This window comes from Camelus dromedarius, chromosome 27 (assembly GCF_036321535.1).
Source record: "Camelus dromedarius isolate mCamDro1 chromosome 27, mCamDro1.pat, whole genome shotgun sequence".
Taxonomy (NCBI): Eukaryota; Metazoa; Chordata; class Mammalia; order Artiodactyla; family Camelidae; genus Camelus; species Camelus dromedarius.
Window position 1 is genome coordinate 24,351,020 of NC_087462.1, and position 117,405 is coordinate 24,468,424.

At 45.3% G+C, this 117,405-nt stretch overlaps 5 protein-coding genes, 1 long non-coding RNA gene and 1 other non-coding gene across 24 annotated transcripts; 5 read left to right on the forward strand and 2 right to left on the reverse strand.

Moving 5' to 3' along the window:
• Nucleotides 1-7,669: 7,669 nt before the first annotated feature.
• LOC105100647 (zinc finger protein 354B) lies at nucleotides 7,670-25,705 on the forward strand. 2 transcript variants are annotated; one of them, XM_064480163.1, is made up of 4 exons: nucleotides 7,670-7,815; nucleotides 10,588-10,714; nucleotides 11,479-11,574; nucleotides 23,635-25,705. In XM_064480163.1, the coding sequence occupies exons 2-4, from the start codon at nucleotides 10,588-10,590 to the stop codon at nucleotides 23,694-23,696; spliced, it is 285 nt and encodes a 94-aa protein (XP_064336233.1). In that variant the 5' UTR covers nucleotides 7,670-7,815; the 3' UTR covers nucleotides 23,697-25,705. The 2 variants fall into 2 exon arrangements, with proteins under 2 accessions (XP_064336233.1, XP_064336232.1); XM_064480162.1 differs by lacking the exon at nucleotides 23,635-25,705 and adding an exon at nucleotides 20,727-22,768.
• On the reverse strand, nucleotides 11,569-54,605 carry LOC116148472 (uncharacterized). 7 transcript variants are annotated; one of them, XR_010378131.1, is made up of 8 exons: nucleotides 54,169-54,605; nucleotides 51,129-51,337; nucleotides 50,074-50,245; nucleotides 49,500-49,789; nucleotides 47,472-47,624; nucleotides 46,177-46,372; nucleotides 28,011-28,554; nucleotides 11,569-11,872 (listed from the first exon to the last, which is right to left on the reverse strand). It is a non-coding gene; the product is annotated as an uncharacterized LOC116148472 (long non-coding RNA). The 7 variants fall into 7 exon arrangements; XR_010378130.1 differs by having other exon boundaries at nucleotides 49,500-50,245; nucleotides 54,481-54,605; XR_010378132.1 differs by lacking the exon at nucleotides 49,500-49,789.
• LOC116148565 (U2 spliceosomal RNA) lies at nucleotides 34,231-34,420 on the forward strand. The gene has a single exon (XR_004132093.1). It is a non-coding gene; the product is annotated as a U2 spliceosomal RNA (small nuclear RNA).
• On the forward strand, nucleotides 35,728-50,767 carry ZFP2 (ZFP2 zinc finger protein). Its single transcript, XM_031437957.2, has 2 exons — nucleotides 35,728-35,827; nucleotides 48,478-50,767. The coding sequence occupies exon 2, from the start codon at nucleotides 48,552-48,554 to the stop codon at nucleotides 49,947-49,949; it is 1,398 nt and encodes a 465-aa protein (XP_031293817.1). The 5' UTR covers nucleotides 35,728-35,827; nucleotides 48,478-48,551; the 3' UTR covers nucleotides 49,950-50,767.
• On the forward strand, nucleotides 35,731-70,624 carry ZNF454 (zinc finger protein 454). 4 transcript variants are annotated; one of them, XM_064480164.1, is made up of 5 exons: nucleotides 35,731-35,827; nucleotides 55,996-56,116; nucleotides 58,560-58,686; nucleotides 59,110-59,199; nucleotides 67,363-70,624. In XM_064480164.1, the coding sequence occupies exons 2-5, from the start codon at nucleotides 56,084-56,086 to the stop codon at nucleotides 68,694-68,696; spliced, it is 1,584 nt and encodes a 527-aa protein (XP_064336234.1). In that variant the 5' UTR covers nucleotides 35,731-35,827; nucleotides 55,996-56,083; the 3' UTR covers nucleotides 68,697-70,624. The 4 variants fall into 4 exon arrangements, with proteins under 4 accessions (XP_064336234.1, XP_010991976.3, XP_031293814.2 ...); XM_010993674.3 differs by lacking the exon at nucleotides 35,731-35,827 and adding an exon at nucleotides 54,792-55,124; XM_031437954.2 differs by lacking the exon at nucleotides 35,731-35,827 and adding an exon at nucleotides 54,792-55,067.
• Nucleotides 70,625-81,933: 11,309 nt separating this feature from the next.
• On the reverse strand, nucleotides 81,934-93,319 carry GRM6 (glutamate metabotropic receptor 6). The gene is made up of 12 exons (XM_031438202.2): nucleotides 93,291-93,319; nucleotides 92,505-92,556; nucleotides 91,677-92,291; nucleotides 90,358-90,574; nucleotides 89,986-90,121; nucleotides 89,178-89,332; nucleotides 87,930-88,070; nucleotides 87,627-87,827; nucleotides 85,731-85,876; nucleotides 85,017-85,640; nucleotides 82,866-83,177; nucleotides 81,934-82,131 (listed from the first exon to the last, which is right to left on the reverse strand). Exons 1-12 carry the CDS (start codon nucleotides 93,317-93,319, stop codon nucleotides 81,934-81,936), a joined length of 2,826 nt encoding a protein of 941 aa, XP_031294062.2.
• A 9,185-nt stretch (nucleotides 93,320-102,504) lies between these two features.
• ZNF879 (zinc finger protein 879) lies at nucleotides 102,505-114,149 on the forward strand. Of its 8 annotated transcripts, XM_031437962.2 has the most exons (6): nucleotides 102,657-103,743; nucleotides 104,176-104,228; nucleotides 106,400-106,586; nucleotides 107,123-107,249; nucleotides 107,682-107,777; nucleotides 111,951-114,149. In XM_031437962.2, the coding sequence occupies exons 4-6, from the start codon at nucleotides 107,216-107,218 to the stop codon at nucleotides 113,393-113,395; spliced, it is 1,575 nt and encodes a 524-aa protein (XP_031293822.1). In that variant the 5' UTR covers nucleotides 102,657-103,743; nucleotides 104,176-104,228; nucleotides 106,400-106,586; nucleotides 107,123-107,215; the 3' UTR covers nucleotides 113,396-114,149. The 8 variants fall into 8 exon arrangements, with proteins under 8 accessions (XP_010991973.1, XP_010991974.1, XP_031293820.1 ...); XM_010993671.3 differs by lacking the exons at nucleotides 104,176-104,228; nucleotides 106,400-106,586 and adding an exon at nucleotides 102,505-102,612 and having other exon boundaries at nucleotides 103,590-103,743; XM_010993673.3 differs by lacking the exon at nucleotides 106,400-106,586.
• The last annotated feature ends 3,256 nt before the right edge of the window (nucleotides 114,150-117,405 follow it).

Here is a 117,405-nt window from a genome sequence, read left to right on the forward strand (position 1 = left end):
AAACAGAAGTGGCTAAGAGTGAAGTGCTGCCACCATAGGATAATTAGAAGTGATTAAAGACCAGAATGGTTTGCTGAGGGCTGCACCACTAAGTCACATTTCTTGGGCTGATGTACTGCTAAACTGAGAAATGAAAAGTATGAATGTAATGTTATCAATAACATAAATGAGAAGAGCATTAAGTGTGGATGACTCATTAGAACCGAATCATATGTAAATGTTTCCAAATATGCCCGCCTTAAACCTAGCCAATAATCTTAATCTTGTAGAACACGATTAAGTTTGGATTTCAATTAATGTTATTAATTGGTATAGATATAATGACATGCAGTCCCGATTACAGAATACAGGCTGCTATGTTACTAGACAAGTAGTCTTAAACTTCATATAAGGAAAACATCAAAGGTAATGACGTAAGGATGGGAACCGTGGGGATGACATACAGTGTGGGCCCCTGAAGTCCACTGGTGGAAGAGTGAGCAGTATGCTTCCAACTGCCGTCATCTGAAGACACAAGGCTGTGCCACAGCTCAGGGACTCAGCTGAACAATGGTGAACACAGCACGTAATGAGAACAGAGAGTCTCTGCTCAGGATAAAAGTTCTTCACAGCATCAAATAACTGAACTGAGTTTGATATCAGGTTTTTAAAAAATTTTTATTGAAGCATAGTTGATTTTCAATGTTGTGTTAGTTTCAGGTGTACAACAGTGATTCAGTAATATATATATGTGTGTGTGTATGTGTGTGAATATATATATATTCTTTTTCAGATTCTTTTCCATTATGTTATTACAAGATATTGAATATAGTTCCCTGTGCTATATAGTGGGTCCTTGTTGTTTTACATTACATATATATTTTATATATCATAGTGTGTATATGTTAATCCCAAACTCCTAATTTATCCCTCCCCCCAACCCTTTCCCCTTTGGTAACCATAGTTTGTTTTCTATGTCTGTGAGTCTATTTCTAGTTTGTAAATAAGTTCATGTTTCACTTTTTTTAGATTCACATATAAGTGATATCTTATACTTGTCTTTGTCTAGGTCCATCCATGTTGCTGTAAGTGGCATTATTTCATTCTTTTTTTTGGCTGAGTAATAACCCCTTGTATATTGGTATATATATATATATATCTCACGTCTTCTTTTGCTTTTATTTTCTTTTCAGATTCTTTTCCATTTTCCATTACATATTATTACACAGAATTGAATAGAGTTCCCTGTATAAGTAGGTTCTTATTGTTTACTTTATGTGTAGTAAAACCCCTAATTTATCCCTCCCCGCCTTTTCCCCTTTGGTAACCATAAGTTTGTTTTCTATGTCTATGAGTCTGTTTCTATTTTGTAAATAAGTTCGTTTGCCTTTTTTTTAAATTTAGATTCCACATATAAGTGATATATGGTATTTTTCTTTCTCTTTCTGGCTTACTCCACTTAGAATGACAATCTCCAGGTCCATCCATGTTGCTGCAAATGGCATTATTTTATTCTTTTTTATGGCTGAGTAGTATTCCATTGTATAAATATGCCACAACTTCTTTATCCAGTCATCTGTTGATGGACTTTTAGGTTGTTTCCATGTCTTGGCTATTGTAAATAGTGCTACTATGAACACTGGGGTGCACATATCTTTTTCAATTAGGGTTCCCTCCTGATGTATGCCCATGAAGGGGACTGCTGGATCATATGGTAAGTCTATTTTTAGTCTTTTGAGGAATCCCCATACTGTTTTCCATAACGGCTGCACCAAACTATATTCCCACTAATAGTGTAGCAGGGTTCTCTTTTCTCCACACCCTCCCCAGCATTTATGGTTTGTGGACTTTTTAATGATGGCCGTTCTGACTGATGTGAGGTGATACCTCACTGTAGATACCAGTTTTGATATCAATTCTATCAATCTGAATTTGATAAAATTCAGCGAAGCCTTTCAGAGGCATTTCCTACCTGTAGAACCATTGTTTGAGACAACTAAATTTGCCACGAAAAGTCTAAGAGAAGTTAAATTAAATTAATGTGACCAAAAGGTTAAGGGACAGTTCAAGTTTATATGGAAGCTAGAGGTTTAACAGAATTTAATTTATGGCTGGGAGAATAAGAAAAACAGCTCTAGTTGAGGGCATCCCACATCACTGCAGTTCCTGACTCCCTGCAGACCTGCTTGTATTCTCTGGTCCCAAATAAATCATTATTTCACAGTTTGAAAACTGTGAGATAGTGACTTGAAAGAGACTTGAGCAGATACTTCACAAAAGAATATATACAGATGGCCCATAAACACATGAAAAGGGACTCAAAACCATCAGCCTTCAGGGCAATGCAAACTAAAAGTACAATGAGATGCCACTACACACTCAACAAAAGGCTAATGATGGAAAACACCTAAAGATGGGGACTGGTTGCAGAGGAACCAACCATATGATTAGAGGGCTGAAAGTAGCTCCACCCCCGATGCCTCATTTCCAGGGGAGAGAAGAGGGGCTGGAGCTTGGGTGCAATCACCAGTGGCCGATGATTTACTCAATCGTGCCTATGTGATAAAGCCTCTATAAAATCTCAAAATGACTGGGGTTCTGAGAGCTTCCAGGTTGGTGAACTGGTGGAGGTGCTGGGAGAGTGGTGCTCAGAGACAGCAAGAAAGTTCTGCATCTTTTCCCCATTTTTTGCCTTGTGCATCTCTTCCACCAGCTACTTCTGAATTATATCCTTTTATAATAAACTGGTGATTTAGTTTGGAAGTAAAATGTTTTCCTGAATTCTGTGAGGAGCTCTAGAAAATTAATCAAACTTGAGGAGGGGTTTGTGGAAACCTCCAAATTAGAGCCAGTAGGTCAGAACCACAGGCCACAACCTGAGCGTGAGATTGGTGTCTGAAATGGGGGTGGGGCTAAGGACTGGCGGACAGTCTTATGGAACTGAACCCTTAACTTGTGAGACCTGATGCCATCTCCAGGTAAACAGTGTCTCAACTGAGTTAACCACTTGGTGGTAGAAAAAAAACACAGGTCAGATACTCAATGCACCCTCCTGTGGATGAATACTGAGCAGAGCTGAAGACAGAGGTGACATCAGCAAGAAAGCCCATTAAGCGTCCCTGGCATCCGTTTTGAAAGATTTTTCACGTCATCTCTCGCGGAAGAATAGTGCTTGCTTTTGAAAAAAAACGGGTGTGCACATGTGTGTGTGCAGGTATGTGTGCCATCATAAGCATCCGATATTTTGTTTACCAGGGCCCTCACTGCTTTGCTCTCACCATACACTCTCTCTCAAAAGCAGTACATTACTTGACAGTGTTTGTCGACTAGACGAGAAGGGGCTGTTTAAAATTACCATGATTCCCATTCGAAATCTGCACCTTTTGGGAGTGATGGAAATGTTAGCTGTCTTGATTGTGGTGGCGGTTTCATTGGTGTCTACATTTACCAAAATTCATCAAATTGTCCATCTGAAATATGTGTAGTTTACTGTACAGGAATCATACCAAAATAAAGGTGTTTAAAAAAATAAAAAATAAATTACCATGAGTCCCAAATTGTTGAAGTATCTGGTTTCAGACCTGCTAAGGGTCCGTATGCCCCATTTCTAACACCACACTTCACCATTTACAGAAATGTAACTGAAGACTGGGAAGCCCCAGGTTTGGGGTCTTCCATTAATCAGGAAAGGAGTCTTCCTAGGAAAGACTCATTTCAGCAGTTCTGGAGTGTGGTACCCCAGAGAGTTTTACACCTTTGGGCACTGCAGTATTTTAAGAGTCCTCTCATGAGTGAGAAGAGGGCTATTTGAAGGGAATGAGAAGAAGGGAACACAAATGGAAACTGTGGCCTCGACATTCATTCCCTTAAAACTATCAGTAACTATGCACCCCTGGGAATGTCTTAATGTACCCACAGGCTTCTGCAAACCCTACAAAATCTCATGAAGAGGTACGTCAGCATGTGCAGAATGTCTGCAGCAGCATTTCCCACCCTGCCACATTTTATTGTGGTAAAATGCACATACAATTTAGTGTAAGATGGTAATCTGAACCATTTTCAAGTGCACAGCTCAGCAGCATTAAATACATCCATACTGTTGTGCAGCCATCACCACCACCCATCTCCAGAACTCCTCATCTTGGAAAACTAAAACTCTGTACCCACCAAACAGTAACTTCCCTCTGCTCCTCGCCCCCAGCCCCAGGCAACCATTCTGCTTTCTGTCTCCATGATTCTGACGACTCAGAGTACCTCGCACACGTAGAATCACACAGTAGTTGCCTTTCTGTGACTGGCTTGTTACAGCAGCATGTTTTAAAAAGCGCTTATGACTCTTACTTGAAAATGAAGAGGGGGGAAAAACCACCTCGAGACGGGGTGGGTATCTTGTCTATCATGAGCCATTTGACTAATGAGCGATAAAGGATCCTGTTTAACTTTGTCTTCTGTTTGACGGTTCTTGCTTTTCTGTTTCTCTTCTCTGGCCTTTTCAAACTTGAACATATTTTAAACTTCCGCCTTGATTGATATAGTCTTTTTGGCTATATCACTTTGTATAATTTCTTCAGTGGTTCCTCCAGGTATAATACACATCCATGCATTATCAATCAGCGAAGTGCAGGACACTTACTTCCACTTAGATCCAACTGTTTCCCCACTTTTGAAATATAATTGTCTTAAGTATTTGCTCTGTATACGTTGGGTGCCAATGGTGCTATCATTTTTGCTATCATTTGTGCTTCAAACATCACCTATGATTTAAGAAACTCATAGGTAGGATCGTCTACTTTATCTCTTTTTTTACCCATTTTGATGTTCTTTTTTTCTTTCTGCAGTCCCAAGCCCTTTTCTGTTATTGTTTACTTTGTTTAGAATATTTCCTTCAGTTATTCTTTAAGGGGAGGCCCGCTAGCAATGACTACTCTCAGTTAGCCTTTGTCTTAGTTATCCTGAGAATGTCTTTATTTCTCTTTTACTCCTGAATTGCATTTTCACCAGATATAGAATTCATGGTTGACACAGTTCCTTTTCTTTCTGCTTGAGAAAAAACGTACTACTTCCTCCGGCTTCTATGGTTTCCATGGGGGTGGGGGTTTCCACTGGGGCTTGGTTGCAGTAAGGGAGTATTACCAAAAAAGTTTTCTGTCTTAGGTCACCCTTTTCCCAGTTTTTTCAACGAAGAGCCTTTTCTCACGGCTTTTTTTGTCTGCGTCTGTTGCTGGTTCTGGCTTGGAAGCTCCGACCACAGGCTGGCTGAGAGATGTGGGAGGTGATGGGAAAACAACGGAATTTACTACGCGTCCTTCCTCCAGCCTGAAATTCTCAGAGTCTGCCTTCTTCCTTCCACACCACAGACCCTTCCAGTGCTTGTTTGTTATGTTATGTCCAGGTGTACTTAGTTGTAAAATGGAAGACCTGGGAGGAAAGGGGCTACTCCGTGTGGGGTGAAACCCCAGATACAGAGTTTTTCCCAACATTTTATTATGAAACTTTTCAAATACAAAGTAGAGTTGAAAGAATCTTACAGTGAACACCCACATACCATCACATAAATTCTACCAATAATATGTAGCCAAGTTTGTTTTACCATGGTTCTTAATAGCTAAAACTTGGAAACAACACAAATTCCAACCACAGTATAAATGGTAAAGCTATGTGCAATAATGAGGATAAACTGGACAAAATGTTTGGAGAACAAAGCACACACACACACAAACAATTGTATGATTCTGTTATATCAAGTTAAAAACAGGTAAAACTATTACTTAAGGATATATGAGTGGGTGGTAAAATATAAAGAAAAGGAAAAAGAAGGTCTATCTCAAAAGTCATGATAGTAGTTGCTTAGCGATCAGGAAGGAGGTACTGAGTGGTTGGTAGTAAGGGGCGACCGCTCAACTTGGATGGATGCTTCCAGGGGTGTTCCCTTTATAATCATATGTTATACTGGATTATATGTTCTCATTGGCTTTGTGCATACATATTTCACATTTTTAAAAGTATGAGAAATTCAATTCTATTTTTGTTTCCTACACACAAATGTGGGTATGTACACACGACAGCATATATGAATAGATGTAATCAGTGTTTCTGCTGGATTTATTACATGTTTCTTCACTCCATATACCATGTATAAATTTTTTTTACTCCATACACTGTGTGCATTATTTTCATAGTCAGGATAAACCACAAAGCACTTTCCCCTTTAAAAAAACATATGCATATATAGTATTTCAAAATGAACCCAAAATTTTGAACATTTCATTAGGAAATGGCTAAAGTACCTATACAGGCAATTAATAGAAAAATATCTAAATGGTTCAATAAATATAAGACATATTTAACTTCAAATAAGATATAAAATTTTTGCTCGACCAAATAAACAAAAGCATCTTTTTAATCATTTTAAAAAGAAAAAACCCAAAGTAGGCATGGGTGTCAGGAACTGCTTATGGAAATATAAATTGTAAAATCTCCCAGGAAGGCACCTAGACAATGTACTTAGAATTCTCCTAGTCCCTGACCCAGCAATTCAACTTCAAGGAATTTAAACTGAGAAAATTATCTTCAAAGATATAGCTATAAAGATATTAATGGAGGGAAAAAAAACCTGGAAATAATATAACTAACAATAGGGATCTAGGTAAATATCTTTAAATAAATAAGCTTAAATATGTTTAACTAAAAAAACTAATTAAATGCAATGGAATGCACTTTAATCATTGAGAACGCTACTAAGGGAGAATTTTATTGGCAAGTTCAAATATTTAAGGCATTTTCGAAGTGGGGAAAAAACCAAAATAGGCTGTAACTGCTATCTGTAAATATTATCGGCAATACTCCGTTTTGTTGACGCCGGACTGGTGTGAGTGTCGGAGAGTAATAAGGAGTTCCAAAGGGCTGTTAAAGATGTTCACCAACACATTAACCGTTTATTTGTATTTATCGAACATTCTAAATGGGACATGTGTCTCTCCACCAAAAAAAAAAAAAAAATTGCCTTCTTAGTTTCTAGAATGGCCCTCCCTTCCTCCAACTGCTTCAGAATCTGCATTTTCATCCTCTCAGTGAGGCCTGCCAGGGGGCACCCTACTCACTCTCTCTGAATGGCCCCCAATTCCCCCGACCCTGCTCTCCGTTAGCTTTTTCCCATAATACTTATCTCCTGTGTTATATAATTATGTTATAATACATAATCATAAATGTTATATAATTATGTTTATGGCCTATAGTCTCTTCCTACCTCCCAAAAAAATTCCCCAGAGCAATGATCTCTGTTCTGTTCACTGACGAATTTCAAATCCTTTACAACAGGGAGGGCTTGACACACAGCAGGTGCTCAACACACTTCTGTTGAAAGACTGAAGGGGAAACAGGTGTGTTCTCGGCGGCTGTCTACTTGCCTTACTGTCATTTTCGCAGATGCCAAGCTACACGACGCTGCCCTCGGCGAGCCTCTCTTTCCTTCCGGAAGAACCGGGAACCTAGGAACCCGCAGTCGAAGATGCACGGCGGCGAGGCCAGAATACGGTCTGGGCACGTGACAGGTTCAGCCAGGCCTCTCCTCGCAGACGAGTGCGGAGAACTACACTTCCCAGAATCCGTGGGTTCTCGCGTGGACTACATTTCCCAGAGGGGCTAGCGACGGTCCCTGCCCCGCTCCCCCGGACCTGCGTGGGGCGCCGGGCGTTTGCCGCGGGCGTGAGGGGTGTCCCGGCTTCAGGTCTGACCAGGCATCACCCCGGGAGAGGCCCGTCGCGAGGCTGCTGTCCGGCCCGGGCGGTTCCCGAGCCTCCCGCCTGCGGCCCCTGGAAGCCCCGGAGCCCGGGCGAGGTGAGCGGCGGAGCGGCGGCGGGATGCGGGAGGGAGGAGCGGGCCTCGGGAGGACGCAGCGCGGGGCGCAGGCCCGAGGGGCGCGAGCCGGGCCTTTGTGGGCGCCGGCGGGCCGAGGACCCGGCCCCCGGGCTCCGTCCCCAGGCCCCGCCAGCGCTCCCGCGGCCGCGCCCCTGCCCCTGACGCGGAGGGTCGGGCACTTGGCCCGCACCGGCCCGGCCCCTCCTGCTTCCTCCCGACCCGCTCCCGGCGCGCTCCCGGCCTGGCCCCGGCCGGCCTTGAATTTGCCCCCTGACGGCAGCGGACGTGAGAAAATGATTTCCTCCCTTTAGCATCGCCACTGCCCTCCCGGGTGACAGGCGTAATGGCCTGTTTTGCACGGAAAGTGAGTTGCCGGCTTCCCCCGGTGGCAGAGCCAGGACGGGAACCCAGGGCTTTGGTTTCTGTGACAGCAGCCCCCCTCCTTGCCACGGAAGTCGTTACTCTTTCCGAACCAGCTTTCTTTAAAAATTTGGAATTGTTTCTCATCTTTTGCCTTAACACTGTACAAATGGGATCTCCATAAATAAAGCTGAAAAAAATTTTTTCCCTTTACTCATCTTCATCTGAGAATGTTAATTGACATTGCTGGGGAATGTCCGGAGGGCTTCACCTTTGTTCTCACTCTTATAACAGCGCAACAGTTATTACCCCCATTTTACTCAAGAGGAAACTGAGGCTCAATAAAGTAGATGACCTGAAATCAAACTCAGGTATGTCTGGCCTCTAAGTTCATGCTAGTTATCGTCCAGCCGTTCCTCTGGTGAATCTTTCAGAACACAGGGCGGGCCCAGCCCCTGTGTTACCAGAGCTCTTCTGCAGTGTGGTGTTGTGTATTTTTTGGACCTACGAAAAGTGGTGGTTGGTCTTCTGAGGCTGTGGCTAGGACCTGCCTTTGCATATTTGGGCTGCTTTTTTCTAAGACTTTTTCATTCCTTTCCAACAGAGCCGAGCTGCTCTCTTGCCCAGAGTCTTCTCTGCTGTGAGTCCTATATGACATCCTCTTTAACCTAGCCTGCTACCCGTATGTCAGTTCTGGGTGGGCTGGTGTGTAAAATTCAGTGACAACGTTTAAGAATGGAGAGACTATACCAAATGCTACATTAAAAGAAAATTTTAGTTATCCTGTCTCTGCCTTTAATAAAGAATGTGACCTGGAATCTTGACTGCCTTGGACCTTCTGTTCTTTGTCTCTAAAATGAGGACTAAAGGAGCTGGTCTTATCCAGCTACACGTTTTTCCTTTATTGTTCAAATTTGTGCATTTTTCTTCTGTGCTAGTTAGATTATAAATTCTTTGACAGCAAAGGTCATTTCTTGTATTCCTCCTCATGTGTCAATAATTTAAAGCTTTTTCTTACAGTCAAAATATTGCACGAAGACTTGGCAAAAAAGTTTAGAGAATAAAATGTACACATATATATGCGTGTACATATATATATGCACAGATGTGTGTATGTATGTGTATTTGAGTGGTTTTTTTTTCCATATATGCAAAAAAATAAAATAAAATAACCCTTAACCCCACCATCAGGAGATAATCGCTGTCAGCCATTTGTTACCCATCTCCCAACATCATTTTCTATGTACATACATAATTTTTTTCAAAAATGGGAACAAACTATACATACTGATATGTAACCTGCTTTTTGTACTTAACGTTATTACAAATGTCTTTTTAAGTCAACAGTATTACACTGTCAATTTTAATAATTGCATAGTACTTTGTATTGATGGGACGAAAGATGACATCTGAACCTTAAATATCAGCTAGGTATGGTTTTAAGTACATTGTGTGGAATATTTCATTCATTTATTAACATTTGGTAGGTTTTGAGAGGCAATTTTGCAGAGTAGTTAAGAATGGAGCCTCAGACATCAACCTGGAATGGAATCCCAGCACTACCACTGACCAGCTATGTGACTTTAGACAAATTTTTATCCTCTCTGTGACTTTGTTTTCTGTTGTATAAAATGGGGACAATATGAATATCTTCTTCATAAGGGTTGTTGTGAAGAAAAAATAAAGATTTACACAAAAAATTAATGCAAAGCTCTAAGAATAGTACTTGGCCTGAAGAAAGCCAATACATGATAGCGCTTTTAATTTCCATCATTAACCATCCTCAGACTTCACGGAAGACACAGATAGTGCTTTAAGTTATTTAACCTAGCCTCCGTCAGCGATTATTCAGGTTGTTTCTACTTTTTTTTACTGTTACTAATGCCGTGATAAATGTCCTTTTGTGTGCATTTTTGTGTACTGTTCATTATGAAACAAATACAGTAATTGGAGAGTTAAAGAATAGGCACATTTTAAAGCTTTTAAAATATGGAAATGAATATATATATATATATGTATATGCATGAATGGGACATTGTGCTCTACACCAGAAATTGACACATTGTAATTGTACTTCAATTAAAAAAAATTAAAGCTCTAAATGTCTGTTATCAAATTGCCATCAGGAAGATTATTCTAGTTAACACTCCCACTAGTGGTCTTAATACCTCCATACATCTCTTGTACTGGTTAACACAAGACCGGTTCATACTTCATGCGACTCAGGGTATGTTTGTCACTTGTCAGTTATTCATTAAACAAATGACCCAGAACCTTCAGAACCTAGAATAATATAGAAGCATTTCATGGGGGCCGTCTGCTCCCCACCGCCGCCTTTTTCAGCCTGAGTGCTGGGTGGCCCTGCTGAGCTGGGGCGGCTTGTCTCTGCAGATGTCAGTGACGTTCGAGGACGTGGCTGTGCTCTTTACGCGGGACGAGTGGAGGAAGCTGGGTCCTTCTCAGAGGAGCTTGTACCAGGACGTGATGCTGGAGAACTACAGTAACCTGCTCTCGCTGGGTAAGGGGGTTTCCCCTGGAAGTCCAGAATTTGGAAACTGGGGTAACTCAGCACCTGCTTCCCTGGATAAAAGCCGTGGGACATCAAAAACTTAAGCTGAGTTTTGCCTTAGCACTGTACAAATCAGATTCCACAAATAAATCTGAAAACCTTTTTACCCCTGATAGACATGGAATTGCCCCGTGGTCAGGAAAATCTATAGAGCTGCAGGTTAGACATTTCCTCATAGTTCAGAAAACATTTTCGCACTGTGAATGTTCTGTGATGTGTTTGCTCATCTCTCTGCAGAGTGTCCCTCCACCCTTTCCTTGGACCCACCACTTGCCTTTCCCAGTTCTCTTTTCCAGCCAGATAAACACTATATAATCCATATTTCAGAGGCAGCCAGCTAGTGTTTTCTCATTTTAAACAAACTACCTGATACATAATCCTTTCCATAGATACCAGTTTACAAATATTACTTTAGTCTGTACATCTAACATTTCCTCTTCTGTGGAAAGCTAACGGTTTCAAGGCTGCGTGTTTATCCTATTTCCCTGACACACAACTACTTAGTACACAGGTATGTCCTACAAGCCCCTCGCCTTTTCCCTAACACACCCCCTCAGTCGTGGGGACACAGCTTGAACACCCCATAGAAGCTCCTTGTATTGTCCTCTGAGTTTCCCCCTCAGATCTCTGATACCTCTTTGTGTCAAAACCAAGTTTGTTGTTGTTGTTTTTATATTTTTATTTTTTGTTTTCTCTTTTTTGTCTACAAGCAGGGCTCCCGTTTTCCAAACCCAAAGTGATCTCCCTGTTGCAGCAGGGAGAGGACCCCTGGAAGGTGGAGAGAGACAGTCCCGGAGGCGCCTCTCTAGGTGAGTGGGTGGGGACGTCTGCGGGGGGACGTCTGCGGGTGGCCGTCTGGGGGTGAGTGGGGGTGTGGCTTGGGGATGCTGCTTGGGAAAGTTTCTCCAGGTTCGCGGTCCCCAGGAAGCACTGAAGAAGGGAGGCTAAGCTTCCTCTTCTGCTCTGGTAATCACTGCACAGGCGAATCTCTCAGGATCTTTTTTCTTCTCTTTCCTGTTGTTTCAGAGGAGGGCTCAGTTTTCATGTATTCATTCAGCAGTGTATTTGAGGATTCGCAGAGAATCCATTCTGACTCCAGCCCAGCTTCTGTGGGAAAAGAGATGAGGAAGGAAATGAGATTAGACAGGCAGGTGCTTTGGGACATTTCTGAGATGTGAACCCTCTACCGACAAGAGGGAGCAAGTCAAGGATTTTGAATAGGAGAACCCTGTATCCTTGATGTTTTAGAAAAACTGGTCTGAGTCGAAACACTTTAACTGTCCTTCAGTAAAGGCAGAGCTAGAAGCTGAGGTGGGCCCCTGCGCTGGCCCACAGCCCCGCAGTCAGAGAGCAAGAGCGGTGACGTGGGCCGAGCTCCAGGGCACGTGAAGGACTAAAGCAAGTCACGGAGCGTCAGTAAGACGTGTCGCTGTTGATGTGTGAAGAAACTTACCTGGGTGTCTGTACGTGTAGTGTGGCCAGTGCCCAGAGAAGGTCGGGGGCACCTCTGAGCTGGTAACTGGTTACATTTGGAGCGGGGCTGAAAATGGGTGCGATGAAAGGGGACTTCATTTACAGGTAATGTTTGTAACTTTTCGGAGAGTATGTTCCTGAAGTCCTTATTATGTGATTTGAGTTTAACAAGAATGGTCACTTGGGAAATGTTGTTGGGCTTAGAACCGAAGTGAGGAGGAACTAGGGGTGGGACCCTCGTGGAGATCGCTGCGGTACTAGGGCCTGGAGGAAGGCACGTGCAGGGGGTCAGGAGGGAAGAGAAGGGCCCCTTTGTTAAGGGTGCAGGGTGAGTTTGGTGTGGGATGGGTTTCATTTGAGATGTGAGTGAAATACGGGTAGCGGTCGCCGGTGGACAGTTGTAGGAGGTAAATGGGGTTGGAACTCAACAGGGAGGTCAGGGAGCCGGCGGGCAAAGGTGGCGCTTGGAGCCTTGAGCTGAGCAAGTGAGGACAGAGTCCCAGGAGACCTCCCCGTTTATGAGGTGGGTTAAGAAAGAGGAATCTGTGGCTGAGCCTGAGAAGAAGTCACCAGGGGAGAGAAACGGCAGAGGTGGCTGTTGTGGAAGTTGGGAGCTGAGAGCTGTGGAATCGAGGAGGCCTAGGTTCTGGGGAACCCAGGTTGCAACCCTCGCCCCCTGCTTTCCAGTCCCGTAGTAGACGGTGAGTGAGTTCCGTGCTGGGCACTGGCGGTGCAGCCTTGGGCAGAAGGACGCAGGTCCTGCCCTGGCGGAGCTCAGTCGAGGGGCAGACAGGTGTTCATGCGCTCGGCGCACCCAGGGGTGTGGAGTGACGGGGTCTGGTGGGGACCCCGCGGGAGAGCTGCAGGTGCGGTGAGAACGTGGAAGAGGAGGGCCGGTGTCAGCAAAGGCTTCCCCCAGCAAGGACCACTTCTCAGGATGTGGAGAAGCGTTCAGACTCAGGAAAGGGCGTGTGTGAGTCCAGAGAGAGGCAGGCGGCAGGTGGAGACGGAGCAAGGAGGGAGGGACAAGGACCAGATCGCGCTGAGCCTGGAGCCCTGTCACAAGACCTGGTCTGCCTGGGGGCCGGGCACGGCCTCTGAGAGTTGAGGTAGCCTGGCCACAGGCCCAGGCTTATCTTCCGCACGGATCAGCCTGCAGCCCACGTGGAGCCAGTTGGCAGACGTGGGAGGTCTTGTCTGAGGCTGTGGTTGGGTCCAGACGGGTCAGTGTTGGTCCCTCCCCATGCAGGCCCAGCAGAGGCGCTGTGGGACAGGCTGTGTCGATCCCTAAAGCCCCCACACTTTAGGGGAGAGCTTCCTTCCCGCTCGAGTTTAGATTTTTTGAGGTGGGAACCACACATGTCTTTCTATCTTGTAACTGTCATTTGGGAGAAATGTTCTAATTTTGTGGGAACTACTGGAAACTTTCACAAAGTAAACAGAGAACACAGGCAGCGGGGAACCAGAGGAGGGTTAGGACGGGCGTCAGTGCCACCGGCAGGTGTGGGCTGAGTCTTGCGCGAATGATCAGAGGGAGGGAAGGAGGGACTGTTCCCGTCCCCTTCGGCTTGGGAGCCTCTGGTGGACGTGGAGTCCCCCTTCCTGAGTGAAGTGTTGGTTGGATTAAACAGAATGGAAAGTATGACTGGAGCCCAGATGTTTCCAGAGACCCCAAGGCCACCTCGTGGTGTGTCGAGTCCTCCTCAGGGCTGAGAACATGTCCCTGAAGGGAAAACTCTGAGTGCAGCAACATGGATGGACTTGGAGGGCATTATGATAAGTGAAACAACTCAGAGAAAAACAAATACTCTGTGGATCGCTTATATGTAGAATCTAAAACATACAACAAACTGGTGAATAAAACAAAAACGAAAGAGACTCACAGACATAAAGAACAAACTAGTGGTTACCACTAGGAAGAGGGAGGGGGGAGAGACAACATATGGGTGGGGAAAAATGGAGTTTATTATGGGATTATATGAAATCATGTGTGTGAAAGTTTTGAAAATGGTAAAAATTATAAAGCACTATAGAATTTAAAGAATCTTTCATTCAATAAAATAATAAAATTAAAAAAAATGTTGTATATGTAATTTGAGTGCCATATTGAGGATTCACAGGTGAGTGGGAGATGATTTCTGGTCTTAACCCAGTGGGTAGAAGAGGAAACTATATGATGTTAATGAATTTCCTAATAGTGAACCATCCTTGCATCCCTAGAATAACATGTTGGAATCTGTTTGCTGAAAATAATTTTCTTAGAATGTTTGCATTGATATTTATAACTGATACTAGCATGTAGTTTTCTTTCTTTGTGCTGTCATTATCTGGTTTAAGTTGCAATATATTTCCTTTATTAAGGAATTAGGGACTTTTCCTTTATTTTCAATGCACTGGAATAATTTATATGGCACTAGGACTCTCTGGTCCTTCAAAGTTTGATAGAATTTTCCAGTGCCTTTTTTTTTTTTACAGTCTTGCTCTTTAATAACTTTAAATTAATTTAATAAAAAATTAAAATTAATATAATTTAAATTTAAATAAATTTAAATTTTCAATGAAAATTGGTCTGTTCCACACTTTCTAATTCTATTGGAGTCAGTTTTGGTAACCTGTATTTCTCTAAGAAATTATCTGCTTCATATAGGTTTTCATATTTATTTGGATAGAGATACCAATTCTTTTCATTATCGATTCCCATTTTTAATTCTTATTTTCTTCTATAGCTTTTCTTCCATTTACTTAATTTTTCTAGTGGTGTAAACTGGGAATTTAAATTAAGCTCTCTGTTTTTCCCGTACTCCTGATCATCTTGGTTATTTTTTTCATATTTTTCAGTTCAAAATGGGATTAATCTCTCTGGTGGTCACTTCAGCTCATCTTTAGGCTCTTTGGTAGAATTCCTCCTCTGTCTCTCTAGACTCTTTTTTTTTCAGTCAGCCATTGCTAATCACAGAGCCTTTTCTCTGGGGCAGGGAGGGGTTGGATCTTATGGGACTGCAATCTGGGAATTGTTGCTTTTTCTCTGTCTCTTTTTTAAACAACTATATTGAGATATAATTCACATAGTATAAAATTCATGCTTCTTAAGTGAGTAGTTCAGTGATTTTAAGTATGTTCACAGGGATCTTTAACCATTACCAGTAATTTTAGAGTATTTTCGTCACCAGAAAGGAATCCTATATCAATTAGCATCCCTCCACATTCCTGCCTCCTCCTAACCCCTGGATACTGCTAATCTACTTTCTGTCTCTATGGATTTGACTATTCTGGACATTTCATGTGCATGGAATCATACAGTGTGTAGCTCTTTCTGTCTGGCTTCTTTTACTTAGCATATTTTCAAGATTCAGCCATGTTGTAACATACATCAGTACCTCATTCCTTTTTATGATATGGATATATCACATTTTGTTTATCCATTCATCCATGCATGGCTATTTGAGTTTCCATTTTTGGCTATTATGAATACTACTGCTATGAGCATTTGTGTTAAAGTTTTTATGTTGGCATATGTTTCATTTCTCTTGGGTATATACTTAGGATGGGATTGCTGGGTCATATGGTGAGGTGGTTCAACTTTTTAAGCAACTACTGAACTGTTTGCCAGAGCAGTTGTACTGTTTTACATTCCCATCAGCTATGCATGTAGATAGATTCCCGTTTATCCGCTTTCTTGACAAAACATTTTATTGTCCCCTAATTTTTTTATTGTGGTAAAATAAAAATAATATAAAATTTACCATTTTAACCATTTATAAATACACACTTTGGTGGCAATAAATACATTCACAGTGTTGTACAACCACTACCACTAGCAATCTGTAGAAATGTTTCAGAATCCATTACTGAAACTCTGTACCCATTAAAAATAATTCCCCATTCACCTCTCCCCCAGCTCCTGGCAGTAAGTGTTCTACTTTCTGTCTCTCTGTATTTGACTATTTTAGGAGCCTTGTAGAACTTGTGTTCATATAACACTTGTCATTTCATGCCTGGCTTACTTCACTCAGCATAATGTCCTCAAGATTCGTCCATGTTGTAGCATCTGTCAGCATTTCATTTATTTGTAAAGTTGAATGATACTCCATTATGTGTATATGCCACTTTTTGTTCATCCATTCATCTGTCACCTGACATTTAGGTTGTTTCCTCCTTTTGGCTGTTGTGAATAATGCTGCTATGAACATGGGTGTACAAATGTCTCTTGCTTTCAGTTCTTTTGGGTGTATCTGTAGGAATGGAATTGCTGAATCACGTGGTAATTCTCCACTTAACCTTCTGAAGGACTGCCGTACTGTTTTCCACTGTGGCCACATTATCTTGCTTTGGTTCCAGTTTCTCTACATTCTTGTCAGCATTTGTTATTTTCTGTGTATGTGTGTATGACACACACATATATGTACAAAATAGCCACATTAATGGAAGCGAAGTGGTATGTTGTGGTTTGGGTTTGTGTTTGCTGACTGATCAGTGAGTGATAAGCTGAACATCTTTTCATGTGCTTATTGGCCATTGGTATATCTTCTGTAGAGAAATGTCTATTCAAGACCTTTGCCCGTTTTTTAATTGGATTGTTTGTTTTCTTCTTGTTGAGTTGTCATAGTTCTCTATATTTCTGGATACTAATTCTTTATCAGATACATAATTAGCAAATACTTTCTTACAGTCTGTAGGTTGTCATTTTATTCTGCTGATAATTTCCTTTTATGTACAAAAGCTTTTACTTTTGATGAAGTACAATTATTTGTCTATTTTTTCCTTTGTTGCCTGTGCTTTCGGTGTCCCATCCCAGAAACCATTGCTAAATCCAAAGTCATGAAGTTTTTGCCCTAGTTTTTTTTTTTTTTTAAGAATTTTAAAGTTTTAGGTCTTACATGTAAGACACGGCTGCGCTGGAGGTAGTTCCTGTGCATAGTGTTAGGTGAAGGGCCAGCTTTATGTTTTTGCCTGTGCATATCGTCTCCCCAGCATCATTTTATGAAAAAGCTGTCTTTCCCCTGTTGAATCGTTTTGGCACCCTTGTCAAAAATCATTTGCCCATATATGTGAAGGTTTATTTTCAGACTTCCTAGTCTATTTCTGTTGGCCTTATATGTCCATCTTTATGCCAATACTACAATGCTTCATTTACTATAACTTTCTAGTAAGTTTTGAAATCAGAAAGTGTGAGTACTCCAACTTTGTTCTTTTTCAAGACTATTTTGTCTTTTCAGAGTCCCTTGAGTTTTAGGGTGTGTTTTTCTATTTCTGAAAAAAAAAAAGGCGTTGAAATTTTGATAGGGATTGCATTTAATCTCTAGATCACTGCAGTATTGCCATCTTAACAACATTAAATGTTACAATCCACAAATACCTGATGTCTTTCCATTTACCTAGGTCTTCTTTACTTTTTGCAATGTTTGTAGTTTTCAGTGTACAAATCTTTTACCTCTTCTTTGAGTTAATTCCTAAACACTTTATTCTTTTTGATGCTGTCGTAAATGAAATCCTTTTCTCTGTTTCTGTTTTGGATTGTTCATTGTTAGAGTAGGAAAGAAAGCACAACTGATTTTGTGTGTTGATTTTTCTATCCTGTTACTTTGCTGAATTTGTTTATTAATTCTAACAGGTTTTTGTGGAATCTTTAGGATTTTCTACATAGAAGATAAACGTCATCTGTGACCAAGATCATTTTACTTCTTGTTTTCCAATTTAGATACCTTTTAATTATTTTTCTTGCCTGATGGCTCTGGCTAGAAATTCCAATACTATGTTGAATCGAAGTGATAAAAGTGGGCATCCTTGTCGTGTTCCTGATTTCAGAGGGAAACATTTCAGTCTTTTACCATCAGGTATGATGTTAGCTATGGGTTTTTTAAGGAGAGTATTGTGTTAGGAGAGTTTCCTTCTAGGCTTAGTTAATTGAGTGTTGTTTTTTTTTTAATCTTGAGAAGGTGTTAAATTTTGTCATATGCTTTTTCTGCATCAGTTGAGCTGATCATGTGATTTTATATCTTCATTCTGTTAATGTGATGTGTTGCTTTAATTGGTTTTCATATGTTGAACCATTTTTCCAGGGATAAATCTCATTTGGTCATGGTGTGTAGTCATTTTAATATGCTGAATTTCATTTGCTAGTACTTTATTGAGGATTTTTAAATCAATATTCATAAGGAATATTGGTCTTCAGTTTTCTTTTCTTGGAGAGATTTTATCTGGCTTTATTATCAGGGCAATGTTGGCCTCATAGACTAAGTAGGGAAGTATTGCCTTCTCTTTAGTTTCTTGGAAGAGTTTAAGAAGTCTTGGAACTAATTCCTCTTTAATGTTTGGTAGAATTCAACAGTAAAACCATCCGGTTCAGAACTTCTTTTTTATTGTTGTTGGGAGGTTTTGATTACTGATTCAATTGCCTTACTAATAATGTGTCTATTAAGATTGTCTATTTCTTTGTAATTCATTTTGGGCAAATTTTGTTTTTCTAAGAATTTGCTCATATTGTCTAGCTATCTAATTTTTTTTTTGTCATATGATTGTCCGTACTTTTTCCTTATAATCTTTTTCATTTCTTTGGAGTCCATAGTAATGTCACCACTCTCATTTCTGATTTTAGTAATTTGTGTCTTCTTTCTTTTGTTCTTGTCAGTCTCACTAAAGTTTTATCAGTTTTGTAGATCTTTTCAAAGAACTGATTTTGGTTTTGTTGATTTTCTTTATTGTTTTTCTATTCTCTATCTTGGCTATTATCTTTATTATTTTTTTCCTTCTGCTAGCTTTGGATTTGGCTTGTTCTTTTTCTAGTTACTTAAGTTGTAAAGTTCTGTTGTTTATTATGTCTTCAAATTTTCTTCCTAGCACTGTTTTCACTACACCCCATATGTTTTGGAAAATTGTGTTTTCCATTTTCATTCCTCTGTAACTAATTTCTGATTTCCCCCTGATTAGACATGGTCTGTAAGATGAAAAAGATTAACCTATTCACTCCTGTTGCAAGAAATTACAGAGGGTAGAATTTAAATTTTGGCTTTTTTATGGAAAAGTTTAAACATACATAAAAGCAGAGAGAATAGTATAATGAACTCTTGTGCGTCCATCACCCAATTTCAACAGTTATCAACTTACTGTCATTTTTGTTTCATCTCATCACCATTGGTTCTCTACTGGGAGTGATTTGGTCATTTATTAATGCCTTGAAACATTTTTGATTTTCGCAACTTGAGGGAGGGTAGGAGTGGTGGAAAGGGTAGGGGCTAATGCACAGGGCAGCCCTGCACAGCAAAGAATTATCCAGCCCAAAATGTCAGCTGAGGTTGAGAAATCCTGCAGGATTAAAAATCTCCCTCTCTCTATCTATTATATCTATTTAATAGATATCTATCTATTAAATATCTTTATATTTTTATAACATTGAATTGATTTATCCAAGAATAGGGTTTTTCCGTTAGTTCAGGTATACTTGAACAACATTCAAGACTGTTGTAAATTTTTCCCCAGATAATCTTTTCATATTTCTCGTGGATTTATTTTCCTAAATCTTTGTGTAAATGAAGGTTATTGATTTACATAAAGTGTGTTAATTTTATATTTTCCTATGTTACTGATCATGTTTTATCATTGATTCTTTTAGGTTCTTCTAGCTATAGTATTATACCATCTGCAAATAGAAGTATTTTTATTTCCTCTTTACTCATCTTTATGCCTCTAATTGATTGTGCTTGTGTAATTGTATTGGATAATACACCTAGTACAGTGTTGAGTAGAAGCAAAAGTAATGGACATCCTTGCCTTGTTCTTGATCATAGTGGAAATGTCTCTAGAGTTTCTTCATTAAATAAGATGCTGGCTTTAGGACTAAAATATATGTATTTTATCTTTTTGAGGAAGTATCCATCAATTCATGTTTTCTTGAATGTTTTTGTTATCAAACGGTGCTGAATTTTCTTAAGGCTTTCTCACTGTTTCTAGATATACTTATAATTTTTCCCCTTAGGTACATACATTATAATAATATATTGTGGTAAGTGGTATTCTAAGGGGACTAGATTATTGGAGCTCAGAGTTAGGTAAGAGTGCACAGAGGAGCTGACCCTGGAATTGAATCTGATGGCTGCAGAGAAATTTGGCATGTAGGAAAAGTAGGGAAGACATTCAAGATTAGAAATAATTACACAAATGAGAATAGTGTCATGCAGATGATTTATGAGCCTGTCATAGGCTTTGGGTATTAGACTGCATTTCCCAATTCCTCTAACACCTTCTCTCCCTTCTTTGGTCACTCATACACTATGACCTTCTTTAAATGAGCATCCTTTATTTTATTCACCCGAGTACTTTAGCTCTCATCCATTATTGTTTATACAGTGTTACTTTCCTGTTTTTTTCCTCTTGCTAGTTTCTTTTAGCCAGAAAGCAAGCCCTTATTTCGATTTCATTAGTATTTATTTCTTCGACACATTTAGTCATCATTGGCAATTTCTTTTCTGTTGTTGTTGTTTGTTTGTTTCAGAATGTAAGAGCAGTCCTAAAACCACAAAGTCAACTCAAACTCAAGACTCATTGTTTGGGGGGCTAATAAGGAAAAGACTCAAAAGGGATGAACCCTGGAACTTCATATCAGAAAAACCCTGCATATATGAAGACAAAGTAAAGAAACAGAACAGAAATGAAATTTTACAAGTGATTTCAATCACCCATACAAAAATCCTCGCTGTAGAAAGAAGCCATAAAAATAATGACTTCGGCCAAAATTTCAGCCTGAAATCAGTGTTTGTTAAGCAACAGAGGATTGCTAGAGAAAAATCACTCTCAAAATATGAAATACAAAGAAATAGCTTCAAGCAGAATTCAAATTTACTTAACCAACCAAAAATCAAGACAGCAGAGAAACGCTATAAATGTAATACATGTGAAAAAGCCTTCATTCACAATTCATCCCTTCGTAAACATCAGAAAAACCATACTGGAGAGAAATTATTTATATGTAAAGAATGTTTGAAAGCCTTCAGCCAAAGTTCAGCTCTTATTCAACATCAAAGAACTCATACTGGAGAGAAACCCTATATATGTAAAGAATGTGGGAAAGCCTTCAGCCACAGTGCATCCCTTTGTAAACACCTAAGAACACATACTGTGGAGAAATCCTATAGATGTAAAGAATGTGGTAAATCCTTCAGCCGAAGGTCAGGCCTTTTTGTACATCAGAAAATCCATGCTCGAGAAAATCCTCACAGATACAACCCAGGCAGGAAGGCGTCCAGTTGTGGTACATCCCTTCCTGGATGTCAGAGAATTCATTCCAGGAAGAAGTCCTATTTATGTAACGAATGTGGCAATACCTTTAAGTCCAGCTCATCCCTTCGTTACCATCAGAGAATTCACACTGGAGAGAAACCTTTTAAATGCAGTGAATGTGGGCGAGCCTTCAGCCAGAGTGCATCTCTCATTCAGCATGAAAGAATTCACACTGGAGAGAAGCCCTATAGATGTAATGAATGCGGAAAAGGCTTCACTTCCATTTCACGGCTTAATAGACACCGAATAATTCATACTGGGGAGAAACTGTATAATTGTAATGAATGCGGTAAAGCCTTAAGTTCCCACTCAACGCTTATTATTCATGAACGAATTCATACTGGAGAGAAACCATGCAAATGTAAAGTGTGTGGGAAAGCCTTCAGACAGAGTTCAGCTCTCATTCAGCATCAGAGGATGCACACTGGAGAAAGACCCTACAAGTGTAACGAGTGTGGGAAAACGTTCCGGTGTAACTCATCCCTCAGTAATCATCAGAGAATTCACACGGGAGAGAAGCCGTATCGATGTTTGGAGTGTGGGATATCTTTCGGCCAAAGTGCAGCTCTTATTCAACATCAGAGGATTCATACGGGAGAGAAACCCTTTGAATGTAAATCATGTGGGAAAACTTTCAGACAAAGCTCGTCACTTATTGCACATCAAAGAATTCATACTGGAGAGAAACCTTATGAGTGTAATGCATGTGGGAAACTCTTCAGCCAAAGGTCATCCCTTACTAATCATTATAAAATTCACATTGAAGAGGACTCCTTGGAAGTAGATTTGCGTGTGTGAATTCCTTAAACCAAAGCTCATTAGTGTACAGTCACCCCTCCGTATCAGTGGGTTCCGCACCCACTGATTCAAATAACCATGAATCAAAAATATTTGGGAAAAAATTCCAGAAAGTTCCAAAAAGCAAAACTTGAATTTTCCATACACCAGCAACTGTTTACATAGCATTTATGTTGTATGAGGTATTATAAGTAACTTAAAGATGATTTAAAGTATATGGGAGGATGTGCATATGTCATATGCAAATTCTACACCATTTTATATACGGAACTTGGTCATCAGATTTTGGTATCTGTGGAGGGTGGGGTCCTGGAATCAGTCCTTCACAGATGCTAAGGGACAGCTATATACATACTTGAGAATGATTTAACAAATGTAATGAAAATAAGAAAAATTCTGTTTTAATTCTCATCAGATATTAAATTCTAAGGATAATATGTAATAAATATGTGAAAAAGTTTCAAACCTGTCAGTCACTTTTTAAAATATTATAAGACAAATAAATCATAATTCCAAGTATTAATTTTGGTCATCTGTAAGATAAAAGGTAAGATTTTTATCTCTCTTTATATGGCATTATACGCTATATGTGATACCTGTAAGCATGAGAAGAATCTGGACACAGGGGTGCTGGATTTTTTATTAGAAAGACACCAGCTGTATAAGCCAGTGGCATATTTATCACCACTAACACGTTAATAGCAATAAGCAGAGTCTTAAAGTATGTGCATTTGTAGAGCAAAGGACCAAATAGTAGATAAGGACAAACTGCAGACTACCTCAGTGCCTGGAACTTGCCTTTTCCTAAACTATTTGCAAACTTCATGCATGGTTTTCATTAAAAAAAAAAAAAAAAAGAGCCCCAAACCCCCCAGAAAACTGTTCTCTTCCTCTTTTATTTTTCTAGTTACTTCCAAACTACATTTAACCATCTCCCAATTTTTTTACACAATTTCTAATTTTGTTTTCAGAATTATTTTTTTTGTTGCATTGAAGTTATATTTATTATATAACTATACTTGCTATGTTCTGAACAGCATGTTAGCTAGAAGAAATGCAGTTTGATTAGGAGTTTAATTAGGTAGTCACTTCCAAGTCAAGGCTGTGAATGTTCTTTCAGCGTGCTACAGGAGAAATCTTAAGAACCTATCACCTGTGCCAAAGTCTTAAAAAGGAATCAGTTTCATGAAATAAAAGCATGTTTTCCCCACATGAGGTTTTCTAGTTTTTAAAAATCTCAGGCTGCAAAGGAAAAATAAAAGAAGGGGGAAAATTCTAAATCTTTTAAAAACTGGTTTGCTCAGTAAATGTTTGTTTACCACCAGGTCTAAGCCAGGTATTGCTGCAGGCACTGGACATCGTACAGGAGAAAGGAATAGTGAACTGAGGGGCGAAAGGATGGGGCAGAAGGGAATGACAAATGAGGTAAGCGAACTACCATAATGTGCTAAAGTAGTTTTCACAGAAGCAGATGTTACAGTGATACTATGTGATGGAACACAAATGCTGTAGAGATCTTTGCAGGGCATAGAAAGAAGAAATGGACACTAACCAGGGTTGCCTGAAAAGACCAGTGACAGGGCCCCCGAGACAGTGATGCCTGAGCCCTGTTTCGGAAGGGCAACAGGAATTCTCCAGAGAGTGAGATGAATACTTCAAAGAGAGGGAGCGCATATGCCAAGGGAAAGGTGGGCGGCAGCATGACACGTTTGGAGAACACCTGTTAAGTGATGAGAAGACATGTTGAAACTTGCGAAGAAGGCAGAGGCCAGATCTTGTCATCCTAAATAGCTTGAATTTGATTCTGAAATTTATAGAGCCAATGAACGATTTTATGTAAGGGAAATTGTTCTGGCAAGAAGGTGCAGAGAGTGAAGTAAGGAGGTTGAAGACGGCTGAACAGACTGAAGCCTAGACATATGGGCTGTTACAGTAATTTGAACAATAAGTAAGGCTCTAAACTCAAGCAGGAACAGTGGAGTGAAGAATATGTGGTAAAATAGGACATGTTGTTTGCAGTCAAATAATTGAGAGATGTAAGTTGAGAAGAAAGGTAGGTTGACTCGCAGATTTCTGCCTGGTTACCTGGATGGATGGTAGTGCTGTGCACTAAGCAGGCAGTACAGGAGGCGAACAAGTCTGACTTTATATGTGTTGAATTGGTCATACAGATCTAAAAGGAAAATAGGAGCCAGAAGACTAGAATTCAGCGTAATTAGAATATATAGTTGGTAGTCAAAACCATGGTACATGAGCTTGGCCAGCAGAGTGTACAGGTTATAATGAGAAGCAAGGATCAAACATTAATAAATAGATAAGGAGTTGGTGAAGGAAAAGATGAGAGTGGTGTCTCTGAGGCCAAAGGAGAACAGAACCTCAGTGGTGGCAGGTGCCACAAACCACGTACCAGGTAGAGGACGTCAGAATTGGTGGCTAGAACATTGGAGACCTTGGCAAGAGCAATTTCTGTGAATTGGGGTGAACAGAAGAACAGATTATTCTAAGTTAGATGGAAGATGAGAACTCTTAGGCTGTTTGAGACTGTTTCAAGAAGTTTAAGTGAAGGGAAGAAAAGGGTTGTTTGTAGAGGGGAGAAGATGAGTTAGGGAGCATTTCTGTGTTAATAACTGAGGCAATAATGTATGAGCGTGAATTAAAGAAGAGATCATTGGGTAGAACATATTTTCTGAGATATGAAAGAATTAGACCATAGAGAGGAACTAACCCTACCTTGGACTGAAGGGGAAAGCCTACAGAAAGGTAAGAAAGCAGGTAAGTTTCTATTTGATTTAGAGGTGAAGGAATTTCTATCTGCTGACTGAATTTTCTGTAAAACAGGAGAAAGATTTCATTTTTTAAAATGGTTGGATCTTTGGGTACTTAAAAATGTTAAATTAATGAGTTTCAGTCTGCTTTGGAGATTTCTGTAGGAAGTCATGACTCTGAGTTCACTCAATACTTTTTCAGGAAGAAAGCTCCACTGTTATCAACTCTATATGTTTGGCATCTGCATTACTTTTTGTCTTTTTAAGAAAAAAATTTGCTGGTAAATTAAAGTTTAAAAAATACTTATTTTAAGAGAGTGATAAACCTGAAAAGAGACTGGAAGGAAATGCAGAAGTACAACTGACGTGTGGAGGCGGACGGGCAGGCATTGACATGGGGAGGGTCTGTGCACGAGCACGGGGGCGTAAGAGGACGTGACGTGCTCACCGTACTGTTGTAAACGGTGTTTTTTAAGCTTCATTTTTTCAGTTACTTGTTACTGAAAGTACATAGAAATACAATTGATTTTTATATATTGATCTTATATCCAGTAACCTTGCTAAATTGACTTTTTCTAACAGTTTGTTAGTCTTTGGTACTTTCTGCAAACACAATGATCATCTATAAATAATAGCCATTTTAGTTTTTCTTTTCTAGTTGTAATACATTAAAATTAAAATTTTAACTTAATACATTAAATTTTTTTCTTACATGATAGTGCTATATAGCACACGCCAGTACAATGTTGACTACAAATGATAATATTCATTTTTCACCACTTAATGTGAGATTGGCTTTAATTTGTGGACATTTGTTACCAGAATAAAAACATCCCCTTGTATTCCCAATGTGCTGTGAGTTTTTATCATAAATGAGAGTAGTATTTTGTCACACTCGTTTTCTGTATTTAATGAGATAATCATATTGTTTTTCTCTTCATACTTTTAAAAGAGAATTATATTGACTGAATTTTTATGCTAACCAGTGTTGCATTCCTGAAATAAGTTCTGCTTGCTCATGATACATCATCATTTATGTGTATATGCTTAGAAGATCAGGTTTCTTCCTTAATAAATAGAAACCTGACGAAGTGACCAAGATTGTGTTCTAAGGGCTCAGAGTAGAATTGTTTATCATCCAAATCTGAAGGATGGATGGAATCGTAATGCCTAGAGAGAGAAAGGGGAGGGCAAGGACAAGAGCACCACGAGAGTGAAAAGCTCAGAGGGAGGGTGAATACAGAAGTGATGGGGTCAGTTTTTCCCTGTTGTTTGGCTAGAGTAGAGTGGGTATTATCTAAGTTTTCCGTCTTGCGAGGGTACCCCTTTCCTGGTCCTTTTGCTAAAGAAAGTAGGCTTTTGTTGGGGTTTTGTCATTTTTTCTCAGCAGAAAACTTGCAGGCCAGGAGGGAGGGGCATGATATATTCAAAGTGCTAAAAGGAAAACATCTGCCAACCCAAATATTACATCCAGCAAGACTGCACTTCAGAAATAAAGGAGAAAGTAAGACTTTTGCAGACAAACAAAAGCTGTATATTATGATATTTTGATATCTTAAACAAAACAAGCAAATGAACATACAAAAATAAAACCTTTCTGGCTGCAGACAGACTGCCCTTCCTATGGCTAAGTCAGGTCTTAGAGATGGCAAGTGATGCAGCTGGGAGAATGCTTTTGATATGCAAACTAATTCAGACCTCTGTCTGGCCTGTGTACGCCAGAAGGCAATATTTCTCTGACTTTATCACCCCAGAGCCAGCCAGATACAAGGGAATCAGGGACCACTCCCATAGCCCAATGCCTGTGAAATCACTCAATCTAGCCAGTCCTAAGCTGTTCACCCTGCCTCCCTTGCCTGCCCTGCAAAACTGAAGGAAGGCTCTGGCCTAAACCTTCCCCTTCCTGTCTTCTGCCTCCTGGCCACCCTGGTGTCTTTTCCATGTGGCCCTGTGTGGAACGCCATGCCTCCTGTCCCTAGGACCTGTGAACATAATAAACCTTGTTTGTTCTTTTCTGAGCCTATTTTGTGTCCTTTCCACAGTCACACCCAACTGACCATCCCATAAAAGAATACAAAATAATGAATATTTCTACATACTTAAATCTGATAATTTTTGATTAAATAGACCAATATCTTGAAATGCAATCTGAATACTTCTATATATTAAGGAGATGTAATTTATATTTAAAAGTCTCCATCCAAAAAAAACCCCCAGGTGCAGAGATTATTTCCCTGGATAATTCTAAGTGTTAAGCTTCTGATATTATAATTCAATGCGTGCAACCCTTGTCTCTCAAACAGAACTGGGATCTAGGTTTAAATGAATTTAAGTCCTGTCTTTAAGACCATGATCTTGTTCAGAATCAGATGGGGTCCACCACTGCCGCTGAACCTGAGGTCAGCCAACAGAAGACCTGTAGAGATGACCAGGCAGGACCTGAGGTTCACAGAACCCATAACAGCACTCTGGTGTCTTAATATAGTTCACTTTTGAGAGGGGAGATCCAGAACTCTGACCCTCAGGAATGTGGATGGGCCAGTCATGGAGCCGGTCCTGGGAAGTGGGAGTTGGTCTTTTGCACAGGGAAGAGCTGACTGGGACAGGCACCTCAGGACTGGGTTAGGTGGCCCAGACCTACTCCCTGGATCACTGCCTCTGAGCCTGCCTTCCTCAGGGGCCACGACCACCCTGAACAAGGCCCTCAGCGGACTCCCGCAGCACCATTGCTTTGGGTCCCAGGTACTGAGGAGTAACTAGGAGAGAGAGGCAGGGACAAGCTCAGAGTGTGATGTCCTTCCAGTCTTGTGAGGACAGGACCATGGGCAAAGGCTGGTCTCATAATTTTCTACGCTGCTCAGGGCACAGTGTGATGGGCTGGGCCAGCCCCTGTTGGTCCCTTAAGGACCATGAAGTGGAATATAGAAGGGACATACCTGCGGGGACGTGTTCCTCCCAGTTCTGGCCCAGGGTTGCTGCAGGACTTCTCCATAAGGACGGGCCAGTGTTCACTTGTTGGCCTCATGAATATTCCGGTCTCACAAACTTGTCAGCATCTGGGGACACTGTTTCCAGTTCTTTATGGCCCTTGGCTGGAGACCCTGGAAAATCGTCTTTGCCAGTATGTGATTCTTCTTCCTTGACTCAAGATGAAATTTCCAAAGGATTCCCCGTTCTTGTAGGAAATTCTGGATTTCCTGGTCTCTCCAAGGACTGGCCAGGAAGGGACAGAGGAATGTGGGTGCACCTTGGCATGGCTTACTCTGACACTTGAGCGGTTTTCAGAGGCCCTCCTCCACAGACAAGGCCCACTATGCCTTTCTGTCTGTCGGTGAGAGAGGATAAAACCTTAACGAGGAGGTCGGGAGCCAGCATCGCTGGGAGAAGTAGCATCCAGTCCCTCTTCTCACGGGCTTGCCAGGAAGCATCTGTGTGTCCGGGTGTTGTTCAAGTTCACTCATGAATGAAGAAGTCTGAAAGCTGACGGAACACAAAGACTCTGACTAAGTATTTTGTGGCCTGGAAGGGCTCTCCCTTTGTTTCAAGAACACAATCTGTGCTCAGAAGGGCCCTGGTCACCCTCTGCTCACCAGGACTGCATGGGCAAAGTCAGAGCTCCAGGTATGTGGAGCCACAGCACCCCTACCCACCCCAGAGCTGCCCTGTGGGCCTGGGTGGGGAACCAGGGCTGGTGCAGGTCCTGAGGCCTGGGCAGAAAGTCTAGAGAAAAAGAAAACTGGCTGCTAGAATGTTGTGAGCAGAAAGCTTCCCTTGCACTTGAGTTTCTTTTCCTTCCTTTCCAGTTTATTTAGGGAGACACACCCTCCACAGACAGAGTGGGGCCTGTCTCACTCAGAAGGGAAGACGGCTCAGGAGACACACACTCCACAGGCAGAGTGTGGGCCATCTCAGAACGGCGAGAGGGAGCGACCAGGAGGTGTGGGGGTGTTTAGTGTAAAGTAAAAGCAGATACACACTCTATAGACGGAGTGGGGGCTGTCTCAGGAGGCAAGAGAGACAGAGCGACCACGAGGCATGGGAGCTGTTGGGTTTTATGGGCTTGTAATTTCACATGCTAATGAGTTGGGGGATTATTCCAACTACTTTGGGGAAGGGGTGAAGATTTCCAGGAAACACCCCACTCCCCACTTTTTGACCTTCTGTTGTCAGCCTAGGAGCAGTCATGGTGCCTGGGGGTGTGCCATGAGTCCAAACTTCCGCCATCTTGGTCCTAACCAGTTTGTTCTGTCCTCAGTGGCTGTGTTGCTCCTTCAATGGTTGTGCCCTGCCGCCTTTCCTCCCACTTTATTGAGAGTTTTCAAGTATGTACACTATACTTCAATTTTTTTAAAAGTTTATAAAATGCAAAATTAAATAAAGGAAAATAGTTCTGGAACCTATCCATCAGCTTCCTCAGATGTTCCCCAAGACTTCTCTAAATTCCTGAGAATGCCTCACTGACCAGCTTTCTTTAAAGCTTCAGCCTCTTGCCACGTGGCTGGCCTCTGTCTTACTTCGCTCTTCCCAGTGCACCCTCCGGAGACCATCTGGATGGCTACTGTGGTGGGGGACGGGGGATTGTTCATAATGTTTGGGAAAGGAGATCTAAATTCTGCCTTAAAAACTTTTCTCCTTGTCCCATTTCTACTTTTTGTTTAAGCCCCACCCTCCACCTTCAGTCCCAGTTCCAGAAGTTTCTGGTATTACCGCTCCTGCGCTTTTGAGATTTCTGATGTATAAAGTCAGACTGGCTTGCAGCTTTTCTTACTGCTGTTCGGGGATTTGGCATTTTTCAGTTTTGTCAAGAAAATAATATCCGTCTTCTTTTCAGGTCCGAGGTGGTGTTGGTGTGTCCTTACCTGTCTTCTCCTGAACTTGTAAATTAACTTTTCAAATAATCCCTTTATTTTGGTTTTACTGGATTTTTGGAAAGGAATAAAATTTGATGTACTGTTAAAGAAAAAAGTATTATCCTACGTGTTAAAAAATTGTTCGTGACATTTGTTAAAGGAAATGTGAGGCAGAGTTTATTCGGGGGGGGGCATCATGATGGGTATAGGGACCACTGCAGCGGGGAAGGGAGATTGGGCTTAATTCTGAATATAGCACGAGCAAGTAGGAATGTATAGCCAAGGAGCTAGGTGGGGTCAGAGAATAGAAAATTACTAAGAGAAAACACTAAGGTGAGGAGGGACCAACCTCACAGAACTCCGGGTGAAAGCAGACATCACCTGAGGCAAGGCGGAGGAGGAGTTACCAGATACCAAGGGTGATAAGGCTTGGAGAATGGGGGGATTCTGGGTAAACTGATTTAGTAGGATTCTTGCTAAAACTGGACAATGTAGAAACAAAAATGCAAATCCAACAGTTGAGGCCTAGTTGAAAAACAACTCAGAGGAGCCTGATTAGAGTTTGATCAAGGAGAAGCTCTGTCAGTGTGGCCAGCCGAATCACTAAATACTCCCTTTGTCTTTAAAAAAGATTTCTAGTCTTTTAAAAATGTCTAACTGGACTGTTGTCAAAGAATGTGGTACTTATGATGCCAATTCTTTGAAATGTGTTGAGACTTCTTTAATAGCTAGCATGAGGTCATTTTTTATAACAGTATGATTGAAAATGTTTTTTTTTATTAATTTGGGGATGCAATATTTTGTCCATTAAATCAAACTTGTTAATTTTGCTCTTCCTATATTCTGTATCTTTAATGAGTTTTTTTGGTGAGCTTTTCTATCAATTACTGAGAAAGATAGTTTAAAAATAACTCTCTGCGACAGTGGATTTGTCAGTTCTCTTTGTGTTCTGTCAATTTTTGCTTTATACATTTTGAAGCTCCATTATTAAATACGTAAGAGTTCATGAATATTTTCTGTTCTTGGTGAATTAACTCTTTTACTGTTATGTAATTACCTTCTTTACCTCTAGCAATATTTCTTGCCTTAATGCTGTGTGTGTGTGTGTGTGTGTGTGTCTGCAGCTACATTAATTTTCTATGGTTAATATTTGCCAAGTATACCTTTTTCCAACTTTCCACTTTCAAGGTTTGTGTATCCTTATGTTTTAGTATATAGTAGATTTATAAAAATGTAGTATGAGAGTATTTTTCTTTCAATTGGGAAGTTCAGTCCATGTCCTTATGGAGTAATTACTAATAGATTTGGATATATTGCTAACACCTTTTAATGTATTTTTTATTTATCTGAATTTTTATGTTTGTGGGTTTGTTGCAGGGGGTGGGGGGCAGGAGGTTGGTTTCTTTGTCTTTCTCCTTCTCCCTGTTCCATACTCTCTGCCTGCTTTTTGGGAAATTGCACACTCTATGTTATGAGTTTTAAAAAGGGCTATTTCCCTACCAGAACAACCATGATGAATATGTTCATGCAGTTTCTAATGTAAGAATAACCTTGTAGTCCTGAAGCAACTGTTTGATTCAAGGTATTTATCTTAGCACAGTGGTAGATTTTTACTTTGTTTGTCTGGTGCTATCTGGATTACCTTCACTTGATTAAATGAATTATGAAGATTTTCATGTTTTTCAATATTTTGAAATAGTTCAGACAGCTCTCAAAGAGAAACAGAGTTGGACACTAATTAAAAGCAGTAAAGACATTTTATTTAGTACCACTGCAATAAAGGAGAGAGGCTTCAATAAAACTGAACTCAACTCCCAATTGAGCAAAGTCAGCTGGGGATTTACAACGCCAACAAGCAGAGTAAGGGTTGGGGCCAGGGGGAATGAGTGGGTGGAAAATTACCAAATAGAAGACAGCAAGCCTGGAGGACTCTTGCTTAACTGGCTTAAGAAGATTCTTGCTAAAGGCAGGCCAAGAACTTAGATATCAAGAGTAGGGGATGAGAAATTTGATCAGATATCACGAATGGAGGGGATTCTACCTAAACTGACTTAGCAGTGAGACAGGAGGGAAGCAGGCAGGGCACAACCATCAAAAGAAAGACACAGCAATTGAGGGTGTGACACAAACTGGTTAGAACCAACCAGGCTCAAGATGACGGAGAAGATGAGTTCCAGTGGACCTTGAGCCTTATATGCTCATTGGAATGTATCAGCATGCTAAATTACACACCCACAGGTGCCCTGACAGTTCCAAGGCTGAACATAACAGGCCAAAAAATGGGCGGTGGCCCAATTTTGAGAAATCCCTGTCCATTCCCCAGAAAAGAATAATCCTCCCACCCGTTAGCATATGAAATTATGGAGCCCATAAAAACTAATCACCCCACCCACTGGGGCCTCTCACCTTTTGAGATGCCCACATCGTGTCAATGGGGCGTGTATCTCCTAAGGAGCTCTCACTTTCCAGGACAATCCCATCTCCTGGAGCTGCTGCTCTGCCTTCTCAGACTGCCCACACTCTGTCTGTCTACGGAGTTTGTAATCTCCCTGAATAAACCTGCTTTCAATTTACAATGGCTCACTCTTGAATTCTTTCGTGCTGAAGCCAAGGAGCCTCACTTGATGGGGCACATCCCAGGAACTCACCCAAGAACTGGGACACAGCCATCCTCTGGTACCCTTTTTTCCTGCAACAGTAGGATTCTTGCTGAAACTGGGTTCCACAAGCCAAAGACGGCCCAAGGAGGAGGCCTAGTAGAAAAGAGAGCTCAAAGGAACCTTCCTAAAGTTTGGTCAAGGGTTGGGTCTTTGCTGCACCAACAGAAAGAGGCAGAGGAAACTAGTAGTTATTTTTAGAAAACCAAGTATTACAATCAAAGCTACTATACTGATCCGCCCTAAATGTCATGTCCCTCTCTAGATCCCGGTGGCAGATCCAGCTGGCCACACATGTAATTGGAGATTTGGCATTCTACACAGTGATGCTTTTGGAGCAAACAGGGCAGCACCTGACACTGAGCTAGAAAGGAAGCCCAGTAACCACCATTCGTGGAGTGCCCGCTGTGTACCGGGGACGTTAACCACATCCTGCTCACTCTACTGACAACTCTGTAAGCGAGTCCTCTGGGCTCCCTTTATCTCAGAGCAGGGAGGTGAGCCTTCGCCACGGCTGTCTGCCCCTTCTCCCCTACCCATGAGTTAGAAACCGACAGACTCCAGAGAGGGGCTACCTTAACGCAGCCGGGGTAAGGTCGCCGAGCAGCTCGCTCATCGCGTGGCAAGCCACTACCTGACCGAAACGATGCAGTCGTCCCAGGAACCAGCACCTCCCGTCCGCTGGAGACCCTGGCCCGCAGCTGGCCTGCCGCGGGCCCGCGCCTGCGCACTCTGACGCCTGCGCCTGAGTACTCCGACGCCCGCGCCGCGCCCCCGCGGCTCTGTGGGAAATGTAGTCCGGCGCCCAGGGTGGAGGCGCCGGGCGGGGCCGCATCGGTTCCCCGGCGGCGGCTCCTGCTCCCGCTGGGAGATGGTGAGTGCGGGGCCGCAACGGGAAGCGCCAGTCGGGCTGAAGCCGGAGGTCCTGGCAGGAGGAACCCGGCGCCGAGGGCGAGGCTCCTCAGGGTGGGCCGGGGCGCGACCTCTCCGGCCCTGCGCGGCGCCGGGCCCCTGGCTCCAGGTGCGTCGCCTCTCGCCGCAAAGCCAGGCCGGGAGGGACCACCCGGAGCGGAGGGGCTGTCCCGGGGGCAGCGCGGGCGGGGCCCTGGCGCCGCGGCTCCGGGTCCGAGGGGCCGCCGAGGGGCCGCAAGCTCCGGGAGTCGCTAGGACTCCGGGCTCCTCCCCGCCGCGGACTTGCCCTGGGACCCACCTCGGAAGTGTCGGGGATGCTGCACCGGGTGCTGGGGCTCCAGGCTCCAGCACCTGCCCTTTGTGTGAGCCGCCTCTCGGCGACCCGCCCGCTGCGGTTTCCTAACTCCGAGGGGCGGGGGTGGGGCGCTCCTCGACTCACCTCCGTAAGAAAGGGCAGGCCAACCCTGTGCGGGGCTCTACTTGAGTGGATCATTTGCTTTCTTTTTTTAAGATCAGTTTTTTTTTTCTCTTAATAAATAAAAGGAAGAAAGGAAGACAAAGTTCATTGTAGGGCAGCTAGAAGATTCAGAGGAGCAAAAAAGGAAAAAAGATCGTTTGAAAACTATCAAAATCTGCATGGCGGCATGTATCTGTATAAGAATAGAAATGTTTTGTTTCTAAACAAACATATGGGTACTAGTATCCTTTTCTCCATTTACTTTTAAAAATGAGTTATAATCGCTTCTCAGCCTTTTGGCTAAGATCAAGTGTAGTATCTGTTCCTATCAGTTTAATATCCGATATGGCCTCTATCCGAGGACAATATATTAAATGGATTTTTGGAGGAGGGAGTTGGGATAGCAGCTTGCTACGTCCACTCCACGCATCCACCTGCTTTGCAGTACCTCCAGGAACGGTGCACCAGAAAAAAAAAAGTTACGAAATACATTTGGTAAGGGATTTAAAGTGCACGAATCTTAAGCTCCGTGATTTTTTAAATAAATATTTTTATCTGCGTAAGTACAACTTAATCAATATGCAGTATAAACTTATTTTAACTTAATATTTGGAAGTATCTACTAATACCAATTTTCAAGAACGGCTAATGAATGTGAGGAAAAGTATGTCTGTGCCGTATTTAATCCTCTCTTTAGGCGTTGTGCTCTTAGGGTTGCTTTTTTTTCCCCTCCCCCCTGTATTATAAACAATATAGGCCATCTGGCTGCATATATCTTTGTATTCTTGTCTCATTCTATAAATCTTCTCAAGTGACATTTCTAGGTCATACTGTAAGGCTTTTGATACCTCCTGTCCTAGTCTCTCTAGAAAATAGTAGTTTATAAACGTTGCAGCTAAGGGTGCCTGACTGACCCACACCAAGTCTAAGTGTTAATTTCACATCCTTCCTTCATTGATGTGATGTCACTTTTTTCATAACCTGAGTTCTTACATATAAATTTTTTTCTGAACTCTTTGTGTTGGTAGGATTTTAATTTGTTCCACTGACCCTTTTCCCTGTCAGACTGTAACATCCATAAGGGCAGAGAGACTTGATCTGTTTTGTTTACAGCTATATTCATCCCTTCCCCTAAGAATGACACCTGGTACGCAGTAGGTGGTCAGCAGTACATCCGGTGAATGAGTGATTTTGCTTGTTCAGTAACACTCTGTTCTGATGATCATAGCTTTATAATGTCTGGTGGGCAGAGTCTCACTCATCACTATTTCCTTTCAGAAACCTCCTAGCTGTTGTTACATTAACACAATTAACTTTTTTTAAAAATCATCTTTTCCATAACTAACTTCACAAGATTGTTATTTAGTTGTAACTTGCCTCGGTGTATGTTCAGTTTATAAGTTAATTTCAAAGAAGTGACAGCTTAGCATGTTGTGCCATTCTCTCCAGGAATATGGGATGTTTCTGTTTAGCTTTATATATCCAAATAAGCTTAATAAATAAAAATGATAGTTTTCTTTATGTAGATACCATACACTTCTTTTTTTAAGATTTATTGTTATTTATAGGTTTATTTATTATAAAGTGAAATTATTTTTAACTATTTAACTTTTATTTAGAGATTTCAATTTATTTTTATTATTTTTTTAAAAAATTGAAGTATAGGCAGTTACAATGTGTCAATTCCCGGTGTCCATACACTTGTTACTTGGCTTGTCTGTAGGCACTGTATTTTTGTTGTTGCAGAAGGCTTGTTTCTCATGTCTTTTCCTTCCCTCAGCTCTGACTCCTCTGGCTCCTGCCGGTCCCCAAGGAAGGACCCCACGGGAAGGAAGGAGAAGGCAATGGCTGCTGGGCTGTCACCACTGAGAGCACAGGTGAGCTCATGTTTCTCGCTCAAACCTCTCCCTTGCTCCTTGCTCCTAGACTGTCGGTGGGTCTCACCGCAGAAGACAGGGCTATTGCGATGTCCGAATGTTGGATATTTACAACACAGCCCCCCTCAGTACCCCTCAGCTCTGTTCTCAGCTGTCACTTCCTCATTCAGCTGGATACCCTGGCCTCCTGAGCTGTTGGTGCTGTTCAAGGGTCAGGAAAGGAACAGAAATCATGTGAGAGACAGTCCTGCTGCTTCTAGGGTTTATGGACTCTCAGGGGACATATAAAAGGTCGCATCTTTAGAAGGAACAGGCTCCATGATTGCACATGAATATGATAATAAGAACAAATATGGTTAAGTACCTGGATTGTCAGTGTTCAAGACCTGAAAAAAGAAATCAGTGTGGCGACCAGAAGAAGCACGATTGGGCAGGGACACCTGGAGAGGATTTGCTGTAGCGGAGTCAAGAGTGTCCCAAGTGTAAATCTACCGTTTTATAATAGCTGTGCTGCCTGGGGCAAGTGACTTGACTTCTCTGAAGCATCAGTTCCTCCTGGTGATGACAGACGTAACAGCGTTAACTGAGTGTTTGCCACATGCTTGGCCTTGGTAAGACTACTGCAGGGTTTTGTTTTTTTTTTTTCCTTTATTTTATTTAATTTTTTTCTTTTTTAATTTTTTTATTGAAGTATAGTTGAGTTACAGTGTTGTATTAACTTCTGGTGTACAGCATAAAAAAACAAACTGGCACAACCGGCATTTAGCTGCCCCGTCTCCTTAGTCTCCCTTCACCTGAGACACTTCCTGGGTCTTTGTCTTCGATGACCTGACGCTTTCGAAGAGCACAGGGATTGGTCTGAGACACATCAGGGCAGCATTAGAGCTCAAGTCCTTTTTTCATTTTTCCTCATGTTTTTATCTTTCCTACATTGGACACTGATGTGACTATTAACTGCCTGAGTATGACTTGTATTTGCCTTTAAATTTTATCCTTTTTTTTCTGAATATAAATATTAGGCATATAGTTGTAAAAAAATTTTTTTAAGGCTGTAAGATATACTTTCAGGTTTCAAATCCTCAAAAATAACTATGGATGTACATTCTTCTGTCCTTTTAAGATACCTTAACATCTTTTGCCCATTTTTATGTTGGGTTGTTTGTATATAAAAGAAGCCTTTTGTATAATGTGGATATTAATCCTTTGCCATAAATTGCCATTCTTGTTTCTTGAAATTTTTCCTTTCAATCTGTTTATAATCTTCTGCAGCAAATAAATTTTGACGTTTCATGCAGTTACCTTTCCTTTTCCTTTGCTTGGCTTTGGAATCATTGCTCTAAAGGCTTTCTGGTCCTTTAGATTATAAAAGTACTTTTCTACATTTTCTATTAGCTTTATCGTTTTAAATTTGGATCCTTGAGTTATTTGGACTTTCTTGAATATAATGTGAGGTCAGAATCTTACTTTATTTAACACAGTGTGGTGAGGCAACTCATCATCCATCCATTCATTAAACAGGAATTTAGCAGCTGCCTACTGTGCTAAATGCCCTGCCAAACTGTGTTCTGGATGCTGGGGAGATAGCAGTGAATGAGACAGGCTAAGCCCCTTTCTCCTCGATCTTCTCTTCTAGAAAGAGAGGGCAGCAGTGAAGAAGCAGTGTTACTGAGGACACTGTTCAGTGCCGTGATGGCCACACAGCAGGGTGACCTGGGGGAGTGTGACTGGGGGGTCTGTTTAGCTAGGCAGAGCCAGAGTGGCACCTCTGAGGCATTCAAACTGTGATAAACTGTTGAAAGAATCTATTGCATAATCCAGTTATTTTTCCATAGATCTGAGATGCTACCTTTAAAATATACTAAATCTATATATAAATAATATTTATATATAATACATAAATGTATGTGTTTTCATATTATATATTCACATGCACACATATACATGAGTTAATTTTTCTGGGTTCTGTTCTGTTGCTCTTTTTCTACTGTAGTTCCACACTATTTTATTTGTTTTAGAATTTATTTTATTTTATAAAGCAAATTCCCCTTTATTTTTCTCTTCAAAATTTTGGTTACTGTACTGTCCTTATATATTTATCCTTGTGGCCAAATGGTATTAACAATAGCAAGTTCTAACAGAAACAGTTAAAACATGTGCAATTTTGACCTGGTTTCCATTAAATCTGTATCACCTTGAAGAGGACCACCATCTTCACAATGTTTTTTCTTCCTGTTGAGTGGAAAAAATCACCCTTTGTTCTATTCAGATCTTTCATTATGGCTTCTGTTAACTTTGGTCACGAGGACCTTGCATATTCCTGTTAAGTGTACTCTGAGGTGTTTCATTTTCTTTGTTGCTGTAGTGACTGGGATATAACTTGATCACGATTGTGATTTTGTAGAAACAAATTACTTAAGAGTGCTCTTTGAAGACATTTGGTTGCTGTGGCGCCTGAAGCTTCATCATTATTAATGACTAATTTTATTAGTTATTAATATTACTAATTAATCATACTTTTATTATTATTATTAATCATACTTTTATCATTAAGATGTCCCTGTTGATTCCATTTGATACTTGACCTTTTTAAGGAATAAAAACATCAAAAAAGCCTGTGTTTTAGGTTTAGGAGAACCTCTGCATGAGCGAGAGAAACCCAGGAAGCTGCTTATTTCAGACACCGTGCAGTTATCCTGTACCCTCCCCGTGCAGTGCTGGGGAGAAAAACCCGTAGTAAGTGCAAAGGAGAAAGGGAGAAAATGTCTTAGGGGATTAACAACAAATACGTTCTATGAGCGATGCAGCTAAGTTTCATTTCAGCCTTTATACCACAATAAAGGTGTTAAAAACGTGTTTTTTTTTTTAAATGACAAAAAAAATGCCTTTCTGTACTTGTGTAGACAGGGCCCCACAGTTCCACAGCCGACACAAGGCCTGTGCTGGCCGGGGGCCCTGCACCCGAGGGGACGAGAGTCAGGGGAGGTGGGGGGACCAGGAAATCAGCCCAGAGGAGTCTGCGTTTGGGCTTTAATTTCGCCTCGTATGTTTAGCCAACAAGGCGATTGCTTTGTTACAAATTTATTGAAAGTAGATTGATTTTTGGAAGGAGAATGTCATATTTCTGAACTGTAATCCTTTTTGCAAAGCAGCAGCTTATGTTTTGTTTCCGCGTACATCCTGCCTCACCTTACTGAGGTCTCGTGCCCTCCCAGCTTCTTCTGCTTGTTTGCACTTGACTGCGTGTTTCAGCTCTACTACCCCTCGCCCCCACCCCCGCCTTTTTTTCTTTCACTTTTTGGTTTGTATTTTAGGTGTTTCTTTCATATGTGCCATTTAATTGGATTTTAAACCAACCTTACAGGTTTTGTTTTTTAATAGATAAAGTCACCCCATTTGTATTTGTTGCTATACGTGTATCAAGCCTTTTGCTGCTTGCTTAATGACTTATGGTTACTATGCGTTCTTGTTTCTTTTCCTTAAATTTGTTGCATTGATAATTTTTCTTATTTCCTTTTTTCCTTTCATAAAATGGAAAGTCTCCCATGTATTTATATCTTACTAGTAGCTACTTTCACTTTTCTTGATAATATTTGTCAGTGATTTTAAACATTTTTTATTTTTTTGATACATTGATTTTAAAATATTAGGAGAAAATAATGAGGTAGGAAGATAGTAAACTCTGTGCCTCAGGGCTGACACTTTTTCTGGAGTCCTCAGCCAGTAGGATGTAAAACGCACAAACTGCTTGGAAATTGGTTTTGCTCCGTCTCTGGTCTCTTTAGTCCTTCCTTCTCCACTGATTTCCTTCCGTTTGCCTATTCGCACATTACAGTGCTCTGTGTCCTTAAATAAAGACCTTGTCCATTTCCACAACTTACTCCTTCTTTCCTTACAGTTGTATCTCTCATCTTCACAAGAAGTTTGAGGTAATTTCATCTGACCGCTTCTGGTTCCTTATCTTCCTGTTATTCTTGTTTTTCCCTTTGGTAGGGGAAGGTAATTAGGCTTACTTACTTATTTTTTTGGTGGAGGTACTGGGAATTGAACCCAGGACCGCATGCATGCTAAGCATGCGCTCTACCACTGAGCTATAGCCTCCCTCTCTTTTATTCTTTTATCCACTGTAAGTTGACTTCTGCCTTTACCTCTCAGCTGAAAGCTCATTTTGGAACCAGCAGATTCTTTCCACTCATCATTCTGTTTGACCCACCCGGCTTCTGAGAGCGTGGACCTCTCTCGTCCTTGAAGCCCTCCTTCCCCGGACCTTCGGTCCTGAGTCTCCTTCCATCTCCCCGCCTGTCTTTCTCTCCATCTCTCAGCTGCTGAGGGCGGCAAGGGTCTCTCCTTGGGCTTCCCCTCACAACAGGAGGAGTTGGGTGGCCTTGGGTTCAAGCTGTATGATCTTGGAGAGGTTCTTTAACCTTTTTGGGTCTCAGATTCCTCATCTATAGAATGATGGCTTTAATGCTATGAGTCTAGCTGGTTGTCATTTGAATGCTATGAACTGAGGCATATGAATTCCCTACAGGTACAAAACTGAGTCCCAGAGTTATCATTTATGGTAACCACCACTCAGTTCGTGTTCCCTCCTTGTATGCATTAGGGTTCTCCCGATAAACCGAACCAATGGGATATACGTAGATGTACAGAGAGATTACGTGGGGAGTGGGGGTGCACGACTGTGGAGGACAGAGAGCCCCCACGATCTGCCGTGTGCACTCCAGATGGCCCAGGAAACTGTGCTGCCATCCCACTCCAGACCCGGGGGCTGAGTCCGGGGACCGATGGTGCAGGTCCTGAGTCTGAAGCCTCGTGAACTAGGGGCACGGATGACCAAGGGCAGCAGATGACGGCTGTCTTGGCTCAGGCAGGGTGAGCGGACTCGCCTTTCCCTCAGCCTCTTTGTTCTGTCCGGGCCCTCAGCCCACTGGGCAAAGCCCTCCCACCTCTTGTGGACTCTGTCTCCCGATGCAGGTGGGAGCATCCTCGCAGAAACGCCAAGAAATAGGTCATGCTTTACCAGCTACTCGGGCATGCCTTGGCCCAGTCAAGTCAACCATCACACTCATTACCCAGAGATGAATGCTTACAGTTTTATTTCCTAGTCTGGGGGCTACAAAACAAGGCTGAAATGGGCTTATAAATTGGAAATGCCATTTTTAAGTCAAGCTGGGTGTTTTCTTGGTTGTCTCGTAGGCCAGCCACTTTCTGGATTTATCCCGCTTGCACATGCTTCCCCCCCACTAACTGGAATTCCTGCCCAATTATAGTAAAGCCTAAAATTCCATGTGCTGCGTCTACAACTTGGAGCCTCACGTTACTCCAAAGACCTAGCTGTGAGGTCCCCTGCTCTCGCCAGACACACCCCCACCCAGTGGGAAGGGCTCCCCCCACCTGCCTGGCCAGCTCCCCTATCAGCCCAGCCAGGTACACCCCTCCCAGTCCTCAGCCTAGTGGGTTTCATCTCCCTACCAGCCCACAGAATTGTTCAAACAAGCCGATCCCATCTTCCCGTGGTTACCAAGGGTCACCTCACCCCCTTGTCAGTACAGAGCCTGCCTCCCACGGCCCCTGCTAGTTCTCTGCTCCCAAGTGCAACCCCCGAGTGTCCTCCGCCATGCGGGTGAGGATCTGTGACTGATAAACTGCTCACAGTCTCATCTGTCCAGTGCTGGGTGTCACGTGTTCGGTCATCTTGTGCTCTTTAGGGTTGGGGACCCCTCCGTCCGTCATCCGTGGGTGAACAGGAGGCGATCCGAACGCCACCTCCTCTTCCTCGGTGCTAACCTAGAGCAGCCTTCGGTAGCTTCCCCCACGGCCCCCTGGACCTCCTCTTCCGTCCCTAAATGCCAAAGCACTTTCTATATTTACCTCTGGATATTTCATGGTAATGTCCGTTTTTCTTGCAGGTGTTTGGTTCCTTTGGGAGGATGACACGTTCTCCTCACATAGCTCTCTCTATCCCGTCCCTTCTAATGCTGCTTGTTTTTTCCACTCCCTTCGGAGGGTGTCATTGGCGCAACCCTTCCCTTGAGCGGGAATTTATAGCTTCAGGAGTCGGGGATGTTCGAGGATAAGTCTGTGGATTTCATCCGGGAGGAGTGGATCCAGCTAGACACTGCTCAGGGGAGCGATGCTGGAGAGCTCCAGGCACCTGGCTTCGCTGGGGAAGGACGTCTCCTTGTTACTCGGACCTGCCTGCTGCCACCTCCCCGCCGTTGACGTCTTGTACAGCCTGTGAAATTCGTGAATTTGGGCTTGAAATCCTGATACTACAGGGCGTTGCTTTAGGGTGGGTCGCTTGGTGTTCTCTCTTTCAAGGAGAAAAACGTTTTCTGTAGAAAAGGGGAAATGGGAACCTCAGAAGCCCTGAGGGGAAGCGATGAGACACAGGCTGGGAGTGGTGCTCAAACTCAGTTCAGAACCCACATTCAGTGTCTCTCCTTCTGAGCAGGGCACCAGCTTTCCAAACCAAATGTGATTTCTCAGCTGGAGCAAGAACTAAGCCTGAGGACAAAAGAACGCCCATGGTGCCTCTCCCCGGGTAAGGATCAGGCTGCCAGCACTTGCCCCGGGAGCGGCACCGTGGGGAGAACCACGTCAGGGCTCCCTTGGTCTCTTAAGACCTGCACCACTTGCTGTGTGTTTTCTCAGATGCCTCCGCACTGCTGACATCGCTCACCCTCCCGAGGTGAACGCATTTTTTAAAATTTATATATATGTACCGTTCATTGTTCTTAAGAACGTTTAGAGCTTTAGCTTTTTAAACTTACAGAGTTATCAAAGGAATAAAGCCAACCACAAAATAAGAATTCACTCAAACAGATACATACACCCTGCTATTAACAGCAACATTATTTATAATTGCCAAGATATGGAGCATTGTAAGTGCACGTAAGTAGATGAATGGATAAAGAAGATGCAGCATATATATGTAATGGAATACAGCTCACCCATAAAAAAGGAAATTTTGCCATTTGAAGCCCTTCATTCACTTTTTTTTCACTTCAGAAACCAGAATTTTATAACTGGCACAAGCATTTCCATTGCCTCAGAAACAGCTACATTTGTAGCATTTTTTCTTAATTTATGTATTTTGGGTATGGGGAGATAATTACATTTTTATTTATTTGTTTATTTCTTAATGGAGGTACTGAGGATTGAACCCAGGACCTTGTGCGTGCTAAGCACACGCTCTACCACTGAGCTACACCCGCCCGTTCTCGTCCCTCAGTGTTTAATCTGCAGCTGCTTCCTGTTCAGTCCCACGCTCCTCTAAGCACTGAATGCTTGCTCTTTTGTTATCGGCTTTCTAACCCCCCTCACAACTGGAATTTCTCTTTTAGACATTATCCCTGACCTTTCTCCGCATGGAACACCTTTATCTTTACTACTAGACAAAGAAGTGTTGATCACCACTTCTTTTTATACATTGTTTAAATTGAAGAGAGAGGCCAATACTTTTTGATCTCTGGATAGTGTACAGCTACCTAAGTACAAAGTAATAAAAGAAATCTTTATAAAAAATATTGATAGGAATAAAAATCATCTTAGGAACACCACGGCTTGTTTCCAGCAAGCTTTCTAAAGAGCAGGATTCTAGAAGAGCCAGCGGGTCGAAGGATGTACACGTCTTCCTGGCTCCGCTGCATACTGCACGACTTTTGGATATCGTCTTATATTTTGAATGCTAATTTTTTAAGTATAAAATGATCACTTAAGGTAGCTTTGATATAACTTTATTACAGATTTCTGTGGATTCGATTACTATTGCTATTTGTATTCTTATATAAATAACCACCAGATATTTTTGGAGCACTAGGCCCTGTTCCTAACACTGCGGACAGAGCAGCAGCAAAACAGGCAGTTTCCACGTGGAGCTTATAGTCTAGCGGGGAGACAGTAAATTAATAAAGAAAGAAGGCAGGGAGGGAGAAGGTGGGGAATGAATGTGGTAGTCAGGTGGTGTGGAAAACAGAGCATCGTAAGGAAAGTCAATCAGTTAGCAGAGTGCTGCTCTACAGGGGTGTCCAGGGAAGGCCTCTTCTTTAAGAGGACTACTGAACAGATACTCAGAATGATGGGCCACGTGGGAGAACATTCTGGGTACCAGGAACAGCAGGTGCAAAGACCCTGTGGTAAATCACATGGCATTGTGTGAAGGGAAGGGTGCGGGATGCCAAGGTTTCCTTAAATTTTGTCTTCCAGCCCTTCTGTGAGAAAACTTACTTCTACTCTCGTGTTTTCTATTTCTGTGCTCCTTCTAACCTCGGAGTGCTCCTCCTTTTTAAATAGCAATCTTTTTAAATGCATGCGTTACCTTCTCTTGACTGTAGGAGGATATATAAATTATTTTTTTGGTTGGGGTTTTTGGGTTTGTTTTGGCTCTTTTGGCATGTGCATGCAGCCTTTCCCCCTTTCCTCCCCAGATTATTTTAGTGGATTTGTTTATGACTTTTTCATTATGCCACTGTCATGATGGTGGGTTTTGTGGAAGCAGCAGAGGCAAACAAAGGTATTGTTCATGCTGTGTTTTCCTCTCCCACATTTTTACCCATGTTCCAACTTCTCTGTTGGCCTGAATCCTAAAGATTCTTCACTTACATGTTGCATTTCATACCGTATTTTTCCTGTCTCTTTGAATATCCGTCTCGCCACTAATATGTAGGCTCATGGAATTGTCATGACTGAGCTTACTTCTCTTTATATATCCCCTGCCTAGCACACTGTCTGCCAGAGTAGGTGTTTACTATGTTTGTTGAGTGACTATTAGATGGCATTAAGTAGAATGTTTAGTAATCAGGTAAAACTATAGCTTTGAGAGTTATAATCATATTTGTGACATGTATCTCAGTGAATAGAAGGAGTGGTCAGAGAGGGAGGAGAGAGTTTATGGAGGAGAGCTGGGCCAAGGGAAGAGAGAAAAACAGAGAAGAGGGTGGCATGCCAAGTAAGAAATGAGAAGTGTCGCTGGTCTGAGCGTTGAGGAGGTGGCCTGGGACCGGGAAGACCGCTGTGGTCTGTGGGAAACGTGCGGTGGGTGGGAGCATGAGGAAGGAAACAAGCAAAGTCTTCTAAGTACAGACTGTCCTTTCAACAAAGTTCACTTTGAAGGAAAAAGAAGGGCAGGAACTGAAAGAAGTCAGAGCTCAAGTGCCTCCTGTGTGCTTTTGACCGAGGAAGAGCCTTGAATGCATTTACAAGAGCTGAGGGACATCCATGAGAGAGGAGAAACTCAACACAGAAACGAAGAGGCAGAGAACGGAGCCCAGAAAACGTGATGGTGTGCAAACGCCATGTCTTGTTCTTTCCTGATTTCCTCCGCCGTTATTGCCAGATTAAGCCACCCGTTGGTCTCACTGTGCCGTCCAAACCCAAGATGAGAAAGCGGCGCTCGCCGTGCTCAGCTCCCGCCCTGGTGTCATCTGATCGACCCAGCAGCACACTCCCCCAGGGTGGGTACTCCCAGCCCCTCGGCGGTGGAGGGAGCAGGCCCAGAGAGGTCAAAGGGCAGGCCGGAGTTTGAACCAGGCTCTTTGTTTTCTTGGGTCTTCGAGCTTAATGCCAATTGTAAAAAAAAAATCGTAACTTTCTTTCCTTGCCTTGCTCTGACTTCTTACCTCTTAGTATAGCTAGTAAAAATAGAACTTGTGCCTCCTGGCCTAATTTTCTTTTTTAGATGATGGTTTTCTTTTTCTGTACTGAAGTGTCCGTGTGTACAGTGATTGAATGCTTTGTTAAATTTTGCTCGTGTCTTATAAAAGCTGAGTCACAAATGTAAAGATAAAAGTGTTGTTCCTAGAGGCGGCTTTATCTAGTTAACTTGCTAACATGGAAAAGGAAATTATGGAATGTGGAAAACAGTGAATTTTTATCCTTTGATCAGTGGTCATTAGACTTAAATCAGTTAAGGTTTCAGTTATGAAGGAAACAAAGGTAAGAACATGGGTAAAGTATTAGAAATCTATTATCAAAGATTTTGTCTGAAAAATAAGGTGCCGTTAGGGGTTCTATGACATTTTAAGCTGTCCAGGAAGCTACCTTGAACTACCTGTGAACACGGAAACCTGTTCGTGTTTTATACATGATTTTTGTATCCCTCTCAGAGATGTACTGGGTTGCTGCCTCTGAGTATATGTGTGTGTGTGTGTAAATATATGTGTGTGTACACACACACACACAGAATTCATAAACTCTGTACCTTCATGCTAACATAAGCCTCTTAATTAATGTTTAATATAGGCACACATCTTTGCTTCCATTAGTAGGAAAGTTAATGTAAAAGACTATAATAAATGTAGATGTTTCCAAAAAGTGTGTTCCTCCTTGCACGGAGCAGGCCCAGTTACCTGGAGGCTGGAAGTCTGAGGCCGGGGTGCGAGCACGGTTGGGTTTCGGGTGAGGGCCCTCCTGGTTCACAGCAGACAGCAAGCTCTCTGGTGTGCCGCTTCTTACAAGGGCGCTGATCCCATCACGAGAGGCTTTACCCTCATGACTTAATGACCGAAGACCCCAGCTCTTAATATTGTCTCCTTAGGGCTTAGGCTGCAATATACAAATTTGGGGGAGACCCAGACATGAAATCTATAACATTCACTGTTTTCAAGTATTCTGTTCCATAAACATTTGACAGTTTAGTTATCTCTTCTCTTGTTGCTGGACATTTGGGTTGTTTCCAGTTTTTCACTATTGTACACAATGCTCCTTTAAAAATTATGAATCACGGTGGACCTTGGCCAGACAGTTACCTTGTGTATGTACCCACTAGAGGACTCGCTGGATCACAGTCTGTGTGCCTGTTTACATCACTAGGTTGTGCTAAACTGTTTTTCAAATACTTGAATCAAATTACACTCCTACGAACAGTGCGTGCAAGTTCCATTACGGTGTGTCTTTCTAAAATCTGAAGCTGTCAACCTGAATTTTTGAATTGTTACTCAGGTGGATGTGGTAATAGTATCTCCCTGGGGCTGTAATCAGCCTTCTCCTGGTTACTGCTGGGTTGGCATCTTTGCTTATGTTTACTCGCTGTTCAGGTTTCCTTCCCTTAAGTGCCTGTTCAAGTCTTTGGCCCATTTTTTGGCGGGCATAGTGTTCCACAGACATTGTTTCCCAAGTCCAAGTTCTAGAGCTCTTTTCGGGTCATGTGTTACAAGTATCTTCTCCTGGTATGTACCTTTTGTTTATTTTTTGTTAACTTTCTTTTTTATGTCTTTTGATGATTGGAAGCATTTATTCTCCCGTTTGGTTTTTATGCTTTTTCCCCCTCGCTCTCCCGATTTTATTATTTTAAACATTTCTTGAACCTCTACGTAGTTCCCAACTTGGGTATCTTCTGTGTATCATTAATGTTTGAATAGTTCTGCCTGTCTGGACTTCATCTAGCAGTGTGAATAGATGCCCCACTCAGGATGTTCTCAGAGAACCTCCGCTGCACAGCTGGCTGTGACGTAGTGAGGTGGGGCAGGAGGCAGCCCCGGTTCCGGTGTGCCTGCTGGTGTTTCACACTTGACCAGACAGGTCCTCTCTGAGGTTACCTGGCTGTGTATGTGCTGTAGAGGTGGCGCCTACTCGGGTTTCCACTTTTTCGCTTCCTTTCCATAAGCAGGTCAGGCTGGAAGGAGGAGGTCCAGTTAACACATACCGTTTGCTTCGCAGTAAAGCCTCCTGCCCAGAGGCCTTTGGTCTGTTGGTTCAGTGTGGATCTCTGGTCTGGTAATCCTGATCAAGCTGGCCAGCTGACTCTCCATTTGTAGCTTCCTGCCCTCTGCCTCTCATTGTCTCTGGGCTGTTTTGTCTGGGATGAGAAATGGGATCTGAGAAAGTCAGTCTGAGTGGCTGCCAGGTCTTTCTTTCAGCCCCGTCTGCAGCAGATCCCCCTGCCCGCCCCTGCCCCTGCCACCAGGTCCTGTCTCTAAGGAAAGGGTGGGCCCTTTAGGGCTCTCTCACCTGAAGGAAGTGAGAAAATTATGTGCTCCTTAAAGTTGGGGGGCCGAGGGGGGGCTTTTAGGTTGTGTCGTCCTCCCTTCAAGTGTGTCCTGGTATTTGATGTTCCAGACAACTGTGTTCCCGAAGGATAGTTTATGTACATTTTACTTAATCCTTATCAGATTATTTTATCCTCATTTTATGTCTGTGAAACTCAGACCCAGAGAAACAAGTTACGACTTAAGATGATAAGTGTTAACAGCCAGTGTTTAAACCCAAGTTTGCCTGACTCCAGGGTAAACATTCTTTTCCCTGGGTTACACTGTGATGCGCTGTGAAGATTTACTGTCAGAATTGCAGACGGTGCTGCAGGAGGGAAGGCACTGCTGGTAGGGATGCCCGAGGAGCGTGGCAGGGCTTCCTGGTCTGCCTCTCCCGGTCCCGGCTTGTCTGTCTGTCTCCCCTAGTTCCATCTTCATTATTTAGCCTTGTCCAGTGGTCGGTGACTTCGGTGTCCATCCCTCCTGCACAGCTCACGCTGCCCTCTGCCTGCCCTGCTTCTACTTCCCCCCCACCTTACAGCTCTCTTCCTAGTTGTAGGGACATCTTTGAAAAGCTCTCAAATGCCCTATAATTATTCTCAGTTTCATCCTCTGATTCCCACCTCATACAGTTCCTCAGCCTCCCAGCACAGAAGCCAATGAACTTTTTATTTGTTTCAGACTGGGAGACAAGCCTTCAAACCAAAGAGTCAGCTAAAAAGCCCAGCATTACTGAAGATTCGTCCCACGGGGTGATGATGGAAAGGGCGAGTCCCTGGCCTTCTGCTCTGGGGGAAGCCTGGGAACCTGACCATTGGCTTGAGGGGCAACAGAAAAACCAGGATGGACATCTGGACCACGTGCAAGTTACCCACAAGGAAACCCTCACTGAGAGAAGGATGTGTGGAGGTAATGAACTTGAAAGGTGTTCCATTCAGGGTTCAGTCACGAATACACAACAACCTATCCCTGTGGGAAAAAGCCCTCACAGGCAGAACTCACATGCAAAAGACACTAAACAAAATGCTGGGTTAATTAAGACTCCAAGGATGTTTGCAGGAAAAAAAATCTATGAATGTAATGTGTGTGGGAAGACCTTCAGCCAGAGTTCATCCCTTCTTAAGCACCAGAGGATTCACACGGGGGAGAAACCCTATAAGTGTAACACATGTGGGAAGCACTTCATTGAACGCTCCTCCCTGACTGTGCATCAAAGGATTCATACTGGAGAGAAGCCCTACAAATGTAATGAATGTGGGAAAACCTTCAGTCAGAGCATGAACCTCACTGCTCATCAGAGAACTCATACTGGAGAGAAACCGCATCAGTGTAAAGAATGTGGAAAAGCTTTCCGCAAAAATTCGTCCCTCATTCAGCATGAAAGGATTCATACTGGAGAGAAGCCCTACAAATGTAATGAATGTGGGAAAGCTTTTACCCAAAGCATGAATCTCACAGTGCATCAGAGAATTCACACGGGGGAAAAGCCCTATGAGTGTAATGAGTGTGGAAAAGCCTTCAGTCAGAGCATGCATCTTATTGTACATCAGAGAAGTCATACCGGAGAGAAACCCTATGAGTGCAGTGAATGTGGGAAAGCCTTTAGTAAGAGCTCGACCCTCACCCTGCATCAGCGGAATCACACTGGGGAAAAACCCTACAAATGTAACAAATGTGGGAAGTCCTTTAGCCAAAGTACATACCTCATAGAGCATCAGAGACTTCATTCGGGAGTAAAGCCTTTTGAATGCAATCAGTGCGGAAAGGCTTTCGGTAAGAACTCATCTCTTACTCAACACCGCAGAATTCATACTGGAGAGAAACCTTATGAGTGTCCGGTGTGTGGAAAACATTTCACTGGGCGATCGTCGCTGACCGTGCACCAGGTTATTCACACTGGGGAGAAGCCGTACGAGTGCAGCGAATGCGGGAAGGCCTTCAGCCAGAGTGCTTATCTTATTGAGCATCAGAGAATTCATACCGGTGAGAAGCCCTATGAATGTGACCAGTGTGGGAAAGCCTTCATTAAGAATTCATCCCTGACAGTGCACCAGAGGACTCACACAGGAGAGAAGCCCTATCAGTGTAACGAATGTGGGAAGGCCTTCAGTCGGAGTACGAACCTCACGCGGCATCAGAGAACTCATACGTGAGGAGAGCTTTCCTGGGACCCTTCACGGTGGTTAACCCTCCAGTGATAACCCCATTAGGTCACGTGATGGAGAAACCTAGTGAATGTAACGATCGTAGGAACCTCTTAGTTGAAGTACAACATACCATATCGGAGAGGACAGGCCACCGCAGAGAAGCCGTATAAAAGTGGAGAAATCTTGATTGAGAAGTAAAAGTAAGGTTCAGACAGCTGATGCTGTAAACAAGGGCCATTCACGCGGAAGGTGCGCTCTGCTGTCATGCTGCAGATTCCTCTCTGGGCATTAGGGACTTCACACTGGAGAGAAGAATGGGAGTGCTTACCTGGGCAGCCCGGAGGCCTGACTTGGCGTCCTGGTCTGCCGCTGACTTGGACAAGTCACCTGCTTTCACCAGGTCCTAGTGTCCTTATTTGGTAAATGAGGGACTTTTTTTTTAGAAGGCTCCGAGATCCCTATCAGCTCTAAAATGCTACAAACCTATAAATATAATGAATGCTGGGAAATCCTCGATCTTTTACCATGTCAGGTGTGTCACCCAGATGCTCCTGTTCCACAGTCGGGTTTCCCTGGATGTTCTGAGTCAAAATTCCCTACCTCTGCCAACGCCTGTTACCACCCCCCACCCCCCCCACCCCCGCGTTGTTACTCTCTCCCCTGGTGCACTGGCTCAGTGCTCCCAGGAGGCAGAATACTTGTACAGGTCTCAGAGCAGCAGCATGCCGTTTTAAGTTCTCAGTAGTCGTTAAACTATTGTCAAATAAGCTATTTAGAAAACACTGTAACAAATACAGCCTTTGAGTCCATAGGATTCAAACACACATCTTTGTCTCATATTCTGACGACTGAAGTGACAAGGGGAAAAGGCCAAACGCTAACAGAGACAAAAATTCGACACGTGAACAAAACCTTTGCAACTCACAGCATGCTCAGAGTAATCACAGGGAGAGGGTGAATAGGTCTGTACTTAGGAGAGTCGTTCAGGCAATTTATTTATTTTGTGCACATTTAGTAAGTACTAAATATGATTAATTCTAGAAATGTCTAGAAATCAAAATGAATAAGGTAGTCTTTTGTTTTCCAAAGACTAAGCAATTGGCGGTGGGATGGAAGAGGGAAGAATTCCAGAAGTAGTAAGGCAGGTAACACAGCAACCAATTAAACACGGGCGCCTGAACTTACCTGGGTGGATGGGGTGCTATCAATAAGAACAGGAAAAGTTGACCCGTTCTGCGGGGCGGTGACGAGTCCGGCCTGGGGGGCATCCTGTGAGTCTGTGGGTACCCAAGCGGATGTCTGGGCAGCAGAGTAAGTTGAAGGCCAGTGAGCCAGGGTTCTCTGGGAGCGCTGTCACTGACCGCAGTCAGTGGGCAAAGTGGAATCAGTAGAAGCTGAGGGGAAACGATAAGCAAAAGAAGAATGAAAAACAAAAATCAGCAGAAGGTGGCAGCACAGAAGTAGGAGAATTTTAGCACAGGGACGGGGACAGTTCATATTTTCCAGTGCCGCAGAGGACTACAGGAAGATAAAAATAGAAAATGGCCTTTGGTTTTGGGTATGGGTAACCTCTGTAAATTTTAGTGGCTTGAAGAGTGAGTTAGAGGTTGAAAAGGACTTCGCAGCTTGCCTGAGAAAGGCGAGATTTAGGAAGATAACCGGGGGGAGACTGTGGTTGAGAGGGAGTGTCTGTATCAGAATACATATACAGAGGGTGTATATATCAGCTACAAATAAGAGAAAGCCCAGATAACAGTGCCTTACAAGCAAACAGGGATTTATTTTTCTCTCATAACAAATATGGAGGTGGTTGGCACTGGTTCAAAGACAAAATTATTCAGTGCCCAGAGTTTCAGGACTTTTCTGTGATGTCACATGATGGCTCCCATAGCTTCAGGTAAATTAGCTGCATTCAAGGCAGGAAGGAACACCTGTGCCTTTTACCAGGCAAGGTTTTCCCAGAAGCCCCTCAGCCGACCTCTGCTTACAGCTCACTGACCACAGCTGTGTTGCATGGAGGCTAGGTGCAAAGAAGGCTGAAAAAAATAAGTATTTAGCTCTTCCAGCCTCTGTAATGGAGGTGGGCAAAGAAAGGGTGGGTGGAGAAAGGTGTTGTAGCCAACGAACAGTCTGTCAAGAGTGTATGAGGTAGAAGAACTGAGCATGTTTATCACTGCATAAACATGGAGCATCTGTAGGTGCAGGAAGGAGGGTACGTGCAGCTCAAGGTGGGGAAATCGGTTTGGGGCACAGGTGGCAGCTACAGGGATCTTTTTCAACAGGACGAAGGAAACTTTCCACCAGGAGAGGTAGGAATCAAGAAATGATGGGTACAAGGTGGGGAGGGTGTAGCCCAAGCACTAGAGCACGTGCTTAGCATGCACGAGGTCCTGGGTTCAATCCCCAGTACCTCTTCTAAAAATAAACCTAATTACCTCCCCCCCAAAAAAATTTTTTTAAAAAGAGGAAATGATGGGTACAGAAGATATCTGTGGGTAGCAATGGAGGAGGCTCCCTATGGAGTCTGGGTGTTTGGACCTTGAGTAGTTCAGTCTGTGTTACGGGACCTCTGTGGAGGCAAAGACTAAGGGGGAATGAAACACTGAGTTAATTATATCCTCAGGAACTTAGGTTTTTAATAATGTCTCTCCCTTAAACCCAGTTTCCTCCTTTCCCTTCACATAATTCTTTTTCTTGTTCCCCACCTGATCTCAAGATAGAGAAATGGATGAAAAGGAGGCAGAGAGGTGGGTAGGAAATAGATGAAAAATGATGAAGACAGCAGCAAAATTAAAGTCTCAAAAGAGAGGCAGACGACAAGGGGGAGAAGAAGAAAGTGTACTGAAGCCTAAGATGGATGCAACAACCCAAAATTGGTAAAATATGAACCCTTAGAGGGAGCAGCAGCAGAAATGGGTCCGATAAATGAAGATTTTGCTACTTTTTCAGTTTTGGAAGCTTTGGGGCCCTTGTCTGTCAGTTCTCAGCCGTCCTGGGCAGCAGGTAACAACCTCTGCGCCTTCTCTCCAGTCATGAGACCTTGGGGAGAGCACTTAGTATATCACTGTCTCAGTTTACTTATTAATAGTACAAACTGCTGAGCTCTGGGTTACAGCCAACGCTCATGTAAAGTGCTTATAAAAGTGCCCGACACATATTTAGTGCTCAATAAATATTTTATTATCATCATTCTCCTATACCCGAAAACAGAATAATAACCAAACTCCTTAGCATGGCATCCAGAGCCCTTAACTATCTTAGAATCACGGAGTTCTCAAAGCAAAGGCCCTGTAGGAAGGTCATACAATTGTGGGCGCCTGTCTCTCCGGCCTGGTTTGCCTGCCCTCCCTCTGGCCCCACACAGCCTGTTCTCCCACAGCTGACCAGTGATTGTGTCTAAATGTGTTCAGCCACGCCACTCTCCTGCTCAAACCCCTTTAATGGTTCCCCATTACACACAGAATAAATCCACACTTTCTACGGTGGCCTTCAAGGCCTCTGGTTACCCTTCCAACCTCCCCTCCCACTCTCCCTCGTTCACTGTGCCCTCTCCTGTCAAACTGGCTTTGCTAAGCCACAAACTCACCAAACACGCTTCCATCTCTGGTCAGCGTTTCTCTTCTCTCCCCAGATGGGCACACGGTTTCCTCCCTCACTGCATGCAAATTTCTGCTCAAATGTTAACCTCCTCAGAGGAAACTTCTAAAAACATTGCTTAAGATAATCTCCACCTCCTCACCCCCGTCACACTCTAAACTTTAATACGGCCTCACTGTGTCATCACCAACTAATAAATACTGTACATTTGTTTTGTTGACTTATTCCCAGTAGAATGCAGCCTGCGTGAGTGCAGGCTTTCACTGCCATTTCTCCAGCCTCTAATACAGTACTTGACAGATAAGTGCTCCAACAGTGTCTATAGAATGAAATCTTCAATAAAACCCAAAACAGAATGCCGTAGTGTCACTGACACTGCTCACTCAGAGGTGGCCAACAGTTTCCTCACTGATAAATCTCAGGTCCCGTCCTTGAGGGGTTTCGGTTTTTGTTTGGCCACAAAGTTAAAGCCCTCTCATCTTTCCTTTCTGAGCTCCGTGAAAATATATATTCAAAGGCAACTAAATACCTACAGTCGGATCTTTCTGTATTTCGTCCTTGCCCGCCCCCGCAAAACACTGTCCACAAAAATAAATCCCACCTTCCCAACCCCCCGCCCCAGGTGTACCGCACAGCCTCCTTGGCGTCCCACACCGTCCTCCGGATACGCCGTGGAGGACCCAGCCTATCCCCCGTCGTGGGCGGCTCCCACGCGCCGTGCCCTCAGTCCCCGGCCACCGCCCCGGGCCCGGCCTCCAGCGCCGCGGCAGCCTCCTTCCCCGTCTGCCGGCCTCCTGCCCAGCACGCCCCGACCCGGCCGCAGGCCACGCTTGGCGGCTTTTGCGTCCCCCGGGCCCAGCCCTCCATCAGGAGCGCGCCTTTTCGGCTTGTCGCCTCCTACGCCGTACTGGGGGTGCTGCCCGGGACCCGCTCTCCTCACCGGACCAGGCGCCGCTCGCCCGGACTGGCCTCCCCTATCCCGTCCCCAACTCTTCGCTGGTCCCTCATCTTCCCTGGTCTGACCGGAACGGAACCAAATCCGCACGTGCGGGTTAGCACACTGGGGGTCAGTTGCCAAAGGAACCGTGACGCCCCCGACGAGGCCTCCGGGAAATGTAGTTTCAGCACGGAAACCCCCCCGGGCCTGGGCGGGGGTGTTGAAGGCCGCGTCCCTGTCTGCGCAGGCGCGCGATATCACTTTCTCCGCCCGCCGCTGGCGCAGGCGCCCGCCGCGGATTCGCCCTCTAGAAAGTGGGAGTTTGGGAAGGAGAAGCGCCGCAGCTCCGCTCCGCGGTTCCCTGGGCAACGCGCAAGCGCAGTCCCGACCCGGGCTGCGGACTCCAGCTCATTGTGCTCTGCCGGCGATGTGGCGCTGGCGATCTCTCGTCGCCGGCAGAAGCTCCTCGAAGTGCGTCCCAGTGGTGACCAGGCGCGGTGGCCAGGGCCGCATCGGGAGAGCAGGATTGGCCTTGGGATGGTCGAGCCTGGTGGGGAGGGTGAATGCAAACCGAGTAGGTCCGGGTCGTGGTACGTTCTGGAGGACGCTCATCTGATGCCCCAAACTTCTCTGGATGTATGGCTAAGGTTTGACTCCCAGGACAAAAAGGCCAGATGTGGGCACTTGGGTTAGGGGTCCGAATCCGCGGGTGCGTGTGGAGGAGGATGCGGTCAGGGCCTCTGGCGTTATCTTGGAACCGACTCCGGGAAGCCCGTTTACGCTCTGGAGTAGATGCTCCCGGTGTGGTTCTGAGCCTTGTATTCGGAACTCGCTGAGGCCGGGGCAGCAGCTCCCCAGGGGACGGGGCAGAGCGGCAGGGGGCGCGAGGAGGGGTGTGCGATTAAGTTCCATTGCGTCCTGCACCCCTACCCCCCACCCCGGCAAAGACACTGCTTCTCGCCCGCTTTTGACCCCAGGTCACCCGAACAGGGCCCCAGTCAGGGAGAGACCTGAGGCCAGAAAAAGGCTCTGCCAGAGAAGCATCTCCACAATGAAGCCCCAGGCTTCTTAGCTTCCTTTCTGAGGAGAAAAGACGACCCTCCTTGCCCATTTCCTTCACTCCCCTCCCAGGTTCAGGCAGGTGTCCAGGTAGGAGACACACCTTTCTTAGGTCTCTCAGCATAACAAGGGCAGAAGGCCAGAGGGTGTGTAGAAAGTGTGAGAAGGGGCTGGAGCAGGCTTTCTTCAAGGAGAAGTCGAGCTATTTAAGATACAAAAGGGAAGATACGGAGAATCTGACCCAGATTGCTAGGGGGGAAATTGGTGGAGGGTGGTGGGAGTAGCAGCCTGGTGAGTTATATTCCCCTTGCAGTGGCGGCCAGCTGAAATACCCGCATAAGGAGAGAGGACTGGGAGCAAACAGGGACTAAGAACTGACTGCTTGGGGTGCTGGAGGACCCCCAGAGTGCCATGCTCAAAGCCCCACTCTGGACTGTTGTGCGATGTCTTTTGACCCAGGCCTCTCCTCGTAAAAGGCGTGTAGAAGCTTCCAGCCTGAGGAGTTCCGCTCTGCTTGTCCTTAAAAGGCCTCATCAGAGAAGAAGGGATGGCAGTCAGGCGCCTGTCAGCTGTGGTCCAGGTGAGTACGGGGGTTGCTGTGGGTTCTCCTCAGAATTGCCTTAGCCGACTTGAGGGTCGTGGTAGGAGCGTGGGCATACTTCTTCCCCTTAACCGGGAGCTTTTTCCCATCCAGTCTCATGCAGGGGCCTGACCCGCTTGCTCCTTTCTTCCCTACTCTCCACCCTCCACGTTGGGCTCATCCTGGTGGGCTCTGAGCTATGGAGCTTTCTAGAGGTCACACAAGTGACACAACTGGAAATGAAACCCAGGTTGGTCCCAAATGGAGACCTGCAGCCTTTCCACTTTTCCAGTAAAATTAAGGCTCTGACGTGGTCAGGCAGAGCCTACACAGAGGTTGAGAGAAGAGAGAAACTGGAACGCTTTCTTAGGAGGGTGGGACTTCCTGGGCTCTTTTTTTTTTTTTTTAATGACATTTGGCTTTTTACTCCAATATTAGGTATCAAATCATTCAAACAATATGTTTGTAATTTCAACATGTTACTAAAAAACCTTTGAGCAGTGCCAGCTCCTTTAGAATAAGGATGTGGACTCCACTTTGAAGGAGACAGCATTCATTTGAGTGGAGAAATTCTGTTGAATTTGGTAGTGTTGACTGAAATAAATGTGCAGCCTTGAAGTTGAGAGTTATGTTTTATTTGGTGGGAGGACTTGAGCCGGGATGACAGCCTCTCAGATGGCTCTGAGGGACTGCTCCGAAGAGGTAGGCGAGGAGCTAGGATATATAGGAGCTTTACATCAAAGACCAGGTAGTTGGAACAATGAAAGATTGCTTGTTATCTAAAGAGAACCAGGCATCTCAAGTTAAAGAATGTAGTGCTTTTCTATGTATGGGAGGAAGCAAACATTTGGGATCATTGAATTCATTCCTTCAACAAGCACCTAGCTATCTAGGGCCAGTACCCTGTCCTTTCTTATTCTGAGTCCCCTCAGAGGGCACCACTGTGAGTGGCTGCAGAGGCCGGGCTGCAGGCTTGTCTTCACTGGGGGTGGCAGCAGCCGCTGATGACTTAATGGCTTCAGCATTCTTTGTTTACTGATATGGTTGCAGTATTGTTCATTTACAGTCACATTGTTCTAACTAGTTCACATTAAACCTGTCCAGGGCAGGAATCTGGCAGAAATCACCGGAAAGGTGGAACAGCTTGTTGAAAGTGCCATGTCAACCCAGCCCCGCTCTCGGGCCGCTCACGCCCTCCTCTCGGTGTCCGGCTTGGCGTGTGGGGCCCATCTCTGGCACCACTCTCTCTGTGACAGCTGTCTCCACGGTGCCAGGCCACTGTGGTATTTCCCTTCCCTAGACTTTTCCTCAGACTCATTGTTGGTGGCACACAATTATCTCGTGTTTACAGGCTACCTTAATTCAGTTGCCATTCAACAGAGCTATCTTAAGGATGTAAAATCTGCCAGGTATAATGACCTGTGCCCCTAATACAAAGGTGAACCATGGACCCTGACTGATTGGTTCATGGGTTCCATCCAACAGGTGTTCCTTGGTTCAGCCTACTTTGTGCAAGGCTCTGGGTTCAGGTAACAGAAACCTAACTCAGACCACCTTAAGCAGAAGCAGGTCTTTATTGGAAGGATGCTAGGGGTCTCCTAAAACCCAAAGGAAAAATGCAGCTGTATTTCGGCTCTGCACGGGAGTCTAGAATAATCTACAAGTCCTTTCTCTTGGACCCCTGGCTTTCTTCTCTGGGCTTCTGCTTGACTCCTCCTTCTCAGTGCACACCAGCTCCCTTGGCCTCTCAGCCAAGAGACCACAGAAGAAGGGACTGGTTGTGATCAGAGGGAACAGTGTCACATGGTCCAGGACTGTTCCCCTGGAAGCCGTGGGGGTGTGGTGGGGGTGGGCAGGTGAGCGGCTGAAGGACAGCGGAAGTTGCTGAGCAACACACGCCATGGGTGCTGGGAGCGTGGGCCGTGCCCCAGAAGCCATGGCGGGAAGGCGTGATGGGAGCTGTGGGACTGTGTCCGTAGATGGTCGGGTGGGGAAACCGGAAGTAAGCCAGAACTCAGCACAGTGGGACAGAGCTTGGGTGGGCCTGCACAGCGGACATGGGGCAGCCACGGAGCTCATGTCCAAGCCGAGGCCCGGGTAGGACTGGTCACGGGGCTGCGGGGAGAGGCAGGGCTGTGCAGATTGGCGCAGATGGGAGAAGATGTTTTGGATAAAATGAGCAGCCAGTGTGAAGTCCCAGTGCTGAGGAAGTATGGCTCCTCTACAAGCTATTTTTCTTCAAAGCGGGAGATGAACTCTAATGAAAGCTCGGCCCCCGGGAGCCCTTGAGGGAGCGCCCCCCTCATCCCAGGGCATCAGCCCCAGCTGGGCTGCCAGCCCTGCGGCTCCCAGCCGGCTCCTGGGGGCGGCCGGCCTTGGCCTTTCCCATGGAGCCACGCGAAGGGGTGGCCACCGGTCAGCGGGGACGGGTCTGCCCTTGCAGGAATCCGTGACCTTCAGGGATGTGGCCGTGCTTTTCACCCAGGAGGAGTGGGCAGAGCTGAGCCCTGCCCAGAGGGCCCTGCACAGGGACGTGATGCTGGAGACCTGCAGCAACCTGGTGTCCCTGGGTAAGTGGGAGCCTCCGGAGGCTTCTCTTCACAGTCGGAGATGTCCGCGGGACCCTCCGCCAGGTTCCACACAGAGGCTGGGGCTGGGAGTGGGCTGGTCTGAGGATGCCATCTCAGTGCCCGTCCTTTGCGTCCTGGGCACAAGGCTCTTTTGGCACAAGGCTCTTTTGGCTTCTGAGGGCAGATGTCTTAAAGGTGACTAGGGGTCCAGCCCTCCCTCCCTGCTAGCAGGGAGGAGGACTTGGGAACCGACTGTCTGTGTCAGGCCTGAGCCAGCTTTTCCTCCTGGGAACTTGCCTCTACCCTGGGCCCTATCAGGTCACCTTTTCCAGGAAGTTCCAAGGACCAGATCTCACCCTTGCAATGATTTCTACCTCTGATATGAACAGATGTGGTCCTTTTTTTCCCCCTCCTCAAAAACAGGACTCTTAGGACCCAAACCAGATACATTGTCCCAGCTGGGCAGAGGGGAAGAGTGGACGCTGGAGGACTCGCTGGGAGGCTTCTGTCTTGGTAAGAACCCTGCAGATGGGAGGCGTCGGGAGGAGTTCAGCAGGGCGCCGGGCCGTGAGCCGAGCAATGAGCAGCTTTTCCCAGCGTGTTCATCTCGGTACCTCGTCGCCCCATTTGTCCTCACATGCACATGTCACACCCTCCTTGGGGCAGCTCGGCCTCCCTCGACTCCCTGCTCCATGAGTTTTCTTCTCTCTCTGCTTGGCAGAGCTTAACAGTCTGTGGTTTGGAAAAGACCTCGAAGTCGTCGGGGCAGCTCCCCGCTGTGCTCGCCTGCCCTGTGGCACCAGATGCAGATGTGACAGCATCTGACCAGGCGCAGTCTGCTCGCATGTCTCCAGGGAGGAGGCCCCGCACTGGGTTCCACTCGCAGGGCAGCTTCTGGTCCTTGGGGCCTGTCACCATGTGTGCACAGAGGCCTTTTTTCCCCTTCTCAAAATAGTTTTAATTACACAAAAATTGTTTACTCAATAAACCTAAAGAAAACCACTTGATCCCTTAATTTGAGTAGTTTGCTAATAAGTTCACATTTTTTCTTTCTTTATTAATCTGTTTAGGTTTCTTTTCATTACATCAGTTGTATGTTTTACTCTTTAGCTTTAAATTATCTTTTTTTGAACCATAAAATGTTTTCATTTATAACTATGCACGATATTCATATGTAATTTTCATATTTTTTATTATGTCCTCTTTCTCATTTCCAATTTTATTTACATTTTTTTAATCTGCATTTTTTTCCCTTAAATTTGTTGAGACTTTTTGTACAGGACCAGCTCTTATTTATTTCTGTCATATGCTGTAATTTTTTAAAAATTGAAGTCTAGTCACTTACAACGTGTCCGTTTCTGGTGTACAGCATAATGTTTCAGCCATCATATGCTCTAATTTTATTTCTACACCTGGCATGATCATTTCCTTATTTTTGCTTGAAAACAAATGTATTTTGATACTGTACATCCTGTATAGAAGACAGAATATGTAATATTTTGGAAAAGTTCGAAGCATAAGCAAACACACCCCTCAGATCCAGCTATCCAGCTTAAGAAACGGGGAACAGCAGCACCTGTGAGGTTCAGTGTGCCCCCCATCGTGTGAGGTTCAGTGTGCCCCTCCTCGTGGGAGGCTCCCTGTGCCCCCCCTCGTGTGACGTTTCCTGCACCCCACCTCGTAGGAGGCTCCCTGCGCCCCCCCTCGGCGGGTCTCCCTCCGTCCACACCAGAGGGCCGCTAGCTTGAAGTTTTTGTTCGCAGCCCCCGTGCTGCTGCTCCTGTGTCCACAGCTCTGAGCGGCTGTGTGCTGCCCTGCACACTTCAAGCGTGCGATATGTGTCCTGTGCTGTAGAGTCCCTTCACAGCTTGCTCTTTTCACAGCCTTGTCGGGATGTGTGGCTCTGGGTCATTTTTTTTTTACTGCACTTTGATATTCCTTAAATGCCTGTGCCTTGATTTACCTATTTTCTTGCTGATAGAGCTACAGGTTGCTTCCACACTTTTCGCTGCTTTTTGGATAACGGGGACCTGCATATTCTTGGTCATATTTCCTTATGCACGTGGGCCTCCTTTGGAAGTTCCTTTAGGTGCGTTCACGGTGTGCAAATACTGGGTTTAAGAGTCTCTATTTCTTCAGCTCTACTAGATGGGCCCGACGGCGGGTTAAATCAGTGGCTCCAGATGATCCTCGGGTTGATGCATGTTCCCGCTACTTCACATTCTTGCCAAAATTTGGAACTGTCAGACCTACAGTTCTAGTCTGATTGCTGAGAAGTGGTAGCTCGTGGTGGTTTTAATTTGCTCTCCCTTGTTCACTAGTGCGGTTGAGCATCTTTTCCTGTGTTGATGGTTTATGTTCCCGGACCTCTGTGCTCTGCCCGTCTTTCTGTTACAGTCTGTCTTTGTCTCATGCACTTGTGGTTCTGTGTATGTTCAGGAATCTGATACTTCACCAGTGAATATATGTGTCGGTCTGTAGCTTATCTTTTTCTTTACCAGCCGAAGTTCTTAGTCTGTGTCTTTATGATCTCTGTCTTAGTGCTTTCAGGGTCCTGTTTAAACAATCCTTTCTACCCTTAGATCCACGAGGGGAGCACTTGGACTTGTTAGCTCTTACAGCCTCAGCATACCATGTCCCCGTATGTGTTTGTTGAACGAAAGCATGAATTTTTTTTCTAATAATATTTACTTTTTTTTTCTTATAAGCCTTACCAGAGATTTACCTTTTTAATAAGCTTTTTTATTTTTATTTTTTGGAGGGCGGGAGGTAATGAGATTTGTCTATCTATCTATCTATCTATTTTAATGGAGGTGCTGGGGATTTGAACCCAGGACCTCATGCATGCTAATAAGCATGTGCTCTATCACTGAGCTATACCCTCCCCTCAATAAACTTTTTATTTAAAATTTTTAATAAATAAATATTTTAATATACTGATCCTATTTTATCTTTGTTTCATTAATTTTTGCTGTTAATTATTTCTTTGACTTTTTTGGAGTTTATTTTGTTTTATTTATTGTATTAAATTTCATCAAAATAATACATGCTTAATGTATTTAGCTTAGTTTAATGAAACTACATTGTTTATTATGAAAACTGATGGCCCCTCACCCCCCTTACCCCCCTCCTCCCCTCTTTAGAAGTAACTGTTTTCTCCTCTTTCAGCTGAATATTTGGTATATTTGTTCCCACGTCTCCAGGGAACATGTTTCCATGGCTACCTCTGGACTTTGCAGTTTTAGGCATTATTTATTGAGTTTCTTCTATAAAAGGTGAGGACTCGGGTCACTGCCCGCACAGTTCGTCTTACCTCCTTTTCCATCCCGAGTCCTCCCAGTAGAGCTACAGCGTCAGCGTTACAGAGAGAGTTACAGAGAGGTGGTCAGAGGAGTGATTAGTGTGTATACGTCCTGAAGCGCTACTCACAGCTGGCCCGGGAGGTAAACTGCGACAACCTTGGCTTTTGTTTTCCTAAGCAGTCTCTCCCAGGGATCATGTAGTTTCGTAGAATGTAATCTCAGCCCTTCTGTAGGTGGCGGCACCTCCTCTCAAGACTTTCAGATTCATCAGCCACTCGATGACTTTATTTTCCGGGAAGAGCCTCTTCTGGGGCCCTCTGACCAGCTCCATTCTAGGAGGGCTGGTGCCCAGCTGTCATCTTCCTTCCTGCAAGTTCCGTCTTTCCTGGGCTGCACGCCCCGTGTTGTCCTTTCTCATGGTTTTCTCTCTTCTTTTGGAAGCAATAGCTTCCTAAGAAGGGATGCATCGGAATAAACTTTTTGTAACTTACCGTGTCTGTAAATGTCTTTTTTCTGCCCTGACACTTCCTGGATACTTTAGATAGAATTCAGCACTTTTCCTTCAGACTTCTGAAGGTGTGGCTTTCTTGTTTTCTGGGCCTCAATCTGCTGCTGAGAAATTCGGAATCATTCTGGTTCTTCATCTGTGAGCTGTTTTTCCAAAGCTTGTGGGACCTCCTCATTTACTCGAGTGTTCTGAGGTCTCTCAGTAATGTACCTGGCGTGGTTCTGTACGTGTATCCATGCGCATTGATGAGCCTTTCCATCTAAATTCCTGCCCTGGGATCTAGTAAATCAGTGTTAAATTTCCACCTTTAGTTTTCTCTGTTTTCTCTGGATGGAATACCTGATACCTCCTGGACTGGTTTTCTAATTTCATCTTTTTATTATAATTTCCAGCTTTATGTATTTTTGTCCTCCTTTTTGACAGCTTTCTTCAGTTTTATCTTCCAGTTTATCTATTGGGTTTTTTTTTAAAAAAGTATTTTTAATCAGCTTTATTAAAGTATAATTTACATGCAATAAAATTCACCCTTCTGTGTGTAATTTGTGATCAGTTTTGACAAATGTATCACCAAATGAAGAATAACATTTTTGTCATCTCTAGCTAAAAACTCCCTCCCGCCTCTCTGCAGTTGATCCCCTCCCCCGTCCCCAGTCCCTGGCCACCACTAGTCTGCTTGGGTCACGCGAGTTTCCCTTTCCAGGATTTCATGTACATGGAATTATGCAGTGTGTGCTCTTCCGTGTGTAACTGCTTTCACTCAGCCCAGCATCTTCGAGACTTAGCCTTGCTGGTCCATGCTGTTGCTAGGCAACGTCCTAACATACGGATGTAGCACTGTTCATCCATCCATCATCCATGAACGTTTGGGTTGTTTTCAAGTGCTGGTGGAAGCTGCTGTGAACACTGCGTCCAGGTTTTTGGGCTTCTGGGTGGATTTATTTTCAGCGCTTACGCTTTTTGTGGGCATGTGCTTTCACTAAAGCGTAGAGGCCTGGATCCTCCGAATGTGTGTTTATGCTGTGCGGCTGTTTCAGAGTGCCCGTTCCGTTCTGCATCCCCACAGCAGTGCGGGCAGGGTCCGGGCGGTTCCCAGGTGCCTCTTACTGCTCTCCATGCTGGGGAGCAGCTGTGAGGGGGGCCGCCCTGCCTTGTTCCCCATCTCGGCGGAAAGGGGTTCGGTCTTTCCCCATTGAGTATGTCAGGTGTAGATTTTTTTGTAGATTCCCTTTATCAGGCTGAGAAAGTTTGCACCTGTTCCTGGTTTGTTGTGAGTTTTGTCATGAGTCGATACTGAATTTTTGTCAAATACTTTTCCGAATCCTTGTGATGATGCAGTGGTTAGTGTGGTGAATTACATTGATTGGTTAAAAAATATCCAATCAGATTTGCATTCCTGGAATAAACACAACTTAGCCTTGATTTATTACCCATTTTAAATCTTGCTGGGTATAATTTGCTCACATTTTGTTAAGAGTTTTTGCATCTATATTCCTCAGAGGTATATTAGTCTATAATTTTTCTTTCCTAGTCTGTAATCTTCTGTCCTTGCGATATTTTTGATTTTGATATTAGAGTAACGTTAGCCTCATAAAATGAATTTAGACATTTCCCTTTACTCTTTTCTGGGAAAATGTATGTAGAATTGGTGTTATGTCTCCATGAAATGTTTGGCCGACTCAGTGAAGTCTTATGGACCAGGACTTTTCCTTATGGGAGTTTTAAACTGAAAATTCAGTTTCCACAGCCCTCTTGTCTTTAGCAGGCCATGGGTTTTGGCTGCCTTGGCCTCCCAAACCCTGATCTCTGCTACTTGGTTCGCTGAGACTCCTGGGTGGTTTTGGCCCCTGTGCTGAGGCCCAGAAGGTGCCTTCAGGGACTACACCAGGGCGTCCCCGGGTCTTCCTGTGTCTGTCTCCCTTCTCCCAGGATCGCTGTCTTTCCTGCCATTTGTCCATTGCCTAAAAACAGTTGTTTCTCTTTTCTTTTTTCTCCCAGTTTTCTAATTGTTTATGGTGGGAATTCTCTGTTTTCAAATTCTGCCATCCTTTTTAATTTCCAGGAGCTCTTGTGTCTTTGAGTGTTGTTTTATTTGTAAGCTCTTATTCATATTTAACAGTTAAAATATTTTACATCTAAAGAGAATGATTTTCAAAAACATCTCCTTCCCCCCTCATAGGCTCTGTGTTCTCGAATTTTTCTCTCTGATTGTTCTGGTACCTCTTCCTTGTTAAAGGCTCTCCCGAGCTATCCAGTATCCCCTCACTGTCCGCCCCGTTAGGCAGTGGGAGGATGGAGGTCCTGTGGGAAGCTGTGTGTGGCTGGGTGAGCGGGGCTGGAGTCCTCCAGCCGATGCCTCTGCCACGGCCGCCCAGTGTGTTCGGTGCCAGGCAGCTTTGATTTAGTCTCTCCTGGTGAAAAAGCCCCCAGCCTTTTGCCTAGTCAGGAAGTCCTCCAGCTCCTCTGAGTTGGGAAGGGATCTGGGGGCATAAAGCTTTCATAAACTGACCTTAAACCAGTACTCCTTCTTTTATCACCCCCCCCCCCCCCCCCGCCTTCCAGATGTACCTGGTGGTGCTGATTCTTGAAACTTTTGACGACTTGGAGGTCAGCTGGGCGAGTTTCTGGTCCCTCCGTGGGGGTGGCCTCTTGACTACATTGCGTAGGGTTTGGATCATACTATTTGCGTGCCTGCCTTGCTTGAAACCCTAGAGTTATATAGTTTAAAACCTTTTTTATTTTTTTAATGTGGGCCAGTGCAGCTAGGGCTCTTGCCTCTTGATTCAGCCCCCCTGAAGTGACCTGGGCCCCGTGGGGGCTGACCCTGAGGGCTCCTAATTATAGGGAGTCCAGTCTTTCCCCGCCTCAGCTCCTCTTCGGCTGGTAAAACCAGGGTGTGTTTGGCCCCGTCTTGATGCACAATTAGATAAGCGTTTTCCTGTAACATAAAACATTAAAAAGCCAATATTCTCTTGTATATAGATGACACTGTTTTTATGATCACAGTCAAGAAAGGGCTTTAATAGACAAAGTTATCCATGGCTGCTAGAAAAGAAAGCTAGCTATTGGTTATTTTTATTGAGCCACATTATTATCTTTGAAAACCACTCCCAGTTTTTTAAAAGTAAACTTTTATTGAAGTAATACTAACACAGGAAAATGCACAAATCACTCAACAGATTTTTACAGTATAATTACATCTGTATAACCAGCAGCCACATCAAGACATTATATTTACTAGAACACCAGAAACCCACTCCCCTCTGTTTCTTTTGTCCCAAAGATAATTACTGCCCTGACCGTAGCTTTGTTTTGCCTATTTTCAAAGTTTGTATGAACAGAATCATAGTGTCAACTCCTCTGTGTCTGACTTCTTTCATTCCATGGTGTATCTGAGATGCATCCGTGTTGGCATATGTAACAATTGCTGGTTTGTTCTCATTGACGTATAGTGTTTCACTGTGTAAGCCTACCACGACTTGTGCATTCTGCTGTTGCTAGACATTTGGTTTGTTTCTAGCTTTGGAGCTCCCATCAGTAGTATTGAAACTATTACGAACATTCTTGTACATCTGTTAGAGAATATATGTATGCATTTCTCCTGAGTTTATAGCTGGGAATACTATGTTCATGAATATGTAAGCTTTAGTGGACGCTGCCAAATAGTTTCTTAAAGTGGTTTTACCATCTTACACTCCAGTCGGCAGGATATGAGGCTTCTATATCCTCTTATTTACTTAATATTGTTGTTTAAGATTTTTTCACCATTCTAGAAGAAATATGAAGCATCTCCTTGTGTCTCAACTTACGACTGGTGAAGTCGATCATCTTTTTATTTTTGTTAATCATCTAAATATTCTCTTTTAAAGTATCTGTAAGTCTAAGTCTTTTTCCTATTTTCTATTTGGTTTTCTGGTCTTTTCTTATTGATTTATATAGGGCTGTATATCTGGGATTCGATCTTCTGTCATATAGATATACATGCATTGTAAATGTTGTTGCACACTTTGAAGAATGGTGTTATTTGATAAACAGAAGTTCTAAATTTGTAGGATAGTCCAGTTAATTGAGGGGTTTTCCCCTCTTATGGTTAATGCTTTTTATGACATAAGGTCAATATATAAAAACCAGTATCTATATACCAGCAATAAATAATTGGAAAATTAAAATTTCCAAAAACATTTCAGATGTTCACATATACATCCTCATGGTGCATTCTCCTCATGGAGATGTCACATGATTCATACAGATTTGAAGACGTTGCTTCCCCACCTGTAGCAGGAGGTTCTAACCCTAACAGTAGATAGCAGGGGTTCACACCACTTCCATGGTCGCCTGACTTCTTGGTTTCCATCTGAATGCTGAAATGAGTCTATAAAACATACATATTGGTTTTAGAAGTTACTCTGGAGCTGAATTTTTTCCAACCAAGTGTTGACCTCTAGTTTTAACGGTTCCTTAAGGCCACATCTAGGTTAGTTTAGAGACCACATCGCTGAAGTAGATAAGGTATATATTTTTCTTATCTGCAAGCATAATATGGTCTGTATAGGTTTTTTGAGGCTTAGAAATTTAGGGAACTTCTCTGTCATCACAAAGAAGGTAAGTATTGTGCTCAGGATCCCAGCCCAGGCCCGGGACCCCCGAACCCCGGCTCCAAGCCCTCCTGCTTCATGTGCTGTGCTTCAATCCGCCCCTTCCGGCCGTGCCCTCTGTTCCCCTCTCCTCCCCTTTCCTTTCTCATCCTCACGTCACGAACTCTTCAAAGCTGCAGCCCCTTTGTGAGCACGATAAACCAGGTCATGTTCTTGTCCCAGCTAGATGTTTCACTAGGATAAAACCGACAATTTTGTTTTCAATGTCTTTCAGACTGGGTGACTATGCCTGTGAGTAAGAAATCTACTCTGAAAGCAGGTGTTCCTGAAGGAGACGTGGGTCAGTGGATGATAAAGGCGAAATGCATTAGAGACAGTCACTGGAGATATGACAGCCTGTCGGAGTGGCAGCGTGAAGGCCAGGAGGTAAACTCGCAGCAGGTGGTACTCAGCCACCAGCAACCCTCACCCCTGGTCGGTGACCAGGAACGTGACGAATTCGGGAAGCACTGCACCATCAGCTCATCTTTGGTTCAGAGCCAGGGGGTTCAGCCCAGCAAGAACGCCTTTGAGTGCAGCAAGTATGGCAAAGCCTTCACAAAGGGTTCAGCCCTCAGCAAACATCAGAAGGTTCATACTGAAAACCTGAACGCAAACCGGAAAGCTCTCATCAAGGAGAAGCGGTACGAGTGCAGGGAGTGCGGGAAGGCCTTTCACCAGAGCACGCACCTCATCCACCACCAAAGAATCCACACCGGCGAGAAGCCGTATGAATGTAAGGAGTGCGGCAAGGCCTTCTCAGTGAGCTCCTCACTCACCTACCATCAGAAGATTCATACCGGAGAGAAACCTTTTGAATGCAACTTATGTGGAAAAGCTTTTATCCGAAACATCCACCTTGCCCACCATCACAGAATACATACTGGAGAGAAGCCTTTTAAATGTAACGTATGTGATAAAGCCTTTGTGTGCAGGGCCCATCTTACCAAACACCAGAATATTCATAGTGGAGAGAAACCCTACAAGTGCAACGAGTGTGGGAAAGCCTTCAATCAGAGTACAAGCTTTCTTCAGCATCAGAGAATTCACACTGGAGAGAAGCCTTTCGAATGTAACGAATGTGGAAAGGCCTTCAGGGTGAACTCCTCCCTGACTGAACATCAAAGAATTCATACTGGAGAGAAACCTTACAAGTGTAGCGAGTGTGGGAAAGCTTTCAGGGATAATTCATCCTTTGCCCGACATCGGAAAATCCACACCGGGGAGAAACCTTACCGGTGCGGCTTGTGTGGGAAAGCTTTCCGGGACCAGTCAGCCCTCGCCCAGCACCAGAGGATTCACACCGGGGAGAAACCTTACACGTGTAACACATGCGAGAAAGCCTTCAGTGACCACTCGGCCCTCACTCAGCATAAGAGAATTCACACCAGAGAAAAACCTTACAGATGCAGGGTCTGTGGGAAAGCCTTCATCCGCAGCACACACCTGACCCAGCACCAGAGGATTCACACGGGAGAGAAGCCCTATAAATGCAGCAAGTGTGGGAAAGCCTTCAACCAGACTGCAAACCTCATTCAGCATCAGAGACACCATATTGGAGAAAAGTGACATGGAAGCGAGCTCTGAGGCTGACTGTATTGATGACTGAATAACCCTGAAGGCTCTTGTGAAGACAGTCCTTTTGTTTACGGGGAGTCGAGCTTCACAGTACTAGAGGTGTGGAGAATTTAAGAATGCCAAACACTCATAGTTCAGAACTGCCTCATTTGAATGGCAGTCCTGTTGAATTAGACCGAGTTACCAAGTATCAGAACCAAAATGGACCTTCAGTAACAACATAGCAATTAGTTGATTATTAAGAGAAATTACCAAATTATAAAAATGAAGTTGACAAGCAGAGGAACAAAAAAGTAAGAAAATGGCCTGTAAGCATTTTAACTCTACTTCATTCCCCTGATAGAAAAGAGTCTCCACCGTTAATGGGGCCCTTTGTTTTCCTCACCCTCTGCTGGCACCCAGCGTGGAGAATGTGGTCACCCCTGCAGCGGCCCAAGAGTTACATAAATTATGTTCCCCGCCTTCTGCTTCAAACCACCTTTTGTCAGCTCTCTGGGTCCGTGTGTCCCCTGGCCTCTTACCTGCATTCTCCTCCTGGGACGATTTATTCGAGTGGCCTGTCCCTTTTTGGTCTCGCAGCTCCTGACCGGCGACATCAGGTCACTTACTCCCAGCCACTTGCCCTTGAGGGCTGAGGCGAGCTGACCTCACGCACAGCCCGCGATTCTGGGTGGTGCACAGACCCAGCTTCCAGAACTTGGGACCTCTGTCCGGGAGGCAGAGGTTGGTCAAAATTCTTGCTTTACCCAGTTTGGTCCTCAGCTTGACTCTGACCCCGGGACGATGCCTAAAGGAGAGGCCTAGTGTGTGCAGACATGACCCCACCATTGTTCTGCACTCTGCCTCCTCTACACACGGCAGTCCGGGGCGTGCTCAGCCTCAGGGGTGACGGCCCCAGCCCCCTGGGGGCCCCCTCCCCTTCTGTGACTTGTCATTTCCGGATGTGCAACTGACAAGGGAGGTCAGAGCCTCAGCACCAGCTGTCAGGAGCCTCTGCCCCCCTCGCTTTCCCTTGGCCGGGCAGTCCTCTGTCTGCCGTGCAGAGTAGGTTCGTTACTCCCAGAATATTGAACCGCCGCCTCCTGGTCCTTGCCCCGCTTTTGTCCACTTTCCTGAAGGGACCAACTCTGTGTTCACCAGGAATGCAGAGAGCTCTGAATTTCTGCTTTTGCATTTGGAGGTGGCCGTTTCCTTTCGTCCATCTGGGTGCTTCACTACTTAAAGACGACCCCGTTTCTGAGAGTGGTGGGCAGGGTGTGGAGTAATTCCATGGAGCGGTCAACAGCACTGTGACATGGTCTGGCAGGGCGGTGTCCGTGCCCAGAACTCTGAGTGATATCTCGTCCTGCAGGTGCAGTTCCCTCACCATCCTGAATCTCTCAGTGCTGTCAGTAGAAATCCCGGGTAATATGACATCCATGTGCCTTCCCACACTCAGCCTCTGGTGGCCCCTCCCCTCCCCCAGCACAGGGACTGGGGTGGGGGGCGTGGCAGTCCCGGGAGCTGGAACACACCACATCATGAAGATGGAGAGTGGCAGGCTCCTGGTCTGGGGAAGTGTCCTCCGTCAGGGTGGGCACCGTGTGGCCCTATGGATGCAGCGCCGTGGCTCCGGGTTACGGGGGAGGGTGCTCTGTCACGGGGGATCAGTGGGTCTCAGGTTAAACGTGGACTTGGAAGCTGCCAGCAGCTTTGAAGCCCGAGTTCTGTAAATTCAGCTCCCATCTAATAAAGGCCACCAGTGTGGGGAGGCATCTCCTATTGGGTGATCAGCGACTCCTGCTTCCTTCCCTATTGAGCTGCGGGCGAGGCAGCATTTCAGGAGTTTCCTGTGACCCTCTGTGCCCTGGGCCCACACACTCTGCAGCCTCACGTGGCTGGCAACTCCAGGTTCCAGAATAAACTTGAAAAACTGCTCACTACTAGCAGACGTCTGTCTTCAGTACCATCCCTGTGGCCCACTGGTCCTGTTACCTCCTTACCTTGAATCCCCCACCAGAAACATATTTCTCAGCCGAGTTTGTTGTTCATTTTGTTTGCTTTTGATGAGAGCTACCGCCGCCTGGTTCGGGCTTGTGGCTGGGCTAGGGCCGAGACCTGCCGCCATCCATCCCAGTGACAGCTCAGTGGCTGTACCTCTGCAGGCAAGGGTGCAGCCCGGAGGCCCTCTGTCTGGTGACATCCACGTCCCCTGAGCCTGCCTCGTGTCAGGCTTGGGTCTTTGTGAGACTGGACCCCTGAGATGCCCGTCACTTACCCCTCTACAGGGAGACAAAGTGAATACATGGCCTCCTAGCTCTGCTAACAGGGCCTTTGTGCCAGCTTCCATGCACTTATGGGAGTGCGGCTCGTCTGGCCAGGCCACTAGCAGTGGCTTCATTATAATCTGCCAAGATGAACACCTTGTCGAATGACCTCAACTAAGGGAGCCAACCTTTGCCCAATTGCTGTCTCGTCCTTTTCTGATCTGAAATGGCATGGTTCTCCACGCAGGCAGTCTGACCTGCCCCAGCACGATCTTTGACTTAACCCCCAAGAGTGCATTTTTGAGAACTCAGAGTCCCCCAGCCACCTTCTCGTCTGCCAGCTGATGTTGTGGGGTTAGGCAAAGGGTCCAGCAGTTACTGACAGGGACTTCCCTCCACCCACCCTCTGCCAGGTCAGCCCCAGGACATCAGAGATTCCTAGGAGGAGCAGTTAATCCCACATCACCCTTTTCTAGTTTTACTGATTAGCCACACAGACACTGTGACAGGTGAGGACCACTGTTTGGACCCTTCAGGGTTGGCATTGCCGAGCTGGTAATGCGCCATCCTCAGCACATTCAGCCCATCCCCTCCCTGCCCCAGCCTGGTGCACACAGGCTTCCCCGCACACCCACACCTATGCCGTCACGAATCTGTGCACGTGGCAGAGGACAGGCTGAATTCGCATGTGAGCCAGCCCCCCCCCCACCTCACCTGGACTGTGGAGAAAGACAGGAGCCAGAGAAGCAGACCTGGGCCCGCCTCCCACACCAGTGCTCTCCTAGGATGCTTCGGAGTTGCCCAGTGGGTACACCCGCGACCAGTGCGGATTCCTCTCTGCCCAGCAGGAGGGTGCAGCAGGGAATTAGCACGTAGACTTTGTTCTATTATTCAGTGCCTACAGGCTCCCATGAACAGCGACAGTGCCAGCTCCTGAGGGGAGAATAATTGCTCCTTGTTCCCCACTCCTTTTTTTCTCCTTAGTTGAAGTATAGTCAGTTACATTGTGTCAGTTTCTGGTGTACAGCATAGTGTTCCCCCTAAATTTGCCAGTCACTTACTTTCCTGGGTCCTTAAATAGCTATTCCATGCTTTCTGTCCAGGTTTTACAGCAGCATTCAGAGGAGGAGACCAGGATGGAGTCTACCTGCTCCATGTTATCCAGATCTGGAACCTAGAATAAAATTTTCTTTTTATCCAGCATTGTATTTTTCCTAAGTTAACTGCCCTACAGTTTTGCTTACATTAATTTCAACAGATGCTTAATTCTTTTCAGATGTTTTAGCATATGAGCCAGCCATTTTTCCCATTTATTTAACTTTTACACTGTTTTCCTCTGTTTGGAATCCTTGGTCCTCCCCTTGTTTAGCCTACTCACTTTTTAAAAAATCTATATTTATTCAGGTATTTAACATTTCTCCTCTTTCTTTATTCTTTTATTTATTTTAAATAATTTTTCATTAAAGGTTATTATAAGATATTGAATATAGTTCCCTGTGCTTTACAGAGGAAATTTGTTTTTTAATCTAATTATGTGTATAGTAGTTAACATTTGCAAATCTCAAACTCCCAAATTTATCCCTTCGCACCCCCTTTCCCCTGGTAACCATAAGATTGTTTACTATGTCTGTGAGTCTGTTTCTGTTTTGTAGATGAGTTCATTAGTGTCCTCATTTTTCTTTTTTTTTTTTTTTAGATTCCACATATGAATGATATATTGTATTTTTCTTTCTCTTTCCAGCTTACTTCACTTAGGATGATGATCTCCATGTCCATCCATGTTGCTGCAAATGGCATTGTGTTATTTTTTATGGCTGAGTAATATTCCATTGTGTAAATATACCACAACTTCTTTATCCAGTCATCTGTCGATGGACATTTAGGTTGCTTCCATGTCTTGGCTATTGTAAATAGTGCTGCTGTGAACATTGGGTGCATGTATCTTTTTTAATTAGAGTTCCCTCCAGATGTATGCCCGGGAGTGGAATTGCTGGATTATATGGTAAGTCTATTTTTAGTTTTTTTTGAGGAATCTCCATACTGTTTTCCATGATGGCTGTAGACTGCTCACCTTCTAAATTGTGTATGTCTTTCCAGCTGGATCTTTTCACTCATTTCGTAGATCAGATCCATTGTCTCTTGGATCCGGTGTATTTCTCTTTCGTGGTTTACTCCTTAGTTTTGTTGGAGCAGATCCTCCAACAGCATTCTAAGGAAGCATGAGAGATGAACTTCATGTCCTCTCATGTCTGAAATGTCTTCGTTCTGCCTTCACATCAGATTAGTAGTTTACTGTTACAGAATTCTAGCAGTGGGTGAGGGGACAGATGAATCTTTCTTACCCACATAAGGCCCTGCTAAAATGACAGTACAGGTATAAAAATTATATTAACTCACTGTATAGCACAAGGAACTATATTCAATATCTTGTAATAACCTTTAATGAAAAAGATATGAAAGTAAGTAGGTTTATAAATAATATCCTTGTTTCTAGTCCCATGCCTCACCCCTGCCATGCCCTGTACCTAAGACCTGAGTCTTTCCCAGTCAGTGTCTCTAAGGAAAAAATTACCCTCTTTTCTCATCCCTGGTGGGTAGGTTTCTGTTGACGGCTTTCTGTGTCTGATGTGAGTGTGAGGGTGCATAGTTTCATAGATGGACTTTCAAAATAATTTCTGGTTTTCTCTGCTCCCCCCTTGGCACACTCCCCTGCTTCCCTTTACCTACTGCTTCCAAGCATTCAGTCTTTATGGGAGACTTGTGCAAATTAGCCCTCTCCGCTTTCTTTTTTCCACAGTACTGTTGTCTACTTTGTCCCTTTTTACACTCTTTGTTCATCTGAGTTTGCATAATTTTTAATTGCAATATAGTTAGTTACAATGTGTCAATTTCTGATGTCCCAGTCATGCATGTACATACATATATTCATTTTCATGTTCTTTTTCATTAAAGGTTATCACAAGATATTGAGTATAGTTCCTTGTGCTATACAGTGAGTTGGTAGAATTTTTATACTTGTACTGTCATTTTAGTGGGGCCTTATGTGGATAAGAAGATACATTCTGTAAACCAAAAGGCTATCAGTTTATTTAGGTGAAGATAAAGGAGGAGTAGGAATTTGGCATAGCTTTGTGTTATGCTGTTTAGAATTAAAGTTTGTTCTGTACACATATGTCCACCCTCATTCCTCTCATGACATTATGTTAAAAGTTGGAATGGGCATTACTATCCAGGGAGCAGCACTGAACCCTAACAGTGCCGCAAATCAGAAGCTCTCCATAGGTCAGTGCATTACATGGAAAGTGCCTTTTAGGAAAAGGCTATCTCAGGTTGGAGTGGAGTAGTTACAAGCAGAGTCAGGTTACATGTAAACCAGGAGACTCAGGAACCTGTTTCTGGAAAACATACGTATCCAGAAAACTCAGGGGCAGAATTTGGGAGAAATAGTACAGTACTTTTTGAACATAATGTGAAATTAAATTTGGATCAATTCTTGATTAGTTAACCATAATGCTTCTGATGTTACTGTATTATTATGAAGCTTTCGTATGAGAAGAATTCTGAGAGGAATACATACAGAGTGAAAATTACCCGGCCTTAGTGTCAGGAGAAGTAACTCCTTCTTCTTAACATAACTATTTACAGAGTTCCATTATTGGTCCGAATACTAAGTTTTATCCACTTTGTTTTTTAGAGATGAGAACCATTAAGACTTAAAGGTTTACATTTAATGTATTGCTAAGTTTTTTTCTCCTGAGATTTGGTTAGGAATGTTCAGAATCACTGGGGATTAAAAAAGGTGAATGAGCCATGAACTATGAGGTCATTTGGTTCAATAGTAATAGGCAGCTACAGTGTGTGATGGATCTGTGACCGGTGCTAGCAGGGGATAGGAGCAAATTGTTGTCGGAATTCACAGAAATGACAGAAGTGTTGGCAAAGGCTTCATGAAACTTGGCTGCAGACAGTAAGCAACCTTTAAAACTGGGATCAATCAGTAAGGGTTGAGGAAGAAGCAGTGTGTAGGTGTTTTTGCACGAGTCATGGTGCTTTTGTAGGGGTGGTGCCCTTGGGAACTCAGACTTGCCTTTTGCTTCTACCATCTCCTAGCCGCTTAACTTGGGACAAGTCTTGTATCTTCCAGTGTTTAGTTTCTTTACTGATTTAAAAAAAAGAACAGAAAAGAGGAGTGGACTGGAGGATTTTTAATATCCCATCCAGTCATGTTACTTCTGCTATTCTTTGTCAATGAGTATGTAGTCTGAGAGTGGATACTGAGGGGCGTCTGTTGCCAGTGCTCTGTGCTGGAACTTATTAAGTAGGCAGTGGGGATGGGCTGGGATGATGAGTGAAGAGATGCCATGGTTACACGTGTTCATTAGGGAAGTGGTATCGAGATTATTTGGGGAGGTGTTCAAAAATGCAGTAATTTATGTCTTTGGCCCCGCTCTGACAGATTCTCTGGCAGGAAAATACTCTGGACTCCTGACGGCCGGGGGAGGCTGGGTCTGGAGGACCCAGTTCTGTGGCTGTTACAGTAATTCACCTGAGCTGGTGATGATATCAGTAAAAGACGTGTCTGTGGCTAGTCCTCGAGAATGAAGCCATGATTCTCATCTTCGTCCTCGTCTTCTAGGTTTTCTTTCATCAGCAGCTTTTCTTACCCTTTCTGGTCATTTTTATTTGTACCATCATAGCTTGAAAATATGGTCACATTATAGGTAATATTCACTAAGCCTTTACTATCAGGCAGGCACTGTGCACTTTACCTACATTGTGCCAAGAAATTTATACAAAACCCCCAGGTTTGTGGGGGTGGGTGATTACTTGTCAGCTAGACAATGGTTATCATACTCACTTTATAGATGAAGGGTCTGTGACTTGTCCAGAATCACAGCGTCAGAGTTAAGAGAAAGGCTTTTTCTGTTTGTTGTTGGTGTTTAATTTTTTGTTTTCCCCTTGGGTTTGGGGGAGGTAGTGAGGTTTATTTATTTACTTATTTATTTTTAGTGGTGATGCTGGGGATTGAACCCAGGACCTCCTGTATGCTAGGCAGGCACTCCACCACTGAGCTATACCCTGCCCCCCAAGAAGGGTTTTTACTGTGAAGTCTTTCTGATTCTAGAAACCAAATGTTTGACCACTGAGCTGTACTGCCATGAGTCTGGAGAACTTGTCACCCTAGCTGCCCGAGTCCTCTGATTACGCCTTCTCTCTCTTCCTTTTTATCCCTTTCCCAAAATATAAGGTGACATCAAATGCTGTTTCTAAGAATGCTAGTACATGCATGATTGAGAATAGTGTTACTTCAGTGGATGGGTGTGTCCACCACACTAGTCTGCATGTAATACGCTCTGAAAAGACACATGCATGACAGGTGTTTCTAAGATATTCCAGCACAGTAGCCAGAGTGGTCCTTTAGCTTAACCATATCACTCCTCTCTTACAGCCCTCCGGTGTAACCCTCCAGTGTTTCCTCATCCCCCCTGGAATAAAAGCAAGTCCATAATTATGATGGCCTGTGGGGCGCCACATGGTATACCCCAAGGCATTCCTCTTTATAGTCCACTTGACTATAAACCCACTTATTCAACCGAACACTAATTAATGTGTTGCCATAAAGGTATCTTGTAGATATGGTTAACACTTACTGTCGGTTGACTTCAAGTAAAGGGGAGAGAAGTAAGTATCCTCAATAATGTAGGTGGGCCTCGTCTAATCAGTTGAAGGCCCTGGGAGCAAAAATCCAGGTTTCTAGGAGGAGAAGTAATTCTGCCTCAAGGCTAGAGCATCAACTCCTGCCTGAGCTTCCAGCCTACTGCCTGCTGTACAGATTTCAGATTTGCCAACCCCCACAACCATGAGAACCAATTTCTTAAAATACATGTCTTGATATTATACGTGTATATGTATCTTATTGACTGTAGACTAGATAGATAGATAGATAGTATCTGCATAGGAGCTAGATCTCTGTATCTGTCAGCCTTTCTATCCTTTATCTCTGCATACTATATATTCTCTATATCTCTGTCTACCCGTCTAATCTATCAGTGTTCTCCAGAGAAAGCAGCATGTTCTGTTGGTTCTGTTTCTCTGGAGAACCTGACTGACACAGCTCACCTACCTTCCCACATTGGCTCCTCCCCTCACCCTGCTCCAACCACTCCAGCCTCTTTGCTGGGTCCTCAGATACACAGGCGTGCCCTTGCCCTAGGGCCTCCGCACTGGCTGCTCCATCCACTAGGCCCTTCTTCCCCCGGATAATCCCATGGCTCGCTCCCCACTTCCTTCAAGCTCCACCTTCTCAAGGAAGCCCACACTAAACCAGTTTATTTAAATTGCAGCCTGTCCCCTTGAGCCATCCCCATTCTCCTTACCCTGCTGTTTTCTTTTTTCCACAGCACTTCATCACCTTCTAACATATTACATAATTTATTTGTTTTCTATATTGTTTATTGTTTGTTTCCACCACTAGGATGTAAGTTCCGTGAAGGAAACAGCCTTCGTCTATTTCGTAGACTGATGTATCCCAGGTGCTTAGCACAGAGAAAGCACCCAATGGTACTTGCTGGAACAGTGAACAAGCAGTCTGTGGGGGTCAGTGAATAGGGGCCAATGGGTCTGAGATGGAGTGTTGGGACTGGTCAGCTGAGGACTTTCCTTAATGGGTGGGGTCTGTGTGGACAGTGACTGGTAGGACTGGGAGGGTCCGTGGTAGGTAAATGGGGTCAATGATTTGGGCATCTCTGCAGGGATCACTAAGGCGACTGGCTGTGGGAGAGGCTAATTATCTCACCCAAGCTCACCCAGCCAGGAAGTGGCAGAGCTGGAACTGATCTCAATAAGTCTTAACCTCAATGCTGTGCAGTTTCAAGATGTGAAAGCTGACTGAATGAAGTATCCAGTGGCAGGGGCAAGACAAGGTCTATGGATCCGAGAAAATTTCTCTGTCTGGCAAATCAGAATAACTCAGGAATTGATACTACAAGTAAATTCAAAATTCAAGAGCTCTGGTAGAATAACCTAATGATGCCTGACCCGTCAGGGTATCAGTGGCTGGTGCCTGGGGCCACAATCCTCTAGACTAGTGCACCCTTCCTGCGATTTCTGCTTCTGAGTCTGTAGGTAAATACGATGCAGGTGCTGGGAGAGGGCAGGACCACAGCCATGTTCCTATAAATGTGGGGACCCGGTGCCCTGGAATGATGATTTTGATATTTGGATGAGTGTGGGATGAGAGGGGAAAGATATAGGAATTAGGAAGGCTAGCTAGTGTCCTGCAATAGTAATCCATAAACGAAGTGATGAGGCTTAAGATGTCCACACCCAGGGTGGAAAGTGTGGCTCAAGTGGTAGAGCGCATGCTTAGCACGCGTGAGGTCCTTCCTGGGTTCGATCCCCAGTACCTCCTCTAAAAGTAAATAAATACACCCCAGTAAGATAAAATAAAATCTTTTTTAAAAAAGAAAGTGGACTTGGCTTAGCCGTATGTATAATAATATGTTATATATAATAATAATATGTATGTAATATGTATGTAATACATATAAACATCCACACTCTGTCCCTTCACCGTAAGTGCCTCTCTGCACCCTTCTCTGCCTTTTCCATCCAGTCCTCTCACCCAATTTTCCCCTTTCAGAGCTGTATCCTATCTTGGTTCTTCCTCTTTGCTCCACAGACTGAAAGATCACCTCTGAAACTCCCAGCCTACTGGTCATAGCTGTCAGTACCCTGCTCTCTCCACTCAGGAGCAGATTCGTCCCTCAAAGCCCAAAAGAAGTGGGACAAATTTATGCTTGGGAATTTTTCACCTTTAGAGGCAAAGATAACAATGTAACAAAGGATTCCTGAAGACCCTTCATTCTGTAAAATGATGGTGGGAAGTTTCACTTGGAATTATGCATCTTCTTCCACTTTAGAAAGAGTCTTGCAAATCAATGACAACATACAAAAGCAACAGGAAACCCAAGTCCAACTTTCAGGAAAAGTCACGTTTATTTAACAAGGAGTTACTGAGTCAGGTGAGCTACAACGACTGTAATGAATTTGGGAGAAATTTCCAAAGAGTACAAAACGTAATACATGTGACAAAGTTGTAATAAAATGTGTCCCCAAATAATCACACTAGTGAAAATACCTAAGAATATAGTTCATATAATGACCCCTCCTATACGAGTCTCGGCACAATGCTCACAGTGAGTAAAAGCTTGTGTCAGAATGAACCCGGACTCTGCTTGAGAGAACTCCCACTGGAGGGGGTACTGTGACTGCAGTGTGCAGGAGTCTCCAAAGGAACCCCACTTTCACTGGGACGTCTAGCCCACACTGCGGAGAAATCATTCAAGGGCAGTGAATGCAGGAGAGGCTGTGGGTACAGCCCAGCTCTTACTCAACAGAAGAGGAGCCACCCAGGCAGAATGCCTGATAAATTCCACAAATTTAAGGGAAAAACTTTATTCAGGGGTTCAAATTGATTGGGCATCGGAGAAGGCAAACTATGTAGGCAAATAACATGGGAAAACCTTCAGGGAGTTGTCAGCTCCCACTGGACATCGAAGAATTGATCCCAGGGTGAGACCTTATGTACATACTGAACGTGGGGAAGCCCTCTTCCCGGAGCCAGACCTTGGTACACATTAGAGACTTCAGAAATATGATAACACCTTTAACAATAAAGGATGCCCCACCATACACAAAATGGTGCATGCCGTGAAGACCTTCTATAAGATGACTGAATGAGAGGAGGCCAGGAAGAAGAAGACAGAACTCACTATGCATCAAAGAATCCACATCAGAGAGACAGGTCGGAATGAATGCGGAGGTGTGTGAAAGTCTTCAGCTGCGAGCCAGGAATCTAAGTCAGAAACTTCACATGGGGAGAAATCCTCTCAGTGTGGAAAAGCTTTTACTAAGAAATCATTGGAACACTATAGATAAACAAGATTATACTGATAGCAGAGGGAATATGTATGCAAGACCTTGTGGTAGCTCACAGCGAACAAGAATGTGACAATGAATATATGTGTGTTAGTGTATAACTAAAAAATTGTGCTCTACACTGGAAATTGACACAACATTATAAACTGACTATAACTCAATAAAATTTTTTAAAAAGTTCAAATCCTAAACTCTAAAAAAAACCTTAAGAGAAGAACTTGGGAACAATGTTGTGAGGATTTGTAGTAAAAAATGAACAGGAGAAAAAAAAAAAAGAAATCAGTATGTGAATAATAAATGATGGTTGTATTAAAAAAAAAGAAATCATTAGAACTCTAAGTCATAGGGTTCAGAGTGGGGAAAACCACAAAAATGTAAAGACTGTGGAAAGGTTTTCAACTAGAAGTCAAGACTCACTGCACATCAGAGAATTCATACTGGGAGAAACACCAGGAAAACAGCAAATACTGGAAAACCTTCACCTGGAGATCAGAGCTCATGGCTCTCTAAGAATTAGTGTAGAAGAAAAACCCTATAAAAGCACGAATGTGGAAGAGCCATCAGCAAGAAAACACACCTCATTATATAACAGAAAACTCACACAGGAGAGAAGCCCCATGAAATAATGAATTTGGGTGAGCATTCACAATACGTGAAAATTCATAATTTCGGAGAATTGCTAGGAATGCAACAAATGTGAGGGAGGAGAATCTGTACACCAAAAACATTATTCTGAGGAGAAGTCCTGTTAAAGAACACAGAAGCACTCAGTCCCAAGGTCAAAGTGTATTACACAGAGGCTCTGTCTAGGGAAGAGTCTCCGTGTTGTACCACGTGTGGTTGACCTTCAAAATCAGAGCCAGACATTAGATACGAGAGAAGTCATACTGGTAAATAAAAAGAGTCAATTTAGCAAATTTAAATTCTACCCCAGGGAAATAAAATTCCATAACTTAAACCAAGCTCTTTGTAAAAAAAAATTTTTTACTAAAAAATGCATCTGAAGTCAAAGCGTCTTCCTCCCTGTTCCTCATGCTTGCTTTCAAAGGGAACCTCCCAGTAAATACTGGGAGAGAAGAGCTTGGATATTCATCCTAATTTATCCATTTGGAATTGATCTTCTCCATGGACCCAGCTCTCTCTGTCACTGGCCCCAGCCTGGAGCTCATGAACACCATCCCTCAAAGGCATCAGAGGAAGGAAAACACAATGCTCGTTAGTTTATTCTGACGCCACTAACACCACAGAGGTGTATCTGATTGTCTTGAAATTGAGGGTTCATTTAAGGGAGTACACACGAGAAAGGAAAAAAACTGTACTCCGAGTGTGGCGTCCCCCAGATCCTAGGAGAAAAGCGCTGGAGGAGAAGGTTTTGACACAAATACCGTCGTAGGGGAGCCCCAGTTCCCTCTGCTCGCCCCCCCGCCCGCGTCCTGAGTGGGCCCAGCCTCTCTCACGGGGCTCTCACCCAAGGGCCGATCCCTCTGCTCCAGCAAAATATGTACCCAAGCCCGAGTTACTCATCCAAAACGCAGACCCACAGAGCCCTGGTGGAAACCGTGCCTCCCTGACTCCAGTCCTGTGTTTCATTCTGGGGTCTACACATGCTCACGTTCTGCTCAGTCCCCAGATTCCGGGGGCTGGTGGAGGAGAGGAAATCCGCTCCCACTGGGCCAAGTTCGGGGTTTCATCGCGATCTCTGAACGTCAAACCAGTGAGTGTTTTAGTTCCTCTCCAGAGCAGGGACTCTCGGTGGCCGTTTCCCATCACGAGTGTTGTGTCTGGTTTGCAGTGAGGACAACGAAGCCAACACGTACAGGACAACAGGGCTTAGACGTGGCGGGTGAGCCCAGGCCTTTCGGAAGGCCAGCGCCACCCTGCTGGGCGTGGCCTCTGTGGGCCCCACCCCGCCCCCGCCCCCGCCCCAGACCCCTCCCCCATGGCTCACTGCAGACCTGGGTCTTCGCCGCTTCCACCACGAAGTGAGGGGAAGGAAACAGCAGAGGAAGGGGAGCAATCGTCGCATTCACCCCCACCACTAGCTACTTGGGGGCCTCTGTGTCCTCTCCCTTGGGTGGGGCCGCCGCGGTGGAGGTGGCCTTGAGGCTCCGCTTCCGCTTCTGCACGTTCTGCTCCGGGTGGAACAGGATGACGTAGGTTTTGGGTACGTAGAGCATGCCGAGGGACACCGACGCGCTCAGGCTTAAGGACACGGTCAGCGTGGTGGTTTGGATGTAGATCTAAGCAGTGGAGGAAGGGACCAGGTGGGACTCAGCCCAGTCCTCTCCCACCCTCCACCTTCCCCCCACAGCCTGGAGGGGAGGCTGTTTCAGTCATGTGAATGGGAATGGGCACTCAGGAAAGGACAGCCGCAAAAGCAAAGGCCCTGTGGCATGATGAAGTGGCGGTCATGGTGTGGCTCTGGTATAGGCAGGAAGGAGGCTGAGTGACACAGGACTGAGTGGGCAAGTGACCAAGGGAAGTGAGAGGTTCATTCACAGAGAGCGAAATGGTCCATATACCTAAAAAGGGCTAGAGCATGGTAATGAATGAGTGACCATATTCTCCAGTGTATAAATGGATGGATGAACCAAGACTGAGTAAAGGAGCAAGTGGGCAAGCAAAAGGATGACGGGGCAAATAAACAAATGTTCCACATGAATAAATGATTGCATGATGGTCACACACATGGACCAAAAGATTAATGGGTTGGCAGACATAAAGTACTGATTGAATAAAAACAAGTTAACTGATGGTTTAGAAGCATGGATGAACAAAGGAAGAGGGAATGACTAACTGAACAAGCAGAGGGAGCTTGGAAAGACAAGTGAGTGGACAGGTGTTTAAGTGCATGAATGAACCAGCCAGCCGAGCAATCATTCATGTGGCGGCCCAGCTCTTGGAAAATTGAGCCCTTCTGTGCACAGGCAGGAAGCAAACAAGGTGGTGAAACTGACGGGGGACTCCAGATTACCTTTTCGGCTGACTGGGCGGTGCCGAAGAAGATGGGCACAAAGGCCAGCCAGACGATGCACGTGGTGTACATGGTGAAGCCGATGGGCTTGGCCTCGTTGAAGGTCTCGGGCACGCCACGGGCCTTGATGGCATACACCGTGCATGTGACCATGAGCAGCAGGCTGTAGCCCAGGCAGCCGATGAGGGACAGATCCGACATGTCGCACTTGAGCACCCCTCTGGCCTGCTCCGGGTCCACCGTCCGCTGCTCTTCGTAGTCGATCACGCTGTGTGGGGGCTGGGCCCCCAACCATGCCATCACTCCCACCACCTGCAGGAGCACAGTATTGGGGACCTGCCCAGACTCACCCCTAACCGAGGTTTCTGGGAGATTAGGGTCACATGGAGGCTCCTGGCCTCGTGAGTGGGATGCTCAGACCTGAGAGCCACCATGGAGAGGGGCAGGCTGTCCAGGAGGGGACTGCCTGGGCAAAGGCCTGTGACATGGGCAGGTGGAGAGAAGGGACTGCAGCAGAGGTATGTGCTGGCTGGGCCAGGGGCCTCTGGATGTCCTCTGTCTCTATTTCAACCATTACCAGTGCCATTTACTGAGCCCTGCAAGGTGCAGGGCCTGCAGGAAGAGGCTCTGGAATTGTGACCCTAAACATCTTCTCCACCTCCTGGGAATCCTCTGTTGTGAGGACACAGTGCCAGCTTGCAGGAGGAGTCAGTGCATGCCCCAGGGATTAAGAACCAGGCCCAGCCGAGATGTTCCTTCTCACAGCCTTCCAAGGAGGCAGTACCATGTCCATTCTGTCCGTGTGGAAACACTAGCTTGATCCATTCTAGCAACAGCAAACTTAGTTCCTGGGGACCCCCTTCCTTTCCCAGGTCCAGAGAATTGGTGAACATTTCACATCCATCATGTTGCTAAATAACCTTGTGAAGTTGAAGGTGTGCCTCTTTGAAAAGGTCTGGGGTGTCTGGACAGGGAGGTATAACGTGGGGAGGCCACAGGTGAGCCGGGGGCCCTGAATGGAGTCTAAGCGTCTCTGTCCCGGGGCAAGGGGCACCGTGGGCGTTTCAGGCAGGAAGCAGCAAGGTGCCTCCTGAGCATGGGCGGGGCACTGGGATTCTGGCCCTGGCAGGGGAGCTCAGGCCCTGCCCCGTGCAGGAAGATGGCGGCACCTTCCAGTCGTGGAGAATCGCGTGGACCGAGGCCTGTGGGTGGGAATGACCATATTATATGCAGAGCTGGGTAGGAAGAAGGGCTCGCCTGGAGTGGAGAGTGAGCTGTGTCCAGATGGGATGGGCACAGGCCCTCCACCCGGCCCTGAGAACGGGGCTGGCCCTACAGTGTCGTACAGTGTCGCACAATGTTGCACACACCTGTCTCTTAGTACCATTTGCACAGAGAACACCCAGTGCTTTCCAGACCCCGGGAGCCATCTCCAGTGCTGCAGTGTGACTATCTCAGAGAACACCCTGAAGGAATTCTGCTTTGGCTGCACCTACAGTGTGAAATTCCGGCCATCCACAGGACCGGATGCCCTGGTCCACAGGAACGTCATTAGACCCTATGCGACTCGTCCAGGTTACCCAGGGACGGGGCAGCAGGAACTCCCTTTACGGAAACAGATGCTCTGCTTGGGAAAAATTCATTAGATTCTCTCTTTGCCCTATTTTTAATTGGGAGCCAAAATGTGGAAGAGCATGTTCAGTTTATGAAAATAATTTCACTGTTTTACATCAAAAAAATCACTGGATGTTTGCTTGCACTCCCCACCTAACTGACCCATTTTCCTTCAAGGACGAAGCAGGAGAAACAGCTGCTGTTAAATGAGTTCTTCTAGTTACAGAAGAACAGTAGCACCCTATCTCCTGGGGCAATTTGTTTTTATTTATTCATTTTAAAATATTTTATTTCTTTAGTTAGTTGTTTTAATGGAGGTACTGGGGATTGAACCCAGGACCTTGTGCATGCTACGCACGTGCTCTACCATTGAGCTATTACCCTCTCCTCTGTTTTTTTTTTTTTTTTTAAACATAGAGGCCAAAATAGAAAAGAGTGAGTGATTTTTAAAGTGGGGGTCAGTGCCCACCACCCACCTCCCCCAGCTCCATTCTGATCCTCCCACCCCGTCACTCACTTGGGAGCCCGAGGACCCACCTGCACGGAGGTGAGGCTGAAGGTGATGACGAGCTGCGAGGTGGGGCTGATGAAGGGCGGGGGCGTGACCGAGCGCTTCCCTTGCTCGAAGATGCGGTAGATGCGGTTGGTCTTGGTGAGCAAGGCGGAGTAGCTGAGGGTGGTACCCAGGCCGAGGAAGAGCCTGCGGCCGGCGCAGACAGCCGCCCCGGGCTCGGCCACCATGAGGAAGGTGATGGCGTAGATGAGGAAGATGCCGGTGAGGAGGACGTAGCTGAGCTCGCGGCCAGAGGCCCGGACGATGGGCGTGTTGTTGTGTCGCACGAAGGTAGCCACCACCGTGGTGGTGGCCATGATGCCCAGCACGGCCAGGAGGAGGGGCGGGGCCGCCCAGGGCGAGGCCCAGGACAGGCGGACCACGGGCGTGGGGCGGCAGCCCGTGTGGTTGCGCGTGGGCCTCATGTGCCCCGGGCAGGCCTCGCACGTGAACTCGTCCACCTGGAAGCGGTACCCGTCACAGGCCTCGCAGTGCCAACAGCAGGGGACGCCCTTCACCATCTTTTTCCGCTCACCCGGCCCACAGGGGAGGCTGCACTGAGACGCAGGCACCTCGCGGAGGTCTCCCGACCACTGCAGGGCTTCCACCTGGGACAGAGGACACAGGGGTCTGTGACTCCGGCCTCCGGGCAGGTGGGCCCGCCTCCCTGCGCCCGGGGCTCAGGGCGTGCCACTCACATCCAGCCTGAGGGTCTCCGCCCACTGGCCCACGGCCTGGTAGCCGCCACTGCCCGCACTGCCATTGGTCGCCTGATACTGGAAGATGTCGTATCGCCCGGGTGCGTCCCCATTCTCATTGAACATCACAGGGGTTCCTGCACTGCCTGGAAGGAGAGCCTGTCATCCCCAGCTGGTTCTCCAGCCCATCAAAGCCAGCCTCCTGCAGAGGCCACGGCCCAGCCAGGACAAAGGGAGAGCTTACTTAGCAAGCATGTGAAACGGTGCTGAGCGTCAGGGATCAGCAGGGAAATGCAAATCAAAACCACAGTGGGTGGAGGGGGCAGGGTAGAGCCCAGTGGTAGAGCCCGTTCTTAGCATGCACAAGGTCCTGGGTTCAATCCCCAGTGCCTCCATTAAAAAATAAATAAATAAACCTAATTCCCTTCCCCTCAAAAAAACAAACCCCACACCTCCTCACAACCACCTAGGATGGCCACTGTCAAAATCAACAGAAAATAAGTGTTGGCAATGGTATGGAGATCTTAAAACCCTGTATTTTGCTGATAGGAATGTAACATGATGCAGTCACTACGGAAAATAATATGGCGGTTCCTCAAGAAATTAAACACAGAATCACCACACGACCCAGTATCTCCACTTCAGGTATATCCCCAAAGGAAACGAAAGCAGCGACTCAAAGAGATATTTGTACATTTATGTTCACAACAAGCGTTATTCGCGATAGCTTAAACATGGATGAAACTCGTGTCTATCAACGGATGGGTGGATAAGCAAAACGTGGGGTATATGTACAAGAGAATATTATTCCGCCTTGAAAAGGAAAGAAATTCTGACACATTCGACAACATGCATGAACCTGGAGAACTTTGCGTTAAGTGAAATAAGCCAGTCACAAAAGGACAAATGCCGTGTGATTCCACTCATACAGACTAGTCAGATTCATAGAGACAGAAGGTGGCTGCCAGGGGCTGGGGGAAGGGGAAAGGGGGAGTAATTGTTTAATGGGTACACAGTTTCAGTTTTGGACAATGCAGAGTTCTAGCCATTGGCTGTACACCACTAAACTGCTCACTTAAAGAACAGTTAAGCTAGTAAGTATTATGATATGTGTATAGTTACCTCAGTTTAAAAAAAAAAAAAAGAAAGCGCGTAACTGTCCAGGCAGAGGACGAGTTCAGGCTTGTACAAAGCTATCAGTCTGAACCATCAGCTTTCTTTCTTTTAGAAGCTTGCTTTACCAGCTTGTAGAGCTGTTCTGGAGTGATATTAAGTCACACTATTTAGCAGAGAGCTTGGCAGAGAAAAGGTGCTCAATATTTGTTGGAAGTGCAGAATTTTTAATTTTCTAAAGGATCGTAATTGAACACAAATGTATCTCTCTCCACAAACCATAGCACAGCTGAGTCCATCTGGGCCTTTTCAGAAGCCCTCATGCTGAGCCCTGCCAGGTCCTCCACTGGTACCAGGGGGAAAGACTCATGCCTCACAGAGCCCGGGGCCTGGCTGGGGAGACACTTGGAAGCCTGAGACTCAAAGTGCGCAGCATGTCCACAGTGCCTTTGCACAATCTGTGCTATGATCCAAGCATGCCCCAAGAGACCAGACGCCTCCAAACTCTGTGATGCAGGGGAGAGTTGTGTGTGACCCTCTGAGGGTCCCAGGCAGAAGGGGTCACAGAGAAGTTCCCTGACACCTGAAATTTGCAGGCTGGGGCAGGGGGAGCTGAAGCCCGGGGAAAGAGTGTTAAAAACTGGTCCCCAGCTCTCAGGCCAGGGCTTCCGCACTATACCCTTCTCCTTTGCCATCCCTTCCATCCTGAGTCATCCCAGGTCCCAAGAACCCCATCCCAGCAGGCTTCCCCTCATTCACTTCAGGGCTCTGGCTCCCACTCACCATTGAAACGTACGGCTCGAATATACTGCAGCAGCGTCCGCCCGTCGGTGGGCTCCATGGCTGGGCACAGGCCTGTGTGCCCAGGGCAGAGAGCCTGGTGCATGCTGTGTAGGGCGTGGGCAATGGCGTACACAGCATCGATCACAAACTGCACCTTCCCCTCCTGCTCGTAGGCAGAGTCCCGGCCGATGCGTTCCTCGCCTGTCCTAGGGATGCCCAGAGGAAGTGCGCCTGGCCCCCAGGTGCCCGACCTGGCCTCCCACCTTCTCCTTCGCCACCCCCGCCACCCTGGACAGCTCTCACCTGTGCATTTGCGGGTGGAATCGTCTGACTGGGTACCTGAGCTGGTCAGTTTGCAGTTAAAATTCTCTTCCCAGAACTCAGCAAACCAGATGTTCCGGCGATTATTCTCCAGGGAGCGAGTCATGAAGTACTGGTCAAACCCTGCAAGAGAGGGAGGGTGGGTGGCAACCATCTGAGCCAGCAACAGCTCACCACCTGTATCCCATCACCACTTGCTCACTTTGTAGCTGGGGGTGTCCATGTGACCAAGTTCTGGCCTGGCCAGTCAGTTCAAAGCCATCTAAGGGTTCCAAGGTAAATTTGCATCCTGATGCAAACTCAGAGCCTCACCACATGAAAGACTTTTATGCTGCCCCTTCTTTCCTGGTTAGAATGCTGCTGTGAAGATGTAATGGGTGGAGCTTCAGCAGCCACTTTGTGAATAAGATACCACAATCATGAAGACATATAACAACCACAGAGGATGGTGGAACAGAAGTGGGGACAGAGCTCAGGGCTCTGAGAACATCATTCACTCACTGCCTCAAACATGAAGTCACCCCTACTTTCAGACCTCTTGTCTTGTGATGAAATGCTTTTATTGTTAGAACCACTCCCAGTCTAGTTTGTCGCCTGCAACTGAATGCATTCTAAGGGAAAGAAAGAGTATGAGGGTAGGTGTACACCCTCAAAAGGCTGGAGCCCCCGGAGGTCAGGGCTTAGCCTTTAAAAGTGTTTGCTTTGTAAAACAGCCCTGAAACACCTTATCAAGGAGCCTTCAGTCTAGCCTTTGGGAAAACAAGCAATCCTGTTCTAAAGTGAACATCTTTCCTGCATTTTCCCACATATTCACAGGCAGGATGGTGGAGGAGGGGAGGAAAGGCAGGCCTCATCATTTGATCAGCGGGACATTATGTCCCACATCCATGGTTTCTCTTCTTCTCACACCTACCCTCAAATTACAATACCTCTGCCAGAACCAGGAATACAGGCATTGCATTAAAACAAAACTAAACAAACCAACAAAACCTAATAATTCTTCACCCTGTATAGTGGGATGTGCATTTCCTCATTTGCCAACTCATTCAAACACTGCTTGGAGGGGTGGAATCACAGAATCTCAGAATTCTAGAATCTGGGAATCCTAGAAGGGACCTGGCTCATGGTACAATTTTACGAAAGGGGGAAATGAGCACCTTCAAGAGGGGATCATGGGGAAGGACAAGCATGGGTGGGAGATGCACTGGGGGAGGGCATTCCCATCCTCACCATCGATGGAGGCCCTTTTGGGCAGGATGGTGATAGCCCCCACGGCCACATCCTCCAGGTTCAGGACAGGTGAGATCTTGGCTCCCCAGCTGTCTGAGCCAACCCACAGGAAGTGGCCGGTCAGGTTGGCCTGGCGTGCAGCCTCCAGGACCCTCCTGGTAAGAACAGCGTGAGAGTGAGTAAGGGCTGAGATCCTCCTCCAACTTACTTCTGATCACTTCTCAGTTTTCTCTCTCCATCTACCCCATTCCGCATCATTCATCATACCCTTATTTATCAGGAAAAGAAGGATGTAGGGTGTTTAAGACACTTGCCCTGAGTTTCTCAAGTAGTAAAGTATCCAGCCAGGCTCTCACCCCAGTCCCGCCCTCTTGTTCTGTGTACTGTAGCCACTTCCTGCTGCCTGGAGCAAGGGACTCCTTTCTTTTGCTAGAGCTCAGGCCAGGGTCTGTGGCCTACTGCTGACACCCTCCTGCCACTGGGAGTCCTTCCCTGACAGCTCATTTCCTGCACTTACTGTGCCCGCCAGTCTCTCCCCCACTGGGAATGATAAAAGCAGATATGTATTCTTGTGTGTTTCTCTGGCTAGGCTTGGAGCATCTCCACCCAGACTAGGCCTGGTTCATTTCTGGGGTCCCCAGACAGATGGCAGTGGGAAAGGTGTGTAGGGGCAGGAATATGGGGGCAGCTGAAAGAGGGAAAGGGAGGAAAGGAGAACTGATGTGGCTGGAATGTGTGAGAAGAGGTGGTGGGGCCTTCAAGGAGAGCTTCTGAAGAGCATGGTGACTGAACGCGCCATCCATCCCACCTGATATCATCCTCGTTGGCAAAGATAATGATGCCCCGGGCGTTGGGTGTCTCCATGAGTCTCCTGATTACTTTATCGAATTCTCCAGGCTTCGGTTCCCTGGGAATCTTGATGGATTGAGCAATACAGACCCCCCCTGGGTGTCGGAGATGTCAAAGTCAGCTCTGGTCCCACCCATTCACCCACCGGGGCCGCCACTGCGCGTGACTGTGGCAGGGGCTGAGTCCTCCAAAGGTAAAGGGCACCAGCCCACAGCAGGCACCATGCAGGCTCCCCCTCATGGAGCCAGTGTCCCATCTCACAGCTTATGCCCTGTCTGATGGCCCCTCTGTAGGCTCCTTCATGCCTCAGAACCCCCTGCCCCCAGCTCACCAGCCTCTCGGGAGATCTGCACAAAGGCCTCCACCCCGCTCTCGCCATAGTTGCCCTCTGAGGCCAGCGTGGACACGTAGTTCCATCCCAGTGCCCGCACGATGTCCACCATGGCCTGGGCCTGGTAGGAGTCAGGTGGCACCACGCGGGAGAAGAAGTCGTAGCGTGTGGAGTCGCTGAGCTCAGGGGCTGTGGAAGCGTAGCTGATCTGGGGTATCTGGAGTGGGGAAGGACACCTGGGCTGTGGATGGAGGGTCAGTGACCCCAGGGAGGGAAGGTAGTGAGAACCCAGGACTCAGGTGGGGAGCATGGAAGTTTGGGGTTATGGTACTGGGGGCAAGCTAAAACAGCCACGTGGAGAGGCTGGAAGGTGTGGAGAAGGATCTGCATTTTGTGAATGGGTCTGACAGAATACAGGAGGTAGGAGGGTCTAGAGGAGAGGGCCAGGCCACCACATGCGGTTGCATGGGGCATGTCCCAGGCAGTAGGGAAGTGGGGGGTTCCAGTCCAGATTGTGGCCAATGCAGCCGCTAGGCATAGGCTGCATCTGCCTGGGAAAAGGGACAACTGTCAGCCCCAGGGGAAGACGCGTTTCCCTCATTCACACAAAGGGGTGGTCCGTGCAGGTGGGCGGCAGCCCCTGCAGGGGCAGAGCAGGCAGGAGAGCGGGGGAGGGGATGTCTGATGGAAGGCTGTGTCTGGCCAAATGAAAGGGCCTGTTTGGAACTGGGTTTATCTGTGTGCATTAGAGTGATTAACAGCGGGGATTACGGCTGAGCTGATCCGGGAGAAGGGGGTGGGGTGGGGCTGGGGGCAGTAAGTGTGAAAGAAGAGCGGAGAATGGCGGCAGAAAAGCCAAGAAGAGAGAGGCTAGCAGAGAAGAGGGGTGAATCCCTCGGGTTAAAGAAAGACACGCTCACCACCTTGCTCCCTTTTGGGAGCAAGTGGGAGCTGAGGTGAAAATCAGAGAGGGCGGAGGCTCTGGAAGAACCTGGCTGGAGCTTGTCTTGAGGGGTTGGGGAGGTTTGAAGCGGGACACAGAGAAAGGGTGGAGCATGAGACATTATGGAAAGGGGAGGGGACCAGCAGAAGGAAAGAGGGAAGGAGGAAGGGGGAACAGAGAGAGACAGAGGGACAGGAAGACCGGGGACTCGAGAGAGACACTTTAATCTTCAGAACAACCATCCCAGACAGACTTGGGTCTGGCCCAGGGGACAGGGTTTCCTTGTGAATTAGTGTGATTCTTCCCGGGAGACCAGACCTCGGCCACCCCCCGGGCAAGGGGGACAGGAGAGAGACTCCGGACCTCGAGCCCTCACCGCAAACAGGCGCAGCACGTTGGCGACCATGATGGAGACGGAGCTGGCCGAGGCTCCCACGACGGCCACCACGCGCTCGGGGGGCGCGGCGCGCAGCGGCGGGGCGCCGCCGGGACAGCGCACGGCCGCCTCGTCGCCGTCGCCGCGGCCGCGGATCAGCGCCTGCACGAAGCTCAGCGCCTGCTCCAGCGCGTACGTGTCCCGCGAGCAGGTGTCGAGCAGCCGCGCGCCCAGGCGCACGCCGGGCAGCAGCGCGGGGTCGGCGTTCACGCGGTCCAGCGCGTACAGCATGGCCTCGAGCCGGTGCACGCCCTGCTCCTTCTTCAGCGGCCCGCACGCCCGGCCCGCCGCGCCCCGCGCGTGCACCGGGAACAGGCCGCCCAGCGTCAGGCCGCCCGCCAGGCGCACCGAGCCCGCGCCGCCCGCCATGCCCGCCTGCGCCAGCGCCAGCGCCAGCAGCGGCGCCAGCAGCGCCTGCAGCCCCGCCATCGGCCCGCGGGGCTGCGGGGGAGAGCGGGGCCGGAGCACGCGCTGAGCTCCTGGCGGAGGAAGCCCCCGAGGCTCGAGGCTCGGGGAGAGCGCAGGCGAGCAATAAATAAACGTGGGCCGAGCCAGCTGGAGAAGAGACGGGGAGAGGGGGTCAACTCAGCCAGCCTTCCCAGGCCGCCTGGCTCTGCCACCTTCTGAGCCCCATCACCCGGGCCCCCCTGCCCGACCACTGTCTCCGCCGCTCCATCCTGCTCCCTCCCCTCCCCGACAGCCCCGGGCTTCGCTTCCTTCAGGCGCACCCCCAGTGCACACCTGGGCACCATTCGTGGCCACACTCACCTGCGCCAGCCGCTGTCGGTTCAGGACAGCGCAGTGACAGATCCAGAGCGCCCTGAGGGAGAGAGGATTTAAGGATTCTGGGGAAGGGATGAGAGGCCGCCCTGAGGGCGGAGACCCCTCCTGAGCAAGGGGTGTGCGCAGAACTGGCCCTCTCCATATCTCCTTTCGCTCCCTCTCCTTCTCCCTGGGTCCGTTTCTTTCCTGTCTTTGGATGTGTGTCTGACACCCATACTCTGTCCTTCTCTGTCTCCTGGTCTCTCTCTGTCTCTGACTTTCTCTACCCACCCTCTTCTTTTTATCTCTCTTCTCTTTCTCTGTCAGTGTGTCTTTCTCTCACTGTCTCTCTGTCTCTTACCCTTTTTCTGTCTCTCCTCTCTTTCCTGGCCACCAGTGTCTTGGCTCCAGCTACCTAAGGTACTTCTCAACTTTCCCCTTGCAAAACCCTGCAGGAAACCAGTGAGTGGAGGGAGGAAGGAGCACAGGATGAGCGAACTGAATGCCCTCGGACGGGAGAAGGGAGAACAGGGCTGAGCACGAAGGAGGCGTCAGCAAGCAGACTTTTAATATTAGCAAGGACTCTGCTTAACACAAGCACAACCTCGCAGAGAAGAGACTGCTACCATCAGCCCCATTTTGCAGATGGGGAAATGGAGACCTCAGGGAGTTAAGTGACTCACCCAAGGTCACACAGTTGACATGTGTCAGTATCAGGATTTGTACCCAGGTTGGTGGGAGACGACGAGCTCTCACTGCCTTTGAAAGAGGGCAGGGACAGGGCTGACTCACCCTGCAGCTCCCACCCCCACCTCTTGCATCGGACGATGGAGCCCTGAGGAATTGTTCTTCTAGTCGTGTAGAAACATTTCCTGGGCGCTGGGGTCTGAAGCAGTGAAGAGCCCTGGGAGGCTCCCTGTACCTGAGTTTCCCCATCTCATGTTTCAGGCCAAGATGAGGGGGACTGGCCAAAAGATACTCTTACCATCACCCCCACCTAGGGCCCTGGATTTGCCTTTCTGATGCTGAGAGCGAAGTGCATCCTGGAGACAGGTGGTGAGCTCCCAGCCCCAGGGATTAGCAGGCCCGTGCTAAGGGGGCCTGAGCCGGCTTGGGCTCCATTAGAGAGGGCGGATTAGGGCGGCCGTGGGGATTTGGGCAAAGCTGGCAGAGGGTGCAAACAAAAGCCATGTCGCCCTTCTCTCTTCCCTCACCACATCCAAAGCCCCCGCGGGTCTCTGTTTTCAGAAATGCCCAGGCACCTGTCCTTGGCAGAAGCCATGCATCAGGAGGTCCGGCTTGGCCTTTACCCACTTTACAAGTGGGAAAGGATGGGCCACCAGCTAAGTGTCCCATCCACTGCCCTAATCCACCCTCTCTAACGGAGCCCAAGCTTGACATTGCAAAGGTCACTTTTTGACCTTTTATGGTCAGCCTGGAAATTGTCATGGTGCCTGTGGATGTGCCATGAAGCTCAAGGTCTGCTGGAAGTCGAATCTTCCGCCATCTTGGTTCTAACCAATTACATTTCTCAGTTGCTGTGTCATTATTTTCATGGTTGTGCCCTGCCCCGTTCCTCCTATCTCACCAGCGTTACACAAGCATTAGGGTAAGTTACAGAGCTGGGATAGTAAAGCCAAGTCAGGCTAACTTGGAACTAGGCTATTACCCCCTGGGTTATGCAGGTGACAGCAGTTGGTGTGCATCTTTCTAACCATGCATTCCTCCCCTCTTGTAATCTTGACAGAAAGGGAAGAGAGTGTTACAGAAATTACAATTTGTTTATTTTGAATATGTGTTTTTTTTGGTTCTTGGGGAATTCCGACTCCGGAATTCCTCTGGAAGCAAGAGTCTGTCACCACATCTATTAATTTGCTAGGGCTGCCATAACAGAGCACCACAGATTTAGTGACTTAAACAACAGGCTTTATTGTCTCACAGTTCTGGAGCCTGGAAGTCTGAAATCAAGGCGTCAGCAGGGTTGGTTCCTCCTGGGGGCGGTGAGGGAAGGCTCTGCCCCATCCTCTCCCCTTGGCTTCTAGATGGCTATCTTCTCCCTGTGTCTCCACATCGTCTTCCATCTGTATGTCCCAATCTGCTTCTTATAAAGACGCCAGTCATGCTGGATTAGGGCCCGCCCTTATGACTTAACTTCCCCTTGATTACCTCTGTAAAGACCTGTCTCCAAATAAAGTCACATTCTAAGGTATTGGAGATTAGGGCTTCAATATATGAATTTGGTGGGAGGGGGACACAAATCAGCTCATAACGCATCAAAAAACTTTGCAAATGAGCTTTCTCCCAAGGCTGCCAGCCCTTTGCTTTGGGATAATAATAACTCATCACACGGGTTATGAGGTGAGTGGAGGCAGCCTGAGCTGAGGATCTGACACTGTGGACTCAGTAATGTTATTCAGGTATGATATATATTTGAGCAACTGTCCATTTTCAAGGGCCTATTTGCTAAATATTAGGGTATTCATTGAGAGATACTGCCTAATTGTTGCTGTTTTTAATAGCAAAGTCTTTAACCAGAATACCCATTTTCTTCAAAATTAAGAGAAATCAAAGTGAAGAAAGCCATAGAATGAATCTGAGGGACGTTATCTTACATGTAGTGTGGAACAGGGGTCAAGAAAAAATTTTTTTATTTAATGGAACTTAGATTTAATGGAATTTTCTCCATAACACACATTGTCAGGGTATGATCATAGCAAACAACTTTTTCTTAATTGAAGTAGAGTTGATTTACAATGTCATGTTAGTTTCTGGTTACAGCAAAGTGATTCGGATATATACATACATATATGTATGTGTATACATATGTGTATATATATGTATATATATTCTATTTCATATTCTTTTCCATTATGGTTTATTATAGGATGTTGCATATAGTTTCCTGTGCTCTGCAGTAGGATCTTGTTGTTTATTTTATCTAGTAGTTTGTATCTGCTAATCCCAAACTCCTGATTTATCCCTCCCCGACCCCCTTTCATAACCATAAGTTTGTTATATGCTGTGAGTCTGGCAAACAACTTTTTTTTAAGAGCCATATGATAGGCCCCCTCGCCAATCTGGTCAAGTCCTAATCCCCAGGGCCTGTGAATGTTACCTTATACGGCAGAGAGAACTTTGCAGATGTGATTAAATTAAGGATTTTGAGATGAAGAGATGACCCTAGATTAACCTGGTGGGCCCCATGTATTCACAAAAGTCTTTATGAGAGAGAAGGCAGTGTGAAGATGGAAGCAGGGAGAGATCTGAAATACTCAGCGCTTGCTCTGAAGATGCAGAAAGGAGCCACAAGCCCAGGAACGCGGCCCCAAGACCTGGAACAGACAAGGAAACGGATGGTCCCCTAGAGCCTCCAGGTCTGCAGGTCTGCTGGCACCTTGATTTTGACCCAGTGAAATTGATTTTAGAGCACTGTGAGCAAATACGCTTGTGTTGTTTTAAATAACCAAATTTGTGGCGATTTGTTACAGCAGCGATAGAAAACTAACACAGTCCGGTTGATAAGTATTTCCAGCCTCGCAGGCCGTCCAGTCTCTGCTGCAGTGATTCAACTGTGCTGCTGTGGCAGGAGAGGTCATGGCTGAGCTCCGGGGCCAGCCTCAGGGACGGGGCCAGGCGGGCACGCAGGCCCTAGCCGCTTCTGTGAATGGGATTCCCGTTCTTAGTACCAACTTAGGTCAGGAACCCCAACCAGTAGGTTTGATTTGGGGTCTGTTGGACCAGCTGGAGGCCGAGAGAGAGAGAGAAAGGGGGGGGGGGGGGAGAGAGAGAGAGAGAGAGAGAGAGAGAACGTCTCCTATTAAGAAAGGTGAAAGTACTCTGGATAAGGGTTGATGCCACTGAGTTAGGAAGACCACGCAGAAGTGTTTCTGAGAGAGAAAGCAGGGGGCCACGATGAACTAGGAGAGATTATGGGAGTCGAAGGGGTATGGGAAACAGTCCTGTTTTCTGCTACTGTATGCTCTCAGCTGTGTTGGTTTACCTGCATTCAGATCCCCTTACTTGAACTGTAAAATTTATCTTATTTCATTTTTTAAATTGAAGTACAGTCAGAATGCGTCAATTTCTGGTGCACAGCACAATGTTCCAGTCATGCATATACATACATAGATTCGTTTTCACATTATTTTTCATTAAAGGTTGTTGCAAGATATTGAATATACTTCCCTGTACTATACAGAAGTAATTTTTTAAATCTATTTTTATATAGAGTGTTTATCACTTGCAGCCTCAAACTCCCAGATTTATGCTTTCCTACCCCCTTTCCCCCTGGTAACCGTAAGATTGTTTACTATGTCTGCGAGTCTTTCTGTTTTGTAGATGAGTTCATTAGTGTCCTCTTATTTCTTTTTCTTTTCTTTTTTTGAGATTCCACATATGACTGGTATCATATGGTATTTTTCTTTCTCTTTCTGGCTTATTGAAGTGTAAAATATTAATGTGCCGGGGGAAAAAATTCTCACACAAACCAAGACAACTTGCCCATTACACCGGACTAATCCATCATGCAGAAGTACGCATTGCAGCAGCACGTACTCTTCCCAAAAAGATTCAGAATATAAAAAAAGAAAACACCTTACAATATGTTTTATGAGACTAATCCATCATGAGGACCAGAAAGAAAATTTCCAGCCAAACCAAGAAGCACAGATACAAAAATCCTTGTCAAAACATTTGCAAAATGAAGAACATAAAAACATCAAAATCAAGTCTGTTGTGTCCCAGAAATGCACTTTAGTAGATTAGTGATTTAGGAAATTTATTAATGTAATTCACTGCATTAACAGATTAAAGGAAAAAAACCCATGATTATCTAAATGGATGCAGAAAAACATTTGCAATCATGCAATATTCATTCATAATTTCAAAAACTTAGCAATCTAAGGATTGTCTTTAACCTGATCAAGTTATCTACTGACAGCCTCCAGAAGATACTGTATTCAGAGATAAGTCATTTCAAGTATTTATTTCCCTTAAAACCAGAGCAAAACAATCCAGTTGATCCTTAACAATGTGGGGTTTAGGGGCACTGACCCTCTTCACAGTCAAAAATCCATGTATAACTTAGAGCCAACCTTCCATAACCATGGATTTGCACCCACAGAGTCAATCAACCGTGGATTGTGTAGCACTATGGTATGAATTCGTTGATTTAAAAAATTGGTGTATAAGTGGACCCATGCAGTTTAAAGCTGTGTTGTTTCTAAGTGTCAACTATAATTCCCATGACCACTCCCTCTAGGGGGCGCTAGTCAGAGCCAAGAGAAATAAACGTAATGACTGAATTAAAATGAACAACTCTATCTCAACAAATCTGGAAAAAAATGCTAAAGAAAATACAATTTAAAGAGATTCCAATGAAAAAAGTATGTCCACAACTCTTATCGTTTGGTGTGTGGTTGCCTACTGTATTAAGGATTCTGCAGAGAAACAGAACATGAATAAGTTAGAAGGAATCAGCTCATGTGACTGTGGAGGCTGAGAAGTCTCAGATCTACAGTCGACAAGCTGGGGGCCTGGGAAGGCTGATGGTGTCATTCCAGTCCGAGTCCAAAGGCTTGAGAACTGGGAGAGCCCATGGTGTAAATTCCAGAACAAAAGCCAGAGGCTCAAGATCCAAAAAGAACCAATGTTTCAGTTTGAATCTGAAGGCAGGGAAAAGACCAACGCTCCAGTTTAAGGCAGTCAGGAGGCGTTCCCTGTTACTCGGAAAAGAATTAGACTTTTCTTTCTACCCAGGCCTTCAACTGATTGCCCAAGGTCCACTTACATCATGCAGGGCAATCTGCATTGTTCAGTCTACCAATTCAAATGTTAATCTCAAAAAATGTTAATTTCATCCAGAAACACCTTCACAGGCAGACATAGCCAGAATAACGTGTGACCAGGTACCCGGGCATCCCATAGCCCATTCAGGTTGAAACAATGAATTAATCACAACAAGCCTACCTTCTGTCAACTTGGCCCCCACAGGCAGCTCTTTAAACCACACTCGATCTCTACGTAAAGACAATAACAAGCTCATACTTCCACCCGACATAATAACAACTATCCTGCCTCCAACCCCAAACTCACTAATCTCTTCCCCAGAAGAGGCGGTAACAACCTTGAGTGATGCTTCCTCTTCTCCTTGATATCCTGTGTTACAGAAACCTGAATCCTGTGGAGAGACCAAGTGACACTCGGAGGGTTGGAGAACTCGGGTTTATTATACCAATGAGCCCAGAGGAGTTAACACTCCAAGCTCTGGACCCCGTCTGTAGGTTTACACAGGCTTTTAGGTTTCAGTTAAGTTCATGCCATATGCAAATGAGGTGTTAGGAGTGGACCAATCAGGAGTGAGCTTTTGGGAACAAATGGAATTTTAGGGCTAAGTTCCATTTTCCTAGAAGCAAACTGTTTTACAGAAGTGCAAAAGTGGGAAGGCAGTGGCCCTGGCTGGGAGGTCTTGCTGGTCCCTTTGTGGATTTTGCCCCTTCAACTGAAATATTATGATGTCAAGTTAACAATACTTAAATACTACAATATGAAATCAGTACATCTTATGTTACATGATAAGAGAATAAGAGAAGAAAACAAAGATTATAAACAAGCATGTTCATCATGAGACAATGAACTCATGATAGGACATGTCCTATCTCATGTCATGTCCTCATGTCTATAACCAGTCACATGGTCATAGCTGGTATTTATAACCACCTTCTTCCACTACCTATTTTGTATTCCCTTTGCCTTCAGCAAGCACCTCAGCTGGTCACAGTTTTTGGCCTGGTTGGATGATCTAAACCTTCATTCCTGAAGGGCCTGGGCCATTAGTAATCCTGCCTGGATTGGGTTGGTATAGTTTTCCGCTGACCTTAATCACAGGGCATGGTAATACTAAAGATGCCCTAAGAGAGCGCTGGTATTCCAGACATGCTCTTCCTCACCTCCACTATGAGTTACAGTCCAGTTTCCCCTTGGTATTCAGCATCACTCACCCCAGCCAACATTGTACGTCTCCTTTGCCTGTTGACTCAGAGACATGAGGAGCCCAAAGTGGTTCTCTTAATTTCCAGTTCAGTGAAATCATTGTTGTGTCTTCTGGTGGAAGTTTTCTTCTCTCTGGAACTAAGACCTCTAGGCTAGCAAAATGTAGCTTTGCAGGAATAAGAAGCAAAAGTATTACTAGTGGGTTTCTAGGAGTAAGAGCTGGGGAGGGTACCACTATTTCCCATTTCCAACCCTTGATTCTTGGACCCATGAATTCTGGCTGTGGGAGAAACAGAACCATATACTGGAGGCTGATTCAGAGCATATACAGCCTTATGGAGAAACTTGCCCCAGCCTTGCAAGGTATTGCCACCTAGTTCGCAATGTAATTAGGTCTTCAAAAGGCCATTCCACTATCCTATCAAGCCAACTGCTTTAGGATTGTAGAAAATACGGTAAGACCAATGAATTCCATAAGCATGGGCCCCTTGCCACACTTCATTTGCTGTGAAGTGAGTTCTTCAATCACAAACAATGCTGTGTGGAATAACATGACAGCAGATAAGGTGTCAGTTTGCCACCACGTAGCTGCCTGGGCACCACGGGAATGGTATTCTACCAAGGACTCAGGGTTGGCCTCGACTGCTGGCAGATTGGACATCCAGCCATGATCATAGTCAGGTTGGCCTTGGTGAGTGTAAGTCCATGTGACTGAGCCCATGCATAACTCCCACCTTTGCTACCATGGGGACTCTGTTCATGAGCCTATTGGGCGGTGACAGAGGTGGCTAGGGAAAGATACTGACTGGTGTTCACAGAACAGGCTATCCTAGCTACTTGATTATTAAAAGTCTCCTCTGATGAAGTGACCCTTTGGTGTGAATTCACATAGGACACAAATATCTTCACATTTCTGGCCCATTCAGAGAAGACTATCCATGTCTCTCTTCCCAAGATTTCCTTATCACCAATTTTCCAGTTATGTTCCTTCCAATTCCCTGATCATCCAGCCAAATGAATGGCCACAGCTCATGATATATAATTACACCTCTGACCTTTTTCCTTCCAAGCAAAGTGAACAACAAGGAGTGTTGCAGCAAGGTGTGTTACAGCTCAGCTGTGACAGCAACCTGAATCCAGGCGAGAGACCAAGCAGTACTCTGAGAGTTGGAGAACTCAGGTTTATTATGCGAGCAGGCCCAGAATAGTTAACACTCCAAGCTCTGGACCCCATCTGTAAGTTTACATTGGCTTTTATAGGCTGCCAGTCTACACTTTGCAACATCATATGGAAATAAGGTGTAACAATAGTTGACTAATTAGGAACGAGCTTTGTAGAAATGGACAAATCAGGAGTGATAGAAATGGACCAATCAGGAGTTAGCTCAGGGAACCAATAAAATCTTAGGGATAAGTTTCCTTTTTTAAAGTAAGCCATTTCAGAGGCAAAAAGTGAGATAATGCCACTGGGCCAGGGAACCGGATGGTGCTGGCAGGAGAGTAATGGCCCTGCCTGGAGGTCCTGCTGGTCTTTTTCATGGGGCTTCCCACTTCAGGGGCACTCCTCAAGGTTCTTCCCATGGGGAGGATTTCCCTCCACTAGTGTCCTTCGGGGGTGCCCTAAAATGGAGTACCACATCTAGAAGAAACCTCTGCCAAATTCCCTTGTTTCTCCTGGACTTACCTCTGTATTTCCAAATTAAATAAAACAAAAGCAAAAGTAAGCTTATGCTGCTACTTTTTCTTACTTTGATATATTAAATATTGGCAATATTTTCTCGATTTCATTTATTGATTTTTTTAACTTGGGAAATATTTGGTAGAAGGGTTAGGAAGTACAACTTGGTTTCCTTCTTTGTAGAACGCAGAAAGTACTAGTAACTAGCTATAGGTTTGTTGTGAGAATTAAATGAGCTAAAGTATATAATCAAATTTCTTCTGTATAGCACAGAGAACTGTATTCAACATCTTGTAATAACCTCTAATGAAAACGAATATACGTATGTGCATGACTGGGATATTGTGCTGTGCACCAGATATGGTTACTATGTTTCAGTTTTTAAAAAAAATGCATGCAGGAGAATGGTTACCACTGGTGTCTGTGAAGGGGGGGCGAGGGAGGTGCTGAGGGTGGAAACAGGAATGGAGATAACAAAAAATAATGATGATAATGATATAATAATGTCTAGTACTTGTATAGTGTTTACAATTTTCTAGTGTTCTAAGTGCTTTTTATTAGAACTAATTTCTCACATCGGGCCAGACCTCATTTTTTTTTTTGGTGAGGGGAGGTAATTAGGTTTACTTATTTGTTTATTCTTGGAGGAAGTACTTGGGATTGAACCGAGGACCTCATGCATGCTAAGCAAGCGCTCTACCATTTGAGCTATACCCTCCCCTCACTGGTGGATATTTTTAAAAGCGTTCATTCCACACTTACTGAGTACGTATTATTTGATATGTACAGTGTCAGACACTGAGGATGCAGTTGTACAGAAGGGAATTACAGTCAATATCGGAAGACAAGCCTTACAATTTAAAGGAACCCTTTTAAAAAGAAGTAATGAGTGTCATGAAAAGGGCAATACTGAGTCTATGCTTTTGTTTTAACCCAATGGTGCGGGCCAGTTAAAATATATGTCTCTTATTACAGGCTACAAAATGTAGACATAATTTTTTAAAATTCAAAAATCTGTTAAATTGATTCTAACGGTTCTTTGATCAACCAAGAATAAGCAGTAGTGAGAGGCTAGTCTTCCACGTTTTTGTATTACATACTTACTTTTCCCTTTTACTATCATTGTCATCATAATTATTAATTAAAAGGTGTACGAGGGGATACGTGGTTACAGCAGGGGCTGGAAGACTTCAGCCTCCTTGGGCTTCCAGCAAGAACGCGTTCTCTGGCGTTCCCGCATTGGCCCTTCGCGGACACCGTAGAGGGCCGTGTCATGGAGACGGCTGGGAAATAGAGTTCGAAAGGAAAAGCGCCGCGGGTCTTCTGTGCGCAGGCGCACCGGCGCCCGGAGGCCTGGTGGCGGCGGCCCCAGACATCCCCGCGCTGGGTGTTCCGCTTTCCTGCGGTGCGGTCCGCCGCGTCCCGTGCCCGTCCCGGCGCGCCCAGGTACAGATGCCGGGGAGAGCGGGCCCGGGATGTGCGGCTCCCGCGGCGGGCGGGCCGGGACGGAGGGAGCGCCAGCCGAGCCCCAGCGCCGGGCGTCCGAGCCCAGGCGGCCTCGGCAGGTGGACGCGGCCCGGGGAGGGGGCGTTGCCCCGGCAGGAGCCCCCGCTCGACCCGCTGCCTCCGCCCCCGCCCAGGCTCCCGGAGAGACGCTCTCCAAAGAGAGGTTGCGGGGGGCCGTATCTTGTCTCCGGGCTGGCGAGCCTGGGGCGGCTTTCGGCTCTTGACGTCTGTTGGTCTCCCCCTCCGGAGTTCAAACTTTCTGTTATGTTTCTCCGTTTCTGCCAACCGTGCTTTTCCGCATTGCTCTCCCACAGTGAATCCTAAGTGATTTAATTATTTTCTTTTTTATTTGGAATAATTTTGTCCGCTTGCAAAGTTACTTCCCTTTTCTCCAAATTTTAAAGTCATTTCTAGCCAACGAAGCTGTTTCTTCTCAGTTTTGTAATTTTGGGGGTGGGGTGGGGAAGGGAAGGTGGGTAGGAAATACTTCCTTTTACATTTAAGGAGCTTTGATAAGGGAAGCACAGCTTCCAAGAGGAAGAGAAGAGAGGACTAATTTTTGGTTGGCTATTCCTGAAAAGGACACCAGTTCTTCAAGTGACACTTAAAGAATTACTGTAATCTTAACTATAATTATTATAGCTCAAAATACCTAAATGCAGGTGTGTGGAATATTTATGTCATTTCTAAGATCTTTGTGAGCCCAGCATGGCTGCCCTTTACATTGTTAATGTACATCAGAGAGTTTTAATCCCTCAGTTGGATTCGTCTTTACTCGTAAACCACTGGCTGAAAGGGAGGAGGCCCAGTGATTGGAGGTCTGCTTACTGCCCACCCCTGCTTTCGGTGGTCATGCCTAGGCCTCTCCGACTCAGGAATGCCTGGGCTTCCAGGTTCCCTCTTACTTCCCTCTGCAGGTTGCTCGTGTGGAGATTATTCTAACCGGGTCTAACCCTAATCGGGGAGGAAGTGCAAACAGGATTGTAGCGACCTCACAGTTTCTTTCTCCGTTTCACGTGCCTTCTCCAGGAGGGAGAAATGGCCACGAGGCTGCTGCCATTCCAGGCTCTGGTGAGTGCAGGCTTCTCTCTTGAACTGTCCTTGGGGTTCAGAGGTGGATGGGGCTTGATTGCTTGTTGAGCTTTTCCAGGTAATGAAGCCCGCTAAGGGGCCTGAGGGCTTGATAGGCGAGGAGCTCCCGAAAGGGGTTCCCCTTGCCTCAGGGCCAGTCACATTGTGAATTCTCCACTTAACTCAGTGATCACCCAGCTAATCACCCACTGGGGATCCGGTGCCTCTGAGGAAACTCAACTGTTACCCACATTTGGGTGAAGTGGAGATCAACATGTTAACAGTGCTTGTTGACTAGGAAGTGAATGGGCCCTCAGGCCCCATGCCGGTGCCACACCCAGAGCTTTGTGAGGGATCCAGGTCTGTTTTTGCGCTGTATGGGGCAGAGACATTTTAATGACATAAAAGAGTCAAATCTTTCCTTAACACTAGGAAATCAAAGAGGAACGGCATTCCTGAGGACCAGTCAACCCCAGTAATACTTGGTAAGGGTCCAGTGATTTTCTAGGAAGATCCTAGAAGGAAGACCAGTGAATCAGCAGGTGTGGTCGGGGGTACTGTCTACTATTTTTTTGTTGTTGTTTGGCACGCACAAGCAGGACCAGGCTCACACAGATGGTGAAAGGAAAAGAAGTCACAGTGTGGGCAATGGTTTTCAGGGCCAGACTCAGGGGAATCGAGCTTTTCCTGAGGTGGGAAGCCTCCGGTCCATGGTGATTTCTTCCCTTCTTTGCCCATTCATGGCACTAGAGGAAATATAATCAAAAACATTATCTCTTCCCAAACCAGAAAACCTCTCCACAAAGGTAGGAGGGAAGGAAAACGCTTTTTTTTACCGAATAAACATTAAGCCAGAATGTAACGTGCGTCACAGGCAGTCCACTAAAGAGACTGCAGAGACAGAAAGCCCGCTGTCACTTAGCTCAGTGTTATGACCCAGTTTTGCAATTTCGAAACTTGTCAGGTGACAAGTTAGGCCCGTCTTCTCCCAGGAAATGGGGAGGTTGGCACATTCAAAGAATTGGTTACCAGGTCCTTGAGAAAACATTTGTGATGATTTGGCAGATGATTTATTTAGCATTTAAAAGATGTACATACATTTGGACAAAGAAAGAAATTCGGAAAGAAAATGGAAGAGGGGGGTGGGAGTCTTCTCCCTTATTTCTGACAGCCTCTTATTTTTCATTTGTTTTTGTCCTAACCGGTCAGAGAACATCCCTGGCCTTGTGACCTCCTTTCTCGGTTTGGGGGGAGATGTTAATGAGAGAGTAAAAGTATTTCCCCCTCTAGAAATGTGTCCTAAGGAAATAAGCTTTGCACGCTTCTCTGGTGATGTGCAGGGATGCTCAGTTCCGCGTTTTTAGGATTACAAAAATGGAAACAGCCTAAATGCCCACCAGTAGATCAGCTGCGTAAACTGATTCATCTGTACCGTGAGACACTGGGTAGCAAGTAAAAAACTGAAGGGGTAAAGTTACATGTGTAGTATTTTATTTTTGTTTAAATCTAGAGCCATATTAGCATGTAAAAAGTCCGAAAGGATATACAGTTAGAAGTTAACAAACCTTCTTTCTGGTGGTAGAAAGTTAGATCTATTCCCTTTTCTTATGCTTATTGGTCTTTCCTAATTTGCTTTTAAAAAAAATTCTTAATAGTAAAAGAAAGAGACACCAGTTTATAAGAGGTGACTTGTGATGCAGTGAGGTGGGAGATGTTACGAAACACAGGTTCGTGTGCCTGATGCACGGTAAGGCCAAACAAACCGAAATGTCACAGTGTGGAGCGGAGAAAGGTTTATTCATTGCAGGGCCAAGCTAGAACTGGGGCTTGTGCTCAAATACTCAAACTCCCTGTTGGTTTTCAGGGAGAAGTTTTTATAGGCAAAATTTGGGGTGAGGGCTGCAGGATGTATGACTTCCTTTGGTTGCTGGTGACGGAGCAGGGTGGTGTCCCCGGACTCCTGCTCTCAGCCTGAAGTCACCGCCCTCCACCTGGCTGGGGGCCTTAGCTCCTGCAGGAACATGCAAAGACACATTGTTACGTGTATCCCTGGAGGGGACCCTGCTTTACTGCTGCGCTGTTGTTTCTTGACTGCTTTTCCTCTGTTCTGCGTTCCCTCACTCCCCTGATTAGCAACTGTTTGAATCTGCCCTTTGGTACTCAGGAAGGTTTAGGAGGCTGAGGCCTTTTTCCTGTAAACCAGAAGTGGGGACACGGAAGGGCTTTTGTCTCCAGGAGGGCCCCACAGGGTCCTGCTCCGTCTCAGAGAGACGTAGCAGAACAGAGGCTGGTGGGGGAGGGGTGGGGGGAGGCGGGGGGGAGTCCCACCTGCAGCCTCCTCACCTGGCTTTTCCAAGCCCACCTCCCTGGGCCCGCTCCTGGGAAAGTGGTGCCTGGGGCATTCTAGAGCCTCCCTTCCTGTGACTGTCACTGTCCACTCGCCCAGGACACAGATGGCCCAAGGTGATGACCGAATCCGGGCATACCTTTTCCTCCCTGAGTGAGTGTGCTTCTCAGACCCGTTTCTCTTTTCTCACCTGGGAATGAGTTTGATCTAGGCAATCGTGCATTTCCATGTCTAGAATTCTGCACTGCCATCATTCTGATTTTATTTAATGATTTTAAGTGCTCACCTTGTTTGGCTGCTGTGTTTCAGCTTTCTGAAGACACAGTGCTTCACTGACAGTGTTACCGAGTATCGAGTCCAAACTGGTTCTGCTTGCTGCACGGCTGGCCAATAAATCGGGAGACGAGGTGTTGGGGCAAGGAATAACGACTTTATTCGGAAAGCCAGCAGTCCGAGAAGATGGCAGACTAATGTCCTGGAGAACCATTTTACCCAAGTCAGAATTCAGGCTCCTTTTATACAAAAAAAGGGGAGGGGGGTGTGTGGTTGGTTGCTGCAAACTTCTTGGTGTAGGAATTCTTTGTTCTTGCAGCTGTCCACGTGGGTCAGATGATGGTGTCCCTGAAAAACCTCTAGCAAAACAAACCTTGTTTTTTATTCTGGAACTTGTTATCTTTATATGAGTGCAAAAGTATTCATATCCTTAAAGGTCAGAGCCTTGAGAATAGGCTCTTCTGTGTATTTCAGGCTAAAGGCAACATTTTTTTTTTACAACAGGTGCAGAGCCAGCAAGACTAGGCCTAGAAAACAGGGCACAGGGTTAAAGCCAAGGGAACAGGTCTCATGTGGAGTCAGCTTTGTTCTCTTCTACTGCAGCAGTAGGTGGGCGACAGATGTGTGCTCAGTGACTGAGGGGTGGTCAGGAAGTACTCAGCTGGAAATGCTCAGAACCTAGAGTGGTGGCAGGGTTGCTGCTCGGTCATCCCACTGCGGGCATGGGCCTGGGTGAGCAGGAACGGCTTTCTGTTCCAGGAGTCTGTGACGTTCAGGGATGTGGCCGTGTTCTTCAGCCGGGACGAGTGGCTGCACCTGAACTCTGCGCAGAGAGCCTTGTACCGGGAGGTGATGCTGGACAACTACAGCGCCCTGGTGTCGCTGGGTAAGGACTTTCCTTGTGATGCAGAGTCTGCTGTGGAGGCACCCTGGTGCCCTCTCCAAGGAGGACACTGCGGGGCATGGACTCAGAAAGTAGCGGTTGCCATGCCCCTCGGCTGCCAGGACGAGTCTCGGCTTGGTAGAGTTGCTGATGGGCATCCTTTCTGTGCCTTTCCCATCTTCTGCCCCCAAACTCTGTCCCTCGGGGTCTCACAGGAGGTTCCAGCTTAGAAGAATGCACAGCCAGAGCCCTAACTTGCATCCTGAGCTCACCTCCTGGCCATCCTCTGGGAGCCCAGATTTAAGCTCCTTTCGGAACAAACCTCTTTCCTCTCAGCTGTCCCTCTGCCTTAGAGACCCTGAGGCTGGATCTGAGTGCCAGAGTGTCCCCTCATGTCTGCACCGTGGATTCATTCTCTTTCTTGCTCATGAACAGGGATTCTGTTTTCCAAACCAAAGGTTATCCTCCAGTTAGAGCAAGGGGAAGACCCCTGGATGGTGGAAAATGGAGTTTCTCAGAGTGCGTGTCTAGGTGAGTGACAGTAACTGCATAGCATTTTCTAACTGCGTGGGCTCTGCTGATCAGTGAGGAGGCCGCGCTCAGGCAGCATCCAGCAGAGCCCTCCTTGATCTGCCGGGCCCGGTGGGAGATACTGGCTGGAAGGGCGTGTCCTCACTCTGCCTTTCGGAGTACGTGACATGGCAGGTTCGGAGGGAGAGTTGAATTCTCCCAACATGGGCTGCATTTTTACCACATGTCCTTTGTCATTTGGATGCAGACTATGTAATGAAGTATATAATGTTTAAAGGTTTGAGACTCATATCTTCCCCTTTTTTTCTTGCTTTTGCTAGATTATTTTCTTAAATTATTTTCCTTTTATGATTTGAACAAACCTTTTATCACTGCAGTGCACCCCCATTGTCCCATCTTGGGTTTTTGCTTTGACTTTTCTTATCTGCAACTTTTTGCATATGGTTCAGCTAGAAAGAAAATGCTGCGCGTGTGTCTGTGTGCTACACAAGAGAAAGCAGGGTTAGCAGGCCGGGACACTTTCGGACCCAAGCTGCAGGGACGTCTCTCTCTCGGCCTCTAAAATCCCTGTGGGTTGTGGAATTGCAAGCTCTTGCTTTCTGTCCCACTTTGAGTTTTGTCTTTGTTTCTGGCACCAGAGGATGGCTCACTGCTTTGAGTTTTGCCGCTTGTGCAGAATTTATTTCTCCTGATGGCAAGAGATGGGCTTTCTGTGTCAGTTCAGTCTTGTGTCCATTCATGAACCCTGTATTCAGATTTTTTTTCCTTTGGTTTGACTAGAATATTTCTTGACTAATGTTTTCATGTTATTTGTGCATGTCTGGTATCAATTCTTTTATTTCTGTGGGAATTATGCTTTAAGTTTGGAATTCTGGCATCAGTTTTTATTCCCTAAGAATTATTCAAACTTTGCTCCGCTGTTTTGGGGCACTGAGTATTGTTGATAAAAAGTCCTCTGTTAGTTTTAAATTTTTCCCCTCTTATTTCCTGTATAGAAAATCTTTTTCCCCCCCTTTTTTGTCTTTTGTCTAGAATAGTATAAGATACTCTTTTCATTTTTGGAATTCAGAAGATTCATTATATTATATCAAGGAGGCTTCTTTTTTTCTCCAAATTATTTGACATTCAGGGGGCCCTTTGCTTTGAAGACCCAAGTCTTTTTTCATTTCAGGAATCTTTTTTCTACCACATACTAACATATATTCTGCCACATTCCACCAACAATTGGAGGAGGCTGACTGCAAGAATAATGAACTAATAAGATAGAAATTCAGTCAGAACCTTAGAAAATAAATATATCTGTTCTGAGACCCAGAACAATAGCCGTGGATGAGCTTCAGTTTTGATCGTGAGCTTTCAAAGACATCATTAGTTGGCAAAGAAATCATCAGGTTCAAATTGACTGTGTTCTTCTTTTGCAAGCATATAAAAATTAATTATTTTAACTTGTTTAAGGTATACATGGAGTTGTAAAAAAAAAGAAGCTGAAAAAAGGAAATTTATTTGAAATTTCACCAGCCATGCTGAGCCATTGTTAATATTTTACTATTTATCCTTTCAAACTGTGTGAAGATTTGTTTGAGTGTGTTTGTACATGAAACACATACACAGAGAAACAGATTGTACATCTTGTTCTTGAGCCTGTTTTTGATTGTGAACGTCAGTGAATTAGTCAGCCTTTGTTGAATAGAGATCTACTTCGTTGAAAGAACTCTAGTGTATTCTTAAGCCATATCTTATTAAACAGTCTTTCTTTTGGAAATTTTAGTTCCCCATTTTCTCCTATTAATATTGCTGTCATGGCTATGGAATGCAAAGATGAATATAAGGGGAAAAGGGTCCAAATAACTAAGTGCAAAGACATGAGTGTTGTTTAAAAGGCAAGGAATGTGAATTTAAAGTTCACATAAGATTTTTTTGAAAAACTAGTCAACTTAGTTATAAGTCAGTGAAATTCAAACCAAAGCAATGAGATACCACTTTTTCCCTGTTAAATTACTGAAGGTTAAAAAACACACGTCCAGGGTTCTTCTGTTACTCTGAGCAATAAGCAGAGTCTTCAGTGGGATTTTGACTGTCCTCCTGGAGGACAGTCTGCCTTTATTAAAATCAATCCCAGGTTTAGAAATTTATCATAAGAAAATAATTCCATAATTGTGCAAAGTTGTAAAGATGGTGTAAGGGAATGTTATAACATGAGGCATCACTAGGAGTAAAGAAAGCTAAACGATTCAGAAGGGGATGTATTAAATGATGATATATTCATGCCTTGGAATATTATGTAGCTGTTAAAATGATGATGTCAGCCCGCATTTATTGACATGGAGAAAAGTTCACAATTTTTTTTATTGAGATACATAGTCAGTTTACCATGTTGTGTCAATTTCTGGTGTGCAGCACAATGCTTCAGTCGTACATGAATATATATATATATTCATTTTCATGTTCTTTTTCACCGTAAGATACTCACAGTTTTTTTAAGTGAAGTAGGGGTAGGGGGAAGTTTAGTTTCAACCCATTTTAATTTTTTAAGTAAATGTTTTTTTTTTTAATATAGAAAAATTTTGATGAGCTCCATTCCACATGTAACAGTGATTATATTTGCATGATGTGTTTATGGGTGAACTGTATTTTCATTTTTATAGTTTTCTATATTTTCTTAATTTTTCTTACAATGAGTATATATTTCCTTTTTAGCTAAGAAAATTAAATCTCTTTCATAAAATACATTCATTCTTTTGAATCAACGGTTCCATTTCTTGCTCTGTACCCTAAGTGATGGAAAAGATGGGTGGAAAATCACTCTCAGAAATGTACTCTTCTCCCAGTATTCCTCTGTCACTGTATGTGGCAGCTGTCTCCACTGGGTTCCCCAAGCCAAACGCTAGGTGTCTCTTGGGTCCTCTCACTTAGTTAGTACCAGGGTGTATTCACAGGTGAGCATACCTGTTCTCTCTGCCTCCACGGTATCCCAGTGCTCCTGCTTCCACTACGATGCCCCATCCCCTCCACGCAGGAGGACCATGGCAGCCTCCTAACTGGCTGCTCTGCCCCGTCCCTGTTCTCTTTTCACTGCCCCCAGTTGCAGTCTGTTTGTCACAGAACCGTAGTTACCCTTTTTAGACAGAACCGTCATGTCCCTCCTACGCCCTCGTGATCCTGTGACAAAATTCCAAACACCTTCGTATATCTTACAAGGTCCCACGAGCTGTGGCCCTGCCCGCCTCATTCCCTCACCTTGGAGCACTCCCCGGTTCCCTCTTGCTAGACCACACTGGACTTCTTTATGGTGCTGGAACACTCAGTGCTTGTTCCTGCCTTAGGGCTCTGAGCTGGCTCTCCTTTCTGATTGGAATCACCATCTTTATACTCACGTTCTTGCCTGGCCAGCTCCTGTGTGCCATTTAGATCTCATCTTTAATCTTATTTCCTTATCACCCCGTTTAAAATAGCAGGTTGTGCACTCATATTACCCATCGCCTTGTTTTTTTTGTTTTGTTACAGTTCTCATTACTCCCAGTGCTTCTCTGTTTATTTGGTTAGTTGGTGGATGTCAGTATCCGGCCCCTAGAATGTAAACCTTGTGAAAACTGGACTCTTACTGGGCGTGTTCCCTGTAACCCTGAGTCTTGACCTTTGCATGGTACATAGTGGACACTCAGGAAATAGTCTGAATGAGTCCATGAATGTTCATCCCAGCAGTATTCACAGCACTCAGACGAGTTCCAAGACGCCACTCGTGGAGGCCTGTGTTTCAAAGAGCCTTTTAGGCCCACGCTCCTTCCCTGTCTTGTTGACAGCCCCTCTGCAGTTTTCTCTTAGATTTACCTTGAGTGCACTGGTGGCTGACCTGGGGGTGAAGCCAAACCACAGCACAGCCCGCTCTCCTCAGAGATGCCCTGTGCCCTGCTGACCGCTGCTGTGTCACTGGGGCAGGCCCGGCTCCTCTGCGGGAAGAGCTGCCCTCCCGGTCCCTCAGCCCACCTGCATGTCGGCATCTTCAGACCCTTCCCGCCCGGGCACGCCTTCCAGCCTGCTGTGTTCTCCTCCCCTTCTTCCCCCGTCCCTTTCTAAGGACTCCCAGGATACATTTGCTAGCTGCCCTTGTATGTTTAGATGTCACTTTCCTTTATTCCCAGTGCGAGAGAGACTTACACGTTTTGCTTATTTTAGGATGGGAGAGCTTGTTTGAAACAACCTGTTCCAAAGAAGAAAATCAGGAAGTAATGAATGAACTCATAGGTGATGGTCCTTTTGACTTCAAACTGGGAAAAATCTACATAAATGAGGACCAGCTAGAGAATCAGCAAGGCAAGATGCACAGACCTTTCAGGGAAGTCTTAGTTGCCATCCAGAAAACCTTTATGAAGGAGAAGAGCTTTCTAGGTGTTGACCTTGGGGAAAGTCTTGATCTAAAATCATTTATGAGAAAACCCGGCATAGTTTCCAGAGGAAGGAAACCCCGTTCACAGCAGTATTCAGTTCTGTTTAAGCAACTGGGAATCGACACGGTGCGTAAATGTTACAAGTGTAGTATCTGTGGGAAAATCTTCCTTCACAGTTCTTCCCTGAGTAAACATCAGAGAATCCACACTGGAGAGAAGCTCTATAAATGTAAGGAATGTAGGAAAGCTTTCAGCCAAAGCTCATCTCTGACTCAGCACCTGAGGGTTCACACTGGAGAGAAGCCTTATATATGTAGTGAGTGTGGAAAAGCCTTCAGTTTCACCACGTCGCTCATTGGCCATCAGAGAATGCACACTGGAGAGAGACCCTATAGATGTAATGAGTGTGGAAAAACGTTTAAAGGTAGCTCATCCCTTAATAATCACCAGCGAATTCATACAGGAGAAAAGCCCTATAAGTGTAATGAATGCGGGAGAGCCTTCAGCCAGTGCTCATCTCTTATTCAGCATCACCGAATTCATACTGGGGAGAAACCGTACGAGTGTACTCAGTGTGGGAAAGCCTTCACATCAATATCGCGGCTAAGTAGACACCATAGAATTCATACTGGAGAGAAACCCTTTCATTGTAATGAGTGTGGAAAAGTATTCAGTTACCATTCAGCCCTTATTATACATCAAAGAATTCACACTGGCGAGAAACCTTATGCCTGTAAAGAATGTGGGAAAGCCTTCAGCCAAAGCTCAGCTCTTATACAGCATCAAAGAATTCATACTGGAGAAAAACCTTATAAATGTAATGAATGTGGGAAAGCCTTCTCCTGGATTTCACGGCTTAATATACACAACAGAATCCATACTGGAGAGAAACCATATAATTGTAAGGAATGTGGAAAAGCTTTCAGTTCCCACTCAGCAGTTAATACTCACCGAAAAATTCATACTGGAGAGAAACCTTATAAATGCAATGACTGTGAAAAAGCCTTCAACCAAAGCTCCGCTCTGATTCAGCACCAGAGAATTCATACTGGAGAGAAACCGTATAACTGTAAAGTCTGTGGGAAAGCCTTTCGACAAAGTTCATCCCTTATGACACATATGAGAATTCATACAGGGGAAAAGCCTTATAAATGTAGGGAGTGTGGGAAGGCTTTCAGTCAGAGCTCATCCCTCACCAACCACCAGAGGACTCATACTGGAGAAAAACTGTAAGTAAAAAGCATGTGGAAAAAGCTCCCAACCGAAGTTCATGCCATTGACTATCAGAGAATTCATCCTGGTGAGAGCATCAGGAAGAGTATTAACTGTGGGTTAAACACCAGAATTTAGACCTCGTCAACCATGAGAGACTTCGGGGTGCAGGATAACCTTAGGGACAGTAGGAAAACTTTGGTACCACTGTTTTTTCATATGTTGTTAAGTTATTACAGACCATAAAATAGGTAGATCAAACAGTATTTTATTTTCTTTCTGGTGATCACAGCCACCAGCTTTCCCAGCCGTCACTGGGGAAGCATGTAGATCGATGGAAAAGTGTAGCCATAACATTCCAGACTGCAGATGAATGTAGGATTCTATTTTTCTGAAACTGCATTTTGAGTGTCATGCAGGTAAGTTGTACTAGGAAGAATGTTTTGGAGGGGAGAGTAAGCAGGTGACCTGGAGCTACCTCACTGTCACTAAAATTTGTTTTTGTAATAGTTTAAAAGTAACTTCTGCACTTGGAGGTTAAAACTTCGGAGTTATTTCTCCCCTGCTTCCTTAGCCACTCACCTGAGAAGAAAATCACTCCATAACCTGCAGGTATTTTAAATCCCGTGCGTTTTCTCCCTGGCTGCTTGCTCTAAACTGAATCAGATCAGAGGTCACATTATTTCAAATCACAAAATGCATCGTATGTCACTTGTTTTTCTCATGAAGTGATTGCCTTTGCTGTGTTGAGAATTAAAGGTTATTTAGACAACTATTGCTTTTTGCAAGTTAATTTACTGATAAATGTGAAAAATTACCTTGCAGTGTAACCATAGGGAGGATGACTCTTGGCTCCCAGGCTGTGCCTGCTTCCTTGGACTTTCTGGTCACCAGCCACTGGGAAGGCCCAGGGGCGTGGAACGTGGGTTGTCCTCCCTGGAGGTAAAGGGACAAGGAAGCTTTCACTCTTACATTCCACCTTCACCCCCGTCAGGTGATGCGCCCTCCCTCCCCACACTCTGAAGGCCACCAGACAAAATGCCGGCTCTACGTTCAGATGCTTTTTCCTCCAAAAAAAAAATGGACTCTTATTTTGATAAGTTATTTATCCCACTAAATCATTTCTAAAATGTGAATAATAATTCGAGCAAGCTGAAGACAGTTATCTCAGAAGTAAGACTGAAAATCTGTTGAACCCCGTAGAGGCTCGCACCGGGTTTCTGCCCCGTGTATTGGGCGTAGGCAAGCACTTGGGGACAGGAATATTCATTTCACTTTAAAAGGCTTTAGTTTTTTCTGTTTTCCCAGATGCTTAACAAACAAAAAACAAAACTCCAGGAAGGTATTGGGGTTGGAGACTAAACAAAGCAGAAGTCAGTGACTTAGCTTTTGCCTTCTGGGACTAGTCAGTCTCATCTTTTCAGACTCGTGAGGAACAGACTCTTCTGGGCCACGTAATGCTCCATCTGCAGTGCCCCTTTCTCCACAACCGTTCTTTTAAACTCTAATTACCTAAGGCGGGAAAATTCTAGGAAACACATAACTTCCCTATCTTAGTTCGGGCTGCTGTACCCAAATACCGGCACTCGGTGCCTTATAAAGAACAGAAATTTATTTCTCACAGTTACGATGGCTGGGAAGTCCAAGATCAAGGCACCAGTATGGCTGTGTTGTGTTTAGAACCCCCTTTCCTGGTCCGTTTCTGGTGCCTTCTCATGGTGGCAGGGGTGAGAGTTCTCCTGGAGGCCTCTGACAAGGGCACTTATCTATTCAATGAGGGAGGAGCCCTCACGATGGTCACCTCCCAAGACCCCACCTCCTAATTCCTAACACTCATCTTTGGGGTTGGATTTCAACATGAATTTTGAGGGGACGCAAACATTCAGACCAAAGCATTCCCCAAGTATTATAATCCTAAAATCATCCAAAAAATCAAAACCACACAAAATATTAGGCCTAGTTATTTTTACGGTAAGGTCTGTCAAACTTGCATGTAACAGGTTGTGTAAATTTTGCAGGATCTTTCAGAGGAGATTGCCTACAAGCATGGCGACTTTACTATAACCCAGCACCAAAATCAAGTAAGGAAAGTACAAGAAAGAAAAACCACAGGCCAGTGCCATCCAGGGACAGAACTGAAAAATCCTAAACAAGAGCGTTAGCAAATTAATCCCAAAGTACCTAAACATGGTAAATACATCGTGATGAATGTAGGTTTTTCATGGGACCACGTGGGTTATTTTAACATTAGGAAACTTACGGATACTGTGCACCGCCTTAACATTAAGGTCCCTATGCTCATCTCAATAAATGTAGAAGCAGCAAACAAAATGCACAGTTCCCATTCATGACCTCAGCCAAGCAACAGTAGAAAGGACATTGGGGTTGTTTCCAGTTTGGGGAAATTATGAATAAAGCTGCTACAAACAATTGCATATAGGTTTTTGTGTGAACGTAAGTTTTCCTTCCTCTTTGGGTAAATACCTAAGGGTGGGATTGCATAGTCAGCTGAGAAGTGGATATTAAACTTGGTAAGACATTGTCAGACTTTTCCACAGCAGCCGCAGTGTTTTACGTTCTCATCGGCAACGTACAAGGGCTCTGGTTTGAATGTGGGTTCTGCTGCCGCCTCGCCAGCACTTGTTAGCATTTGTTACTTTTCTTTTCTCCCCCCATGATAGCCATTCTAACAGGTATGAAAAGGCATCTCGTTGTGGTTATGACTTGCGTCCCCTAATGACCAGGGATGTGGAGCATCTTTTAATGTGCTTTTTAGCCATTGTATATCTTATTTGGAGAAACGTCTGTTGAAATCCTTTGCCCGTTTTTAAATTGCACTGTTAGTTGTTGTTGTCGTCAAGCCGTGGGAGTTGTTTGTATGTCCTGCGTGTACTTTCCGGCACTTCCTTATTTTCAGTGCTCTTACATACCAGGCAGCTGTTGCTTATTTTCACACGTAGGGCATACTTTCTCTTTCTGGTGGTGGTTTTGTATCAATTTTAGGAACACCGCTGCCTCTTCTCTTTTCTCTTCCATATCCTTTATTGTTTTTTTTTAAAGGTTATGATGGGAGTTCTAGATTTATACCAGCATCACTACCTCACCTCCGAGAATTACCAGAAGAGACATTTTTGTTACCCACTCAAACAACAACTCATCATGTCTGCCTGATTTTCACTTGTCTATTCCAACAATATTCTTTAAGTGCTTATTATGTGCCATATCCCCAAAATTGGTTGTTCCTAAAACAGAACAAGCCATTGGCAGGCCTGTAGCAAGAGAGGTCTAAAAGCTGCTGGTTCTCCAACATCTGCTTTGTGATCTCTGCTTCAGTAGAAAGGTATGGGCCAAGGAAAACAAGCTAACAAAACTCCAATTTCTTTTCAGCAACTAGATTATACCCAGTCAAAAATTATAGGTTTTCATGACTCACCCCATAAATTTGTAGAGTTGTGATGGAAAGACCCAGACAGAATTACCCTCAGAACCCTATATTTCAGCACCATCTGGCCTGTATATCTCCTCATTTAGGTCAGTGGGGTTATTTTTTCTAAACAAGTATTTGCAGTCACTCTTAAATGTATCTGTACAATTATAATACCCTTTAAACCTCCAAGAGAGTTCGTATAGGGCTGGAAGATATAAATGACTTACTGCATGTTTCTGTCATTGACACTCAGGATCATGGTAGTGTGGCGTTCTAAACGGTATACACATTATGTTCCCCCATCCAGTCCGCCCATCACCCTCAATTCCACATGTGCACGAGGATGGGTGACACTAAGATCATCAGCTGATTAAGAGAGTAAGATAGAAGAGGAGCCGTAATTTAATTTTAAACACAGTGCATATACTCCATTTTATTTAGCCTTTCAAATTTTGAATAGTTGGGAACAATTCCCATTATTCCTTTTCCACATTTTTTCTTTTTATTTCCTCACTTTAAAGAGAAGGAAGGTAAGGGAGGAACTAAGGAAGGAAAGAGGATGGAGAGGAGGGAGGAAGCAAGGAAGGGAAGAAACAGTTTGCCT

Excerpts from the sequence above, each read along its gene's own strand:
- ZFP2 (XM_031437957.2), top strand. The coding sequence starts at position 48,552 with ATGATGGAAAGGGCGAGTCCCTGGCCTTCTGCTCTGGGGGAAGCCTGG.
- LOC105100647 (XM_064480162.1), top strand. The coding sequence starts at position 10,588 with ATGTCAGTGACGTTCGAGGACGTGGCTGTGCTCTTTACGCGGGACGAG. Across the intron at positions 10,715-11,478 it reads CAGTAACCTGCTCTCGCTGG|GGCTCCCGTTTTCCAAACCC; the intron begins GTAAGGGGGTTT and ends GTCTACAAGCAG. Across the intron at positions 11,575-20,726 it reads TCCCGGAGGCGCCTCTCTAG|AATGTAAGAGCAGTCCTAAA; the intron begins GTGAGTGGGTGG and ends TGTTTGTTTCAG.
- GRM6 (XM_031438202.2), bottom strand. The coding sequence starts at position 93,319 with ATGCAAGAGGTGGGGGTGGGAGCTGCAGG. Across the intron at positions 92,292-92,504 it reads ACCGACAGCGGCTGGCGCAG|CTGGCTCGGCCCACGTTTAT; the intron begins GTGAGTGTGGCC and ends TCTCTTCTCCAG. Across the intron at positions 88,071-89,177 it reads CAAAAGGGCCTCCATCGATG|GGTTTGACCAGTACTTCATG; the intron begins GTGAGGATGGGA and ends CCTCTCTTGCAG.
- ZNF879 (XM_010993671.3), top strand. The coding sequence starts at position 103,711 with ATGGCCACGAGGCTGCTGCCATTCCAGGCTCTG. Across the intron at positions 107,250-107,681 it reads CAGCGCCCTGGTGTCGCTGG|GGATTCTGTTTTCCAAACCA; the intron begins GTAAGGACTTTC and ends GCTCATGAACAG. Across the intron at positions 107,778-111,950 it reads TTCTCAGAGTGCGTGTCTAG|GATGGGAGAGCTTGTTTGAA; the intron begins GTGAGTGACAGT and ends TGCTTATTTTAG.
- ZNF454 (XM_064480164.1), top strand. The coding sequence starts at position 56,084 with ATGGCAGTCAGGCGCCTGTCAGCTGTGGTCCAG. Across the intron at positions 58,687-59,109 it reads CAGCAACCTGGTGTCCCTGG|GACTCTTAGGACCCAAACCA; the intron begins GTAAGTGGGAGC and ends CCTCAAAAACAG. Across the intron at positions 59,200-67,362 it reads GCTGGGAGGCTTCTGTCTTG|ACTGGGTGACTATGCCTGTG; the intron begins GTAAGAACCCTG and ends AATGTCTTTCAG.